Raw genomic sequence first — 144,179 nt, 5'->3', positions numbered from 1 at the left:
AATGGTAGTGCGTTGTAATAGTTTAGTTGTAAAGGTTGTTCACCATAATAGGATATCATGTGCTTATGCTGAAATCTTCAAAACAAGATCTTTTATAGTAATTCCAGTATATTCTGTATTCATACGGAGAGAGCATAAAAGGGGTTCAATGGCAATAAGGAATAAGAGGGTGATCAAGGACTTTCTTGTCTAGTTCCTTTGTGTAAATTAAAGGCATGGGAGAAGATTCCAAAAACATGGATAGTAGCTGATGGCTCGGTATATAATGTTTTAATCATATTCGTGAAACTAGGGCCAAACGGAAAGCTTCTAATGAATGAAAAACGAATTGCCAATTTACTTTAGCATTTTCGGTATCTAATGCTAACAGTCCAACAGGATCCTTGAATTTATCAGCAAAGGACAAAACATGACATAGAAGGCGTGTGTTGTGTGCAGATAATCTGCCCTTCACAAACCCCGTTTGATCTTATTGAGAGCTTATATTTTATAGCCTTTGTTGATAAGAGAGATTGGATGATAATTAGCAAAGAAAGTAGGGTCTTTATCAGGTTTGGGTATAACAATGGTAATAGCTTTTTTAAAGCAGAGTAATACAAATAGAAATATGGAAGTAGTACTTGTGAATTAAACAAAATAAGCACAACTTACAACGCAAATGTTTTGCAAGAACTGTAGATTGTTTCGGGGATCACCTAAATTGCAGTAGAAATATAGGGAACAGTGTAACTGCCCTCCTATTACATGTTATGCAGTACTGTTAATTACCGCCTCCCCCAGCCCCCCTTATACTGATTGTACTCAGGAAGGCGGTTGAGCGACAATGTCTCCTGGGTCCCATTTCCCAGAAGAGTGGGGGTGAGCGGGGGCACACACATCGTGGATTGTAGCGGGAAACCTTCCTAGGTCCTCCCATGTGCAGGTTTGCAGAAGGGCAGTTGCTCACGAGTGCACTATGCAACTACCGCAACCCCTGGACAATGCCTTCTGCCACAGCGATTGTAGTATTAGGCCAGTGCCAGCACCTGTAATCATAATGGTGTCACTGGTCCCTTACTTGTAGGGTGGTAAAAGCAGCACTGCCCCCGTGCCCCACCAGCTTCATAGTATGTTTGTCCTTGGGGACTGTAGGGGTTGAGACCCGGGCTACTCAGAGGAGCAAGCAGTGCAGTGTTTCCTCAGAGCTGCTTTCACCCCTCTTGTGGGGTGTCCACTTGGTGGCGTCTCTCCCAGGAAGGGTCTCACAGAGGGTGATTTCTCAAATAGGTTCTTGCTTTGGCCCCGGGCTTACTGGGGAGTGCGTGGATAGAAGAGAACATTCAAGGGGGTCCTTGCTTTAGCCCCGGGTCCTGGGGATTGCGTGTTGCAAATCTATTGGCATGCCGGTCGGGGATGCAGGTCACTTTGCCTCAGATCAGCAAGTGCTTGGGGCTTGAACAAAAAGGGAATTTGAGTGCATCTGTGCGCTTCACTCAATTCCCAGCAGCAACAAGTACCACTCTGACACAATGGAGTGCTGGCAAGGCAAACCAAGTAGCGCTCCACGCTCACTGAAGCAGGAAAAATGAGAACACGCTGTATTATAAAGCGCTCACCACAGGGGTATCTTGTTGCAGGGGAATGATGAGTGAATCGCTCAATTCGCGCTTTGTTGCAGGACACTGAACCTGGGATAAACGAACCATTCATCCTGTGAGCAAGAGGGGAAGCCAAGGAGCAGAATCAGCTCTCCCCAAGTGCTGGGCTCCTTGGGAGGCACTTAAGGGCCACAAAGGGGCAGGCAGGCCTGCTCAAGAAGTGGGTAGCTTTACGGCGATTCCTCCTGGCAACCCGGCAGGGTTGAATGCACCAAAAGTCAGGAAGCAGCTGGCCATCAAGCAGAAAAGCAATCCAGTCAGTCTTTTAGGTCACCCAGCAAGTTGCAGGCAGCAGAGCAACAGCAGAAGAGCAGTCCAGATTAATCCTTTGTGCAGCGCAGCAAATCCTCTGACAGAGCCTTAGTCCTAGTTCCAAAGGTGCTCTCAAGACCTGGGGTCGGAGTCCCTGTACTGTACTAAAAATGTCTTTGATCTAGGGGGCCCTTCAAAAGAAACCTTACGAGTGATCAATACTCCCTTTCAATTCCAGCTCTGGCTCCAGATGTACAGTTGGGGGTAAAAAAGCCTTTTGTGTGATGGCAGGACACAGCCTACACAAGTGTAAGTGCGCCCGCCTCACTCTTTCCCAGCCCGGGAAGACTATCAATATGCAGATAGATGCAGATGCATCTCCTGTCACACCCAGCCCTCTCTGTGTTGCGGCTGTCTGGAAAGTGTATACAAAGTGTAGCTGTCAACCAGGCCCAGACGCAAAGCACTAGAGTTAAAACCACAGAGAAATGCCAACTTTCTAAAAGTGTCATTTCTAAAATAGTACGAAAAAATCCACCTATTTCTAAAATAATAATTAAAAACCATGTAAGCATGATTGATCACTACCACTCTGAACATACCAAACATGGTCACGCTACTCCTTTCAGATCAGGAATTACCACTTAAACACATATGAGGGACTTCCTAATGCTAGTTTATGAGAGGAATAGGCCTCACAGTAATGAGAAACAAAATAGGCTGTTTGTCACTACCAGGACATGCCACATAATAAAGGCACATGTCCTACCTGGGGTCTACCTTAAGGGTGACCTATCTGTAGGAAAAAGGGGAGTTTAAGGCTTGGCAAGTTGTTTTAAATGCCAAGTCAAAGTGACAGTAGACTGAGCACGCAGGCTCTGCAGTGGCAGGCCTGAGACAGGTTTGAAAGAACACTCCTGTGGCTGGTGCAATCAGCAATGCAGGACCACCAGTAGCATTTAATTTCCAGGCCCTGGGTATATGGAATACCACTCTACAAGGGTCTTACAAGTAAATTAAATATTCCAAAGAGGTGTCAACCAGTCATACCATGTTTTATAGGAGAGAGCACATGCACCTTTGCACTGAATAACAGTGGTAATATGGCCCAGAGTCCTAAAACTATCAAAAAGAGGGTCAGAAAAATAGGAGGAAGCAGGCAAAATGTTTGGGGATAACCCTGCAAAAAGGGCCTGGTCCAACACAACCCCTTCCCAGCCAAAAGCCAGGGTAGACTAATCAATATTTTGAGGGGCTTCCTTGCTTAGGGTGATAGAACATGGACCCTAGCCCGCAACTGCAGGTGCACATTCTCATTGTACACCTCTCTGAACCCCGTTTGATCTTTCTGTCTATACTCCCAGGACCCACTAAACGAACCCATGGGGATTTCTTCTCCTTATCTGTGGGCCCCAACCAGAGCCAGGCCCCAGGCCATCCAAGGGTCTCTATCCCCTGTGATTTCTCAGAGTGGGGTGCAGTAGCCCCAGGTGCATTGCATCCTCGCTCCACTCTACTTCCCACCTGTTCAGGGGTTCTATCTTGCACCTGGTCTTTCAACACAGGGTCTATACCCTTGAGTTGAATCGGGGTCTCAGGTAAGTCCTTCCTCCCCATCCTGCCCCTCTTTTTGGGGTTCTGCACCCTCTGTCTAGGAGTGATATGCCTAGAAAACAAAACTGTAGAGACGCTGCCAGCAGTCACCCCTTCCCCCTTGTCATGGGTGATACCCTTGTCCTGGTTCTCCAACTTAGGATCCGTGCCCTGAACAGGAGTTATTAGAGAGTCCTCCCTCCCCTTCAAACTCCTCCATCTGGGCTTCAGCACCCTCCTTTGCGGAGTGGTACTGCTAGACACCAGAAATGGTTGGACGCTATTATCAGTCTGCCCCCCAAGTTCTCCTGACACTATGGGGTCCCCCTCAGTGGATGGTCTCCCGGTACAGACTAGACTTCCCTCCTGTTGCCCCCTTGGGGTACTCTCCAGGATCTGGGACTGGGCATAGGGCACCCTGAGACTTCGTCCACCCTACCTCTCCACCTCTTCTGAGAAGGTACATTGAACCCTTTACCCATCCCACTACACTGGAAACTGTCTGAGCTATTGTGAACCTCCTCCACCCTCTGTTGGGGGGAACCTGAGTCAATCCCTTTAGGATCACTCACAACTCATTTCCAGACCTTCTGGTACTCGCCCAGAGCTCTGCCTTCTTAGCAAGTTCGATAGGGTTATAGAACTCATACTTCAACTGGTGTTGGCATAGCCCTGAAAAACAACAATGGAACACATGCTCTCTGACAATCAGATAGTACAGCCCTTAAAAACGGTTTACTGTGCTACCCTTCACGCCTCCATCCAGTGTTATGCAAAAATCCTCCACATATTCCTCCCAAGAATGGTGAGACAGCTTCCTGCTGTCCCTTAACTCCAACCTATACACTTCAGTGGTGAATCCAGAACTTGAAGTCAAGGCCTCCTTCGTGGGTGTGTACTTCTGCCTGTCACTCCCTTCTAGGGCCAGTAAGGCATCCATCCCATCCTCAGGAATATAACTTGCCAGGCCAGTTCCCCAATCCTCCTCAGGGATCCTGCACACTGCTAGAGCTCTCTTGGTACCAGGTCCATGGGTATATGGGGGGCAATTTGTGCACTGGACTCAATATTGCTCCCACCACTGGACTCTACCTGCATCGCTTGTAAGTCCAGAACTTACAAACTATGCTCATGGGACACTTTCCTTTCCTCAAAAGCATGTTTTTCTCTGGTGAAGGTCCTTCCAGCCTCCGCCTTTTTCTGCTGAGCTAGGGCTATTTCAGCCTTTAGCCTTCGCTTCTCTACAGCTAGCTCCTTTAGACTCAGTTCATGAGTCCATAAGGCCTTTCTATCCTCCAAGACTCTCTTAGCCTCTCTTTGCTGCTCAGCCTACTGCAGCTTCAGTTCCCTCTCCTCCTGTCTATTCTTGAGCTCTTCAGGGGATAGGTAATGGGAGGTAACACTGCTCCTCCTCAAGCTCTTCAGGACCATTGCCCTCTAGGGTTGACGGTTGGGAACCCTCACACCCAGGGCAACACTAATCTCTGGGTTTTCTCTCAAACCACCACCTTTCTGGTCCTTGGTAGAAACTTTTTCCCAGTGTGCCAGATCAAAATCAAATAGGGCTCTACGAAGGTCCCACCAGTTAGATTCCTCACTCACAGCTAGTCCCTTCTTCCTGCAGAACCCCTTGAAATTATACAACAACAGTTAATAAGGATCTAAGGTAGACTCCATTTTCGCTAGGCACAAAAACACAAGTGAAACAACAAGAATACCAGGCGTAAGAGCTGAAGCAGGAGTAATCAATAAAAATGACCAAGGAGAGAACAGAAGAAAAAATAAACACGTAGTGGTCTAAGTGCAGAGTTGTAGTGCAACAATGAATCTGTGGGGTATCACACAAACGCAAGTCCTATCCCACTGCTGCCACCAATGCAAGAAATGGGGTTCCTGGTTGTCTAGGGTATGCGCCTAAGCCAGGCAGAATCCACCACAAGAATCAGGTCAAGTAAGATACTCACCAAAGATAACCTGTGCTCACCCCTGGTATCTTGGCACAGAGCAGTCAGGCTTATCCCTACAGGCAACATGTAAAGCATTTGAACAGTACACTCACAAAAGTAGCACAATAAATACACCACAAAATAGAGTTTACACAGGGTTGTATAAAAATATGCATCTATATTGTAGATATCTCATAAGACCAAAACGACATAAATCATAAGTACTGTGCAAATAAAACAATTACTAAAATATGCTGCTTGTTATCCTGAGTAATGCAATAATCATCAGAGACATACAATACATTAACAGTGGATATTTAGAGTATGAAGCATAACCCACTAGAAAAAACACACATAGAGCATGAGAACGTCACATGTCACTATAAATACAGAGGGAACAGCGCTCCCATGCTTTTAATAAGCTTTATGTGTTACTTACGCATGAAAAACATAGAGCCCAGAAATATCTGTGCACCCACTATATGGATACTGAAGTAGGACTTGCTACTCTGGACTCTAGGAGACACAAACAAAGTACCTTAGCAGTCGTTCAGGCATAAAATGCAGCAGTAAAACACATGAATCATAGTAATTGTGCAAGTAGTACAAATATTATTTATTTATTTTTGACATTTTAGAGCGCACTGTTACCCGGAGGTGTCCTGGCGCTGGAAATAGTACTCATGAATTTATCATGGTAAGCACAGCATACATCTCAAATGTTTTGCAAGTACTGTAGATTGTTTTGTGGGATCACCTAAACCGCAGTAGAACTATAAAGTACTGTGTACCTGTGCTCCTATTACATATTGTGTTGTGAAGGATCCCACCTGACTCCTGTTCACAACCAAAGGACTGTTCTGAGCAGACAATTGGCTGCGTAAACTCCACATATAGGTTCTTTGATGTCACGAGGGACAGTTGTACCAAACAGGCCACTAGTCTTTGTTGTGTCAGGTATGGTGCTATTCACTATTGTAGATGATGTAATGGTAGACCCATTACATGTGACATTGCATACTATGCAGCTATGATATAGTGGATGTTCCCAACTTTGCATTGTACTAATGTGAGATGTTTTGCAGTCAGGTATGAATAAGTAATTGCTCTATACTTAAGTGGATTAGGAATGTATCAAGGCCTATGTATTTACTCATGATATTGGAGTCAATGGTCAATCCACTATGACAAAATGTCTACGTGTCTTCAACAGCATATGTAAATACATATTGCATGTTACTTCAAACTACTTCAATACTGAAAGCTTATAATATGTTTCACATTTCTATGATACTTGAGTTACTAGTGGGCAGTGTTACCATTGTGAAATGGCCAAACAAAGGAGACAGGCTTTCAGTTTCTACAAATGTTACAACATTGCAGTGTTATTGATACACATTGATTCATATTTAACTTTTAGTGTATGTCATTAATGCAGCTTTTTGGACCTTGTACACATCGTGTCCAAAGGTATGTTTGGTATATATCCTAATTGGTGACATCAGTTCACTATTCTGGAGAAAAAAGGTCAACCAATTCAGCGGTGTTCAACAGCACCTTCATAGAAATGATTATGGCAAGATCAGATTTGATGTAGGAACTTTCATGTGGAATTAAAGAACTGTGTGAAAATGGTGTCTGAAGATGTTCCCTACATGCATGAAATGATGATCTAAAGAACAAAAGTTTGTGAGCCTTGTAGCAGGTACTATATGTAAACCAGGAAAATGGTTTTAGCTCAAAGTTGTTGATCAGTTCTATTCAGAAAGCTACATTATAAGTATTGAATGTCTTTTCAGCATCATGTGGAACAGGCAAAGGAGACCTTGGCCAAGAAGGCAGGATAGCAGCTGGACACTGTATCTCAGCTGGTGAGACACAGAGGGACATAGTGCCACGGAGGGTGAGGGGACTTTCATGGAGGTTTCCAGCTCAACATCTTCTTTGGAGGCCTCGCCAAGTGACCGGTCACTAGTGGTGGTGGACCCTACTGCTCTTGTTACACGTGCGTCTTTGTCCGTCACCCAGCGTACCATCTCCACCCTGGCATCTCCTTCAAACCAGGCACCTCACCCCCGCCCTTGTCCCCCCAACTGTGCTGAGTGAGGAGGCTATTGATTGGAACATCTCTGTAGGCCAGACTGAACTACTAAGTGCCTTCCAGGAGCTTGGCAGCCAATTGCAGCAAATGGTAGCCTAAATGGAAGGAATTCACAGTGCTATGTCTGGCCTACAGAGGTCTTTTCAAGTAAGTTCTAGCCTCTTCACTGACCGCAGCCACCCACCTATCCTGACCTTGTGCTCCTCCTTCCACCCATCCCCATCCAAATTTCCTATTCCCAGACCTGTCCCAGGCATACTCACCCATTTGCATGCACCCACGTACACAGACACAAAGAGCACACCCACACACAAACAGAAACAGCACAAAAACACAGACACAAATCCAACCATACAGATACCACCCCACCACCAGCACAACCACAGGCACCACGACACTCACATGCACTACCACCACCACCACTACAAGCACACCCCATACCCACGTCTGCAGCCATATCCACCACCACTAACACACCCCAGACACTTCACCTAACACCACAGACATATCCACCTACACAAGCATACCCCCAGACACCACACCCACATGAATTACTATAAGCACACCCCAGACACTGCACCCAGCACTATAGCCACATCCACCACCAGGAGCATACTCCCGGACACCGTACCCACCACCACACTCACATGCCCTACCACAAGAACACTTTCAGACCCGCACCCACCACCAGTCACATCCACCACCACAAGCATACCCCCGGACACCATACCCACCATCACAGCCATATGCACCACACCAAGCACCTCTGCAGTACACACACCCACAAAACAGAAATACCCACACTCATCCAAACAACACACAACAACAAAGCAGCACACACCCAAACGTACACGACCTACACCAGACCCACAGACACCTGCACCCTCAATAGACACATGCACTACCACAAGCACACACCCAGATCCGCACCCAAACACCATACCCACGATCACAGCCACGTGGTCCATGGCCACACTCAGCACCTCTACAGTACACACACCCACAAAACAGAAATACCCACACTCACCCAAAGAACACACACCAACAAAGCAGCACACACCAAAACGTACACGACCTATACCAGACCCACAGACACCTGCACCTTCAATAGACACATGCATAACAGACACTCCCTCTACATCCAACACCAACTCCCTCCCTAACCACCCATTTTTCCCCATGAGAGTCTTACATTTTCCTCAGCTCGTCATGAGCCACGGTGCTCGTGTGCTCATGACGAGCTGAGCTCGTCATGACCGTTAGAATGCTCGCATGCTGGGCTAATTCCCCTGCTGTTCTATGAAAACGGGTGTGGTCATGATGAGCTCAGCTCATCATGAGCACACGAGCACTGTGCTGTGTGACGAGCTGAGCTCGTCATGAGCATGGGGGCGCTGTTCGCGCCCTCCCTCCCCCCAGCACAGTGGGGGAATGTGCCCTGCAGGGAAGGTGTTAATGTATGCCGGCGATTTAATTTGTTGTCGCTAACTGTGAATAATTGTGAACAAATGAAAAACAAAAATCTCAAAGTAAATGGTTTTATGAGGGGGCCAAATTAGAAATAGTACGATTGTATAATTATCTTGGGACTCATCTCACATAACCCTTCATGGTCTAACCACACCAAGGGGCAAATCTGAAAAGCTACTGCAATTGGATTTGGCTTAAAAACATTTTTACATTTGGTAGGGATAGAGAAATTTCATCATTATCAAAAGTGTATGTCTCAAAATCCCCTTCCATAATATTATATGCAGCAGAAGCTCACTTGATAGCTGCTTTGAAAAGTAACTCTGGCATTGAATCTAAACTTTCGAAATATTACTTAGGTTTGGGGCAGTCCTTCAGAAAACAAATGATTTGTTTGGAGTTGGCGTTACCTAGTATTATCAATAGGGCCATTGGCCATTTTCTCCAATTCGCGTATAAGCTCTTCAGTAGTCTTAAAGATGTTATTAGAAAAACTAATTTGGGGTGTATTTGTGCACAATTGTGAAAGGCTGGTTACCTTTACTAAATTATTATGGTACTAAATAGCTGCTCAATCAGACCTCTCAAAAATGATATTTTTTGATCTAACTGGATTAAAATGATGTCCTCGAATTGAGAAAAAAATGCCAAAACTTAAAATTCATCAAGATGACTTTGCACATTGCCAACAAATTCCAATATTACAATTGAATTGTTTCCTTGTTATTCAAGGTGCAATGCGCATCTGTTTAAGAGCAAATCTGGACCCGCACGTGAGGTCTATGTATTTGACATTTAAGTTTCGCCTCCTCCCATTAAGCTTAAACTCATAGACTAAGTAAAAGGGAGTTCAGGGGCAGCGGAGTAAGCAATTCTGTAACAACATGAATTTAGAAAAAAAAATCCCCAGCAACCCATGGTGAGGTAATATTTTTTATGTTTAACTCACTGTCTGTTAATATATGTTATCGACTAAAAAGCTTTTTTATGTCATTTTAAAATGTTTAGGTTTGATTTTGGACCAGTTTACAATTGTTTGGGATAAGCGATTAGCACTTTTTGGAAAAACTATTATTGGTGGTTCCAAGAGCCTTTGTGTCTGTGCAATATTTTTTAACTATGATATCAAACGATATTTACATTTGTAATGATCTCTCTTTTTGGGGAGAGATTGAGTGGAGGTTATATGACTGTATGGAATTTTCTAACTATGTTACCAGTTGATGTATCTATAAATGTAATTTACTTTAAATGATTCTCTTTTAGCAAATCGCAGAAGGGTTGAGTGGAGGATATTTAATGGCATGTTTTAAATGGTTCGTCTGATTTGTAATTTTAAGCTGATGTATTCCGTTTGTGATTTCAGTGTTTCTGTGGATTCACTAAGTATATAAAAAAAAAACAACAACGTCATGTTTGTAGTGTTGCTGCAGCGGGGCGTACCACTGCAGCACACGCCCCCTCCCATTTGTTCCTGTGCCTCCCCCCCTGGGACGTGCAGGGTCTTTGGTTTGACCCTAACGTGAGCGCCGTTGCGCTCACGTATGAATAAATAGCCCAGAGCCCTGGGCGTGGTCAGTAAGTAACTAGCCACCACCGCAACCACATGTGTCCCAGTGTCTCAATTATTCAGGCCCACACCGGGACACTACATTGGCGACGAGGGGGTCTGACCCCCGCTCTTCGCGTGCCTCATCGGACCCGTGACCCTGTCGGTCACCCACGCCTGGCTCGCTGCCCCGCAGCGCATCCTGTCGGCGGCGCGCCTCCTGTCTGCCGCAGCCGCCCAGCAGCTTGGTCCGCGTCTCCCGCCCTCACCTGGCCCGCCTGTGCCTCAGCGGTGTTCCCGAGTGCTCCGCCTGCCTCCGGCGAGACGTCCGGCCTTCCGGCTGCCAGTGCCGCTGTCCGACCCGCCCACGTGGCCTCATCCAGGTACGGGCTGCTGCCTGCCGCGCCTCACGGCTGCCCCTGTGCCCTGCCTCCAGCTCTATCCTGCCGCCCGGAAGCCTGTGGCCCGCTCCCTGCCCGCCGCCAGCCTGCCCGTCCTCCCGGAACTCCCGCGCATGCGCAGTTCCGACGGCTGCCGTCTCTCACGCTTCTCGCGTATCGGCGGGAACGGGAGGGTGCCGTCCCTCACGCATCTGGCGGAGTGAGGCCTGTGTGTTCGCCGGAAGAGCCTCTTTCTTCCTGTTGGGCCTGGGCGACCCCGAGGGACCTGGTTCTGCCTACAGAGTGCTAGGGGTGTATCCCTTTACTCCTTCCAGCTGCCAACATGGCCACTGTGCCCCCCCTGGAGCCCTTTTCTGTCACCGGCACGCCTCCCTCCCAGGCTTCTCGCTGGAAGAAGTGGATAGAACGTCTGGAGACCTACTTTATTGCGGCGGAGGTCGCTGCGGAAAGACGCAGGGCGATGCTCCTCCACCTAGGAGGGGAAGAAATCCACGACATCTCCAAGGAAGTCACTGAAGGCGATCCGCCCCTTACATACGCCACCCTGCGAGACGCCATCACCAAGTATTTCGAACCTTTCACCAGCGCAGACTACGAACGCTTCCTGCTCCGACAGGCGCGCCAACTCCCTGAGGAGTCAGTTGATGTGTTCCACGCGCGCCTCAAGAAATTGGCGAGCACGTGCACTCTCCCAGACGCGGAAGACGAAATTCGCGCGCAGTTCATTCAGGGGTGCGCTTCTCTGAAACTGAGAGAGAGAGTCCTCGAAACGGACGCCATGCCGATGCGAGAAATACTGGCCTTAGGACGGTCCAAGGAGCTCTCCAAAGCCCGGGCGGCCCACATGGAGCCGGGCCCAGCCGTCAAAATCAAGCAAGAACCAGTGTGCGCTGTCCGAACGCAACGTCCAGATAACCGGTCCAGGCCGCAGAGGACCCCCCAGCCCCAGCACTCCCAATCTACCCGGGATCGAAACTGCATGTGGTGTGGGGGTACCACTCCGCACAAAGGAGCCTGCCCAGCTCAAGGGAAAATCTGCAGTGCGTGCGGCAAAGCCAACCACTTTGCCAGTGTCTGTCTGTCGTCCCAACGGAAGAAGCCCAGCGGCCCACCCAGAAGAGCGCGGCAGGTGGCGCCACTCCCGGATACGTCACCCGGCAGTGACATGGACGACGACGTCGAGGACGCCGCATCTGTCCACGTGGTGCGCATGCTCAACTCCCTGACGCCCGCTTCCTCGTCCGAACCGATGTGCACAGTCCAAGTCCACGACCAGGCCACCCGAGCCCTCATCGACACCGGGGCGACGATAAACCTCATGGCTGCCAGTGTATACCGGGACCTAACGGACGCCCCCGCACTCCACCCCACCAGAGTGCAAGTGTTTGCCTACGGAACTCGGCGGCCCCTACGCCTGTGCGGAGTATTCAGAACCACCATTTCACATGACACCCGGCAGCTGCAAACAAAAGTCTATGTGTCCCAAGAGGGGTCAGGGTTCCTCCTCGGTTGCAAGACGGCCCGTGAACTTGGACTTATACATTTCGCCCTGACCGTACAAGCTCAGAGCCTGGACAATCTAGTCACTGAACACTCCTCACTGTTTGAGGGCATCGGATGCCTCCGTGGACCCCCTGTCCAGCTCCACATTGACCAATCTGTAGCCCCAGTGGCTCTGCGACACAGGCGGATAGCGTTCCACCTCCGGCCCAAGGTAGAAGCCGAGTTGAGAATGCTGGAACAAGCAGGAATCATCGAGCGTGTGACCGGGCCCACCCCGTGGGTGTCCCCCATCGTAGTGGCGAAAAAACCTAAGCAGCCCGACGCGGTACGGATATGTGTGGACATGCGTATCCCCAACCTGGCCATTAAGAGGGAACGCCACCTAACGCCCACCATTGACGACATCATCGGTGAACTCGCAGGGTCCAAGTGGTTCTCCAAAATGGACCTAAGATCCGGGTACCACCAGATTCCGCTCCACCCAGACTCACGCCCCATCACCACTTTCTCGACACATGCTGGCCTGTGGAGGTACACGAGGCTCAATTTCGGCATCTCAAGCGCCGCCGAAGTATTTCAGAACATTATACACAATGTCCTTCAAGGTCTCGTCGGGGTACTCAACGTGAGTGACGACATCCTGGTGCATGCCCCGACGCTGGAGGAACACATCCGGCGCGTCCACGCAGTGTTCGATCGCCTCAAAGAGAGAGGTTTGACTCTTCACAAAGACAAGTGCGAGTTCCTGCGAAGAGACATAAGCTTCTTCGGGTACAAGTTCTCCGACCAAGGGGTAGGCCCAGACCCAGAAAAGGTCCGAGACATCCACGACGCACCCGCCCCCACCTCAGTGACCGCAGTCCGCAGTTTCTTAGGCATGGTGACCTACTGCGGGCGCTTCATCCAGGACCTGTCCGATCTCACGGGACCGCTAAGGAATCTCACAAAATCAAATACCGCTTGGATCTGGGGTCCGGAACAACAGGAGTCGTTTGAGAACACGAAAGCGGCTCTCTCAGCCGACACCACGCTTGTGTACTTCAACCCTCAAAACGAATCACAGCTGCTTGTAGATGCCAGCCCCACTGGCCTGGGTGCCGTCCTGTCACAGCGTCAGCAAGGCGGGGAGTGGGCCCCCGTTGCATACGCCAGCCGCACCCTCACACCCACTGAACAACGCTACTCCCAGATCGAGCGGGAGGCCATTGCAATTCTGTGGGGGTGCCGCCACTTTCATATCTACCTCTATGGACACCCGTTCTCAGTGGTCACTGATCACAAGCCCCTGATACCACTATTCCAAGGCTCCTCCTCCCGCCCTCCCCCACGGATCGAGAAGTGGGTGCTGCAGCTGCAGGAATTTCAGTTCACAGTGGAGTACCAGCCTGGCTCGCGCAACCCGGCGGACTATCTGTCGAGGCACGCCCGACCCGTCTCGGATGCCGAAGCGGCCGAAGCAGCAGACACCGAGGAGTATGTCCGACTGATCATCGAGAGGTCAAGACCTCGCCCCATGTCCCTGGACGAGGTGTCACGTGCCACCATGGAAGACGACTGCCTCCAGATCGCGATCCAGGCCATACAGTGCGGTGACTGGAAAGCACTCCAGAGCCCAGCTTCGTTCCGCACGCCTGAGGCCCAAACCATCCTGAAGGCGTTATTTCAAGTCCGGCACGAACTGTCCGTATCTACAGAAGGGTGTCTCCTGCGAGGCCCTCGCCTAGTACTTCCCAGCAGGTTGACCCAGCAGGCCGCGGTCCTAGCACACGGATCACACCAAGGAATTGTCAAGTCCAAGAACAGACTCCGGAGCAAGGTGTGGTTTCCGGGGTTAGATAGAGCAGTTGAGGAAGTGATCCACCGGTGCCCAGTGTGTCTAGCCACGAGCCTCCCAAACCCTCCGGCGCCAATCGTGACCGAGGATGGCCCCACATCCCCGTGGGTGCGAGTGAGTGCGGACTTCGGCAGCCTCCCGGGAGGCAAGTACATGCTGGTAGTGGTGGACGATTTCTCCCGCTACCCAGAAGTGGAGATCGTGTCGTCGACGGCTACGTGGGAAGTCATACCCAAATTTGAGAAAGTCCTGGCCACCCATGGGCTCGTGAGCGAGGTCCGCACCGACAACGGTCCCCCTTTTAACGGCAGTGAATTCACGGAATACCTCCAAAGCCATGGTATCAAGCACCGACGGATCACCCCCAGGTGGCCCCAGGCCAATGGAGAGGTAGAGCGCCTAATGAGGACTTTGAACAAAACTATACAAATTGCGGCTGCTGACGGCCAATGCCTGGAGCTAGCAATCTACCAGTTCCTCAGAGAATACCGTTTGACCCCCCACTGTACTACAGGAGTCTCCCCAAGCCGACTTTCCTTCAATAGAGTCGTGGCAGACACCATCCCACACCACCCGGCATGGGAACAGGCCACACCCCCACAGAACCAGTCCATGGAACGGCGCACCAAAACCAATCAGGAAGCGTCCCGACGAAGACGAGCAATGGACAGGCCGTTTCAAGTCGGTAGCAGAGTCCTGGTAAAGGACCGCCACCCCGGAGGGAAATTCCGAATGCCTTTCGAGCTGGATCCGTGGACAGTGACAGAGGTAAACGGAACCATGATCACAGCCACCAGAGCTGGCGAATCTGTCACCAGGAATGTATCGTTTTTCAAGCAGGTGCCTGAAGAGAACATAGACTATGACCAAAATGAATGGCACCCGACCACTCCTCCTCAGCTCCCAAGTTCGGCGGATGTCAGTGCCGCAGCAAGCCAAGCAGAGAACAGTGACCCCGGCATGCAAGTCGCTCAGAGACCCGCAGAAGACCCCACTGTTCAGGAGACGAGAGACTCGGAGGGGTCACCTGCAGCCACCGGCGAGAGTCGAAGTCAGACAAGGTACAGCCTACGTCCATGCCCGAAGCCGTCTCAGAGGTACCGTGACTTTGTAGCCCAATGCTGGCGTTGAAGAAGTCGAGATGGCTGACCCCGCCGAGAACTGAAGTAAGAATGTTCTGGTTTTTGAAGTTTAAAAATGTTATCCCATGTTTGCAGGTTGACCAGAGACTATATCAGAGACAATTGGTGAACTTTCACATGGACGTTTGGCTCTCTCATGCCGTATCATGGTCGCCGACCAGAGGGTATGTGAACAATAGACTGTGGCTCCTAGCTGTTTTGTATGATCCTGTTTTCTCCCCTAGGTAAAGGAGGAATGTAGTGTTGCTGCAGCGGGGCGTACCACTGCAGCACACGCCCCCTCCCATTTGTTCCTGTGCCTCCCCCCCTGGGACGTGCAGGGTCTTTGGTTTGACCCTAACGTGAGCGCCGTTGCGCTCACGTATGAATAAATAGCCCAGAGCCCTGGGCGTGGTCAGTAAGTAACTAGCCACCACCGCAACCACATGTGTCCCAGTGTCTCAATTATTCAGGCCCACACCGGGACACTACAATGTTGTCTAACCTAGGTCTAACTAGCAAAGCAACCTTTTACCTACATTTGTCCTACCTTGCTCTACATAATGGTTCTAGCACTGACCTTTTACCCAGTTATGTCCTGAATACAGGTCGATTGGTTCCTTGAAACTAGCCTAATTTATTATGTATGAGGATTCTTAGTAAAATCTCTGCACATGACATACAGAACAGGTTTAACATACTCTGTACAAAAGTCATTGCTCTCTTCATCCTAGGGTGACAGGGCTGCTTTGGATTTTTTTTATAGGTTTTATATAGCGCAAGCTAGACCCAAAGGTATCAGAGCACTATACATATAATGCAAGATCGTTCAATTGAAGTATATACATATATACAGACTAAGAAAAGCTTTGTGCAGCCAAGGTAGTTACTATATGAGGACATTATCACTGCACATGTTAATGGCGTGAATGACATAGAATAAGCTTAAACAATCAAAAGACCTCCTCAAAGGGTCTAGAAGGATTGGGGGTGATCTTTGGGAACATACCTCAGTTTGTTTGAGTATTTAAGAATTTGTTTAGCTGTAGGTATTTAAGGTCCCGTTTGAAGGAAGAAAAGGATGGGTTGCAGCGTAGCTCTCTAGGGAGTGAGTTCCAGATCCTAGGAGCATTTCCAGAGAATGAGTAAGTCTGCGAGGATTTCTTTTTCAGTTTGGGAGGAATGAGAAATGAGTTAGAGCTATTTAGAGCCCTGTCTCTTCCTGCTTTGGAAAGTTTGGAACCTAGGTAGTTTGGGTTCTGAGTGTGAAGGGCTTTATGTGTAATACATCTTCCTTCAATGGGAAGCCAAGTAAGGGTTTTTGAGGGCCAGTAAGATGTGCTCAAATCGTTTAAAACCCTGTTAGTAGCCGGGCAGCCATGTTGAGTACTGTTGTAAAGGGGGCAAGGTGGGATTCCTGTGACGATTGCATTGCCTTATCCAATTTTGAGAGGACTAAAAACTGCACTACAGTCTTAAAATCATCAGGCGAATAAAAGGTTTGATTTTCTTGAATTGTTTAAGAATGTACAGCGCTCCTTTGGCTGAGTTGTTGATGTGGCCCTTGAATGAATGAATGAAACAGCACTTATAGAGCTTGTGGCTACCCGGAGGCATCCTAGTGCTAAAGCGGTTAGACTGAAGCATCAAAGAATCACTTAGGGAAGAGCCACGTTTTCAGCAGCTTACGAAAGGCCATATGATTGGATTCCTTTCGTAGATGCAGAAGGAGGAATTGTAAGAGAATAGCCGACCGCTGCTTCTGGTCCTCTTAATTCTAGGAATGACGGCCAAGGGTATCTTATCTCAGCGCAGCCGCCTGTTCGCTCGATAGGGCTGGACCACAGATGAGTTAATCGCTGGTCCATTTCCTCCTAACATATTGTGGGTAATGCACAGAGCCTTGAAGTGAACTCTCTCCCGAACAGGGTGCCAGTGAAGGGGTTTAATGGCAGGTTCTGCAGATGGCCTGTTCGGAATCCCCAAGAGAATTCTTGCGGCGCAGTTCTGCACTGTTTGGAGTTTAGCTAGGACAGAACTCGGTGCACCAAGGTTTAGGGCATTCCCATAGTCCAGGCGTGAAAGAATAAGAGCCTGGACCATAAGCTTTCTTGCCTGGAAGGGGAGCAGTGGGAGCACTTTACAGATCATCCTTATGATGCCAAAGTCTGGACTTTGAAGCTAAGGTCTGGGTCCAGCCAAAGGGCCAATCTCTTTATCTCTGACTTAGGGGAAAGGTGTGGGACCCATACTGCTGGCCACATAGTGTCGGCTTTAAAAAGAGAAGGATTGTCAATGAGCATAAGCTCAGACTTGTCACCATTCAGTTTTAAATGTGAATGTACTTTTGCAAGGCAAGGACAGAGGCCAGTAGAGGCCTTGTCTGAATGCTTCAACGCTACAACATGTTGGGTATCATCCGCATAAGTCACTATGTGAACCCCAAAGGGAAGAACAATATCCGCAAGAGGAGCCATATAAATATTAAAAAGGGTGGGGCTCAGGGACGATCTCTGAGGGACCCCACAGTAGAGAGGCAAAGATCTTAAAATGACCTCACCCTCGAACACCTGGTAAGATCTTTCCTCCAGAAAGAATTGCAGCCATGTTAAGGCTACTCCGGTCACCTTCAAACTTCTGAGTCGTTGGACCAGAATATGGTGGTTGACAGTGTCGAAGGCTGCGCTGATATTTAAGTGAATCACTGCTGAGCAGCCTCCTGTATCGAGAATCTTTCTGGAATCTTCAACAACTGCTAACAAAGCCGTTTCCGTTCCTTGGCATGGGCAGAAGCAGGTTTGAGAGGAATGGAGAAGGTTATGGGATTCCAAGAACATGGAGAGTGCCGAATTACCATGTTTCACCAATATTTTTCTAATCCCTGGGAGGAGCTAGATGGGGTGATAATTTCTGAGACAATCTGGGTCCAGACTTGGTTTTTTCAAAAGAGATTTCACCATAGCTCTTTTCCACAAAGGTGGGACCACACCCGCGGAGTTCGAGGAATTGATCAAACCCAAGATAATCGGATCTACTGATTCGACCACCTGTTTTAGAATCTTGGCAGGGGCAGGGTCTCTAGGAGACCCTCTCTGGACGAGTGCTGAAATGGCCTGGAATGACTCAGTTTATTAGGGAAAAGGCCTCAAGGGAGTGTTCCCTGTTGTATGGGCCAGTCTCCTCTGAATAAAAATTGTTATGACTGTCAGCCGGAGAGATACACATATAAATCGTTTCAGTTTTATTATAAAAAAAGTCTGCAAATTCATTGCAGCGTCGGCCCGTTACATCAGGTATATCAGGGGAAGTGGGGGCTTTGAGTAATTTTTTCGCAATACGAAAAGTTTCATGGGGGAGTCAACTGCAAGGGAAATGTTTTCCTCATAATAAGAGGCCTAAGTCTTTTTGATTTCAGTCTTGTATGCTCTAATGGAGTCCCTATATTCCACTTTCTTACTGAGGGAGAAATCCTTTCTCCAGATTCTTTCAGTTTTTTTGCAAATCTGTTTTAATTTTCGAAGTTTAGGGGAATACCAGGCCATCTTTTTGGGTCCTTTATGCATCTGAGTTATTTTCTTCGGAAGGACCTGGTCTATGGTACCCTCGATCTAGTTGTTAAATCTTTAGTTGGCCACAATCGGATCGGTGTCGGGGGACGGCTTAGAATTTTCCAGTACCGACACCCACATGTCTAAGGGGAGTTTCGGCCAACAGCAGGACATTATTCGCGTTGGCTGGGTTGAGGAAGTGACACAAGTAGGGGACCGGAAAAAGGGTATAAAAAAATGGTCTGACCAGGGGTTTGGAATCGGTTCCTGACCGGTTAATTCTGACAGGTTTGAAAATATAGGTTCTAGGAGCTGTCCTTTCAAATGGGTTGCATGTAACGCCATCTGTATAAGCTGACAGGCCGCAAGATCCTGAGATATCTCAGTTGCGACCGTCGATGCAGAATTATCGAAATGTACATTAAAATCACCCAGAAGAGTAAAATTCGAGGCAGTACTAGCAAGTTTAGCGACTGTCTCAGATAATGATTTACAGAATTGGCCCATAGATCCAGGAGGACAATAGATTAGGATGCCTGAAAGGGAGAGTGTGGGCGTGAATCCTATTGTAAAATGGAGATTCTCGCAATCTAGTAGAGGACTATCAAACGTCTGACAGCTAAGGTGGCTTTTATAGATAATGGCGATGACGCCACCTTCGCCTGTGGTCACCCTGTCTAGCTTCTGTATTGCAAAGTCAGGGTGAAGGGTTTGAACAATATCGGGCTCTGAACCCATGTTCAGCCAGGTTTCTGTGTGAAATAGAACATCTGAACTTTCATCCATTAACAAAATGAACATCTCTGATGCATGCTGGGGCAGCGATCTGCAGTTTAATAAAAACATTTTGTAGTGTTTTTGAGAAGGCCGGGAGATGGGGGGCGACCATACCCTCAATGGATAGTGCGCACAGCCAGGATCTAGACTACTAGGAATGATGGAATGGACACAGTTTGATCCTGGAACTATATTTAACTGTCTAAGCTGCTCCGCGCTATAGCAATAATTATTTATAGTAAAAGGGGCAGGGGTTGTGGCCCCTGGCCCCGTCCGGATGTGGGCGTTTTTTAAAATTGTTATCAATTGCAACCCCCCCCCCCCAATCAAGTTTTTAAAATCACGGTTCGATGTTATTACTCCACAGATAACCCTCGTCCACTTTATTAGAGATCAAGGTGATCTTATCTTGTCCCTGATGAAGGTGGTTCTAATGATATCCCACTTAAACGCGCGTAGACCATATTTGTATATGTGGAGAGCCCTTTCAGAGACACACACACCAGAGGAATCTAATGGGTGACACTCGTATCACCCAGAATGATATAATCTGTCTCTAACAAGTTGTTCAGGATCGCCGATGAGATTATATCTCTTTTGTGTATTAGTGTTAGTATGAATGATATAGTTTAATGGGTGAGAGTGAAGTGTAGATGCTGAGTGTGGGGTTATATGTGCAAATTTTTATTGTATTCTGATTTTAGAGCTGAAAACCTGGCTATCTTGCCTCCAACACAGCCACAGATGAAGACACGGGTAAAATTTGAAGCAATGTTAATCTAATTCATTGTTTAAGTATCTATCTACTGTCCAAGTGCTGATATTTAATGCTTTTAGTAATGCAGCATTTTTGTATAGCAACATGTTGTAGGTATTTTGGCAATTGTTTGTCCATTTGTTTAATTGTTATATGTATGTAAGATAATGATGAACTTTTCAGATTGACAATGAACAGTAATAACATTATATGAAAAAGTATAAAATATTTTCTTATGAAAAAATCCAACAATAAAGAAAAATGTATATTTGAATTTATGTTACTGTATATTATTGGCACTGGGTTGGTTGCTATGATTGAGCCCTTAGAGGCCAGGCAGTAATGTAATATAGGCCAGTTCAGAGGTCTTTCTTTCTATATTTGTTGTTTCCCCTTCTTCTTGGACCTGAAAGTAATTAGGAGGTACCTTTCTTCTTCTGTGAGTAGATCACTGTTGTGCGTGAATAAATCCCCAACACCTCTTCCAGTATGGCCTGAAAAATATTGGTACACCGTGGAAAGAGGTCTTAGACCTTTTAGACAAGACAACATTCTCAGTCTTCCCCAGTATAAAACAATTGATGCAATGAGGTAGAGTTTGTGCTGTGGGGAATCCTTGACTTAGAACCACTTCTAGGATAAATAGAGGCATGTCCTCATCATGGTGGGTTGATCACGAGTGTCTTACTTTGAGAAGCAAACTAAATAAGGCGTGGCAAAATCTGAACAAAAACTGAACTGATGTTAATAAGCATGACTTAAGTTTCTTCAAAATTCAATATCATGCTTTACTCGTGTAAAAGACACAAAAGTTATTTGAATATGATTGGTCTATATAATGCATGAAGAAATAGCACAAGGGAATAAAAAATACAGAGCTAAAGGTATCCCCTGAAAGTTTGGAGACACAAGCATCTGATGAACAATTGATCAGATTTGTATCTGATCTACATGAACCTCTTTCTTTGAAAACTAAAATTGAATATAATGCTGAATATCTTGCAAAATCAAATTTAATGTTGCTCCAGGAAGCAGTTATTATTGCTGAGATAATTAGTAATATGAAACCTTCACAAGCAGTTAGCCTCGACTGTCTTCCAGCAGTAATATTTAAGTCTGTCACTTTTTGGTGGGCTGAAATATTAAGTTCTTTTTTCAAGTTGGTCACAATTAGCGTGTTAATTCCCATTTCTTGGCCTAGTGGTATCATAGACCAGATTTACAAAAAAGTCAGGTGGGACAGCAAGCAAAGTATAGACTGATAACCTTGCTTGATACTGTGTCTAAGATTTATGCAAAAATCCTTCTAAAATATCTTGAGAGTCGGGCATTTGGCTCCTTTATTATCCCAAGAGAACTGTAAGGCTTTAGGAAAAATTAACCTGTGATTGCCCATTATATGGTACTGTGGTTAGCGGCCAGGAGATCCTGCACAACAGTTGGCAAACTTGCTTTTTAGTGGATTTCGACCTGGTTAATTGTAACTTACTTATTATGGAGTTAACTTAAGGGTTATAATATACCCCAGGAGTTGCTATTTATGATCCAACGGTTGCATTCCGGAAATTGGGAGCAGGTGGATCTGACCAGCAATGGAATTTTATCTGTAAAAATCCCAGTAGAGAATGGATTATTGCAGGGGTAGTGTTCTATACTTCCTGCTCTTTATCCTTTTTATCTCAGAATTTACTAGTTTCTTAATGTAGGCAAAGTCATTCTTGCCAGAAATAGGTGAAGTTCACATACTTTGTGGTACACACGCTGATGAGCTAGTCCTCATGGATTATACACCAATTGACATACAAAGAACAATTTAAAGCTCTTAGTAAATAAATACTGCAGTGGTAGTAGATTTATACTTAATATAGCGAAGACTTAAACGCTGATCTCTTCTAACCAGGTAAAGGCGTTTGACTGGTATGTCAATGATGTTAAGCTAGAAACAGGTCAATGTTTATAAAAACCATGGTCTCCATTGTGCAGATAATTGGAAATGGGCTAAACATTTAGCTTAACCCCTTCGGGGCTGATGACGAGCTGGGCTCGTCATGGAGCAGGGCGCTCGCACGCTGATGACGAGCCCAGCTCGTCATGAGCCCCACCCTCGGGGGAAGCGCCAGCGCTCCCCCGAGTCTGCCTGATTGTCTTCTTTTCTGCCTTCCCCTGCCTCCCCCCGCCCTCCCCGCCCGCGTCATCAATGACGTCAGCGCGCGAGGCGCGCTGACGTCACTGGAGGTTCCTTTTGTTTACCGACGCGCAGGGAAGCCATTTGCTTCCTGCGCGTCGGAGTACAAAGAGGTTTGTTTTGCGGCTGGGGCAGGGGGGAATTTTTTGTAACTTACATCGAGTGAAAGGAAAGGCTTTTCCTTTCACTCGATGCAACTTTAGAGCATTCCTGCTGCACGATCGTGCGATCATGCAGCTGGAATGGTAGGGAGTTTAATTTTTTTTTTTTCAATTTCGTTGTTCAGGGAGCGGCCCCTTGGGGAAGGGTCGCTCCCCTTTTTGGGGAACATTAATTTGGATGTGTTTTCGTGCCTCCTTTGTTGTGAAATGGTCGTTTTTTCAAAAAAAAAATGCTGATGGGGTCATTTTGAAAATATAAATATAGTGCTAATTTTATTCAAGGATGCAAGTGCCTCTGTCCTTCATTTCTTTTATTTTTTGTTTATCTGAAGTGGCTAAAAAACACACCTGTCCTGCCTAGGCAAAGCTCACTAGTGTTTTTGGGCTGATGAATGTTTTTTTTTGTGCTGCTTTTCGAACACATGCTTTGTCTCCAGTGACCATGTGTGTGTTACTATGCCATCGCAGCGATGTGCGAAGGGGTCCCTTGAGTGAGCTGTCCATCATAGTGGGAAGCTCACAAATGTTTTTGGGCTGATGATTGTTTTCCTGAATTTGTGCTGCAACTCGAGCGCCATCTTTGTCTCCATTGACCATGTGTGCGTTACTATGCAATCGCACAAATGTGCGCAGGGGTCCCTTGTGTGAGCTGTCCATCATAGTGGAAAGGTCACAAATGTTTTTGGGCTGATTAATGATTTCCTGAATTTGTGCTGCAACTCGATCACCTGCTTTGTCTCTAGTGACCTTTGTGTGTGTTAATATGCCATTGCACCGATGTGCGCAGGGGTCCCTTGAGTGAGCTGTCCATCATAGTGGGAAGCTCACAAATGTTTTTGGGCTGATGATTGTTTTCCTGAGTTTGTGCTGCAACTCGAGCGCCATCTTTGTCTCCAGTGTCCATGTGTGCGTTACTATGCAATTGCACAGATGTGCGCAGGGGTCCCTTGTGTGAGCTGTCCATCATAGTGGGAAGGTCACAAATGTTTTTGGGCTGATGAATGTTTTCCTGAATTTGTGCTGCACTCGAGCGCTTGTTTTGTCTCCAGTGACCGTGTGTGTTACTATGCCATCGCACCAATGTGTGCACAGGTCGCTTGAGTGAGCTGTCCATCATAGTGGGAAGCTCACAAATGTTTTTGGGCTGATGATTGTTTTCCTGAATTTGTGCTGCAACTCGAGCGCCATCTTTGTCTCCAGTGTCCATGTGTGCGTTACTATGCAATCGCACAGATGTGCGCAGGGGTCCCTTGTGTGAGCTGTCCATCATAGTGGAAAGGTCACAAATGTTTTTGGGCTGATGAATGTTTTCCTGAATTTGTGCTGCAACTCAATCACCTGCTTTGTCTCTAGTGACCTTTGTGTGTGTTATTATGCCATTGCACCGATGTGCGCAGGGGTCCCTTGAGTGAGCTGTCCATCATAGTGGGAAGCTCACAAATGTTTTTGGGCTGATGATTGTTTTCCTGAATTTGTGCTGCAACTCGAGCGCCATCTTTGTCTCCAGTGTCCATGTGTGCGTTACTATGCAATTGCACAGATGTGCGCAGGGGTCCCTTGTGTGAGCTGTCCATCATAGTGGGAAGGTCACAAATGTTGTTGGGCTGATGAATGTTTTCCTGAATTTGTGCTGCAACTCGAGCGCTTGCTTTGTCTCCAGTGACCGTGTGTGTTACTATGCAATCGCACCAATGTGTGCACAGGTCCCTTGAGTGAGCTGTCCATCATAGTGGGTAAATTTAGGAAAGATGGTGCACTCCGCTAGTTGGTGGGCGTTGCCAAACGGGGATCTTCTGTGTGAGTTCACATGCCTCTTATGTGTATAAATGGTCAGAGACTGATGAGAGCAGCAGATGGGGAGAAAGAAGCTCCTGGTCATAGGAATTGTTTTTGGATTGCGCTTGTGAAAATCAAGGTTGTAAGTGCCTCTGTCCAGCATCACAGTTAACCACAGTAATTCTGTTGTCCCCCTCCCCATGAGAATCCCTGATGACGTCAGCGCGCACAGCACGCGCCAACATCTTCAGGGATTCCCAGGCGGTCGGGAAGCCATTTGCTTCCTGCGCCTGGAGATGTTAGGTTGGTTTTGAGATGTTTGGGGCTGCAAAGAGGCATCAGGGGAGAGGTAAGTGAATTTCCTCTCTTCTGATGTCTCTTTGCAGGGCATTTCTGCCTCACGGTCGCGCACAGCATTGCGATTGTGCGGTGGAAATGCCCCCACTAGCACCAGGGATTTTATTTTAGATTGTAGGAAGTGACCCATTGGGCAAGGGTCGCTTCCAGGTGGGTCGGATTTTAAATTGAGAATTTCTGCCCCCCCCCCCCTGGTGGGCAAATCAACCCGTACTTTTGTCCGTTTTGCCCTTTTTGATGGCCCATCTGTGTGGTTGTGATTTTGGGGGTAAATTTGTGTGTTGTTTATTCATTTGTTATGTTGTTTGTGAAATGTAGTATTAATTTATTTTTTTCTTCTTTGTTTTTGTTCCAGGCTTTTGCTGTTTGTATTGGTGTAGGTTGTGGTTCAGTTAATGCTGGTTTTGCAGCTTGTGTAGTTGCATGTGCTTGGTAAGTAAATGTTTTTTGTACTACTTTTCCTAGATGAATGTGTTTTTATGAAAAGTGAAGTTATTGCTGTTTGTGTGGCTTTGTGTTTCTTGATTGTTTACTTTTTTTTTGTATTGCTGCTTGATGTGTACTTTGTCTAATCTATACTTTTTTTTTCTTTCCAGTGGGATTTCCTTTCTTTTTGCTGTGTTTCAGCAGAGTAGGTGCTGGTGAGTGTTCTTATATTTGGTTAGATTTGAATTGTTTTTGAGTGTATTGATTTTTGTGTGAAGACTCTACCTTGTTTACTTCTTACTTTGCACAGTGTAGGTTGTTGTTCACTTGTGTGTGTAGTCTTCTTGCTTTGTAAGGATAATGGCTGCTCGCAGGATGACTGCTAAGCAGGTTGTTAGTTTGCTTTTTGAGTCTTCCTCTGACCATGGTCCAGACACTGACTCCGATTCGGAGCATGAGGTAGGTGCAGAAGATTCAGGCAGTGAGTTTTCTCTTCGCATGGTATCATCGGATGATGATTCTTCTTCTAGTGCTGATGAAGTGCCTGTGGTAGAGAGGGACATTGATGTGCCGGTAGAGAGGCAAGAGCCATGTGAGCGGCAGCCTAGGTCCTCAAGGTTTCCCTTTTTTTCTCGTCGGGAAGAGGCAAGTGTGGTAAAGGCTGCGCCCAAAAGGTTTCACATTGCTGTGGTGCGCCAAAGGTTATCTGGTGCTGCTAGTCTTCCTGTTGTAGAGCAGCATGAGGCATCTGGTGCTGCTAGTCTTTCTGTTGTTGTTGAGCAGCAAGTGGCATCTGGGGATGCGAGTTCTTCTGTTGATGTTGAGATGCAAGAGGCAGCTGGGGATGTGAGTTCTCCTGTTGGTGTAGAGATGCAAAATGTATCTGGGGATGCTAGTATTCCTGTTGGTGTAGTGATGCAAGAGGCATCTGGGGATGCTAGTGTTCCCGTTGATGTAGTGCAGCAAGAGGCATCTGGCCTGCAGGCTAGGGTGGCTTCTTCTCCTGATGTTAGTGATGACGTCTGGGTTGCCCCTGGCATGGTGCAGCCGGAATTGCCAGACTTCACTGGTGTTCCAGGGTGTAGAGTGAATACTGACAATTTTTTGCCAATTCAATTTTTAGGTCTCGCGACCTATTGATGCGCGCATGCGCATCGAGCAGAGCGAGAATTCAAGCGGCGAAAACATCATGAAACCACCAGCTTTTTGCTGGCGTTTTCATGGCGTTTTCTTGCAGTGCATGTGAACCACGTGAGCAACATGCACGCGCATTCACGGCCAGGGCTTCTCCTCCCCTAATTATTCATGGCCGGCCTGCGTACTTTCACTTTCCCGCTTCTCCTCCCATTCCCGGCCGCTCACAGCACATCAAAGGGCTTCGCCCAGCGTGCGCTCTGCATTCTCTCCCCAGCCAGCTTCCCCCATCCCTCGCACCCCCTCCTCCTTCAGGCCCCCACCATTTGCTTCCTGCCTCAGCAGTCGGTAAGCCAGCTGGCGCTTCATGCTTTTACTAGTATTTTAGAGATCAAGGTTTTTCTTTCCTTAGGGGCCCGCCACTACCAAGGCTACCCTTTCTTTATTCTACCTTTTGTCACTTTCTTTCAACATACTACACTTCTTGATTTAGCATACTTTTGCAGGTAAATAAAGAGATGTTTATTTCGAATGAACGAAAAACATTTACAACGAGTTAATTCCCAATCCAAAATACTCTGTACATGAACACGGTTGCCAGCGCTCCTCTCGGGGACTTCATCCAGAGCCACGGAGTGTCCCTGCTGTAAGAGTTGCAGTTCCTAAGACCTCCGACACTACAATTCTTTAGCTAGCTGCCGAGTGTCAAAACTGCAAAAGTCACCCGTAAACTATCAAGAATTGCCTGAACGTGCTCCAATTGAGGAAAGAGCTGATGACGCACCTTTTAAAAGAACACGGTCAATGGGGGGCACAGGGCTTACATTGTTCAAATGTCACTGGTGATAAGAGCATGTTGTAAAACATAAATGACAATCAAGATGGTGGTAATTAACACGACATCACGATGCGCTGCTCCCTGAACCTAGCAATCTCACAGTCGCTTGACTGCACCTATGCTTTCACTAAGAGTGCACTCACTGCCTGGCGTTTATGTTTGTGCTAGACAAATACCACATACCACATATCTACACATACTCAACAGAGGCCATTTGCTTCTCCAGGACCTCATGCGAGGCTATCACGTGACTGCCCACGGGTCGCTACTGCTCCTCTATATACATACAGCCTCGATCGACGATCAAGGATCTATTTTGCCTGGGGCTTCACCCGAGCCTCAGCCCTAGAAAGGCTGCGGGGGTGTCTGCCTGCCTCCCTGGGACCGCCACCACTGGCAGGCCTGCGCCTCTCTCTACAACAAGCATTGGCATTGCCAATAGGTCTCGCTTGTGGGACCTTATAAGTATTTAGTTTTGCAGCACAATATCCGATTATGCAACAAGGATATTGTGCTGCAAAACTAAATACTTATAAGGTCCCACAAATGCGAGACCTATTGGCAATGCCAATGCTTGTTTCAGTTGTTTTTTGACGATGAGTTTTTGCAGGAGATTGTGGAGCAAACTAATTTGTATGCAGAGCAGTATTTGAGGGACCACAGTGCCAGCCTTAAGCCCCATTCTAGAGCTACCCATTGGTCTCCCACATATGTTGAAGAGATGAAGAAGTTTTTGGGATTAACTTTTTTGATGGGCTTGCTAAGGAAGCCATCAATGTCTTCTTATTGGTCCACTAGTCCCTTGATGGCAACATCTATATTTCCAGCAGTTATGACTCGTGATCGATATATGCTTCTTCTTTGCATGATGCATTTTGTTGATAATGATTTAGCGTTGCCACGCGATCACCCTGATTGTGACCGTCTTTTTAAGATTCGGCCTGTCCTTGATCACTTTGTTGATCGTTTTCCTGAGATCTTTGCACCTGGAAAAGAAATAGCTGTGGACGAGTCTTTGGTATTGTTCAAGGGCCGCTTGGTTTTTAGGCAATACATTCCTAGTAAGAGGGCACGCTATGGAATCAAACTGTATATGCTGTGTGACAGTGATACTGGATATGTTTATAATTTCTGGGTGTACACCGGTAAGGATTCCAGCATTAACACTTCTGCTTGTCCGTCCACTTTTGGAGTGACTGAGAAAATTGTGTGGGAACTAGGTAGACGATTATTTAACAAAGGCCACCATTTATATGTAGATAACTTCTACACTAGTGTGCGTTTGTTCAAGGAGTTGGCCAAAGTGGGCACTGTTGCATGTGGCACGATGCGCAGTAACCGGAAAGGTTTCCCAATAGAACTTGTTTGCAAAAGGCTTGTGCGGGGACAGTCTACTGCATTGCGATGTGGGAAGCTTCTAGCTGTGAAGTTTTCAGACAGGAGAGATGTTTACATGCTGACTACTATCCATGACGAAAGCACTGAAGCTCTGCCAGTTCGGGGTGAGACTGCTGAAGTGCGTAAACCTGTGTGCATTTTAGACTATAATAGGCACATGGGTGGTGTTGACAGAGTAGATCAGAGGTTGGAACCTTATGCTGCTCTTCGAAAGGCTTACGTTTGGTACAAGAAGTTGGCTATCCATCTTTTCCACTTGGCATCCTTTAATGCTTTGGTGTTTTCCAGAAATCTTGTCCTGAGTCAAAGATGCCTTTTGTTAAGTTTCAGGAGACTATAATAGGCAGCCTTGTACTAGTGGAACAGGCAAGTGTGCCAAGATTTGGAGTGATGGAGGAAGTGGCTAGACTGAAAGATCGCCACTTTCCAGAATACATTCCTCCCACAACTGCAAAAGACAATCCCACTAAAAGATGTAGAGTCTGTTGGCGAAGAGAAGTGCGGAGGGAGTCTCGTATGCACTGTCCTGACTGTCCTTCAAATCCTGGATTGTGTGTGCCAGCTTGTTTTAAATCGTACCACACACAAAAGAAGTTTTGGGAGTTTCATTGAGCTTGTAAGTGTACTGTCTGGTCTGTTTTCTGTAATACTTTTTAGTCTGCTTTAAGGTTTGCATTAGTGCAAAGCATTTAGTTTTTGAATTTGTGTTAGCAGATTTGTAGGTTTCTACATTTGATTTGTGGTATTTCTTTAAAAAATTCTAATTTCGATGGTGGTGTATGCAGGATTGTGCTTGGATTGTTGGTGTGCGTGGACTGGCGCTTGGCTGGTGGTGTGCGTGGTCTGGTGCTTGGCTGGCATAGTGCATGGATTGGAGTTGTGCTGGGGGGGTGAGTGGTTTTTTGCTTGGCTGGCGGAGTGCATGGTTAGGTGCTTGGCTGGTGGTGTGAGTGGATGGCGCTTGGCTGGTGGTGTGCGTGGTCTGGTGCTTGGCTGGCATAGTGCATGGATTGGAGTTGTGCTGGGGGGTGCTTGGATTTTTGCTTCGCTGGCGGAGTGCATGGTTAGGTGCTTGGCTGGCGGTGTGAGTGGAGTGGTGCTTGGCTGGCGGTGTGAGTGGAGTGGTGCTTGGCTGGCGGTGTGTGTGGAGTGGTGCTTGGCTGGCGGTGTGTGTGGAGTGGTGCTTGGATGGTGTTGTGTTTGTGGAGTGACGCTTGGCTGGTGGTGTGCATGGAGTGATGCTTGGCTGGCGGTGTGTGTGGAGTGGTGCTTGGATGGTGTTGTGTTTGTGGAGTGGCGCTTGGCTGGTGGTGTGCGTGGAGTGATGCTTGGCTGGCGGTGTGTGTAGAGTGGTGCTTGGCTGGTGCTGTGTTTGTGGAGTGGCGCTTGGCTGGTGGTGTGCGTGGAGTGATGCTTGGCTGGTGGTGTGTGTGGAGTGGTACTTGGCTGTCGGTGTGCGCTGAGTGGTGTTTGGCTGGCAGTGTGCATGGTCTGGTGCTTGGATGGTGGTGTGGGTGGACTGGCGCTCGGCAGGCGGTGTGTGAGTAGTTACTTTCTGTTGGTCACTACACACACTGCTAGTTGAGTGACACTCCACACAGTCCATCATTTTGTGTAGTTGCAGTGTCAGAAATGTGGGCGTGTGAAAGTGATGGGCCCTTGAATGGCGCTGTTTGCTGGTGTGAGTGTTGAAATGTGATGGGTCCGCGGCTGGCCGTGTGAATGTTTTGTATATGTCACGCGTACAAAAGGTGTATGAATGGCCTGTAAAGAGGTTGGTGCCTTGACGTGGCTTTACAGCTCACGAGCTGTGAGTCAGTGGTTCAGTTTATCATACTTTCAATTATACGCAGTGTATTTCATTTTTGATGAAATTACTTGCGTATCCAATTGTATGTACTGAATCATCACTCACCCTCGTGCCAAATCCAGCCAGTATGTGTGTGTGCTTGCGGATTAGATGGGTGTGCAGTAATAGTTGTTTTTTTTCTCTTTCTGCATTAGGGTGTACCTTGTCCCTTATTGTGATTGTTGTAATGTGTTGCTTTTCCATTCGGATGCTGTCAATGGTCTGGTTTGTATCAGGTATGAAAGGTGCGTGAATGGCCTGTAAAACGGTTGGTGCCTTGTCGTGGCTTTACAGCTCACGAGTTGCGAGTCACTGGTTCGGTTTTTATGCATTTATTTATTGACAGACCATTTCATTTTTTTGAAATATCTTGTTAATAAAATTTTATGTACTGAACCATCACTCGCCCTCGTGCCAAATCCAACCTGTATGTGTGTGTCTTTGAGGAACAATGGTGAAAATGCTAAGTTCACCAGCTTTTGCAAGAGGGGTTACCTGGGTTTTTGGCCCCGTGCGAGACAGCCATCTAGGGAAACCTACCAAACCCACACATTTCTGAAAAGTAGACACCCGGGGGCTTCCAAGGAGGTATGGCTTGCGTGGATCCTCCAACGTTCCTTTACCCAGAATCCCTTGCAAACCTCATTTTGTGCTTGGAAAAAAATCAGTTTTTTCAAACGTTTTAGTGTGGGAAAGCGTGGAATCACTGGGCTCACACAAATTACCTCCCACCCAGCGTTCCCCTAGGTCTCCCGATAAAAATGGTACCTCACTTGCCTGGGTAGGCATAGTGGTTGCTTTAGGAAAAGGCCCAATTCATACTGTGGAGACCAAAACATTACCTTTAGCCAAATAATCTTATTTTTTGAGGGGGTCACCTGAGCTTTTGGCCCGGGGCTTGGCGGGCATCTTTGGAAACTACCAAACCCAAACAGTTCTGAAAACTAGACACCCGGGGGAGTCCAGGGAGGTATGGCATGCGTGGGTCCCCCAATGTTTTCCTACCCAGAAACCCCTGCAAACCTGCAATTTTGGTTAAAAAACCCACTTTTCCGTACTTTTTTGGGTGGCATCTCGCTGCCGGAACAAATGTCCTACCACCCAGCATTTCCCTTGTTCTCCCGAGTAAAATGATACCTCACTTGTGTGGGTGGGCCAAAGGCATGTTACTCAGGCTGGGGGGCTTAATTTGTAAAACTTAAATATGACTAAAAACTACTTTTTTCAAAATTCATTTTTGGGGTGTTCTGCTTTGGGGCACCCACACAAGTGAGGTATCCTTTTACTCGGGAGAACAAGGGGAACGCAGGGTGGTAGGACTTTTTTGCCGGCACGGCGATCCCATGCCAAAAAGTTTGGAAAAGTGCTATTTTTACCTAATTTTAAGGTTTGCAAGGAGTTCTTGGTAAGAAAACATTGGGGTGCCCACGCATGCCATACCTCCCTGAACTCCCCCTGGTGTCTAGTTTTCAGAACTGTTTGGGTTTGCTACTTTCCAAAGAATACCACCGAGCCCCGGGCCACAAACTCAGATGCCCCCCCCCCCCCAAATCAAGGTAGTTTTGCAATAAGGTAATGTAAATTCACCACCGTACGATTTGAACCGTTTCCTGTTGCAGCCACTATGTCTATCCACGCAAGTGAGGTACCATTTTTTTCAGGAGACCTGGGGGCACGCTGGGTGGGTGGAATTTTGTGGATCCATGCAGATTCCAGAACTTTCCACCACGGAAATGTGAGGGAAATGTGTATTTTTTGTCAAATTTTTATGTTTGCAAGGGATTCTGGGTAACAAAACCTGGGGGTAGGGAGACGAGTTAACGCATCCTGAATTTCCCTGGGTGTCTAGTTTTCAAAAATGTATAGGTTTGCTAGGTTTCCCTAGATGCTCGCAGAGCTTCGGCGCAAAAAGAAAAGGTAGTATTTTTGTCCGAAGCGTGCTACATTTCACTGGGAAATTGAGGTGCGACCATGCTGCGTTTTGCGCTGTTTCATGTCGCAGCCACTATGCCTACCCACGTAAGTGAGGCACCATTTTTTTTGGGAGACCTGGGGGCACGCTGGGTGGGTGGAAATTTGTTGATTCACGCAGATTCCAGAACTTTCCACCACAGAAATGTGAGGAAAATGTGTTTTTTTGGTCAAATTTTTATGTTTGCAAGGGATTCTGGGTAACAAAACCTGGGGGTAGGCAGACGAGTTAACGCATCCTGAATTTCCCTGGGTGTCTAGTTTTCAAAAATGTATAGGTTTGCTAGGTTTCCCTGGGTGCTGGCAGAGCTACGGTACAAAAACAAAAGGTAGTCTTTTTGTCTGAAAAGTGCTAAATTTCACTGGGAAATTGAGGTGTGACCATGCTGCGTTTTGCGCTGTTTCATGTAGCAGCCACTATGCCTACCCATGCAAGTGAGGTACCATTTTTTTTGGGAGACCTGGGGGCACGCTGGGTGGGTGGAAATTTGTTGATCCACGCAGATTCCAGAACTTTCCACCACAGAAATGTGAGGAAAATGTGTTTTTTTTGTCAAATTTTTATGTTTGCAAGGGATTCTGGGTAACAAAACCTGGGGGTAGGCAGACGAGTCACCCCCATCCTGAATTGCCCTTGGTGTCTAGTTTTCAAAAATGTATAGGTTTGCTAGGTTTCCCTAGGTGCTGGCAGAGCTACGGCGCAAAAACAAAAGGTAGTCTTTTTGTCAGAAAAGTGCTAAATTTCACTGGGAAATTGAGGTGCGACCATGCTGCGTTTTGCGCTGTTTCATGTCGCAGCCACTATGCCTACCCACGCAAGTGAGATACCATTTTTTTCATAAGACCTGGGGGCCCGCTGGGTAGGTGGAAATGTGTTGATCCACGCAGATTCCAGAACTTTCCACCACAGAAATGTGAGGAAAATGTGTTTTTTTTGTCAAATTTTTATGTTTGCAAGGGATTCTGGGTAACAAAACCTGGGGGTAGGCAGACGAGTCACCCTATCCTGAATTGCCCTGGGTGTCTAGTTTTCAAAAATGTATAGGTTTCCTAGGTTTCCCTAGGTGCTGGCAGAGCTACGGTGCAAAAACAAAAGGTAGTCTTTTTGTCCGAAAAGTGCTAAATTTCACTGGGAAATTGAGGTGCAACCATGCTGCGTTTTGCGCTGTTTCATGTCGCAGCCACTATGCCTACCCACGCAAGTGAGGTACCATTTTTTTTGGAAGACCTGGGGGCACGCTGGGTGGGTGGAAATTTGTTGATCCACGCAGATTCTAGAACTTTCCACCACAGAAATGTGAGGAAAATGTGTTTTTTTTGTCAAATGTTTAGGTTTGCAAGGGATTCTGGGTAACAAAACCTGGGGGTAGGCAGACGAGTCACCCCATCCTGAATTGCCCTGGGTGTCTAGTTTTCAAAAATGTATAGGTTTGCTAGGTTTCCCTAGGTGCTGGCAGAGCTATGGCGCAAAAACAAAAGGTAGTCTTTTTGTCCGAAACGTGCTAAATTTCACTGGGAAATTGAGGTGCGACCATGCTGCGTTTTGCGCTGTTTCATGTCGCAGCCACTATGCCTACCCACGCAAGTGAGGTACCATTTTTATCGTGAGACCTGGGGGCACGCTGGGTGGGTGGAAATTTGTTGATCCACGCAGATTCCAGAACTTTCCACCACAGAAATGTGAGGAAAATGTTTTTTTTGTCAAATTTTTATGTTTGCAAGGGATTCTGGGTAACAAAACCTGGGGGTAGGCAGATGAGTCACCCCATCCTGAATTGCCCTGGGTGTCTAGTTTTCAAAAATGTATAGGTTTGCTAGGTTTCCCTAGGTGCTGGCAGAGCTACGGCGCAAAAACAAAAGGTAGTCTTTTTGTCCGAAACGTGCTAAATTTCACTGGGAAATTGAGGTGCGACCATGCTGCGTTTTGCGCTGTTTCATGTCGCAGCCACTATGCCTACCCACGCAAGTGAGGTACCATTTTTATCGGGAGACCTGGGGGCACGCTGGGTGGGTGGAAATTTGTTGATCCACGCAGATTCCAGAACTTTCCACCACAGAAATGTGAGGAAAATGTGTTTTTTTTGTAAAATTGTTAGGTTTGCAAGGGATTCTGGGTAACAAAACCTGGGGGTAGGCAGACGAGTCACCCCATCCTGAATTGCCCTGGGTGTCTAGTTTTTAAAAATGTATAGGTTTGCTAGGTTTCCCTAGGTGCTGGCAGAGCAACGGCGCAAAAACAAAAGGTAATCTTTTTGTCCGAAACGTGCTAAATTCCACTGGGAAATTGAGGTGCGACCATGCTGCATTTTGCGCTGTTTCATGTCGCAGCCACTATGCCTACCCACGCAAGTGAGGTACCATTTTTTCCGGGAGACCTGGGGGCACGCTGGGTGGGTGGAAATTTGTTGATCCACGCAGATTCCAGAACTTTCCACCACAGAAATGTGAGGAAAATGTGTTTTTTGGGTCAAATATTTCGGTTTGCAAGGGATTCTGGGTAACAAAACCTGGGGGTAGGCAGACGAGTCACCCCATCCTGAATTCCCCTGCGTGTCTAGTTTTAAAGAATGTATAGGTTTGCTAGGTTTCCCTAGGTGCTGGCTGAGCTACGGCTCAAAAACAAAAGGTAGGCACTTTGCCAAAAAAGGGTCAATTTGTAACAGCAAAATTTAGGTGTGACCACGTTGCATTTTGTGCCGTTTCCTGTCGCAGGCACAAGGCCGACCCACACAAGTGAGGTACCGTTTTTATCGGGACACTTGGGGTAATTCAGATTTGTAAATCAACTGTTATTACCAATTGAGCTTTCATGCATTTCTCCCTTAGAATGAAAGACATTGTGTAAAAAAAAAAATCTTTATGAAAAATGAACAATAATTCTCATGCTAGTATGAGTATTCCCAACTTTGAAAATGTGCAATTACATACTGTTTCTGAACTCTATAATTTGTACCCAATTCATAAATACATAGGTGTCTTTCATACAGATTATTCCATGTATACATTTTCCAAGACAAAATGCACTATACCCAGTAAATGAAAAAATACCATTGCAAGTTGCTGCTCAGTTTTTGGATCTGGGTTCGTCGGGTTCTTGGTGAAACTACAAGTCCTATGTATCCCCACAACCAGGAAGGTCTAACGGATATAACGGTATATTGCTTTCCAAGAGCTGTCAAAATTAGAAAAAGTTATAGGTGAAAACGTTGAGACAAAAGGCTGTTAGTTTCTATAACAAAACCTTCATGGATTTAGACAAATGACCCCTTTCTGAATTCAGAATTTTGTCTACTTTTCGAAAATGTAAAGCTTTCCAGGATCCATTATTGCTTTCAAACTCATTTCTACCATTAACTGGAAGGAGGTGGAAAGCTCTAAAAATAGCAAAAATAGACTATGTCCCAGAAACATGCCAAAACTGAGTGAAAAATTTCGGTTCTCTGACAAAAGACTGTCATTCCCTGAAAGCTGAGAAAATGGAGATTTCAGCCCCACAAACTCTTTTGTGATACCATTTTCAGGGAAAAACCCAGAGGCTTTCATTTGCAGCCCGTTCTTCCCATTTTTCTGAAAAAAACTAAAAAATCACTATATTTTGGTTAATTTCTGGGACCCCTCCAAGGGAATCCACAAACCCTGGGCGCCTTTGTAATCCACATGATGTTGGAAGAAAAGGACGCAAATTTGGCGTGGATACCTTATGTGGTAAAAAAGTTACAAGGGCCTAAGCGCGCACTACTCCAAAACGCCAAAAAAAGCCTCAGCACAGGAGGGGAAAAGGCCTAGCAGCGAAGGGGTTAATTAAAACCCTCTTTCTCTCTACAACCAATGCTTTTAAAAGTTTTTATACACTATTCAGTAGCCTCTCAGTAGGACCATTAAAACTGGGATGACAGAGAAACTAATACATCAAGGTCTTTATGGTGCATAACTTTTGGCCCTCAATGCCAGAGTAAACTGGGAGCATCTTTAAAGCCTATGTTTAAAAATACTTGGAAATACCAACAAACTCAATTATACATGCTTTAAGGCCTGTGCTGGTCTTGCCTTACTGGGATATACAATGAAATGCCTTAAGGTTACTGAGGGCCTGATTTAGATGTTGGTGGGACTACCACTATCCTGGGGAAGTGTGGCTCAATGGTTAGAGCGGCAGACCCTGATGCAGAGGTCTAGCCCGGGACCAGGGTTCAATCCCCCGCCTCGGCGGGTCTTGGGCTCAAAATTCCACGGACCTGATAATTCTCACCTCGGTGCCTATTCCAATCATGGAGTCCCACTCTGCAACTCTGGGCAATAGCTTGCTTAATCTCCACAACAGCCTCCACAACGCTAAGGATGCCTGGCCTCCACCTTGGGGGTGCCCAGGAGTGGACACCTCACAGGGAAAGCCAGGATGGGTTCCACAGCGGTATTCGTACAAGCGCCTTGAGACCCTTGCGGGTGAGTAGTGTGCTATACAAGTATCAATTTACAATTTACCTATCCTGCTGCTACGGCAGTCCGAAGTACTCCGTCGAGCTGTTGGCAGTCTATCCGCCATATTTAGATGTTGCGGCTGTAGGCTGTATATGTTAATTTATTTTGCTCGTGCTATGTCTCTGTTTATTAGACAACTATGGAACGTTTATTTTATTGATTGTTAATACTGTGTTTTTTTCTTTTGAGCAACTCCTGTATTCTTGTTCTTGTTTTCTTTTCGCACTCGTAAAGCGCTCGATTACCCCCGGGTCTAGCCAGCACTATATAAAACCTTTCAAATAAAATAAAATAAATAGACAGAAGACTGGCATATTGGTGGTCTTTTCTGCTGGCTAACAGTACTCCACCACTGTCAATCGAGCAGATTTAGATATTCCCATTGTGCTCGGGTGTCCTGGCGGTTGAGTCCTGACAGAGTGAGGTTCATGGTGGTGTGGAGACAAGTAAGTTCAACTTATTAATGTGTCAATACACATGTGTTAGGTTTACATGTAAACCATATGTAGGCAATATGATATGCCCCTTTGTGATACTTTTTGCATGTCACTCACACAACATACACACACTATTGAATGCACACCCACAGGCACCACTAACACAACACTCCCAAGCACCACAACAATTTTTTTTTTTTTAAGTGTCACTACAGGTGTGTTCAATTTATCTTGATTATTAGGAAACTAAACACTACGGCATTACACATAAGAAAAATATTGCATGTTAGAGCAATGTACACATACACGAGGCTACAGCAATTTTCAAAACACGATACATACGACAATTATAAAAGTAGTTTACCGTAGATCTTGGCAACAATTGAGTCATTTGGCATTGTGGTGGAGTCGGTGCATCAAAGGAGGGAACTAGACAATGGTGTGCTAGTCAGAAACAGAAGCGGGAAGCAGGATAAAGGTACGTTTTTGCCTCATTTCCTTCGATTCCTCTATCTCAAAGTCGGAGGGATTCCGGCCACGTAATCTGCATGGGGGAAATCTGGGCTGGAGTTCCGCTGACAGCCGATTCTGCCTATTCCGCCATCGGCACAGTTGAAGATTCCTGGCAGAATTGACGGATTGTGGCAGTCTTTCACCATGGACCCGGCAACATCTAAATAGAGTGGGCAGGCAGACAGCGTGTGGGAATACTGTTGGTGAAGCCACAGCGGGACCCCATCCGCTAAGTTTTAAATCAGACCCTGATTTCGCTTATCAGGAGTAAGGAAAGTGGAAAGTTCTCAGTAATCGCCTGGCGGGATGTAGTGTAGCAGGCCGATGTCTCCTCATGGACAATTATACATTTTGCCACTTTTTCAGCCCTATGTCATTCTCCAATTGGAAAGCATACTCTCAATGGTTAAAGTAAAAATACTTTTAAGCAAAAGGGTAAATGAAACACAGACATTGGATTTGGTCTGCGTATATATATATTATGTTCCGACAGCAAAGATCTTTTATTGCTTAACCCGATCCAGTCGGTGAACTAGCTTAGCCACAAGATCAATAAATTTTGCACAATCGTCAGGCAGATCCACGATGTGTGAGAGGGAATCTTTAAGGCAGTCTCTTAACCCTCGATAGAATAAGGATGTTCTTATCTCATCCGGCCATGGCGTTTCCGCCACCAGTCGATTGAAAGTAGTTATATCAGTCAACAGGTCCTTAGAAATTTGTCATAGGTTTAATAACACATTGTCACTTGCTTGGATAAAAATATGTTTTGCAAATAACTTAGTCATGGCAGCCTTAAAAGCAGAATAGTTGTTCAAAAGGAGATTGTTTGTTTCTATTAAAGGAATTGCCCAGTTAGCCGATACACCTTCCAAATAAGAGATTACAAACGCTGCTTTAGCAGTGTCATTGGGGAACTCCTGAGGTTTGCATAGGAAATGTAATTGGAATTAACTCATAAAAAGGCTGCACATTTAGTACTGTCTCCATGAAAGTATTCTGGAACTGCTAAGGGCACAGGACTGGGTGTAGAGACAGATACATGCAGATTCTGAGCAGTAGTTGTAAATACCCCTCTCTAAAATGGTTCTCCAAACTCAAGCTGGGTCAAAACTGGGTAACGATCCTTGGGTTTAGTAGCCTTCAATTGTATGAAATGTGTCCTCTTTTATTGCAACTCTTCCATAAGTTGCATTTTCTGCTTTTAACCTATTCAGATCTAGTTGCAACTGCAGCATAAACTCATCCAGATTGTTAGCATCAATTGAGGTCCCCTGATAAGGCTTGTGCTAGATCGTCCGTGAATATTTGACCTTGATTGGTCATGGCGCCGCCCAAAAGGAATGTTAGGAGTGTGGCTTAGCCTTCTGTCATAAGCCACCTACCTGGATCCCAGATTATTCCAATGGGGTGATGACCCTAGTTCCCAAATCCTATTGAGACTTGCTCTTGGTTTACAGGAGACAGTGCTCCGGTGGCAAAACCCAGGGGGAAGGAAATTGGGTTAGAGAGAGCGTGTAGAGTCAAAGATGCTGTGGCTCGTCTACTCAACAGCAACACTGCAACAGGCATTCGCAACAGGCATTCACACCAGTCTTATCAATGGTACCAGCAGATATGGTACCTATAAACAAACAAAAAATAAGACTTTAGTCTAGTATTAACTCTAACTCTTAAGGTATCACCTCACAAAATTCTTTTCAAATCTCAACCAACTTTAGTTTTGTTGTTGTTTTGTTTTCATTTAGATTATCTGTTGAGGCTCCTGTATCAAAATGTTCAAAACTGTAGTGAGTATTTTAGTACCAAAACCACAAGCAAATTTGGACGGGGTTAGCTTCACCCAAGTCTTCTCTGGCAGTGCCCTGCCAACAGTATGTACAAGTTGAACAAAAACCCTGGTCAGCTTTGTTTTCAGCACGTGGTTGCAACTGAGCTCAACGCATAGTAAAATCAAGTCTGTTAATGCGTTTCCTTTTCTTCTTGTTTTTTTTCCTATCCAGATGTGAGACTAATGCAGGGGATTCTTTGTGGTGAGGTTGAAGCGGGAGGATCAAGGCAGCTGGCAAGACAGGGTCCTGGAAGCCGGGAAACAGGTAAATGGCAGGCAAGAGACTTAGGGGCCTATTACGATGGAGGATTTTCCGCATTCTCCGGGCCGGCGGAAGCCACCGCCGGCCCGGAGGATGCGGAAAATCCTCTGCGGACCCACCAAAGACCCACCGCCACATTAGGATGGCTGGTGGGTCCTGGTTTCCGTCCGCAGCTTTTCCGCCGCGGTTGGCTTACAACCGCGGCGGAAAAGCTCTAATATGGTGACGGTGTCTCTCAGACACCGTCAGCCATATTAGGATGGGCTGTGAACAATGCTTTTCCGCTGCGGGTTTTCCGCCGTGGAAAAGCATATGTAACTTCACTGTGGGGGCCCGTTGCGGGCCCCCTGGGTGAATGGGGGCTGGGGGATGCACATGGGGGTTACCTATGGTACCCCCCTGCATTTGTATGCAGTAATCGGCAGGCACCGCACGGTGCCTGCCGCTTTCTGCATACAAATGCAATGTAGGCATTTTTACCATTGCGGCAGATGCAGCTTGAAGCCGCACCTGCCGCAATGGTAAAAATAGAGGATGTGACCGCCAGGGTGGCGGTCACATCCTAATTGCACAGGAGGGAACTCCGCAGGCCATGCGGAGGTTCCCTCCTACTCTATGGTGGCGGACGGACTCAGGCCCGTCCGCCATCATAATCTACCCCTAAGTGTGGACGGTCTTTAAATAAGACTGCTTTAGAAGGTTCATAAAGGTCACATTCTAATTGTTTGTAACAAGGAACAGGTGCAGATAATTAACTTGATGAGGCTGCCTTCTAGAAGGTGCTTTAGAATGTTCACTAAGGTTGTGTTATAATTAGCTTATAGCAAGGAACAGGTGCAAATGATTAATTTGATGAGGCTGTCTTCTAGAAGGTGTTTTAGAATGTTCACAAAGTTTGCGTTCTAATTGCTTGTAGCAAGGAACAGGTGCAGGTGATGTGATGAGGGCTGTCATCCGGAAGGTTCTCATTGAGGTCATCTGTGCCAGTTGCTTGTGGCTTATTCTGGTGGATTTTCTGGATGTTTCCTTGGTGCCTGAAACCTGACTTTGCAAATGCATGGTAAAACATTTGCAAAAGCTATTAAGCCTTTTCAAACAAACCGGGGAACACCAGCTACAGCTACCTAATACCAACAGCATGTAATATGGTCAAACGTCAGGGTACAAGACGTTTGTTCATTCAACAGTGTTGGGAGGAATGATATAAGTCATGCCGGTATATTGTGAGAGTCAAAAGAGGTGAGCTGTTGCAGGAATCCTGACACAAAGAAGCAACAGCTATTTCCCAATCCCCTCATGCACAATGCCATCACTGGCACTCTGCTCGAGTAGAAAAGTAGAAACTGAACCAATCACTGTGTGACTTCAAAGTAAAATGTCACAGTGATTGGTCTTGTCCTTTAATCATCCCACCTCTGTGCTGCCTTGTAAGCAGGGACCTGTGGGAAGAGACCAACCTGACCGTAACCAATCCAGACTTTACCCTCTTCCTTTTTATATTTAAAACTGCATGAGAGCAACACAAGGATTGATTGAAAGAGGTAAACCCAGCGCTCCAAAGGAGACATAGAGTCTGTATTGTTATCCCACTGACTCCTAGCAGAATGCAGGTTTGAGAGGCCTGAAGTGTGAATGCCAGGTTGACCACAGTCAGAGCTTGTCCAACGCAATATGTGCACTGGACTTCAGCCCCGGTGCCTGAAGCTGCCATTGCCAGTCAAGAGAATTGGCCCTGCCCGGCTGCACCACCTCGATAAACAAATGCAGAAGCCAGAGACCAGGAAAAGCTCGCACTACGGGGACTTTTGCATTGTACACTAATGGTGGCACTTAAGATTGGAAAGATTTACTTTTGGACAAGACAAACTGAAATATCTGGGTAATATAGTGAGTGTTCAAAGGATATGTCCCAACCCCTGTGTGGTCAAAGCCATTGAGGAGACTCCACAACCCAACAGCAAAAAGTAGGGCATGTAATTTATTGGTCTATGTGAGGTCTGTGCAAAGTTCCATCCTAATGTTGTGCCTATTGCTGAAACCATCACTAGGCTTCTAAAAAAAAAGGAGTGAATTTGTTTGAGATGATCCACAAGAAGCATTTTCATGTATTAAATCTGCATTATAACAAGTACCTCTTTTACAACCATACTTCCAGGTTTCCAAGTTAGCATTACTGTTGATGCTAGTGATAAAGGGTTGGGTGCTGTAGTTATTAAAATCTGCAAAACCTTGGATAGAACTGTTGCAGTTGCTTCAAGAGTACTCATAGACTCCAAAAAATCACACTGTACGGCTGAGGATGAAATGTTAGCTTGCATGTGCGCTGCTAAAAATACAGGACTCTGCTCTGGTCACTCATTTTCAACTTATAACAGGTGTGTATTTTATCTCATGGGTCTCCACCCTTTTCTGTAGTGAGAGCTATTTCTGATCAGTGAAAATCATTGTGAGCTGCTGAAGGCTAAGCAACTCATGCTTTGTTACCAGACGCCCCCACACCCAGCTTAATTGCCTTTAATTCTAATGTCCCTAGAGCCAGTTGCTATGGTTTGAACAAAGTACTTTGACTAGGGGCACCATGACAGGGCTGCCATGTGTGTCAGTGAGAGCATGGTCTTTTGAGATATATGAACATACACGGGTATGAATTGGAAATATGTGTACGGGTAACTGAGAGATTGTGTTGTGGGTGCTTGTCGCACAGGACATACCTTTCACCATATGTTGCACCGTTACATGAATAACACAAATGGGAGAAATTTAAAGTGCAGACAAATATTCAGCAAAAATGTTCAGAATATTTTAATGCACTTTAAATTTCTCCAACTTAAAATAATGTCTGTTTTTTTTCACAAATATGGCAGTGTATCAAGAAAATGTAATTGAAGTGTTAACTTTCTTTATATGGATCCCATAAAACTCATCATTTAAATGTTCTCCCATTGCCAAGTGTCACATTTACAAACAGTGGCCTGTAGACATGGTGCCACATTTATAACAGAAAAATACATGTGTTTAGATGGGTGGAATTTTAAGTGAATAAACATGCTTCATAAAACATTAAGACACAATTGGCTTAATTGAAAGTGGAGAAAGACATTAATATTTATCTTTTTTCCATTTAAAAAACATGTCTATTTTTCAGTTATAAATATGGCACAGTGTCTACTGGCCTCTGGGGGCAAAACGCCTGACACTTGTCAATACAAAACTTTGAAATGGGAGAAAAGTAAAATGAAGAGGTAATCATTAAGGTAACTTTTCATTTTAATTTCCCCCAAACACTCAGAAACAACATTTTCTTTTCACACTTCAATATTTAATTCACATGGACTATTATTTAAGAGTTAAATACTTTAGTGCTTCAGTTCTTCACCTCAGTGACCCAGCCTGGCTCATAAATTGGACTGAGCATGCTTATTATCAGGCTCTGCTATCTGAAGCCTGATGATAATAATGTAATGTAACCACAGCCTTCCCTTAATGTGAAAAGAAATATGTGACCCTGTGCTTATTTAAAAATGAACTCAAGGATGGGAACTACTTTGAAGCTGTCTGAGAGCTACTGGTAGCTCGTGATCAACTGGCTAGAGACACCTGTTTTAACTAGACCTAATACTCATTCCAAAAAACATACTGGCGAATTAACCAGGCTTTCTGTTAAGTTACTTGGATACAGTTTCACTGTAGTTCATGTGTCTGGGTTTTCTAATAGGAGGGCAGATTTTCTTTCCAGTTTTCCAATACATGCAGAAAACAGACAATCAAACACAAACAATAAAGAATTTATAATTGCCCCGATTGATTTCAGTACTCAAGCATGCATTTCCAAAGACGATTGATTGAACACAATATCTAAAGATAATGAGTTGCACAAAGTTGTTCAGTTTGTAATTCATGGTTGGCCAAAGGAGAGAAAACTTTCAGGGGATATACACATTATTGCAAAAGTATCTTCTGAATTATTCTGACTAGAGGGAATTCCTCCAGGTTCTTTAAGAAGTACATTGGGTTGGCCTGTGTAGACATTTGGGAATGACTCTGGATAAAGGAACACTGCTCTAATTGTCATAGTGGCAGAAAATGGATTTCAAAGTAGAATAAAAGGTGAAAGGATGTGAAGTTTGCAATAGGACATATAAATATTTGAGGGTTAGAACACCACCTATGATGGGAGTAGAGTTACCAGAGAATGTATGGGAGAAACTTGTTCTGAATTTTTTTAGGTCCTTTCTATAGTTTTGGGAATACATAACCCCTAGTTTTGGTGGTCTATAGATCAAAGTGGATCAAAATGAAATTTGTTAGAGTTCCCAGTACAGCCGCAGCTATTGATGTTTTAAGAACAATTATCTCTCATGGAGGGCTTTCCAAAGCTCTTTTCATTGACAATGGTGTGCAGTTCACATCTGATGTTATGTTAAAGCTGCTTAAGCAAAAAAATATTCAACACAAACAGTCTTTACCACCCCCAAATTGAATGGACTTGCAAAAAAGCTAACAGAGGGATACGCCAAAACTGTCAGGTGATCTATTACAAGTGGGTTACATCTTGAGACTGCAATTCAAGGCATACTCTCAGCTTATCAAGCCACTCTACACTCTACTAGAGGGATCTATCATTTGATAGCTCTTAGGGATCCAAATCCATACGCACTTGTCAAACCTCAGTGGATAAAACGAGTAAGTTCCGCTCTCTGTAGAGCCTCATCTAAACAAGCTGTGGCAAAGCTAATAGGTTTTGCCTCAGTGAAAACAATTGCTTTTGTGAATTGTTTTAAAGATATGCTGGATATCGGTGCTGGCTGCTGTGCAACATGGCTTAAAGTTTTTTTTTTTAAAGGAGCCATGTCTTTTTTCCTTTTTTTAACTTTAAAACATGCTGTGTGGCTGTGGCAGCTAGTGCTGCTGTGTAACATGATGAAAATAAATTATTAAAATCAATAGATTTCACAGACATGAAATCTATTGGTTTTGCCAATGCCTGTTCTCCTTGCAGCCAACTTGGCATATTAATGATTAGTAGTTTAACAGTCATTACGATTTCCAGGTGTCTCTGACCGACAAAGCACAATAAATAATAGTTGAAGACCAAAAAAAAGATTATGGTGATAAAACACACACAAATCAATTTAAGTTGTCAAACATTTTTGAAACATATTTGAAGTGTATACATGCTTGCTGTACTCCAAATGATGTGTCAAGTACAAAGCCAGCCAGAAATTCTTCTTTTTTGTGTTGAAAGGAAACAGTGGTTAATAGCGGACAATGAGGAAGGTGTGGGGGAGGAGGGAGAGACCAGAACAAGGCAATGACGAGGATGAGAGAAGATATGGCGGAACGGCTAGAGCAGCTGACTTTGAAACTGGGGGACCAGGTTTAACATCCTTAGATTTTGGGCAAATCACCTAAAAATGAATGTGTCCTCTGTACTGCACCTGGTGCTCATGTAAAGCGCACCGATACCTTCGGGTGGAGTTCACACTATACAAACACAACATCAAGGCTACTTGGAGAATAAATCACTTAAGAAGCTAACATTTCGAGACATTTCCGAAACACATTGCAGACTAAGGGCCTGATGTACAACGGCCAAAATAGCGCCTCGCAAATTGCGAGTCTTTTGCGGCTCGCAATTTGCGAGGCGCTATTTAGGATGTACAACAGTGTGTAGCACACTGTTAGCGATTCCCAATGGGGTCGCAAATAGAGAGGCTCATGAATATTAAAGAGCCTCGAAATTTGCGACCCCATTGGGAATGGCAGGCCCTCCCAGGTATGGTGGCCTGCTGAGCTCAGCAGATCACCATGTCTGGGATTGCTTTTAAATAAAGCAGTTTTTTCCCTCAAATGCAGCCCGTTTTCCTTAAAGGAAAATGGGGTGCATTAAAAAAACTAAATGTTTTTGTTTCATTTTTTAAGGGCAGGGAGTGGTCCCTGGGACCACTGGCTTCCCTTAAAAAATATTTTCCGCTGCGTTTGCAAAGGGGAAGGGATCCCTTCCCTTTTGCGACCCCATTACCACCCTCTTGAAGAGGGTGGTAATTTGCGGCTGCAATTGCGGACACAAAACATCTGTACATAGGGTTGTGCACGCTATTAGGAATGGAACGCCCCTTCCTAATGAGTTGCAAAAGCCTATTTTGCGACTTGCAAAAAATTGCGACTCGCAAAATAAGGTTTGTACATACACCATGCTGTTTTTGCATGCCCAAACGGGTTCGCAAACTCATTTGTGCATGCAAACACCGTCGTATGTATGGCTCTAATTGTTTTAGTTTGTTTGCTTACAGTTAGTTGGTGTTTGGTATTTTGGACGCTGCTGGGTGAGACTTTGTTTTGATTGAGTCTTGAAAACTACTGCAATAAAATCCAGACGTAAATTATTTCAGCACGCAAGTTGAGAGCCTGCAAAGTATTCACCTCTTGGTTAATGTACAAATGATGAGCAAACACATCAATCAATTAGTCGAGAGGACCAAGGGGAAATCAGTTAATATTACTCAATATGGCATTCTGAACAGCGACTATCAAACACTATTCTTTTTGTCAGTGTTGAAAGGAAATGATAGTTAAGAGGGGACACCGAGGAAGGTGTGGAGGGAGCAGAATGGGGCAATGAAGAGGATGAGAGAGCATATGGCGTAACAGCTAGAGTGCCAACTTTGAAGGCTATGAAGCTGGGGAAATGGGTTCGAGTCTTGGTGGGGCGCTCATGTAAAGCGCTTCCAATGTAAAGCGCTCCAATAAGTTTGGTGGAGTTCATGCTAGGCAAATATATGCACACCTGCACTCATATGGAGTGCAGGGACAAAAGTAAAACAAGGACTTCAAATAGGAGGAGAAAAAGATCAAAGGCAGAGCTTTACAAATAACCTGCTTGTACCAAACACACTTGAGCACAAAGAAAAAAGTAGTACCATAAGAGGCAGAGGAAAAGTTCAAAGGATTACCTGGTCCAAGCTCCACTGATAAGATCACACACAAAGAGAAAGACGAACACAACATAGCATGCTGCGACCAAAAGAAAACCAGGAAAACAGAGTGACAAGCATACGAACAAATGGAATTTGAGGGCGGGCTGTAAACCCCTTGTAAGATTTCTTTTTAAATACAAAAGACTTTGCAAGGTCAGCGCAAGGGCAGGAGAAACCAAAAAAGGAATTGAAGACAAGGGGAAGGTGAAGCAACTTAAAGTTTGTTTTAGGTACAACGTCTGTAGTGTGTGCAGTATAGGAATTTTCAAATTGGCGATCTAGTAAGGATCAACATTTTAAGATTTGTTAAAAAACGGTAATTGAAATTTAGTGATGTCAAATGAACTATGGCTATTTCTGAATCTGCAGTTTCTGTACAAGGAGGAAAGAAGTGGCACACGCAGCCGCGGCCGGTAGTGGGAGTACCTGTCGCGTGGTGATGTGGGGAGGGGGAGGGGCAGGGTGGGGGTTAGTAACGTATGGATTACGGAGCTTTACACGTAAGTAAACATATAAATAAATAAAACTAATTTCGTTGCGTGCACTGCATCACCAAATGCGATGTAGTGCGCTCAACGAAATTTGTTATATTTATTTATATGTTTAGTTACCTGTTAAACCCAGTAATCCATAACATCCATCCGTAATGGCATGATTACTGCTGCGCGCGCACTACTCGTGTGCTTCCTCCGCGATCACTTTCGCTTTCACGGCCGCATGGCCATTACTTTTACGGCCGCGCGGCCAATGCTACTTTTATTTCCACACGCGCCCCCAGCCTCCGTCACTTCTCCCCACTGCTGCGAAACCTCACTGCTCCCCACTGCCGCGAAACCCCCGGCAGGCTGCAAACCCTGTGCCCAGCATCTCCAACCCTCTGCACTTAAGGCGTTGTTTTTAAAAAGAAATAGTTTCTTTATCGTCGCAGCGCTGCCGTCTACCTCCGTGGACTTTTTTTTTAAGTAGCTGGCACCCCATGCTGCAGTGGCGGCTGCACACACCACTTGCGGTATTGATGTTGGTTATGAGGTAACGGGTGAGTTGTGGTTGCATATGTGGCAGTTTGCTAACTTGTATTAAAAATATGTGGTGTATACGAGATCATATTTGTGCTTTTCAGGAGTTTTATAGACTGGTGGTGCACTTTTTGTAAGCAGCGCGGCACATGCGGCGTTCTCCGCTGCTGGGGTCCTCGGGGGGAGCAGAGCGACAACCGGTCTCCCCCCGACGATTTTTGCCCGAGTGGGACAGGCCAAGGGTGCGGATTGGGCGTTAGGCTTAGCAGCGAGAGGCGGGTGGATGCGTCAGAGGAGGGAAGCGGGAGCGCCATTTTAACGGTTAGTGCGAGTACGCAGGAGAGTTTTTAGGTGAGGCGGCGGACATATTAAATTATAGTGAATTTTTGGCAGGAAACATGGTTTCGCAGGAAGCACTGCGCGAAGCGCTCCGTGTTATTAATGCAGCGGGAAGAAGCGACTTGCTCTCAGAAGGTGCCGGTGACGCTCTTTTAACCCCCGTCAGGCCGCCAATGAGAAAGGCAGCAAGAGGAGTTATCGTGTTGTGGAAGCCTGCAGGCCGTCGTCCACTTTAAGAAAATGCGTGCGGAGGGCACGCTCAGCGGGAACCCGACGAGTGGCATCGGTACAAGGCGGCTAACTGTTGCAAAGACAGAAGAAAACACACTCGCTTTCTCTGGCTTTGAGGAGAGGGTCCAGCTGGTGTGCAGGACAGAGGGGTGACTCATCTGAGCTCCTCGATAGAAGGGCTGCTCTGGCAGGGGGCGGGCGCAAAAGGAGCTGAGAACAGCAAGAGGAAGGGGGGGCGAGGTGCAGGAGCAGCGTCTTTGGAGATACACAGGCCCAAGCCGGTTGCAGTGCCACCGAGTGTAAGGTGTGTACAGGAGCATGACCGGGAACATGAAGGGGCTGATCTATTGTCAGATTCGAATGATATTCCTGCCATGGCACTAGTAGATTATTCAAGTGGCAGCGACGAAGAGCTGTCGGTTCTGACGCCACAAACTGGGGTGGTTGGTGGGAGGACAGGTACTGTGCCGCCATTCTTCCATCGCAGAGAAGCAAAGGATTCAGGGAGCATGGAACTAGCTGGTCAATTTAAAATTGTCAAGAATATTAACGTCACCTTACAGGACAGGCAAGCTACTGACCGGGAGTGTTTAGGTGACCGGGATATTGATCAGGGCCAGCAGGTGGAGATGGGTTTACAACAGGATAGGGATCAGGAGGGTTATATGGCTTTCATGTCTGCCAATGGCTTAGAGAATACACGTTTTAACAGAGAATACTTGTTCCCGGTAGCCCGAAAGGCGCCTGTGGGTTTTGGATCTGAAGAAGAAGAGCTGGGGTACCTTTTGGATGGGCAATGGGTATGGGTGGAACATGCCAAGGCGGGGGACAATTATCGAGGCAAGGACGGCAAAGGGGTCACTAGAGATGGTTCAGTTTCTGGAGGGAGGCGGGAGGAGGTGCCCCGGAGCAGGGCGTCTGACCACAGTAAGGATAAGAAGGAGACTGGCATGGAAGGAGCACATCACAGAGCAGCTGATCTAGGCATGGAGGCAGCTGAGCGGAGTGGTTTTAATGCTGAATGTTTGGCGGATTCACCGCGGGCGGGCAGGCTTTTGGAGCGAAGGTCTGCTTTGAATTGGAATACTTATGATGGTGGGGTTGGGGATGGAGATCGCCCAGGAAGAAGTCAACAAATGAGTTATCCCCAGAGAGAGGGGGTAAGAGAAGAGGAAGTGGACGGGGGTTTGGAGGTGAGGGGAGGTGAGGAGTATGTTTGGGACGAGACAGAAGTCATGTCAAATAAAAAGAAAAAGACCAAGGGGAGGGGGAGTGGGGCAACAACATCTGCTAACTCATTTCAGGTTGCACGAGATGATGCAGTCCCCTTTGCACAGGAGAATTACGAGCGGATCTCTCAATCGGAATTCCAGAGGAGAGATGAGCAGCTAACGAAGGGTAAGGCGCACTGGTGGGGTGCGTTGGACGTAGTTCCACATAAGGGGAAGGAAACAGACAAAGGGGACAAGGTACAGGAAACGGTGGTCCAAACACAGGTGGTATGTTCAACAGCAGGTGAGGGGGTTGGGGGGATTGTCAAGGTAAACAACAGGAATTAGCTAAGGAAGGGGTAAGTTTGCCAAAGAGACTGCCATATACGGGTTTAGCAATGCCTTTAGGCTCGCATCTGAGTATGAAAACAAAGCGAAAAATATGGCAGCATGAGTATGTTGATGTTTTTCGTTTGTTACACTGTGATGTTCAAGCAAAAGAAGGTACCAAAGAAGAAGAACTGGAACTAGCGAGGCGCCCCAGAGTGCCTCGTAGTATAGATAATTGGACATCGCCCTTTTTAATATTTGCCAGTATTTATTGTGAGAGGTACCCAGAGAGGGCGGTGTCAATATTTAAGTATATGGACGTAGTGAGGAAAGCTCACATGCATTTTGGTGGTTTTTCATGGTTAAACTACGACGAGGAGTTCAGGGCCAGGATGGGTATTTCTGGGGATATACCATGGGGAGACATTGACGCTGAACTATGGCTTCAGTGGATGTCCTCATCCCACCCTCGGGCAACTACGCACACTGCTAGTGGTTTGCCAGTGGTGAACCGGCCATTTCTGGGGCGGGCCGCCCAGGGAGGGGCGGGGACTATGGCTAGGGGACACACAAGCGGAACGGGGGCATGTTGGAATTACCACAGGGGTTACTGTAACAGGCCATCCTGCCGTTTTAAACACGAATGTTCTCAATGCCGGGGCAGGCACGCACTCCCTCAATGTTTTACAGCCACACCAGGAAGGATGGGACACAGGTTTCAGGAGCAAGGACAACCAGCAAGGGGAAGAGGGGCAACACTCCCTGCTTTATCAAAAAGCTTTTACCCCAATTAAGTGGGAGTTGTTTGTTCCGTGGCTGAAGAATTACCTGGACAGATCAGCGGCGGCAAAATTATACTGGGGGTATAAAGAAGGTTTCAGAATCAGCTACCAAGGCCCTAGAGTCAAACGATGGGCAGATAACCTGCGGTCTACGAAGGAATTCCCAGAAGTAGTAAGGCGAAAGTTGTTTGAAGAGGTAGGTTTAGGCAGGGTGGCAGGTCCTTTTTGCCGGATTCCTTTTGAGAATTTGATTGTTTCACCTTTAGGGGTCATACCTAAGAAAAAACCAGGAGAATATAGGATGATACAATATCTTTCATGGCCAGAGGGCATGTCTTTTAATGATTTTATTGCGGAAGAAGATACTTCAGTGTCATATACAACAGTTGATGAGGCAATAAACATGGTCAAGGGGTTGGGCGAAAAGTCATAACTTGCAAAATGTGACATTCAATCAGCATTCAGATTGATTCCAATCCACCCTGCAGACTTTGAGTTAATGGGAATGCAATTCAATGGATATTTCTTTTTTGACAAAGTGCTTCCAATGGGCTGCGCAGTCTCTTGTGCCCTTTTTGAATTGTTTAGCTCGTTTTTGCAATGGGTTTTTCAACAGATATGTAGTGCAGGACGAATTTGTCATTATTTGGATGATTTCTTATTCATGGGCATCGCGCAGTCTGGAGATTGTGAATAAGCATTGTCAACCTTTCAGAATATGGCTGCAGAATTTGGGGTACCCTTGGCGGCCGATAAAACAGAAGGCCCGGATACTAGGATTACCTTTTTGGGCATAGAAATTGATACAACAGTAATGATGCAAGACTTCCACAGGACAAGTTGGCAGAGATTAGAGCATGTGTCACAGAGGCGTTAAAGGTGGACAAGTTGCAGTTGAGGCAGGTACAGCGCTTGTTATGGTATTTAAACTTTGCGTGCAGAGTAGTCAGAGCATGCAGAACATTCTGCAGACAGCTAGGTATGGCTATGTCAGGCGCCACCATGCCTCATCACAGGATTAGACTAACAAAGAGCATGAAAGAAGATTTGAGAATTTGGCTTCTCTTTCTAGAAGATTTTAATGGCGTTTCATTATATTTCATTGAGGAAGGCATGAGGTGGCAGGTCCAGCTTTATTCAGACGCCTCAGGTGCACATGGATTTGGAATTTTTTGGGACGGGCGTTGGTGCGCTGAGGAATGGCTGGATTCATGGAAGACACAAGGCTGTAGCATTGCGTTCCTCAAACTTTTCCAGTTGTTAGTAGCACTGATGGTGTGGGGACCTGAACTTAGCAATAGAACGACACTGTTTCATGTGGATAATATGGCGGTGGTCAACCTGGTAAATAGACAGAAAGCAAAAGACATGAGGGTTTTGAGTTTATTGAAGGCTTTTATGTTATTGATTCTCAGATTGAACATAGTTTTCAAAACAAAACATATTCCGGGAGTAAATAACACAATTGCCAATGCGCTTTCTCGTTCCCAGTGGGAAAGATTTCGGTTGCTGGCCTCTGGAGCGGCAATCTCGAAAACACTTATTCCTCACAGCGTCTGGGCCCTAGGGGACTGAGGATCGTGCAGCTGGTGGAGCAGTCTACAGCGCCGGCCACTCAATGGAATTACTGGCTTGCGTGGCAAGATTTTATAAGTTATGGAAAGAAATTCAACAATGTAAAAAATGATGAAGGGTCCATTCCTTTTGTTTTAGATTTTGTTCTAGCGTTAATTAACAAAGGTTTTTCTCATACAACGATTGCAGGAAAGTTAGCGGGGGTCTCCTTTTATGGGCAGTTGTACTGGGGTTTTGACCCAATTGACAATGTTTTAGCAAAGAAAATGTTAAAAGGCTTGCAGAGGGAAAAGCCCCTGTTGGTGAAAACGAGAGCTCCCATATCGTTTGAGTTATTGCAGCGATTGCTGTTGAAGCTGCCAGGGGCCTATTATGATTTCCATGAAGTTAGAATGTTCAGTTTATGCTATGGTTATTTTTGGGGGCATTTAGGGTCTCAGAATTATTAAGTTTAAGGGCGGAAATGGGTTTAGATAGCAAGGAGGTCTTTTTGGAAGGGAACAGAATAAGAATATGGTTGAAAAAATCTAAAACTGATCAGATGGGGCAAGGAGTGTGGGTACATCTGAACGCCATTAACTCAAAGGGATGTTGTCCGGTGGGTGAATGGAGGGATTTCATATGTTCAAAAGAGTTTTCATAAGGTCCGATCTTTGTCCACAAGTCAAAAGTGAAGATAACAAGTCATCAGCTGCTGGCTGTACTGAGGAGGGTTTTATTATTGTTGGGAGAGGATCCATCAAGGTTTGCAACACATTCTTTTAGAATCGGGGCAGCGTCAGAAGCAGCAAGATTGGGGCTGGGTTGGGAGACAATCAAAAGAATAGGTAGATGGCGATCAGCTTGTTGTGCACGATATGTACGGAAATAAAAAAAAGAGAAGCAAAATATAAGCGCAATATGGTTATCGTTTTGTTTTCTAATACAGTTTTTTCTTTTACCTAGGTGATATTCGGGTTTATGTCCTAGCAAAAAACAAATATGGATCATAGGTCATTCTTTCGTCAAGTGGGCCGCAATTTTTGCCGAACACCAGATATATGGAAGAAACCTGGACATCCCCAGCGATGGACATGAACTTTACTGGTGCGGTAAAGGGGGAAAGAGATGGGAAAGTTTATTTCCATTGCTTACAAGAATCAGATATGACAGAGGTGGCCCAGAAATGTTGATTCTCCATTTAGGAGAAAATGATTTAGTTTCATTGTCCGGTTTAGGTTTAATAAAGAAAATGCAGTTCGATTTAGCAGTGATTAAAAGTAATTGGTTAGGGACAAGGTTGGTATGGACAGAATTTGTTTTCAGGAAACAATGGAGGAATGCTCGGAACCAAACCGCCATTGAAAAAGCACGGAACAAATTGAATAGAGCAATGACATTTTTTTGTGTAAGTATGGGAATCTTGACCATAGCGCATGATAACATCACTGGCAGAGAAGGCCATTTGTTCAGAGAAGATGGAGTACACTTAACTCAATTGGGGATGGCTTATTATATTCTTGAGATGCGGGATATGTTGTCTAATGAATTGAATGTGGATTTGTGGGTATTCCCAGGAGTTGGAGATAAATAAAAAAAAAAAAATGAGTCTATACTATTGGAAGTGGGGTGGGGTCAGGAAAAATCCGGTGGTTTTTCCTGAGTGGCGTAAGAGGGGGAGTTCAATGTCTTGAGCGGACATTGATCGTTCTTCATGAGAGAGGGTGGGGGAGGATCAGGATGGGGAAAAGGAAAATGAAAAAGAAGGAAAGTTGAAATGTTTTGGAAATATGGGGTGATTTCATAAAATGAAACTTATGGAGGGTTTTTGGTCAAAACAGTTACAAAGAAATAAGTTTGAAATGAAATATATGGTTTTGGTATAAAGTTCAAAATTGTACGGTTTCGGAAAAATATAATAAACATGTGATATGAGTTATGGATATTTAGAAATAATTGCCTGATCTTATTAATAAAAGTGGCCTTTTCTGCTACAGTGGTGTTGTTTCTCCTTGGTCTGGATTATTTTGGGCGATAGAATTTGTCAAGCCGCGGCTTTCTTTTCTCTGGCAAGGCTCGCCAAATTATGTTTTTAGATGCTCGGTCCGCTCTCTGGCCAGCTTCAAGATGGCGGGAGCGGGGCAGTGTGAGTCGTATAGCAGCACCTGGCTTGCTTCCTGGTCTGTGTTGCAGCCTGCTGCGGCTGTGGGCGCGCTCCTTCTGTCCGCAGTAAAAGTTCTCCGGGACTTTCACCGTCATGGTGTCCAAGAGGGCACTGCTCATCCTGGCCAAGTGGGCACGAGGGGATCTCATGCGCCGCAAACATAAGTTTAAGCCGTCTAGTTTATTTCCTGGGTTGAAACGGAGTTGATGTTTAAACATGTACACCAGTTATTTGACTAGGTTGTTTTGTTCTCCCAGACTTTCACCGTCAAGGTGTCCAAGAGGGCACTGCTCATCCTGGCCAAGTGGGCACTAGGGGATATCATGCCCCACGAACTTAAGTTCAAGCCTTCTAGTTTATTATCCTGGATTGAAACGAAGTTGATGTATAAACATGTACACCAGTTGTTTGACTCGGTTGTTTTCTGTTAGTAACAAATACAGCACTGTAGCACAAAATAGGATAAGTGTGTGTTTAGGGTCATGTGATTCATTCTTTTGCTCACATCCATTCATTTGAATGCTTGTTTGGAACAACTTTGAGCATGGAGCGCGTCTCGCCTTCATGCCTTCTATCTCTGGTTTACCCTTGTTGGCCTTAAGTTTTGTGTAGCAGACATTCTGCTATTGGTAAGGTCTAGTAGCACTCGTGGAGTCTGTACACGGCTCCATCGCAGTCGGGAGAATCTGATTGGTTTTGAAAGTTCTGTCATGAAGTGTGGCAGAGGTTGCCATGCACTGGCCTCTCTGAGTCGTGTTGGCTGAGTGTTAGAAGAGTTGTTCTTTTTTGTATGTGGCTTGTGCAAGAGTCTTGTCGTGCAGTGTATGGCCTGTACATAAACAAGTTTTGTTGAGATATTATATGGTATTAAATTAATGTATTATGTTATAAAGTGAATCTATTCAAAAGTAAGGAGTCATTCTATACATCAAACGAGAAGAGTAATGCTTGATGAAGTCCTTTGCCTGCCGCATTACATTGGCGCTGTTGTTTTCACAGTAATGCTTTTAATGTTGTTAATATTGAATTGTGCACAATTTTTTAGCTTGGAAAAAGCCCCCAGTGGATGAAACACTTTGGCTTTGGCTCCAATCGGATTTTAAACATTGATGAGAAGATTGAACAAGCATTTGCAGTGCAATAGGTCTTGCATTTAAGCGAGTTTGAGCTATTGGCATTGTAAATTACAATGCTTTTTATATATGTTATGTTATGTTGTGACACCTGTGATGGATGGGTGTAGGTGGGTGTTAGTGCAGAGTCAGGGTAGGCGCTGCATAATTACGTGTCCAGCAGGACACTGCAACATGCATGAACATATAATAATCGCACTTCTTTTGTTGCCAATGCTGTGTAGCGTCGGCAAAGGTACATGTTTTTTCTTTTTGCTGATGCGGAACAGCGTCGGAAAAAAACATTAGCAAACCCAATACACCTGCACTGCTTTTAAAAGGAAGACCGATTGGCTTTACCAATTCTGGTGCATCTTTAAAGGGAGACGCCGCCTGCAGCCTTGTATTAAGTATTCCCAGTTATGTATTAGGTGTATGGCTTGCCCTTTTGACTTTATGTCGCAGACAAACAATAAATGAGTTTGGGTTGCCCCCTTGTGGCCATTTGGCCGTAGTGCCTTAACTGCGCATTGTTTACCAACGTCAGTCATGTAAACGAAATACTTTAACCCTTCCATGCTCATGACGGAACGGTTCCGTCATCAGCGTCGGTGCTCCGGTGCTGATGACGGAACATTTCCGTCATGAGTCAATGTGATTTATGACCCTTCAGCACTGCAGCGAAATTCGCGCAGCACTGAAGAGGTTAAATGGATTAGCATGTCCATGTGAATGACAAATCAAGTGGTTCCCACGAGGAACTGTGCACACGAAACATCGCATTAGGACGGGTTTAAGCAAGTTTGTTTTCACTGGTAACAAAGACAGCTTTGTTGCTGCGAGTGATTTAGGGGCGGGAATAAGGCACAAGACATGTTTCGTCCTGAAATTGCAAATACGTTAAACAGTTTTCCTAAAGACAAATATGGGGACACGTGACACTCAACAACAGCCAATTAAAAAAAAAACTACAGTTTTAGATGTTATGCATTATTTCAATGTGGTACTTCTGTTTTGGAATTTAGTGTTTACATTCATTTATTTAATGCAGTTTTATATAGCGCAAACTTTACCCAAAGGTGTAAGAGCACTTTACAAAAGAACCAGGTAAGTTATAAAAGGTACATAAGATAGACTAAACATACCAACAAGTTATATATATCTACAGTTACAGGTACATAAGGTAGACCGAACACGGTAAAATGTTACGTATTTGCTGTTACAACGCTATCAAGATGCATATTTATATTGTAAAAAATATAAAAGGTGTCAGCGTTAGGTTAGAACAGGAGTAAAACACATCTTAACAAAGTTGTGGGTAACTGTTTGGGTGGAAATTTCTGGGTTTAGGTGCTACAATTTGTTATGTCGTGGGCCCAAGGCCCACATGAGGGTAAATGATTGCGACACGGACACCAGTTAGATAGTGGGATAGTGAGCCACGAGCTCGAGCGCTCGGCTCTATTTATTAACTGTGTCACGTGATGTCGTGACATCAGTGGTGGGTGGGTGTTAAGTGTAGGCTTACACTTTAACCCTTAGACTGTGTAGCTAGGACACAACATTCCTCCCAAAATTTGATAAAAATTAAGGAAAGACAAAAGTCCGAATCTGTGGAAGGAAGTACATAAATATACACTAATTACAAATTTACATTGAGTCTCTTCAGCTGCTTGCTTGATGACGACGGTGGAAATTGCTGCTGAAACTTTAGTTCTTATTGGCTGGACGTCCTGGTTCTCGGTGGGCGTGTGCTTCTGGACTTGCGCAGTGGAAGTGTGTTGGTCAGTCCACTGAGATCTTGCTTTTGAGGATGACGTCAAACAGGATGACCAGATGTTAGACTTGGATGATGTTGTCTTCTGCTGGTCCGTCGGTTTCTTCACTGTAGGCAGCTTGGCTTTACCTTACAAAGGATGGAGTGTTTGAAGGACATTCTTCTCACTAGGACGCCCCTCTCTCGGGTGTTCTCCTGCCACGAGATGTCCCGGAGGCCCTTTTTCATCAGGTTTCCACTGGGCCGGGTATTCTTCCACAGCGTTGCTCCAACTCCACAGTCTGCGTGTGAATGGAGGAGACGATGAGGGTACTACCTCACAAAGTCCGTAGCTCCACCTGAAGGGTAGTCGTTGACTCTTACCTTTGCGCACAAGTTCCTCTTCTTCCTGAGACGTGCAGGTTAGACGGCGATGGATTCATCTCTCGTGTCGGGACCCTCTGCCACCGGTGTCCCTGAGGCCTTTGCCCCTTGGATCTCCACGGGCTGGTGTGGATTGGTCAGTTCTCCTTGTTCAGGACATCTAAGCTCCCTCCGCTTCCAGACTTCCGTTCAATCCCAAAGGTGGGTGTTGCCAATGGTCCGGCCTGTGCTCTCCTGCAGTCGACTGGTCGTCGGGGTCTTGTGAATAGGTGCCTGTTCTGTTCCTGGTGCTATCAGTGTTCTCCTGGACGTGCGGGTCACTGTACACGATGTTGTGGTGTGTCACCTCTTCTTCTTCTTGTAGGTGTGTGGACTTGTTACACCTCTCTTCACCTTTTCCAGAAGTTGCTCCTGATGGCGTCGTGCCACATGACTTCTTACTTCAGTTCTTTTCTTCATGGCATCGTGCCACTCTTCTCCCTTTCCTTTTCGCGACACGGTGCGGTCACCTTTCTTTCTTTGTCTTGCTGACCAGGCTTCTTCAAGCAGCGTGCACTCCGCCTGTTTCCCTCTGGTCTTGTCCTGGCTTTAGGACACTGTCTTCTCTCATTTCTTTGGTGACTGGACCGGTCATTACGATCTTCTTTCTTGCCTCCTATTACTTCCAGTTATTGTTGGTGTTGCGTCCGTCACTCCGGGTCTTCTGATCTCTCAGTTCACGGACGTCTTCTGGCAGGACATATTCATCCTGACGTCTTGGCAGAATTACTTCTTTCTTCTCTGGCGACCATTTTGGGTGATCGGCTTTTGTTTGGGCGACCCTCTGGCTTGTCGGATCATCCTTTTCTTCTTGGGCGATCTTCTTTGCTACCAGATGGGGTGGACAGCTTCCTCTTCGTGAGTCTTCTCGCTATCCGTGATCATTGGGATCGCCCTGTGCTTCTGCTGCAGTGCTTTTTGCGTTGGCGCAGTTTCGCCTGCGCTCCTCGTGTGCTCTGCTGTTTCCGGAGGGTTACTTCACCGCTCCATGGACCTTCTCCGGTGGGTGCACTTCTCGTGCGCGCTTCCGGTGAGGCTCTTTAGCTTCTTGGGGCGTTGACCTGCTTGGTTGCTCCGCCTCCTTTTGGCTGCGGGGTAACTTTGCGTTACTCTTCCGTTGCACGTCAGCGTGCATTGCAGTGGCAAGGTCTTGCTTCACTTGGTACCGTCGTGGTACATCTTCAGTGTAGCTTTGTTCCTTGCGGTTCATTTGATTCTTTGGTGTCGTCGCTCTTCCACGTGCGTATCGCACCTTTCTTCTTCACACTTGGGTACTTGCCTTGCACGTCTTCTGGTGCTGTGGGTGTGGCTTCCTCTCTGTTAGGCGATGTCCTGTACTGTCCGCGTCCGGGGTACACTTGCGCTCTTCCATCGGTTGCCTTTGGATCTTGCTGCTTGCCGTAGACTTTTGATTCTCCTGCGGTTGCGTTGAGCACCTGTGGCCACCAGGCGTCGCTTCAGCAGGGATGATGGGTCTCAGTCTTCATCCGCGTCGCTGCAGGCTTACTTCACCTCTGTAGGCTTTCCCTTGTGCTGTCTTGTGCTTGTTTGCTTCTTGTGGCTGGTTTTTTTGGTGCACTGCTCTCCATCGTCCACTAGATGGCAGTGTAGGATTTGGGTTCCCTCCAGCAGCAGCTCACATCTTCTTGGCTTTCACTCCTGTTTGTCTTTTTTCTTTGTGCTAGGAGTCCCTGGCTTGCAGGACCTGCTGTTGCCATGGAGTGTGCAGGAGAGGAGGGGGCTGGAGTCTCTGCTGACCAGAGGTAAGTGTATCTCTTTTTTTTTCTAAGTGTATCTCTTTTTTTTTCATTTTCACTTGGACAGTAGGCACAACTTGGGAGCTGCGCCGATTGAGGGTGGAGCCTTTGTTTTGTTCAGTTATACACAGCACTGGCTGCTTACAGGCTGCCCGTCCCTGCCAGTTCTCTGGTGTCTCCCAGTGTTCCCTATCCTTGCGGCCACATGGGGGGCGTGTCACTGCCTTGAAGATCCTTTGCTCTGCGGGCTGATTGGGGCTCTTATCGCGGGTGGGCTCCGCGTCGTTTGCTCTCACCCGGCAGCTCCGGGATGGCTTCTTCTTGCCTCACCCCACCACTGCCGGCTCATTCCTCACGGCGCGTGGGGCGAGGGTGGTCCACGCTACATTGGGGGAAGGCTGCAGGCGCTCTCCGCAGCAGCCAGCCATTCCTGTTCACTCCGTCCTGCCCCTCGCAGCACGCCTTATCTCCTCACGGGCTGTGCAGGGGGCGGTGGGGCTTTGGCACCACTCAACGCAGCGGCGGGTGGGCTCCGCTTGATCTATGCATGCCCGGCAGCTCACCACACGCTGCGGGCGCTTCTTCAGCTTATTCACCCCCCGATGCCGCAGCTTCTCACACGCTGCGGGGGACATTGCAGGCAGGCCGCGGGTGGGCTCCGCTGGCGCTGCTTTACTCAGTGTTTATTGTGGGTCGCAGTTGCATGCGGGTGGGCTCCGCTTAACGTCAGTCATAAGGGGGGGTCGCTTCAGGCTCACGCGCCCCCCCAGGTACTCCTCGGCACCCGGGCTCACCTCAGGCCTACGGGCCTCTTCACCAACTGCGGCCGTGGCGGGTGGGCTCTGGCCGGTCTGCTTTTCTTTATTTCGGACTAGGCCCGGGGCACGGCACACGCCCCTCGGCGGCCGTCGCTGTCTCCTCTGGGGGTGCCCTTCACTCGGGCAGGATTCACTCCCCCTTTTTCTTGTGGATGCTGCTCTTGGGGTCACAGCACCCTCGTCGCCAAATGTTATGTCATGGGCCCAAGGCCCACATGAGGGTAAAAGACTGCAACACGGACACCAGTTAGATAGTGGGTTAGTGAGCCACGAGCTCGAGCGCTCGGCTCTATTTATTAACTGTGTCACATGATGTCGTGACATCAGTGGTGGGTGGGTGTTAAGTGTAGGCTTACATTTTAACCCTTAGACTGTGTAGCTAGGACACAACACAATTGTCAGGGCCCAATTGTGTTGTGGCACATTCCTCGTGATAGGCTTCACCCAAGAGCCATTGTAAGGGTAAGTATAGAGGAAAATGGAGGATTGTGCCCTCACGATTTGTCAACAGTAGTCCAAAAGAAAAATTAAAACGTTCTTTAAAAAAAAACGTTCTTTCAAAGTGTGTGTTTTTTATTTCCTGTTATATTTGTGAAAAGAGAGGCTGTCCTCTCTTTTCACAAATATAACAGGAAATAAAAATCATGCACGTAAAACTTTGAAAGAACGTTTTCATTTTTCTTTTGGACTACTGTTTACAAATCATGAGGGCACAATCCTCCATTTTCCTCTATCTTTACAAAGTTGACCTCAAATGAGAAAAATATGAAAGGTGACAGCGTTAGGTTGAAAGAGGAGTAAAATACATATTTACAGAGTTATACTCATGTGAGTGCTAGATGGCCGTAGTGGTCAAGAAATAGGTTGAGTTATTCCAGGAAGTGTCTTCGGAGGAGGAGAGCTTTAAGATCAATTTTGAAGGTCCCTAAAGAGGTGGTGGTTCAGAGGGATGGAGGAAGTGAGTTCCACATTCTGGTCGAATGGCTAGAGAAGGATTGAGTCATAAATCTTTCCCTTTTGAAGGTAGGAGGTTCGAGCAGTAAGTTTTCCGCATTGTGTGAAGGTCTAGAGCCTCCTGAAATTTTGAGTTTATTAGCCAGATAGTCTTGGGTGGAGGTTTCCGGGGTTTGTGGGTGATACAGGCAGTCTTGTAAATTGTCCTTGCTTCGATAGGAAGTCAGTGAAGAGACAGCAGTATGGGTGAGATGTGATCATTTCTTTTAGCCCCATATACGAAGCGAGCTGCTGAGAGGAGGATGGATTTTAAAGGGGAAAGGTGGGATTTGTGGAGGCCAACAAGGAGAGAGTTGCAGTAGTCCAATCTGGAAAGAACCAATGATTGGACCATGGTTTTTAGGTCTTGTTCAGGAAAGAAGCGCCAAACCCCCCAGAGAAAGCGCTGTTGGTAACGTGCATTCTTGGCGACGGAATTGATATGAGACTGTAAGTTGAGCCTTTTATCTAGGATGACGCCTAGAGATTTGGCACTGTCAACAATGATAGGCTTGTTGAGAATATTCAGATTGTTCATCCAAGATTGGATAGGAGGAGGAGATAGTGAGGATGAGAGGAGAAGGAATTCTGTTTTGGAATGATTCAGTATTAGTTGATGGGTAGACAGCCTGTGGTGGATGGAGTTGAGTGTGGTGCTGAGGATTGAAATGTCATGAGTGGAAGAAACCTTTAGGTAGATTTGGGTGTCATCTTCATATAGGTGATAATGGATCCCATATTTTTTAGGAGATTGCCCAGTGGTTCAATGTAGAGGTTGAACAGATTGGGCGTGAGGATCGAGCCTTGAGAGACACTTTGTCTAACAGCCATTGAAGTGGAGAGACAAATAGCTATTTTGATCATCTGGGATCTGCCGAGCGGAATGATTCGAACCATTTGAGCATTGTACCTTCAAAACCCATTCTTAGATTTAAAGTGTTCAAAAGAGTGTTGTGATTAACAGTGTCAAAGGCTGGCGACAGGTCAAGAAGGATCAGGAGACAGGATTCACCTGAGTCAAGTACTCACAGGGCATCATCAATCACTTGAAGTAGGGCTGTTTCGGTACTGCAACCTTGGGTAAAACCATATTGGAATTTCTCAAGGAGGGAGTTGACATTGATATGTTAGGAAAATTGCTTCACCACACATCTTTCTATGATTTTAGCAAGAAAAGGAAGGTTGGTGATAGGGCGAAAGTTGTTGAGATCTTTTGCATCAGCAGGTTTCTTAAGAAGTGGGGTAACCTGTCCTGTTTTAAGTGCAGCAGGAAGGGAACCTTGGTTGAAGAGAGGTTTATCAGACTGTTCCAGTAGGAGAGTGTGTGGGTGCAACAGTCAATGGCAATGTCACTGGGGATGGGGTTGATGGAATGATTAGAGGGTTTAGTTTCTAGAATGCTTTCAAGGAGGGCCGTTTCAGTGATGAAGTCAAAGTTTTGCTACATGACTCGGGATTTGATGTCCTCAGGGGGTGTAGGATGGGTAACCTGATCCACAAGTGATTTTACTTTTTCATAAAAGAATATTGGAAATTCTGCAGATATGGTGGGAGAGGGAGAGATGTTGGTGCTTTTGATAATGTCGAATAACTTTTTAGGTCTGTTTTTGGCACAATCTAGGAGGGTTCTGAAGCGCATTGCTTTTTCATGGAAGATGTGTTTGTGGTAACAGGATCTTGCGAGGTGGAGATTGGATAGATTGGTGGTAGATGGAGAATGTCTCCATAATTTCTCAAGGTTCCTCAAGTGTTTTATTTGGGTTTTATTGACCACTGAGCAGAAGGAATAGGTCTTTTCTTTTTACTTTGCAGTGGAGCAACATTATCAATTACAGCTGATAGACTGGTGAGACACTGGGTGGTCAGGTAGTTGACATCAAAGTAGGGGTCTAAGAGTGGAAGAGAGCTCAAAGCTGTGTTGCATAAAATGTCCAGGTCGATGTTTTTAATGTTGAAGAAAAAGGTTGGCCAAGAGTACCAAAATGAGATAGGTGTTGAGAGAAGGGGATGAGGAAGTAGACAGACCAGTCTACTGGATAGGATCAACAGCAGTTAGCATATCTACTTTGGAGATAATAAGGTCCTTAGAGTGTGTCGGTTTTGTGTTATGTTGCCCCAGTGAAGATTAAAGTCACCAATAAAAATCTGTTTGTCACTTTGCGAGTATCGGTCACTCGCAAAGTCAGTGAAATCCTCTGTGAAGGCGGAGCTGTCACCAGGCGGGTGATAGATGGTATGAAACCTGACAGGGGAGTTTTGCTGTGTTTGAAACTCCAGAGAAAGGCATTCAAAGGAATGGAAAGATCTTCTGGGCAAAGCTTTGAGATGAAGGGAGTTCCTGAAGATAACTGCCACACCTCCCCCGACTTTATCTTCTCTATCGTTCCTGAGAATGGAATAGTCAGTGGAGATCAGAAGATTGAAAGAAGTGTTATTGAGCCAGGTCTCAGTGAGGAAAAGTATACCCAGGCTGTAAAGATTAATGATGTCTGAAATTTCCAGCTTGTGTTTGTTGGCGGATCGACAGTTGTGTAGCAGACATCGAGCCTCTGAGATGATTGTTTTTGGTGAAGGGAGTGCTCGCCAATGGAAGTAGGGAGTAGGGAAGAGTGGGAATTTTAGTACTTAGCTGGGTGATGTAAGTTTCAAGCTAGAGATAGAAGAGATGAGAAGTCCTAGTTTATTTTCTAGGGAGTGCAGAACTGGAAATGGAAAGTTATAATGTTCGATGGGTTCAGGGTGGGGTTCAACTTGAGAGGGAGAGCATGGAGTGGGTGGATATAGGAATAAAGAATGAAGGGAGATTGGTCAAGAAATATTGATTGGAAGTACTTGTCGGTGCAGCTGAGGAGGAGAGAGAATTATCTGTGCATACATTGAATAAAATAGAAGTATTGACTTCTGGCAGAGGGAGAAAAAGGTGAGGTCTGGAGTGGGAGAACAGGGGGAATGGACGTGGGACATAGGAAGGCAGAAAGTCGGGGGTAGAAAAGAGGTGGAGAAGGTGCGCAGGCTGGGTGTGGTGAGTGTATTGGGACTGGAAACAAGCACAAAAAGGATGGTAGCCCCGGTTGGTAGTTATAGAAAGTGTAAAGTTCTGCTAGGTTAGGGGGGAAGGAGGTGCGAGGGAGGTTGTCATAAGAGGATAATGGTTCAAGCAGCAGTTCTGGAGTGTTGGGGCGGGTGGAGAGAAAACAAAGCAGCTTGCCCAGGATTCATAAAAAAGGGAGAGGGGGAAGGGGGAGGGAGTGTAAGAAGGGAGAGCATAAGGTGGAAAAGCCACTGAGAGAGCTGGGAAGTCATGATATTGGAAAGATGGATTTGATAGGGGATGGTTGAACTGGCGAGGGGGGAGATTTCTGCAGAATTCCCGGTTGGTAAAGGGGTGCAGATGAGGGTGCGAGCCATTGGCTGGGAAGGAGTGTTGAGGGTACATTGATATTTGTATTTTAATACTCACTAATACGTTCATTAAAATTGTGTGGTTCTTGGGCTTCAAACAGATATTCTCTCCATAAGGAAACGAAAGCAGGTTCATATTTATTCTCTTATTCATTAACACTTTGATACTTAGTCTTTCAGTTTTATTTTTTTTTGACGTAATAAGATGTATAAGTACATAGGTAATACATATAGCTTTCTGAAAATAAATAATAACGTTTAAACAAACTGAACCCCGCAACAATATGAATGATAATAGATATAAATAACAAATTAATATTATTATTTCTAGATTAATTGGAAACATAGTATGCAGTAGAGAAGATAATAAAGTTTTCTATAAAAAAGGAAAAAGCGAAGCATAGGGATGGAGACAAAAAAGGAAAGGTGAAACCAGGAATGCTTCCGTCTCGAAGCCTCATTTCTTCACTTACCAACGAGGACGTTTGTATGTGTAGCCTCATTTTAAAGGAGCTCTAACTAAGAGATGACTATTACAAAAAGGAAAAACATAAAAAACACAAGGTATTGTTGCCATGTTTCACAGGGTAGATGTTGAATTCAGATCCCGATTTCAAAGCCCAGAACAGGATAAGGACTAACAAACACCTGAGGCACCTCAGCCACATGTGCAGGCAGTGGGCACTAGAATTTGGATATCATCTGCTGGTTAGATAGGAATCTAGGCCATACCTTGTGGCCCCATTCCGTGTATTATATTTATAGTACTTGTTACAGTGCTACAAGACCCTATAAAGGTGACCTCGTTCTAATCAGTAGACAGTTCACATGTCAGTGATTGGCGTAAAGGCAGAAAACTGGCTATCTATTTGGGAGAGAGTGTACCTACTAGCAATACATTCTACAGTTAGGTCACAACACAGTTGTAAGTGAATCCCTGCCAACCCACTGCCAGTAATGGCACAAGCAGCGGGAATTGGAGGATTTTCTGTTCCTGCCAAACTCTAAATGCGTTAATTAGTCTACTTTATGGAGTTCCAAGTCCTAATGGGGCAAGGCGGAAGCTGGATATGTCATTGTTGAAGCTGCTTCCAGTGAAGCCTTGAGTTTTAGTGCCAATAGCTCAGAACAAGACAGAGCAGGATTTTGTTAGCCACCAAGGTCACTTCTCCACCCAAGTGTATTTATAGCCAAGCGGGTCCTCTTCTTACCAGGTTTGACCCTATTTTCTTAGCGGACTCAGCGGTGGAAGTTCTGGTTCCCCTTTGGACCCTTGCCTCCTCGCTATTTTAAATCATGCCAGCCACCTGTATGGTAAACCCCGTCCTTAATGAGCTGATGAATAATGCTATGGAACTGGCACTGGTTCCTAAAAGTGGGAAGCAACCTTTATCGCTTCCTCTGCTGAAAAACTCTTCTTACCCAAACATTTTAGACAACTTTAGACTGATTTCTCTTCTTCCTACAGTTGCTAAGCTTTTGGAGAAAATTGTTAACAGGTAGTTATCACATTTCCTAGAGTCTAACCTCCTTCTGCACAACTCTCAATTTTGATGTGTGCTTTGTGTTCAATACTGCTTCCCATTCCACTCTGCTGGATAGACTCGAGAGGATTGGAATCAGAGACCAGGGTGTGCTGTGGCTAAAATCCTTCTTGGAAGCACACTCTCAAGCAGTCTTCCTGCTACCTTTTACTTCCTCATCCAAGCCACTTTAGTGTGGCGTGCCTCAAGATTTGGTGCTTAGCCCCACCATTTTTTTTTTGTAAAAGCCCCACCATTTTTAATGTATATCTGGAGCAACTGCAAAATTAGTTGAAGCCTGGAGGGTGCAGGTGGTGTCTTATGTGGATGACAACCATCTCCTCTTGGCCTTTCGAGGAATTGCGTCAGTATCCCTGAGTTCTTTTAAGCTCTGTTTGAAGATAGTAGTGGAACAGATTAATTTAAGCACCCTTAAGCTTAATTCAGTAAAAAACAGAGATCCTCTTCTTTGGCATGAAGACCTCTCCTGGAGTGTAGCATCTGGTGGTCGTCTGAGCTGGGTGCTCCTCCTCCACACACCCTCAGCACTTGCAGCTAGGAACCTAGGAGTAAAATTTAATTTTAGTCTTACTTTTGAGCCCCGAATCAAGTCTATCTCCGACACCTTCTTTGCTACTCTTAGGTCACTCAAAAGGATGCTTCACCTTATTCAGGAGGACTTTCGGGAAATTATTGCCCATGACATGGAAACGTGCAAATTGGATTATGCCAACAGTCTGTATTTGAGATCAAGATGATCCAATTTAAAGCACTGACCTTCACCTTCAGGACCTTCATTCATAAAGGTCCTCTCTACCTTAGGAGAAGATTTAAGCACCACCACCAAGCTAGATTCCCGAGTTCTTAAAATCTCAAACAGTTCCATGTTCCTTCATTTATCTGGCTTCCTTATTGTCGAATGCTTTGCGTATTAGCTTGTGGTGTAGTCTCTCTGAATTTGTTTTCAGAAAGAATCTCAAAACCTTACTTTTTGATTCCTGTCTAGTGGGCATCTAGGTCCGTGCTCTTAGGATTCTTTCTCTGGAGCTTTCCACTAACCCCAGGACGTCACTTTGGAGGCAGCTGTGGTCTTTACATGTGTCTTGAATTGAATTGAATTGTTGTTCCACTGGCCTTGTGTCTGTGTGCACTGCTGCCACAGCATGTGTTCTGATACCCTGTCTCAGAGGCTTAGTATTCCTCCTTATCTAATGACAGGGATGAGGAAGTGGACAAAGAGGTAATGTTTTAATTACTTACTAATAAAGTTGTTGTATGAGCTTTATTCAATAAAAGTTTATCATACTTACTAATAAATCCACTGCCACTTTCAGTCACTGAGTCTGGCTTACAGGGGATTTGGTGGTGTGAAGTCTTTTGTTTATATTAAGAAAAGGTGACATGGAATGCCTGTCTCAGGAAGAATGCTCACTTCATTGTGTAAAAACAGGAATGTTGGTAGCTCCATTGAAAACAATAGAGTGCTCTGGGCTTATAATGGCTGGTATAAACCCGGAGCTCCAACATTCCAATGTTTCTTTGTTCACAGCTCTGGCTGTGAACTAAGGCTTCAGGGAGCCCGAGGGATTTCAATCCTCTCGCGCTCCCTGAAGTCTTTGTTTTCTTTGTTAGAACATTCCGCCCTCTAGTGACAGAATGTTCTAATAGCCTTATAGCCCTTCGTATCAGGGCTATACCGGCTTTTAATGTCCTGCTGCCTTGTTTAAGTCCCTCTCCTTCGGCTTGGGCCTTTAAACCTTCAGCGGGCCTTTAATAGCCGGTATAGCCCGCTACGGCGGGCTATAAGGCTATATTAGAATATTGGAATATTGAGCGCTACATTGAAGACAATAGAACGGTCTGGGCTTCTATTGGCTGGTGGAAGCCCAGGAATGTTGCTGTGAACAAAGGATTTCAACCCCCTCGCGCTCCGTGAAGCCTTTACAAATTAGAACATTCTGCCGTTTAGGGGCAGAATGTTTTAATTGCCTTAGGGCCCTCCGTAGTGGGCTCGAACTACTATTAAAGGCCTGCTCCCATTAACTCTGGAATGGGCCTTTAATGGCCGGTAGAGACCGCATAGTTCGGGCTAGAGTAATCAAATTACCAATATGGAATTAAATATTTTCTCCCGTATGCAGCCTTTCCCCCAATTCTGTTTTTTAAGACCAAAATAATTAACTATCCTGGGTGATGTACTTCTAACTGTTCCATAAGTTAAAATTAAAATGTGAAATAAAAAAGGTATCAGGATTTAGGGCGAGGGCACCGGGACAAGATGGCTGCTTGCTAGAGACATTCCATGACATCGAGGGGCCGTTGTTGAATGAGGGAAGCCTAATCGGCACAATGCGGCTGCAAAGCATGGGAAAGGTAGGCTATTAGACCCCTAATTGGTCTAATTGATACCTTTTTGTCTTTTGTGCTGCCGCTGCCTGTGCACTCCACATATCGGTCACCATTTTGAGAGCTCCCATGCTTGATTCTCCTCAGGAGTCAGCGCACCTGTGCTTTTATTTTTCAGAAGAAACACATATTCTAACTTCCTTGCTGTCCTCGTGGTTTTTGATACTTTTGGGCAAATTTTAAGAAAACTCTACAATAGCGTACTGGTCCGTACTGGTTCATGCTGATCAGTCTGCTCATATTGTGATATATGCGAGCAAGTAGATACTGCTGCTGACACTTGAGAAATGCCTGGTAAAGGGCTGAATTGTCAGATTGTTGTGAAGGGAAGTTCACTCACGCATGCACCGGCTGTCTCCACTTCCGGTTATTCACTGCAGCACGAAGGTTAGCAGGCTAGTCTGCCTCCCCTTCATTATTTAGGTTTAAATCTTTTTATTATTGGAAGACGGCAATATAGTACAACAAGCAGTGTGGTTACACCAGGTACGAATAGTAATTCGCAGCGGAGGCATGATGTTCAAGGCAATACTGGCAATAACTGCAATGTCCAACTTGTCGGGCATGAAAATGCACTGAACAAAGAAAATATTAGAACTAGAAAAACCCAGGAAAACCTTCTCCCCGCCCTTAGCCCAACCCCCCCTTCCAAACTCTCCTCCGTCCCCCCTTCCCCCACCCAGTCCAGATCTCACAGCAGTCTCCCTACAGCTCATTCGTTCAACTTCTGAGTGTCTCATGCCTCGAGTGCCTAAGGGTCTGTAGCTATGGGTGCCGTCAGGCGCAACAATCTGAGATATTTAGGACAAGTTATCTCCGTGAATTCAGTCAGAAGTAGGGCTCTAAAGGGCTGCCAGAGTTCCTCAAATTGGTCCCCCTTCCCTGCTGCGGTGAGTGACAGCTTCTCCATACCCAACACATGCCACATCCGGTGAAGCCAGCCTGTGGTGGTAGGGACGGTGGAGGTACGCCAGTGTGCAAGGATGTTCTGCGGAGCAGACCCAAGGGCTATGGCCATTTGACGGCCCCTACGAGAGCGCAGTGGGTAAGTTAGTGCATTGGGGAGGCCCAGCAGTATATAAGCGGGAAAGCGGGGTATTTCTGTCTGGAAGTGTGCGTCAACTTCAACTAAGATGTGTGTCCAGTATGAGTGGCTGAGCGAGCAATCCCACAAAATGTGTACCAAAGTTCCAGTGTGCCCACAGCCCCTCCAGCAGAGCTTATCTTTTGAAGGATCCATTTCGGATAGCCTCTCAGGGGTGTAGTACCAGTATAGAGATATTTTTGTGAGTGTCTCGGTGAGTCCTATGTGGTACGCTGAGTGCCTAGCCCTATATGCAATGTTCCCCCATTCCTTATGACTCAGGGATCTACCCAGTTCTCTTTCCCTTCGTACCCTGCCCGGATTGTAGATGTGTGTGGTTGGCGTCTGGATCAATTTATAAAGGTCTGAGATGAGCTTAGAGTTGGAGGTGCGTGAGAAAAGCCATTTCTCATACGGAGTGAATTTCCTATCAGCCGATTCTCGTACTTGTGGCTGCAACGCCCAGGGACGCACCTGCAAATATCTCATACGCTCTGTTTCGGGGGGATTATATTCTTGCCTAAAGAGCTGGAAAGGAAGCACCCCATCCGAGCTGTATATATGATACAGCGAGCGGCAACCTGCCGGCCTCCAGTGTGCGAAGACCCCTTTAGCCATTCCGGGGGTAAAGTCAGGGTTGTCAACCAGGGGTGTGAGTGGAGAGGGGAATGTAGTCAAGCCGTGAAGCGTGTTAGTCGCATCCCAGACTTCTAGGGGAACCCGGGTTATAGAGGACGCATAGAGGTTGGCAGGTCTATAAACTCGAGGTAAAAACGGCATCTCCTGCAACGGACGCCCCGCCACCGCCTGGCCACCGCCTGGTCCTGAAAGAGCCAGTGCTTGTCGGACTCCCACCTGCTCCACTCCACCAAATAGCGCAATTGCGCCGCCTGGTAGTATTTATGCAGGTCAGGAACGCCCAAACCTCCCTCCTCAGGAGCCAACGTGGCGAGTGTTCTCTTCAATCGGGGCTTCCGACCCTGCCAAATAAATTTGGCTAGGTCCGATTGGGTTTGTCTTATCCAGCCTGCTGGAGGCCGAAGTGGTAGGGCACGAAAGAGATATAAGATTTGCAGCAGGATGGTCATCTTAACTGCCGCAATGCGACCTAGCCAGGATAGGGGAAGATGTCTCCACCGATCTAACTCTCCTCGGATGTGAGCGCGCAGAGAAGTGTAGTTGGCCGTGACCATTATGGTCAGGGTCGGGGCGAGCTGATTTCCCAGGTATGGAACAGTATCTGTAGCCCATTGAACGGGTAGAAGGGACTGCAGATAAGCTCGTGTGGAGGCTGCAAGAGACAGGTCTAATGCTATAGATTTGTACGTATTCATCTTGAATCCGGACACCGTAGCAAACGCCTCAAGCTCAGCAACACACGCCGTCCGCGGATGGTCCAAGGTAAGTAGGACATCATCCGCATAGAGGCTGATGGTATGAAGATCGCCGCCGAATTTGATGCCAAGAGCATCCTGACGTTGCCGGATTCGATAAGCGAGCGGTTCCATATAGAGGGCGAAGAGGAGTGGTGACAGTGGGCATCCATGTCTCGTCCCTCTCTCGATGGGGAACGCGGTCGATGTGTAGCCATTGACTCTCACTACTGCGGAGGGCGCGCTGTAGCAGTTGAAGATTAGGGTCCGAAATTTCTCCCCAATCCCGAACTTGGCTAGTACCATTTCCAGGTAGGGCCAGTGAACACGGTCGAACGCCTTCTCAGCGTCGACCGCCAGTATCATGTACTCCCCAGGTATTCTGGAAGCTTTTTCAATCAGGTGGGTTACTCTCTTAGTGTTGTCAACTGTCTTGCGGTCAGGGACAAAGCCCGCTTGATCGGGGTCTATTAAGCCTGGCAGATGGGTGGCCAGACGCGTGGCGAGGATGCTGGTGTATAGTTTGAGGTCAACATTAAGGAGGGAAATTGGTCAGTATGCCCCGCGTTTAGTTCTGTCCTTCCCTGGCTTTGGAATAACCGAGACAGAGGCACGCAGGAGATCCTCTGCTCCTGGGTCCGCGAACGAATTAAATAGGCGAGTGAGCAACGGCGCTAGGGTGGTGCAGAAAGTTTTGTAAAAGGAGGAGGTATAGCCGTCCGGCCCAGGTGCCTTCCCCACCTTAAGACGAGCGATTGCAGCGACCACCTCCTCGATGCGGATGTCTCTCTCAAGCCATTCCGACTGTTCCGGTGCCAGAGATGGGAGTGTGACCAAGTCCAGATACCTGGTTGCGGCAGCGACATTCGGAGGCATGCCCTCGTAAAGATCAGCATAAAAGTCTCGGAACGTCTCTGCTATTTGCGCATCCTCTAATACAATAGATCCCCTCAGTGCGCGTGATTTCTTTCACCCTCTGACGTTGTTGGGTTATTCTGAGCCGATTGGCTAGTAACCGCCCACACCGATCCCCACCGGTGTAGTAGGCGTGTTTCAGCCTCAGTGCCGCATATTATGCCCGGTCAGTATCGAGAGCTGCGAGGTGACCACGCGCCACCTTGAGCTGTTTCCAGACTCTTGGGGCCCCAGTCCGTTGTGCATGCGTTCGAGTTCCTGCACTTTTAGAGTGAGTTCCCCTCTTTTTTCTGTTCGCATTCGGTCAAAGCGCCAGGATACCCTCTGGGTGACAGTCACGCTCAACAAGTATGTGTTACATTATATTACATTCGGTTGTTGGCCGAGGAAATTGCAATAAAGACTCCCCGAAGGACAGCTTTCAATGCGGCCCATTGGGTTGCTAGCATGGTGTCCGAGTTCGCGTTGTGCTGTAGGCCCGGGCCTCTGAATCCACGGCCACTGTGGTGCGCCTCCCAGGTAAGGCAAGAGCCAGTCCGTGATGGGCCGGGGAGACGGAGAGTCGTGCGTCCCCCTCGTGTGTTTGTGGCGTCTGGGCCCCCGATTTCAAGTTCGGGCCGCCCGTCCGAACACCCGACCCGCGGGGGCGTTGGTCCCAGCACAAGTGTCCCGGCTCAGTTTCTCCTCGGGCAGAATGTGTGGGAGACTGTGGCAGGGAACGCCCGTGGCAGGCGATGAGCGTTGGTGAAGTCCCCACACCGGCCCAGGTCCTGCAGAGAGAAAGCGCGGTGCTCCCCTTGATAGCTGTCCTACCTCCTCACCTCAAGTGCGCAGGTATCAGGCTGGTCGAAGAGCACCGCTGGGCTCAGCTGGGCCCCCAGGACCGTCAAATGCGTTGCAGAGCTCCGGCCTCCTCCTCCGCGCAGCAGGCCCCGAAGCCTGGACCGTGAGTTTCGTGCCACTCCCGGGTCAGCCTCGGACCCTGTCGGCGTGCCTCACACTGGCAGCTCACCCCGGGGGACAGTCCTGGTCACCTACGCGACAGCAGGTAATGGGGTAGACGATCGGCCAGCCAGGGAGGGTCCCCGGAGCCCCTCGGGGGTATCAGCATGTGTTCCGGGGGAGTGCTGCAGCCTGGGTCCTCCGCTCCGCGGCGACTAGGCCCGAAGCCGGGGCCTCAATTGTCCTCGCCACCCGCTGGAAGGCCCCCGTGTGTCGCCGCCTCCGGCACCGGCTCAGTCCGACCCCAGCAATTCCGGAGTGCTCCTCACTCGTCCCCAGTCGAGTGGCGTCAGTCCGCGGCTCCCTGCTCGCACAGCTCAGGGTGCTGTTGATGCTAGAGGTATTTTGGGCGCCCAGTGCCCGCCGCCGCCATTATGCCATACCACCTCGGCCAGGGCCTCCGCAGCGTATCTCGCGGCTCCGGCGGGTTACCCCGCGATGATCAGTGAGCGGAAAGGACACCGCTGAGAAGCACTGTGCTTCTTACTGTGGAATCCGGGAGTAGAGGGGGGATTGCACGTCTCTAAAGAGGCTAATAGGGGTTCAGGGCCAGGGAGCCTCGCAGGACATGTCTGGCTAAGCCGCCATCTTGGCCACGCCCCCCCTTCATTATTTAAACAGCATGTCACCTGCGACGCGTGGTGAATAACGCGAGCAAGTAAATACTGCTGCTGACACTGGTGAAACGCCTGGTAAAGGGCTCTTAGGACGTGCCAATTGTAAATCTTTAACCTGTGCCGCATTGCTTTTACCATACTTCACTCACCTGTGTTTAACTTCCCCTGTTCACCGCTGAATTTCCGTTTGTTGTGGAGGGAAGTTATAATTGTAAATTTTTAATTTGCGCCGCTTTGCCTTTTAATATACCTCACTTATCTGTGTCCCACTTTCCCGGTCCACCGCTGAATTTTCAGATTGTTGTGGAGGGAAGTTCACTCACGCATGCACCGGCAGTCTTCACTTCCGGTTTTTCACCGCAGCACGAAGGTTAGCAGGCCAAAGGCAAGCCCGTCTGTGCCCGCCCTGACTCATTCGTCGGGCCACACTTTAGATGGCCTCTTTTCAAACCACAAGCAACTTATAATAGGAGACATTACCCCTTTGCCATGTGCGGTCCTTTTTGACATCCAAACTAGAGTTAATTCTGTTTTACCTATTAAACCTTCTATTTCCAAAGAATTTAAAGCATGGAGCAATATTGACTCGTAAAAATTTAAATCCAAATTGCTTGCCTCTCAGTCAGATGATCCCTCTGATCCCGAGATTGCAGCCACCTTCTACACTAATTGGATTTTTGACGCAGTTAACACAACGTTTCCTATAAAGAAAAGGTCCACCAATAGGGCCACGAAGTCCGCTCCTTGGTTCAATGAAACCCTCAGGCTTGAAAAAAAAATTTGCAGATGCCAAGAGCGTAAATGGTGCTTAGATTACGATCCCGCTCAAAAACTATGTTATAAACAGGCTCTCTCTAAATATAAACAATTTATGATTACAGAAAAAAGTAAATTTTATTGTAAACAAATAGAAACTGCACAAGACTCAGTGAGACATCTTTATCAGGTTGTTACTCGTTTATCTGGACAAGGCCCATCCTCCTCCATAGTTGCTACTCAAAATCTTTGTAATTCATTAGCAACCTATTTTCAAGGGAAAGTTAGTGACATCTATTCGCTTTTTAAAACTCACACTTCTACCAACTCTTCTTCACCTGTTTTATCTGAAGATTCTAAATGTGTGCCTGAAACTGTAACAACATATTCAGACACTCATGATTCTCCTTCTTTTCAAGAATTTACCCAGGTCTCTCCAGAATTTATATCACATCTTCTCACTACCATCAATTCTGGATCCCCTGAAGACCCTTGTCCTCCTTCAACTCTCAAAATATTCCCTGAAATTATAGGCAACAACTTAGCGGGGACTTTTAATGCAATATTTAAAACAGGCATATTTCCATCCATTTGGAAGAAAGCTGTCATCAGACCCCTTATTAAAAAGACTACCTTGGATCCGACTAACGTAACCAGCTACAGACCTATAGCCTGTCTTCCCATTCCCAGCTAAGATCGTTGAAAAAGTTATGAACTACCAACTATCAGATTTCATTGACCAAAATAACTGCCTGGATGAATCTCAATTCGGATTCAGAAGGGGACATGGAACCGAAACTGCACTTATTAAGGCTGCGGATGAAATTAGGAAGATATTAGATGGAGGGGGGCCCACAGTCTGCTACTGCTGGATCTCTCGGCGGCCTTTGACACGGTCGATCATGCCACTCTGATCGACCGTGTCACGGCAGTCGGGATCTATCAAAAGCCCTTCTCTCCTCTTTTCTTGCTGACCGTGTACAGTGTTACCCTGGGCAACTTTAATTCTCCGCCGTTCGCCCTGCCATATGGTGTTCCCCAGGGATCCTCACTGAGCCCGACGCTATTTAACATCTAAGTGTCGGACTTGGCGAGGGTCATTACATCTCATCACCTGGGTTTAACATCATACGCAGATGACACCCAACTAGAGCTGGCTGTTAACAACAACGGAGAGAAAATGGCCCACAATTTCTATCAGGGAATGCTCGCAATTAGTGCATGGATGACAGAAAACTGCCTTAAATTAAACTCTGATAAAACGGAGGTGATGATTTTTGGTAATCTTCTCCCAGCCTGGTCCCCCATTTGGTGGCCGGCAGATTTGGGATCACCACCATCTCCTGTTGCTAAGGTGCGAAACTTAGGGGTGATTTTTGACACTAAACTGTCATTTCTGCACCATGCAAATGCGGCTGTTTCATCTTCTTTCTATATCATTAGAATGATAAAGAAACTCCTCCCCTACCTTCCTATTGCTGCTGCAAAGACGCTTGTCAGTTCACTAGTCATGTCGCGTATTGACTATTGTAACAGGCTTTTTATTAAAGCTCAAGAAAGAGTATTAAATAAGTTGCAGCTGGTGCAAAACACGGCAGCTCCATTGCTCACAGGGACTCCTAAATTTAAACCTATCTCCAACGTCATTCGTCATCTACACTGGCTACCTGTAAGAAATAGAGCAACATTTAAAGCATTATGTATTGCTTTTAAAGCAATGCATGCCTCTGGACCAGTATTCTTAAAACAATCACTATGTCCTTATACCCCTGCAAGAACCTTGCGCTCATCTTCAGCAAGCCTCCTGAAGGTACCGCGAACAAAAAAAGTCTTATAGGGTGACAGGTTCTTCTTAGTTTCCACGATCAAACTTTGGAATAGCCTTCCCCCCCAAATCAAGACAATTACATCTATGCTTACGTTCAGGAAGCACATAAAAACATGGCTCTTTAACCAATAGACATTTTTTTTTCTCCCTGCTAGCATGATCCACAGCGCCAAGACACCCATGGGTATTTGTTGCGCATAATAAATCTAAAAAATAAATAAAAATAAATAAATATACAATATTTTTCACTAAATAAGTCTATCTTTATCAGACCACTTGTCAACTGCTGCGCATTCAATTTCAATTTTGCCTTGGTGGCTATTTAGAGACTACTCTACAAACTCTTTGGCTGCTACAAACATGGATTCTACGCACTCAAGTAAATCTTAATCTTCTATCAATTCTAATGCCAACGTACACAAAGATTCTGGCGGCAATACTAATAAAAGTGTTAAAAAAAGACCCCTGTTCTCCAAACAAATCACCTCTGCCTTTGACACTAGAGGACATTATGGAGCAGCTGAGAGATATATGTCCTTTCAGGGTAGATACTAGGGGTGGGCGGAATTTGCGAAATTCACTTTCACAAACGATTGCAAAGACGCAGAAGTTTTTTTCCCGCCTGTTCGCGGTATTTTCTGCGTGATCAAGGCTCGCCAACTTACCCATGCGGTTGCTCCTGGGCGCGGCTATCTTGTTTTCACTTGCTTACTTCCTGTTCTGGGTCGCGCAATGCATGCTCGCGTCCGTTCGCGGTACGTATTTCCTGTTCGGGAACGCTTTTACTTGTTCGCACCGCTTTTTGCGTGCTCGGGAAGAAAATATCGCGCGAACTTGCGCACGTGGTCGCAATGGGTGCGGCCATCTTCTTTTTCACTCTATTGCATGGTTCTGGGCCCCTGATTTTCAATCTTCCCTGTATCTTTACAATCCTTTGTTTCAAGCCACTTTTTTAAAAACGTTTTTATTTATTATCTCTCTAACTATTGTCCTGCTTCTCTATTTTTGGTTTTTGTCAACTTTTTTTGTGTTGTTTAGCTACTTTTTCACTCTTTGTCTATTGCCTGCTATTTCCTTTACTTACTTTTTAAATTGTATTACCTTTATTTTTGCCGCCCCATCTCTCTCTCCCCGGAACCATACCGAAGGGTAGGGCTCGCCCGGAGCCAGAGCTGCGACCCCCACAAGGGGTGCAGGCACGGGCCTTATTTGGGGAGGTGGAGTTGGCTGCACTTATCTTCTTTGTGCAGCGCCACCTCCCCTCAACCCTCGCAGCAGGTGGCAGGCCTGGGTCCGGGTACGGGCTCCAGGTGTAGTGTGTTTATCTAAGGACCTGTATCGATACTCCAATTTCTGACCCTTGTCCGGTTATAAATCACTAATATCCATACAACGGCACAGAAACCCGTTTCATAAATTAGTCATAGCGCATGCTGTCACATTAAGCAAGCACTATTCCTCCAGCCCCCTAGAAAGCACACCGAGTTCTCTAAACAAACCAAGCCTCCAGCAAACCTGGGAAATCCCCGCTGCTATTGTTTTGATTTCGTTCGAGAACTCCTGTAAAGAATGTAAGAACGACCAGTTCTTAATGCCATCCTTATTGACGTCTTATGTCCATCCTTACGTCAAACCCGGCACCTCTCAGGTATAAATATACCGACGCTGCCCTAAGTAAAGACACGGTGGTGATGAGCTTGGAGCAGCTACTACTTGCCGGAGAGCCCAGCTGATGCGAAAGCCCACGGACGCTGCCCCTCCCCTCTTGACGCACTGAGGAAGACGCTGTCTTTTCTCTTGCCGAGAAATCCAGCCTCCAGCGTTTCCAGCCCACCTTCGCGGGTGACTGGGATACCGAGTCCTGAGAAAGAGATACCAGCCCTCCTGCCTTCTAAATCCCAGGTACTGAACTGACTAACCCCTTACAGAGAATTCTTGAGTCAGATTCTTGGCATACCAAACTTAACTTAAACTGCTACTTACTTACTCCCTCCCATGTATTAGGCTTAGGTCAGGTACACCGGGGTAGGCGTAGTTAGAAGCACCAGTTGAGTACGATTAGTCAATGTATATATGTATGTATATCTTTTATCCATTTTAAAGTAACATATGGCTAAGAAACCATATCAATGCTTTTACAGTATTATTTTATAATCCTGCTTTTACTATATGCATTTTACGTAACTTTAAGTATTACAATTGTAGCGATTCATTTCTCTTGTATGAGAAAAGAGACTGATCAATAAATAACACCTTTTATTGAAAACGCCCGTCTCTTCTTTTCTCTACAATCTGGTGAAACTAAGTATGCACGTATTGACTGAGTAAAATAGCTGTCTTTTGTTTTCACACGACTCTAGAGATATACTCTTGATCAGGGAGAGCAAAGTTGTCATGTTCTATGGTTGTCAGAAACTAAATCCCTTCTTGTCTATCCAGGGAGGTTAAACTTCTCCTCGCCTATTCGAGAAAGTTTCTAGTGAACTCTGAGCTAGCTGGCACACAAAACTTAAGTCTAATATCGTCAGTAGAAGACCTAGTTAACCTCTGTCCTACGTCTATACTATTGAAGATATTGTTCCAATGCGCAGAGCCTATTGGGATAATAGGAACTACACTACATGGCGCCCAACGTTTGGTAAGGCGATAAATCTAACGCAAGGCATTAGAGTAACTTAGTCGTGCTTTTTCACACAGACCCTTTCTCCCATAAATACTCCAAAGACGTCTGGAGTGGGTCAAAGGTTAAAAATCCGCCAAACTTAGTAGGAGGAGACTCCTATGTATGGTTTTTGGTTTATTCAACGTTGAAGGATACAGTGTTCCAAAATATTGTGCACCTAATCTTTGTTTCCTTGAAAACCTGATCTGTAACAAAAAACCTTCCTGTCAGTAAAATGTCAGACAGCGAAGGAGAAAGGGAGGCGGCTAGAATAGCAGCTCAACTCCTAAAGGATGACACAAGTCTCCTACAGCAAGACCCGGACGCAATACTCATCCCGGTCAACATAAGAAAAACTATAACTTTAAAACTTATATAAAATGGACTGACATCGAGAGGTGGTACAGTCATATTCGTAATTGAGGCACATGAATATCGGCAGACAGAGGTATTCTATTCATGGATAAACTTTCCAGCAGCAAACGCTGTAACAAAGGAATTCCACTATTACAAAATAGAGGAACCTCCGGAAGAGTACACTCCTTTCGAGGAGGTGAAATACCACTAAAATACCAAGAGCACCTGCTCTGGTTTAAAGGCGCCCTAAAACATAATGATCACATCACCAGGCTCGGTCCACTAGGTAGACCAGGAGCAACGTGGCCGGTTCTAGCCAGCTACACATCACATGCTGACATTAATAGAATGTCAAGCGAAGAACTCTTAATTAAAATAAAAGAATTAACACAGGCATACAGAGAATTGGTTCAATATGCAACTGAGGATATAAATTTCCACCAGAAGTTGAAAGAAACAGATATAGCAGAACAACCATTTGAACTTGCCAGAATCATAGAATATCCTATGAAGAACTAGGAAGAGATAGTTTGGGTGGGAAACCAGTGAAACCCCAACTAACTGAAAATCCTGAAAAGGTATTTATTAAAAATAATCTGAACACTCCAAAAAAGAGCTGGGATGGAAATAAACAATCCACTCCCAAAGAAAAAAGATTCCAGTCCAGAGGAAGGTCTCCTCGGCGGAGAGAAAGATCTCCGGACCAAGGACACAAGTCTCCCCAAAGGGAGCCCTCTGAGAAAAGATACAACCTTAGAAATAGGGATAATTTGAAGAAACCTGATAGATATCAAAATATTGATACACGTCCCTCTCGATCTTTTCAGACTTCCTCGAAGAAATCGGAAAGAAGAGGACGGTCAGAACACCGGGAAGAGCACGTCAAGTCCAAAGACAAGGAACCTGCTCATCAAAGTAAAAAATTACAATTTCCAAAAAAGAAGGTAGCCAGTATTAAAATAATCAAACATGCCGAGGATCCTGAGGACACAGATGAAAAACGGAGAGTGGGCTCAGACAATGCTAGACAGCGCAGCAGAAGTGAGCATAGCTCGCAAGATCCTGATGAATCATCTGGAGACAGTGGACACGAATGAATACATTCAGGTGGAAACTGCAGATACCAGAGTTAGCAAACCTCATAAAATATATGAAATAACATTACGTATAGAGGGAGATAAGACTAGGAAAATAAGGGGTCTATTTTGGGATAATCTCTCCAAAGGCTATGACATCCTTTTAGCTGAAAAAGACTGGCCACCGGAGTTTGACAGGGAGTGCCCTCATGGCGAAGAAATGATTATGCCTGCCTTCTCAAATCATATTCCAATACATAAAAAATATACACTTGCAAGAAAGTGGGCAGTAGCCCAAGCTCCTGCATTATATAAAAACCATGTGGGATGGGATGAGGACTCTTTTCCTCACAAAATCCAGTTAAAATCTCAACCAGCTGCTCAGAGGCAGTACCCAATTAAGCAAGAAGCTAAAAAACAGGTAAGGGGGATCTTAGATCAACTTGAATACCAGGGGGTGATTGAAACTTGCACCTCACAAATGAACAATCCTTTGTTTCCTGTCTCCAAGCCAGACAATTCATATCGTCTAGTTTTGGACTACAGACACCTAAACTCATGTTGCAAAACTTTTGCAGTACAAAACTCACACAGTGCAGCACTAATGAATAGCATAGTGCGCAAAAAATACAAAACAACATTAGACATCTCTAATGGATTCTTTTGTCAAAATATAGCACCTGAAAGCAGATATTTGACCGCTTTCTCAATAAATGGCTCGCTGAAAAATTTCTGTCGTTTGCCACAGGGGTTCAAGAACAGCCCAGGATTATTCTCAGCGAGAGTAACAGAGTTACTACAAATATATGATGATGAGGCATTATCTTATGTCGATGACATCTATCTAACAGATGATGACTTGGATACTCACTTGAAAAGAGTGAACACCATAATACTTGGGTTCGCAGCAGAGGGTTACAAATTCAACTTCAAAAAGTCAAGAATTGCCCATGTGACTGCCCTGTTTTTAGGATACGAATTATCAAGTGAAGGCAAAAGCCTGGCTGACAATTTCTTAGAAAAATGCGCTGTAATCCAAGCACCAAGAACGCTGAAAAACTTACAATCAATTTTAGGTTTCCTGAATTTCTGAAGAACTTACATTCTAAATTATGCAGAGAGAGTTAAACCTCTCTATGACCTAATAAGACCAGATTTTAAAATAATCAATTGGACTCAAGAACACACAGAAATTTTGAGATCATTGCAAACAGACATGTTAGCTAAAACAAAATTGCAAACACGCGATAACACACGCAACCTTGTAATCCGGGTCATCCTAGGAAGATGCGGATTCACATACCTGACCTCCAATGAGGGAGAAACGGTACCAATAGCATACAAATCTCATTTGTACACAGAAGCTGAGAAAACGTTCAGCATTAAGGAAAACATTGTTCATGCGGTTCAAACAGCTGTAGCAAGAGAAAGATACCAAGCTGACGGCAGATGGATTACAGTCAGAACAGCAGAATCAGCCTTTGATGCATTAACAAGCCCATGTAATTTACCTACTGTGGCACTAGATCCAAAATGGATACTATGGGAAAATTCTCTTGCTACAGACAAAGTGAAATACTATTTTGACCCGGAAATGAAAAAATGAAAAAATCTAGAATACGAAAGAGAATACCCTCTGCCAATCGACATTCTGCCCATACGACAATACGCCTGTGTAATATATACAGACGGACATGCTCAACCCTCTGTTTTGGGAAAACTAGCCTATAACGCCACATGCGAGATTGTAAAGAACGTGTGGCGCGGGGGTAAATTGAGACCTATGGTAACAAAATCACACTCGGTAGAAAATAATTCAGAACAACAAACTGAAATAATAGCGTTAAAACTGGCGCTAGATAATGCCGATCGCGAATTCCCGACACTAATAGTGTGCGATTCGTATTACTGCGTCAAATCATACAATACCGATTTACAAAAATGGGTTCAAAACGGTTACAAAGATGACACAGGTGCCACTATAAAGCAAAAATCACTTTGGGAACAAGTAGTTCTTTCACAGAAAGAACTACCAAAGACTCACGTGATACACTCACTGAGTCATCAGCGTGATGGCGTTCACGTTGCAGGGAATTCATTGGCTGAGACAGCCACAGCGGAAGCAACTAAATTGGCTTCCGTAGCTACAAAAAAGCGTTCGGAAAAATACATTGACGGGGAAACAATGCTGGCGGTAAAAACGTCATCAAAATGCGACTGCTCAGCGCTACCCATCACCTATCCACTCAATTATACATACATAATCGATGCAAACTCCGTTCATTTTGCTCAAATACCTGGAGTGGGGGATAGAGTAATTCCAAACACGAACAGGAGAGTCTTGTTAATAGTAGACGCACATATGGGTGAGGGTCTTAGACACCTTAAACTTAAGGATTCTCTGGAAGAATTACAATCAATATACTGGTGGCCAGGAATGAGCCTGGAACATCACATATTTGCAAAAAACTGCCCAGACTGCAACAGAGATCGCAGTGGCGACCGAGACGGTATATTACCATGGCGTTTCGCTCCAGATTGGATTAAACAATAAATATAAATAAAAAACCCAGTATGAATAATGCGTCATATTAACATGTAGAGACTATTTTCACTTATTATGTAGACCCCAGCTCTCGGCTGACGTCTGAACTGTTATGAAAAGATTTGCGAGTCTATAATGGCATATACGCTAGGAGCATGCTACATTCTGACCAATGTCTTGCCTTTAGCTCTCGAGCTCATGGGGGGGGCATGGCCAGCATGGGCATTGCATTGCGGGACTCTTCTCACTTCCTTCCTGAGTGAAACGGGATGGTGTAAAGAAAAAACCAAGGCATAAAGCAATCTATAATGGTAAAGGTATTAGGTTCGGGAGCTGGGTGGGTCAAACATTTAATAAGTGTCCAACGTAATCTTAATAATCTGCCAAGAAATTCTCTGAGAGGTCTCAGTCCGTACGAACTATTGTTTGGGACTAGAATGTTAATCCAGGACCTCGATAGTCACACTTCAGTGGTTAAAGAAAAATGCTTTGATATCAAAGATCGTTTGGCTATTTTACAGGACTTAAATGAAACAAGAAAAGACCTGAGCAACATAAAGTTGAAACAACAGCCAACAACCACTGAAGAGAAACCACCTGTCCCAGCAAGGCCTGTCTGGATTCCAAAAATCGGGGATCTGGTCAGAGAGAAGATCGCGGTAAAGAAGGAATTTGGGCCTTCTTACAGAAAAGCAGTACCTGTCTTGGCTATCAACGGGACAAGATCAGTAGTATTACCGCCCCTTGCTGGTAAAAAGGAGAACTGAGTTGTATCCATCGACCTGGTTAAACCACAATCATGTGGCCGATAATAAGTAGTAGGCCAAGTGGACTCCCAAGAAATAGCAGAACACCTAAGTTTGCTACAAACACAGAGGTTCAAACTGAGAGACTAATCACATTTGATAAACCTACAGTGAATCAACAAGGACTATGCAACAAAGCCATGGAACTTAAACCTCTTGAAACCCAAATCCAAACCTTACATCAAGAAACACCAATCTACAATGATGTAACCACTGACTATGCTAATGAAACAAAGCAAATTCCAAAAACAAAAAGGAATCCAGAAGCAATTGAAACAATTGACAGAACAGCATCAGGCTACTTCATCAACTTCGATGATTTTTCTCAGGATCCAAGTGAACCTGAGGAACAGCCGACAGCATCAAAGACTTTTAAAGACAAAGCAAAGGAACTCTTTCATCAACTAAAAGAAACCTATCTGATTTCTCCATTGATTGAATTCTGGGTGGCACTAGGTGTAATTTTCCTCATACTTTGGCTTATCATGGTACTATACTTGGGACATTTTATTGAGGGAAAATATGTTACAATGGACACAGCAAGTCAGAAAACCAACTTGGTCCTGAAACCACACAAGTCTTCACACATCGAGAAAAGAGAACTTTCTTCAGTAAACTTCACAGCCAATCCTATACCCGGTGGGGTAGCATGGGACAAAACTGATTACGAAATCTATGGCCCGGTCGAGCTCCTGAAGTATCCTCATCAATTCAAGATTTCATTAAGTGACTTTGTAAAATCAAGCACATTCGCTGATAATTGGGACTTTGAAAGTATTAATGATATGATGTCAGATCTAGTGATGTCAGCTAAATTTACAGAACATGATTATTTACAGGGTTCATATAATTATGACTAGATGTACTGTTACAACCACTATGGTAACCATTATCTGCATAAATCTGCTCAACCTAGAAATGTTTTTAATTATAACCAATGGGAACATTGTGCAACTCCACCAAAAGGCAGTTCAAAAACATTTTATGATAAATTTCCATATTTTTCAGGGTTTAACACAAGTGATGCAGAAACATTTTATTTCAAATTGTTAAATAAGATAGGAATGAAAAACATGCTTACAAATACAAAATGAATCTATTCATAATCATTTTTTGACAAAATGAATACATTTGGTTTTGAGTTCTGGAACAATAACATTGAAACGAAAACAATCTGGGGTACAAGAGATTGGCAAGTGCAAGGTATAGAATCATTGTTTAAGGCCTGCATGATCCCAGAACAAATTATATTTTTGAATGATACAATTCAACAGACTACCTGTCTTGGCATAGCCAAAATTAAAGACTTAAACAAACCGTCTATTCCAAAACCAACACCTGACAGTAATAGCACTACAGATGTTGAGATAGACGTATCCCATATTTTAAACCAAAACAGAACACATCCTGATTGTAAAAAATGGTTGATCTGGCCCAAAGACACAAATAACTGTCAAGATAGATTCCTGAACAAAATACAGGGGTTCACATTAACCAGGCCAGACCCTAGATACTCCCAGCGACAACATCCAGGGATTGTAACTACATACAGTGTAGGAAAACTCTGCCTCGAATGGCTACAAACATCCACACTGGCAGAAATTAAGCAACACTTGACTTTACTTAAAGAAGGTGCTGACTTGCGTGATTTCATTATGGACCACGCAAACAGCGTCAAAAACGTTTCATAGCGGCCTCTATATATGCAGCTTACAACGAAGCTTGGAAAGTAACTCAAATTGAAACAGCAGAGAAAATACGGGAAATTGACCGTGTTAATTTGGAAAAATCACTTTCTGTTGTAGACAATGGGTTAATGACTCTGTCTTCCAGAATATATTCACTGGACAGTATTGTATCATCTGCAATCGATATATTAGAACAAGACTTACTGATGTTACAACACGGTCAGTCCCAATTGCGTTCTATTGTACAGCTTGGCTGGACGTTACAAAATCTGCATTCAGGCTACGTGCCTTGGCGTTTAATCAACACAACGTCATTATTCAGTATCTTTAACCTTACTGATACACAAATCAGCTTGGCACAAAATGGTGCAGAATATACAATTCTGAGCATTGAAAAACTTGAGAGATTACCATTGACAATGTCAGAACGACCTGTCATTTAATGTATAATACATGGAATCATAACTATTCCGATAACGACTTTCCAATTTCGATACTGCCAAAAATATATACAGGCAGGCCAGTATGAAAGGTTGGGTAAAGGATACATTAAGTCAACATGGAATTTACCTTATACACACACATGTTATAGGAATACAGGACAGAGTGTATTTCTTAGTGGTAATAATTGTGAAAAATCACTAAGTGGTATACTTCTATGTCAGGGTATAAGTTTACATGGGGCCTGTGAAGGGACTTCAAATAACCTTTCATGTCACCAGCTCGGCACACCTGCAACGAAAATAGAACCATTCTTTAGAAGACTTTCTAACGGGAGTTACATTCTAATTGTAGATCACAGATGTTGTGGCTTACTGCCAGGAAAGCCTTATCTAGTAAGCGTGAGCTCCATGGTCACTTGCTGTGAGCGAGTATTGTTTCCGAATGACACTCCAGACAGGGAGGGAAAAATGTGGCCCAGTTTGAAAATCTCTTCTATTCGAATTGATACTTTAAGCAGAATGAAGACTGTGCTCCTACAAACGCCAGTTCACTTGACGTCATCAAAAGAAATGTATGATCTCCAAGTTGCAAGGACAACGGGAGAGATACATGCATTGTTATCAACAAATTGTCCAATACACTTCACAGAAATGCTAAGCGAAATCTTAAATATTTCTGATACAAATGGTATCGCGAGTGTATTTAAGACCGTTCAAAGCAGTCCTGGGAATATTCCCCAATTTCGTCCATTCTGTCTTTGGTGGACTTCCACTCCTGTTGGGACTCGTAGCAGGCATCCTATTTTTGCTACTCATGCTTCGTTATGGCAAACCATGTCACAGACAAGACTCCAGCAACTATGGAAGAAACGATCCTAGCTATACGCTATCGGGATCGCATAACTAAAGTCCTTGGATTAGCCCGGCTAAGAGATCTGAATATGACCTGGTTTCTTTCGTTCAGACCCATATGGCAGAATTGTGTCTTACCTGTATTGAGATGCATGCTATGCGGCGAAGAATGCGTGTTGGACACCTGTCTTACACTACAATCAGAAGTACCATTGGATGCAGATTCTTTGTTGGGTCCAGTAAAGGCTCATGCATTGTGCTGTCCCCAGCTGCTACCTATCCTGATGACGGCATTCGTGGAGACTTCACCACTACGATTGAAGGGTAGTGAAGTACAGGATGAAAGCAGCATCAACCAGGTACGGCCTTCTGTAAGCAATGCTGATCAAAACATCACTGAAAGGGAACATGCGCACGACTGCATGGTAGCGACATTTTCCAACTTGGTCGAACTTTCACCTGAGGCAGTAAACTGTTTTTTTGAGAGTCTGTCTGCAATTATGTTTTCACCAGAACAGAGAGAGTGACTTTAAGCAAACGTGAACACAGCGTTCCCTGAACTCTGAATTTGGCCTTCGGCTTTGAAAACAAAGCTACTGAGAACTTTTTTCCTTCTTCCCCTGAAAACGAAAACTTTTTTCCCAAATCCAAAATATTTACCTTTTTGGCACTTATCTTCTGCTTAAAGTAAAACTATTCTTAGAGAACAGAGCTTCTATTTTTAGGAACTCTAGAGACATTACATTACCACAACCTCTAGCTTATTTACAAATAATTGTATTTATATGTGATGAAGTGGTCTCGCACTATTTCTTCTGTATTAAGAGCCATTTCATGTGTTATTTTCGCAAATCATTCATGCTGATATAAATGTGCATCTTTTCTTGAATGATTACAATGCTTGAATGCATACAGTACCTATACTCATTTTCGTGTATTTCGCAATGCCATTTTTCAAATGCAAGAAAAAAATATATATATTTTGGGGTGGTTCGGTATACACATGCACTATTAGTTATGTTTACTATTGCTTAGGTTAGTAAATATGGACATAAATTCGTGGAGTGGGTGTAGTGTGTTTATCTAAGGACCTGTATCGATACTCCAATTTCTGACCCTTGTCCGGTTATAAATCACTAATATCCATACAACGGCACAGAAACCCGTTTCATAAATTAGTCATAGCGCATGCTGTCACATTAAGCAAGCACTATTCCTCCAGCCCCCTAGAAAGCACACCGAGTTCTCTAAACAAACCAAGCCTCCAGCAAACCTGGGAAATCCCAGCTGCTATTGTTTTGATTTTGTTCGAGAACTCCTGTAAAGAATGTAAGAACGACCAGTTCTTAATGCCATCCTTATTGACGTCTTATGTCCATCCTTACGTCAAACCCGGCACCTCTCAGGTATAAATATACCGACGCTGCCCTAAGTAAAGACACGGTGGTGATGAGCTTGGAGCAGCTACTACTTGCCGGAGAGCCCAGCTGATGGGAAAGCCCACGGACGCTGCCCCTCCCCTCTTGACGCGCTGAGGAAGACGCTGTCTTTTCTCTTGCCGAGAAATCCAGCCTCCAGCGTTTCCAGCCCACCTTCGCTGGTGACTGGGATACCGAGTCCTGAGAAAGAGATACCAGCCCTCCTGCCTTCTAAATCCCAGGTACTGAACTGACTAACCCCTTACAGAGAATTCTTGAGTCAGATTCTTGGCATACCAAACTTAACTTAAACTGCTACTTACTTACTCCGTCCCATGTATTAGGCTTAGGTCAGGTACACCGGGGTAGGTGTAGTTAGAAGCACCAGTTGAGTACGATTAGTCAATGTATATATGTATGTATATCTTTTATCCATTTTAAAGTAACATATGGCTAAGAAACCATATCAATGCTTTTACAGTATTATTTTATAATCCTGCTTTTACTATATGCATTTTACTTAACTTTAAGTATTACAATTGTAGCGATTCATTTCTCTTGTATGAGAAAAGAGACTTATCAATAAATAACACCTTTTATTGAAAACTCCCGTCTCTTCTTTTCTCTACAATCTGGTGAAACTAAGTATGCACGTATTGACTGAGTAAAATAGCTGTCTTTTGTTTTCACACGACTCTAGAGATATACTCTTGATCAGGGAGAGCAAAGTTGTCATGTTCTATGGTTGTCAGAAATTAAATCCCTTCTTGTCTATCCAGGGAGGTTAAACTCCTCCTCGCCTATTCGAGAAAGTTTCTAGTGAACTCTGAGCTAGCTGGCACACAAAACTTAAGTCTAATATCGTCAGTAGAAGACCTAGTTAACCTCTGTCCTACGTCTATACTATTGAAGATATTATTCCAATGCGCAGAGCCTATTGGGATAATAGGAACTACACTACACAGGAACGTCAACAGCGCTGGGGGAAGGTCCACCGGGCAGTGTTACGCTATTCTTGGGGGTCCGGCGCACCCATGCGCAGTTGACGCACCAGTGGTCCGACATCCTGGACCGTGAGCAGGACCTGCTGGACCTGCTAGGAGTAGAGGTCCCGGGTCTTGGTTAGTAACTATTTAATTATTACTACTTTGTGGCTGTTCTTCTGTTCTGTGTTATATATTGCGAATATCTTTTTTTCTTCCAACCAGCTAGAATGTTGATGCTTACATTCCAGGTTAATTAGGTTTAGAAAACTTCTGTGATTGTTATGACACAGGTGCTCCTCTGCGCTACTACTAATCTTACTTGTTTGCAACTTTGTATTTGTGCTCGCTTAGCGTGATTATATAAGAGTTTATTTTAGAGAAATTAAGTTACATAATGCTATAGTGACTCTCGTCCTTACTAAGAGATGGGGGCGGATTGATTAGTTACTTTGTATGAGTTTGTAATTTTTTAGTGCTATGCGTGATGCCCCCTCAGTTACGTCATGTGCTGCTAGTACCCCAGTCTTTATTAGTACCTTTTCTAGTTTGTTCAATGAGTGGTGGTAATAGGCTTAGCACTAGCAGAAAATCAGCATCAATCAATCAACCCAAAATTTGACTTCAGGTGTGAAGACCTCAAAAGGACGAAGCATCTCAGTCAGGCATTTAACTAGGCCCCATTGCTCCATCTGAAGGGTCATGCCTTTCACAGTGGCATCCCCTCTTTGCATGACATATTCATTGAGTGGCCTGTACTTCTCAAACAGACGATCAAGCATGTAATACGTTGAGTACCAACGTGTTGCCTCCTCCTGGATTAGTGCTTTGACTGGCATCCTATATATTCAGGTTGAATGATCCTCAGCTGCTTCCGAGCTTTAAAAGAATGGCTGAAATGAGTGCATATTCTTTGGCAGATGTCAGTAAGTTGCTGACTATGGGTTATTTTTTCAGAAAGTCTTGAACTATAATGTTTATGCAGTGCGCCAAACACGGAACCCTAAAATAGGAACCAAGATCCATGGCCTTAAGTACATTACTGCCATTATCTGTGGCAACAAAACCAATACTAAGCCCTCTTGGGCGCAGCCATTCAAAAACCTTGCTGCGAAACTCTTGCAAAATGTTTACAGCAGTATGAGATTTCTCCATGGCGAAAATGGCTACAGTTGCATGTTTCCGAGTAGCTTTAAAAATCTCAGCTGTGTCAAAAGCACCTCGTTCAGATAGCTTATCTCTCCCCCCCACAAAGAGACCCAGTGTGCAGTAATGCACATGTAATCTGTGGCTTGGCAACTGGTCCACATGTCTGTTGTCAGGTGGATAGTGTGAACAGCACTCTGCTGCAAAGCTTGTCCAACCATTCCAGCACATCATGATGTAGTGCCGGAACAGCAATTCTTGCGAAATAGGAAAGGCTGGGAACTTTCCATTTAGGGCAGATGGCTGCCACAAATTCAAGGAAACACACCCCTTCCACAAATGAAAAAGGGAGAAGGTCCATTGCTAACATTTTAGTGAGCTTTGCATTGTACAACCGTGCCGTTGGGTTGTTTCATTGGAACTGCTCCTCCAACCTAAGCATGCTCTCAATGGTAGGCTGGATTACTTTCCTTTGTGGTGCTGCTGTTTTCATTAACCCTTTTAGGCTCAACGACGCAGTTTGTCTCATACTCTGTACTCGGTCGCCTTGGTGTCTCAGCCTGACTCTGAGTATGGCTCTGACTGTGGTGCCACTCAGATTTTACTGAGGAGGATGTGGGCTGTACCACTACACTACTGGGGACAGGGCTAGAAATGCCTCCCTCTCCTTCACCTTCCACCGCAATAATATCGTCCCCTGATTCTTCCTGACCAACTTCAATGGGTTGAGTTTTTCTACTTTGTTTTAACTGAAGTAGGTGATTCTCCCACACAATAGTGTGGTGTATTCTGAGATGACTTGCTGGGCCTCCGGTACCGTAGTTTGTACCAAGCTTACCGCGCCGAACAGCAGTGAGACAAATTGAGCATATACCAATGTTCTCCTCCCTGGTGCTAACAGAAAAGAAGTCCCAAACTGAAGTGGAAAACTTTCTGGCACTGCCGGATGTGCCACTTTCAATACCAGATTAACTGGAGAGTGTGCTTGGAATGTGATGACTCTGTGCAGCTACACTGTGACTTTCGCTACCACTACCTACTGAAATGGTTGAGCTGGATGTAGGTCCCTGCCGGGCCTTGGAAAATATGGCAGCTGGAGGTCGTGGTGGTGTAACCTGTGTTGGTGGTATCCGTGCTACATCCCACTCAGTAGCAGCCTTTCTGGATAGGGTGAGAATGCTGGTCTCCATCCCCTTTGGCGCGGGAGTGATGTGCATGATAAGCGGCTCGTCTTCATCAACATCATCCCCCTCTTCTACATCTACATCCTTACGTCAAACCCGGCACCTCTCAGGTATAAATATACCGACGCTGCCCTAAGTAAAGACACGGTGGTGATGAGCTTGGAGCAGCTACTACTTGCCGGAGAGCCCAGCTGATGCAAAAGCCCACGGACGCTGCCCCTCCCCTCTTCACGCGCTGAGGAAGACGCTGTCTTTTCTCTTGCCGAGAAATCCAGCCTCCAGCGTTTCCAGCCCACCTTCGCGAGTGACTGGGATACCGAGTCCTGCGAAAGAGATACCAGCCCTCCTGCCTTCTAAATCCCAGGTACTGAACTGACTAACCCCTTACAGAGAATTCTTGAGTCAGATTCTTGGCATACCAAACTTAACTTAAACTGCTACTTACTTACTCCCTCCCATGTATTAGGCTTAGGTCAGGTGCACCGGGGTAGGCGTAGTTAGAAGCACCAGTTGAGTACGATTAGTCAATGTATATATGTATGTATATCTTTTATCCATTTTAAAGTAACATATGGCTAAGAAACCATATCAATGCTTTTACAGTATTATTTTATAATCCTGCTTTTACTATATGCATTTTACTTAACTTTAAGTATTACAATTGTAGCGATTCCTTTCTCTTGTATGAGAAAAGAGACTGATCAATAAATAACACCTTTTATTGAAAACTCCTGTCTCTTCTTTTCTCTACAATCTGGTGAAACTAAGTATGCACGTATTGACTGAGTAAAATAGCTGTCTTTTGTTTTTACACGACTCTAGAGATATACTCTTGATCAGGGAGAGCAAAGTTGTCCTGTTCTATGGTTGTCAGAAACTAAATCCCTTCTTGTCTATCCAGGGAGGTTAAACTCCTCCTCGCCTATTCGAGAAAGTTTCTAGTGAACTCTGAGCTAGCTGGCACACAAAACTTAAGTCTAATATCGTCAGTAGAAGACCTAGTTAACCTCTGTCCTACGTCTATACTATTGAAGATATTATTCCAATGCGCAGAGCCTATTGGGATAATAGGAACTACACTACACAGGAACGTCAACAGCGCTGGGGGAAGGTGCACCGGGAACTGTTCCGCTATTCTTGGGGGTCCGGCGCACCCATGCACAGTTGACGCACCGGTGGTCCGACATCCTGGACCGTGAGCAGGACCTGCTGGACCTGCTAGGAGTAGAGGTCCCGGGTCTTGGTGAGTAACTATTTAATTATTACTACTTTGTGGCTGTTCTTCTGTTCTGTGTTATATATTGCGAATATCTTTTTTTCTTCCAACCAGCTAGAATGTTGCTGCTTACATTCCAGGTTAATTAGGTTTAAAAAACTTCTGTGATTGTTATGACACAGGTGCTCCTCTGCGCTACTACTAATCTTACTTGTTTGCAACTTTGCATTTGCGCTCGCTTAGCGTGATTATATAAGAGTTTATTTTAGAGAAATTAAGTTACATAATGCTATTGTGACTCTAGTCCTTACTAAGAGATGGGGGCGGATTGATTAGTTACTTTGTATGAGTTTGTAATTTTTTAGTGGTATGCGTGATGCCCCCTCAGTTACGTCATGTGCTGCTAGTACCCCAGTCTTTATTAGAACCTTTTCTAGTTTGTTCAATGAGTGGTGGTAATAGGCTTAGCACTAGCAGAAAATCAGCATCAATCAATCAACCCAAAATTTGACTTCATGTGTGAAGACCTCAAAAGGACGAAGCATCTCAGTCAGGCATTTAACTAGGCCCCATTGCTCCATCTGAAGGGTCATGCCTTTCACAGTGGCATCCCCTCTTTGCATGACATATTCATTGAGTGGCCTGTACTTCTCAAACAGACGATCAAGCATGTAATACGTTGAGTACCAACGTGTTGCCTCCTCCTGGATTAGTGCTTTGACTGGCATCCTATATATTCAGGTTGAATGATCCTCAGCTGCTTCCGAGCTTTAAAAGAATGGCTGAAATGAGTGCATATTCTTTGGCAGATGTCAGTAAGTTGCTGACTATGGGTTATTTTTTCAGAAAGTCTTGAACTATAATGTTTATGCAGTGCGCCAAACACGGAACCCTAAAATAGGAACCAAGATCCATGGCCTTAAGTACATTACTGCCATTATCTGTGGCAACAAAACCAATACTAAGTCCTCTTGGGCGCAGCCATTCAAAAACCTTTCTGCGAAACTCTTGCAAAATGTTTACAGCAGTATGAGATTTCTCCATGGCGAAAATGGCTACAGTTGCATGTTTCCGAGTAGCTTTAAAAATCTCAGCTGTGTCAAAAGCACCTCGTTCAGATAGCTTATCTCTCCCCCCCCACAAAGAGACCCAGTGTGCAGTAATGCACATGTAATCTGTGGCTTGGCAACTGGTCCACATGTCTGTTGTCAGGTGGATAGTGTGAACAGCACTCTGCTGCAAAGCTTGTCCAACCATTCCAGCACATCATGATGTAGTGCCGGAACAGCAATTCTTTCGAAATAAGAACGGCTGGGAACTTTCCATTTAGGGCAGATGGCTGCCACAAATTCAAGGAAACACACCCCTTCCACAAATGAAAAAGGGAGAAGGTCCATTGCTAACATTTTAGCGAGCTTTGCATTGTAGAACCGTGCCGTTGGGTTGTTTCGTTGGAACTGCTCCTCCAACCTAAGCATGCTCTCAATGGTAGGCTGGATTACTTTCCTTTGTGGTGCTGTTGTTTTCATTAACCCTTTTAGGCTCAACGACGCAGTTTGTCTCATACTCTGTACTCGGTCGCCTTGGTGTCTCAGCCTGACTCTGAGTATGGCTCTGACTGCGGTGCCACTCAGATTTTACTGAGGAGGATGTGGGCGGTACCACTACACTACTGGGGACAGGGCTAGAAATGCCTCCCTCTCCTTCACCTTCCACCGCAATAATATCGTCCCCTGATTCTTCCTGACCAACTTCAATGGGTTGAATTTTTCTACTTTGTTTTAACTGAAGTAGGTGATTCTCCCACACAATAGTGTGGTGTATTCTGAGATGACTTGCTGGGCCTCCGGTACCGTAGTTTGTACCAAGCTTACCGCGCCGAACAGCAGTGAGACAAATTGAGCATATACCAATGTTCTCCTCCCTGGTGCTAACAGAAAAGAAGTCCGAAACTGAAGTGGAAAACTTTCTGGCACTGCTGGATGTGCCACTTTCAATACCAGATTAACTGGAGGGTGTGCTTGGAATGTGATGACTCTGTGCAGATACACTGTGACTTTCGCTACCACTACCTACTGAAATGGTTGAGCTGGATGTAGGTCCCTGCCGGGCCTTGGAAAATATGGCAGCTGGAGGTCGTGGTGGTGAAACCTGTGTTGGTGGTATCCGTGCTACATCCCACTCAGTAGCAGCCTTTCTGGATAGGGTGAGAATCCTGGTCTCCATCCCCTTTGGCACTGGAGTGATGTGCATGATGAGCGGCTCGTCTTCATCAACATCATCCCCCTCTTCTACATCTACATCCTTACGTCAAACCCGGCACCTCTCAGGTATAAATATACCGACGCTGCCCTAAGTAAAGACACGGTGGTGATGAGCTTGGAGCAGCTACTACTTGCCGGAGAGCCCAGCTGATGCGAAAGCCCACGGACGCTGCCCCTCCCCTCTTGACGCGCTGAGGAAGACGCTGTCTTTTCTCTTGCCGAGAAATCCAGCCTCCAGCGTTTCCAGCCCTCCTTCGCGAGTGGCTGGGATACCGAGTCCTGAGAAAGAGATACCAGCCCTCCTGCCTTCTAAATCCCAGGTACTGAACTGACTAACCCCTTACAGAGAATTCTTGAGTCAGATTCTTGGCATACCAAACTTAACTTAAACTGCTACTTACTTACTCCCTCCCATGTATTAGGCTTAGGTCAGGTGCACCGGGGTAGGCGTAGTTAGAAGCACCAGTTGAGTACGATTAGTCAATGTATATATGTATGTATATCTTTTATCCATTTTAAAGTAACATATGGCTAAGAAACCATATCAATGCTTTTACAGTATTATTTTATAATCCTGCTTTTACTATATGCATTTTACTTAACTTTAAGTATTACAATTGTAGCGATTCATTTCTCTTGTATGAGAAAAGAGACTGATCAATAAATAACACCTTTTATTGAAAACTCCCGTCTCTTCTTTTCTCTACAATCTGGTGAAACTAAGTATGCACGTATTGACTGAGTAAAATAGCTGTCTTTTGTTTTCACACGACTCTAGAGATATACTCTTGATCAGGGAGAGCAAAGTTGTGATGTTCTATGGTTGTCAGAAACTAAATCCCTTCTTGTCTATCCAGGGAGGTTAAACTCCTCCTCGCCTATTCGAGAAAGTTTCTAGTGAACTCTGAGCTAGCTGGCACACAAAACTTAAGTCTAATATCGTCAGTAGAAGACCTAGTTAACCTCTGTCCTACGTCTATACTATTGAAGATATTATTCCAATGCGCAGAGCCTATTGGGATAATAGGAACTACACTACACAGGAACGTCAACAGCGCTGGGGGAAGGTGCACCGGGCAGTGTTCCCCTATTCTTGGGGGTCCGGCGCACCCATGCGCAGTTGACGCACCGGTGGTCCGACATCCTGGACCGTGAGCAGGACCTGCTGGACCTGCTAGGAGTAGAGGTCCCGGGTCTTGGTGAGTAACTATTTAATTATTACTACTTTGTGGCTGTTCTTCTGTTCTGTGTTATATATTGCGAATATCTTTTTTGCTTCCAACCAGCTAGAATGTTGCTGCTTACATTCCAGGTAATTAGGTTTAATAAACTTCTGTGATTGTTATGACACAGGTGCTCCTCTGCGCTACTACTAATCTTACTTGTTTGCAACTTTGCATTTGCGCTCCCTTAGCGTGATTATATAAGAGTTTATTTTAGAGAAATTAAGTTACATAATGCTATAGTGACTCCAGTCCTTACTAAGAGATGGGGTCGGATTGATTAGTTACTTTGTATGAGTTTGTAATTTTTTAGTGGTATGCGTGATGCCCCCTCAGTTACGTCATGTGCTGCTAGTACCCCAGTCTTTATTAGAACCTTTTCTAGTTTGTTCAATGAGTGGTGGTAATAGGCTTAGCACTAGCAGAAAATCAGCATCAATCAATCAACCCAAAATTTGACTTCATGTGTGAAGACCTCAAAAGGACGAAGCATCTCAGTCAGGCATTTAACTAGGCCCCATTGCTCCATCTGAAGGGTCATGCCTTTCACAGTGGCATCCCCTCTTTGCATGACATATTCATTGAGTGGCCTGTACTTCTCAAACAGACGATCAAGCATGTAATACGTTGAGTACCAACGTGTTGCCTCCTCCTGGATTAGTGCTTTGACTGGCATCCTATATATTCAGGTCAGGTTGAATGATCCTCAGCTGCTTCCGAGCTTTAAAAGAATGGCTGAAATTAGTGCATATTCTTTGGCAGATGTCAGTAAGTTGCTGACTATGGGTTATTTTTTCAGAAAGTCTTGAACTATAATGTTTATGCAGTGCGCCAAACACGGAACCCTAAAATAGGAACCAAGATCCATGGCTTTAAGTACATTACTGCCATTATCTGTGGCAACAAAACCAATACTAAGCCCTCTTGGGCGCAGCCATTCAAAAACCTTGCTGCGAATGCAAAATGTTTAGAGCAGTATGAGATTTCTCCATGGCGAAAATGGCTACAGTTGCATGTTTCCGAGTAGCTTTAAAAATCTCAGCTGTGTCAAAAGCACCTCGTTCAGATAGCTTATCTCTCCCCCCCACAAAGAGACCCAGTGTGCAGTAATGCACATGTAATCTGTGGCTTGGCAACTGGTCCACATGTCTGTTGTCAGGTGGATAGTGTGAAAAGCACTCTGCTGCAAAGCTTGTCCAACCATTCCAGCACATCATGATGTAGTGCCGGAACAGCAATTCTTTCGAAATAGGAACGGCTGGGAACTTTCCATTTAGGGCAGATGGCTGCCACAAATTCAAGGAAACACACCCCTTCCACAAATGAAAAAGGGAGAAGGTCCATTGCTAACATTTTAGCGAGCTTTGCATTGTACAACCGTGCCGTTGGGTTGTTTTGTTGGAACTGCTCCTCCAACCTAAGCATGCTCTCAATGGTAGGCTGGATTACTTTCCTTTGTGGTGCTGTTGTTTTCATGAACCCTTTTAGGCTCAACGACGCAGTTTGTCTCATACTCTGTACTCGGTCGCCTTGGTGTCTCAGCCTGACTCTGAGTATGGCTCTGACTGTGGTGCCACTCAGATTTTACTGAGGAGGATGTGGGCTGTACCACTACACTACTGGGGACAGGGCTAGAAATGCCTCCCTCTCCTTCACCTTCCACCGCAATAATATCGTCCCCTGATTCTTCCTGACCAACTTCAATGGGTTGAGTTTTTCTACTTTGTTTTAACTGAAGTAGGTGATTCTCCCACACAATAGTGTGGTGTATTCTGAGATGACTTGCTGGGCCTCCGGTACCGTAGTTTGTACCAAGCTTACCGCGCCGAACAGCAGTGAGACAAATTGAGCATATACCAATGTTCTCCTCCCTGGTGCTAACAGAAAAGAAGTCCCAAACTGAAGTGGAAAACTTTCTGGCACTGCCGGATGTGCCACTTTCAATACCAGATTAACTGGAGAGTGTGCTTGGAATGTGATGACTCTGTGCAGCTACACTGTGACTTTCGCTACCACTACCTACTGAAATGGTTGAGCTGGATGTAGGTCCCTGCCGGGCCTTGGAAAATATGGCAGCTGGAGGTCGTGGTGGTGTAACCTGTGTTGGTGGTATCCGTGCTACATCCCACTCAGTAGCAGCCTTTCTGGATAGGGTGAGAATGCTGGTCTCCATCCCCTTTGGCGCGGGAGTGATGTGCATGATAAGCGGCTCGTCTTCATCAACATCATCCCCCTCTTCTACATCTACATCCTTACGTCAAACCCGGCACCTCTCAGGTATAAATATACCGACGCTGCCCTAAGTAAAGACACGGTGGTGATGAGCTTGGAGCAGCTACTACTTGCCGGAGAGCCCAGCTGATGCAAAAGCCCACGGACGCTGCCCCTCCCCTCTTCACGCGCTGAGGAAGACGCTGTCTTTTCTCTTGCCGAGAAATCCAGCCTCCAGCGTTTCCAGCCCACCTTCGCGAGTGACTGGGATACCGAGTCCTGCGAAAGAGATACCAGCCCTCCTGCCTTCTAAATCCCAGGTACTGAACTGACTAACCCCTTACAGAGAATTCTTGAGTCAGATTCTTGGCATACCAAACTTAACTTAAACTGCTACTTACTTACTCCCTCCCATGTATTAGGCTTAGGTCAGGTGCACCGGGGTAGGCGTAGTTAGAAGCACCAGTTGAGTACGATTAGTCAATGTATATATGTATGTATATCTTTTATCCATTTTAAAGTAACATATGGCTAAGAAACCATATCAATGCTTTTACAGTATTATTTTATAATCCTGCTTTTACTATATGCATTTTACTTAACTTTAAGTATTACAATTGTAGCGATTCCTTTCTCTTGTATGAGAAAAGAGACTGATCAATAAATAACACCTTTTATTGAAAACTCCTGTCTCTTCTTTTCTCTACAATCTGGTGAAACTAAGTATGCACGTATTGACTGAGTAAAATAGCTGTCTTTTGTTTTTACACGACTCTAGAGATATACTCTTGATCAGGGAGAGCAAAGTTGTCCTGTTCTATGGTTGTCAGAAACTAAATCCCTTCTTGTCTATCCAGGGAGGTTAAACTCCTCCTCGCCTATTCGAGAAAGTTTCTAGTGAACTCTGAGCTAGCTGGCACACAAAACTTAAGTCTAATATCGTCAGTAGAAGACCTAGTTAACCTCTGTCCTACGTCTATACTATTGAAGATATTATTCCAATGCGCAGAGCCTATTGGGATAATAGGAACTACACTACACAGGAACGTCAACAGCGCTGGGGGAAGGTGCACCGGGAACTGTTCCGCTATTCTTGGGGGTCCGGCGCACCCATGCACAGTTGACGCACCGGTGGTCCGACATCCTGGACCGTGAGCAGGACCTGCTGGACCTGCTAGGAGTAGAGGTCCCGGGTCTTGGTGAGTAACTATTTAATTATTACTACTTTGTGGCTGTTCTTCTGTTCTGTGTTATATATTGCGAATATCTTTTTTTCTTCCAACCAGCTAGAATGTTGCTGCTTACATTCCAGGTTAATTAGGTTTAAAAAACTTCTGTGATTGTTATGACACAGGTGCTCCTCTGCGCTACTACTAATCTTACTTGTTTGCAACTTTGCATTTGCGCTCGCTTAGCGTGATTATATAAGAGTTTATTTTAGAGAAATTAAGTTACATAATGCTATTGTGACTCTAGTCCTTACTAAGAGATGGGGGCGGATTGATTAGTTACTTTGTATGAGTTTGTAATTTTTTAGTGGTATGCGTGATGCCCCCTCAGTTACGTCATGTGCTGCTAGTACCCCAGTCTTTATTAGAACCTTTTCTAGTTTGTTCAATGAGTGGTGGTAATAGGCTTAGCACTAGCAGAAAATCAGCATCAATCAATCAACCCAAAATTTGACTTCATGTGTGAAGACCTCAAAAGGACGAAGCATCTCAGTCAGGCATTTAACTAGGCCCCATTGCTCCATCTGAAGGGTCATGCCTTTCACAGTGGCATCCCCTCTTTGCATGACATATTCATTGAGTGGCCTGTACTTCTCAAACAGACGATCAAGCATGTAATACGTTGAGTACCAACGTGTTGCCTCCTCCTGGATTAGTGCTTTGACTGGCATCCTATATATTCAGGTTGAATGATCCTCAGCTGCTTCCGAGCTTTAAAAGAATGGCTGAAATGAGTGCATATTCTTTGGCAGATGTCAGTAAGTTGCTGACTATGGGTTATTTTTTCAGAAAGTCTTGAACTATAATGTTTATGCAGTGCGCCAAACACGGAACCCTAAAATAGGAACCAAGATCCATGGCCTTAAGTACATTACTGCCATTATCTGTGGCAACAAAACCAATACTAAGTCCTCTTGGGCGCAGCCATTCAAAAACCTTTCTGCGAAACTCTTGCAAAATGTTTACAGCAGTATGAGATTTCTCCATGGCGAAAATGGCTACAGTTGCATGTTTCCGAGTAGCTTTAAAAATCTCAGCTGTGTCAAAAGCACCTCGTTCAGATAGCTTATCTCTCCCCCCCCACAAAGAGACCCAGTGTGCAGTAATGCACATGTAATCTGTGGCTTGGCAACTGGTCCACATGTCTGTTGTCAGGTGGATAGTGTGAACAGCACTCTGCTGCAAAGCTTGTCCAACCATTCCAGCACATCATGATGTAGTGCCGGAACAGCAATTCTTTCGAAATAAGAACGGCTGGGAACTTTCCATTTAGGGCAGATGGCTGCCACAAATTCAAGGAAACACACCCCTTCCACAAATGAAAAAGGGAGAAGGTCCATTGCTAACATTTTAGCGAGCTTTGCATTGTAGAACCGTGCCGTTGGGTTGTTTCGTTGGAACTGCTCCTCCAACCTAAGCATGCTCTCAATGGTAGGCTGGATTACTTTCCTTTGTGGTGCTGTTGTTTTCATTAACCCTTTTAGGCTCAACGACGCAGTTTGTCTCATACTCTGTACTCGGTCGCCTTGGTGTCTCAGCCTGACTCTGAGTATGGCTCTGACTGCGGTGCCACTCAGATTTTACTGAGGAGGATGTGGGCGGTACCACTACACTACTGGGGACAGGGCTAGAAATGCCTCCCTCTCCTTCACCTTCCACCGCAATAATATCGTCCCCTGATTCTTCCTGACCAACTTCAATGGGTTGAATTTTTCTACTTTGTTTTAACTGAAGTAGGTGATTCTCCCACACAATAGTGTGGTGTATTCTGAGATGACTTGCTGGGCCTCCGGTACCGTAGTTTGTACCAAGCTTACCGCGCCGAACAGCAGTGAGACAAATTGAGCATATACCAATGTTCTCCTCCCTGGTGCTAACAGAAAAGAAGTCCGAAACTGAAGTGGAAAACTTTCTGGCACTGCTGGATGTGCCACTTTCAATACCAGATTAACTGGAGGGTGTGCTTGGAATGTGATGACTCTGTGCAGATACACTGTGACTTTCGCTACCACTACCTACTGAAATGGTTGAGCTGGATGTAGGTCCCTGCCGGGCCTTGGAAAATATGGCAGCTGGAGGTCGTGGTGGTGAAACCTGTGTTGGTGGTATCCGTGCTACATCCCACTCAGTAGCAGCCTTTCTGGATAGGGTGAGAATCCTGGTCTCCATCCCCTTTGGCACTGGAGTGATGTGCATGATGAGCGGCTCGTCTTCATCAACATCATCCCCCTCTTCTACATCTACATCCTTACGTCAAACCCGGCACCTCTCAGGTATAAATATACCGACGCTGCCCTAAGTAAAGACACGGTGGTGATGAGCTTGGAGCAGCTACTACTTGCCGGAGAGCCCAGCTGATGCGAAAGCCCACGGACGCTGCCCCTCCCCTCTTGACGCGCTGAGGAAGACGCTGTCTTTTCTCTTGCCGAGAAATCCAGCCTCCAGCGTTTCCAGCCCTCCTTCGCGAGTGGCTGGGATACCGAGTCCTGAGAAAGAGATACCAGCCCTCCTGCCTTCTAAATCCCAGGTACTGAACTGACTAACCCCTTACAGAGAATTCTTGAGTCAGATTCTTGGCATACCAAACTTAACTTAAACTGCTACTTACTTACTCCCTCCCATGTATTAGGCTTAGGTCAGGTGCACCGGGGTAGGCGTAGTTAGAAGCACCAGTTGAGTACGATTAGTCAATGTATATATGTATGTATATCTTTTATCCATTTTAAAGTAACATATGGCTAAGAAACCATATCAATGCTTTTACAGTATTATTTTATAATCCTGCTTTTACTATATGCATTTTACTTAACTTTAAGTATTACAATTGTAGCGATTCATTTCTCTTGTATGAGAAAAGAGACTGATCAATAAATAACACCTTTTATTGAAAACTCCCGTCTCTTCTTTTCTCTACAATCTGGTGAAACTAAGTATGCACGTATTGACTGAGTAAAATAGCTGTCTTTTGTTTTCACACGACTCTAGAGATATACTCTTGATCAGGGAGAGCAAAGTTGTGATGTTCTATGGTTGTCAGAAACTAAATCCCTTCTTGTCTATCCAGGGAGGTTAAACTCCTCCTCGCCTATTCGAGAAAGTTTCTAGTGAACTCTGAGCTAGCTGGCACACAAAACTTAAGTCTAATATCGTCAGTAGAAGACCTAGTTAACCTCTGTCCTACGTCTATACTATTGAAGATATTATTCCAATGCGCAGAGCCTATTGGGATAATAGGAACTACACTACACAGGAACGTCAACAGCGCTGGGGGAAGGTGCACCGGGCAGTGTTCCCCTATTCTTGGGGGTCCGGCGCACCCATGCGCAGTTGACGCACCGGTGGTCCGACATCCTGGACCGTGAGCAGGACCTGCTGGACCTGCTAGGAGTAGAGGTCCCGGGTCTTGGTGAGTAACTATTTAATTATTACTACTTTGTGGCTGTTCTTCTGTTCTGTGTTATATATTGCGAATATCTTTTTTGCTTCCAACCAGCTAGAATGTTGCTGCTTACATTCCAGGTAATTAGGTTTAATAAACTTCTGTGATTGTTATGACACAGGTGCTCCTCTGCGCTACTACTAATCTTACTTGTTTGCAACTTTGCATTTGCGCTCCCTTAGCGTGATTATATAAGAGTTTATTTTAGAGAAATTAAGTTACATAATGCTATAGTGACTCCAGTCCTTACTAAGAGATGGGGTCGGATTGATTAGTTACTTTGTATGAGTTTGTAATTTTTTAGTGGTATGCGTGATGCCCCCTCAGTTACGTCATGTGCTGCTAGTACCCCAGTCTTTATTAGAACCTTTTCTAGTTTGTTCAATGAGTGGTGGTAATAGGCTTAGCACTAGCAGAAAATCAGCATCAATCAATCAACCCAAAATTTGACTTCATGTGTGAAGACCTCAAAAGGACGAAGCATCTCAGTCAGGCATTTAACTAGGCCCCATTGCTCCATCTGAAGGGTCATGCCTTTCACAGTGGCATCCCCTCTTTGCATGACATATTCATTGAGTGGCCTGTACTTCTCAAACAGACGATCAAGCATGTAATACGTTGAGTACCAACGTGTTGCCTCCTCCTGGATTAGTGCTTTGACTGGCATCCTATATATTCAGGTCAGGTTGAATGATCCTCAGCTGCTTCCGAGCTTTAAAAGAATGGCTGAAATTAGTGCATATTCTTTGGCAGATGTCAGTAAGTTGCTGACTATGGGTTATTTTTTCAGAAAGTCTTGAACTATAATGTTTATGCAGTGCGCCAAACACGGAACCCTAAAATAGGAACCAAGATCCATGGCTTTAAGTACATTACTGCCATTATCTGTGGCAACAAAACCAATACTAAGCCCTCTTGGGCGCAGCCATTCAAAAACCTTGCTGCGAATGCAAAATGTTTAGAGCAGTATGAGATTTCTCCATGGCGAAAATGGCTACAGTTGCATGTTTCCGAGTAGCTTTAAAAATCTCAGCTGTGTCAAAAGCACCTCGTTCAGATAGCTTATCTCTCCCCCCCACAAAGAGACCCAGTGTGCAGTAATGCACATGTAATCTGTGGCTTGGCAACTGGTCCACATGTCTGTTGTCAGGTGGATAGTGTGAAAAGCACTCTGCTGCAAAGCTTGTCCAACCATTCCAGCACATCATGATGTAGTGCCGGAACAGCAATTCTTTCGAAATAGGAACGGCTGGGAACTTTCCATTTAGGGCAGATGGCTGCCACAAATTCAAGGAAACACACCCCTTCCACAAATGAAAAAGGGAGAAGGTCCATTGCTAACATTTTAGCGAGCTTTGCATTGTACAACCGTGCCGTTGGGTTGTTTTGTTGGAACTGCTCCTCCAACCTAAGCATGCTCTCAATGGTAGGCTGGATTACTTTCCTTTGTGGTGCTGTTGTTTTCATGAACCCTTTTAGGCTCAACGACGCAGTTTGTCTCATACTCTGTACTCGGTCGCCTTGGTGTCTCAGCCTGACTCTGAGTATGGCTCTGACTGTGGTGCCACTCAGATTTTACTGAGGAGGATGTGGGCGGTACCACTACACTACTGGGGACAGGGCTGGAAATGCCTCCCTCTCCTTCACCTTCCACCGCAATAATATCGTCCCCTGATTCTTCCTGACCAACTTCAATGGGTTGAGTTTTTCTACTTTGTTTTAACTGAAGTAGGTGATTCTCCCACACAATAGTGTGGTGTATTCTGAGATGACTTGCTGGGCCTCCGGTACCGTAGTTTGTACCAAGCTTACCGCGCCGAACAGCAGTGAGACAAATTGACCATATACCAATGTTCTCCTCCCTGGTGCTAACAGAAAAGAAGTCCCAAACTGAAGTGGAAAACTTTCTGGCACTGCTGGATGTGCCACTTTCAATACCAGATTAACTGGAGGGTGTGCTTGGAATGTGATGACTCTGTGCAGCTACACTGTGACTTTCGCTACCACTACCTACTGAAATGGTTGAGCTGGATGTAGGTCCCCGCCGGGCCTTGGAAACATGGCAGCTGGAGGTCGTGGTGGTGTAACCTGTGTTGGTGGTATCCGTGCTACATCCCACTCAGTAGCAGCCTTTCTGGATAGGGTGAGAATGCTGGTCTCCATCCCCTTTGGGGCGGGAGTGATGTGCATGATGAGCGGCTCGTCTTCATCAACATCATCCCCCTCTTCTACATCTACCTCAATAACTGTAAGTTTTTCGGGAACCTTCCTTTTCAGAAGCATTGTCTTGTGGCATGCATCACTCTCAGACTGAGCTGGTGACTGCCAAGTGGCATCACGGTCATCAGAAGCGGGGCTTGAAGAAGAAGATGATGAACTAAGCCTCCTTTTCCTTGCTGGTGGTCTGGAAGACAATAGATCTTCCGAAACAATGGTTTGCCACACTTTGTCTGCAGGAAGCTCGATTTCCTGAAATGCCCTACGTCAGGAGCAACAACTACTATTGTGGGCTGTTCTTGCGGCTGCTGCTGTTGTTCTTGCGCCTGCTGCTGTTGTTGTTGCGGCTGCTGCTGTTGTTGTTGCGGTTGCACACTTATCTGCTGAGTTGCCTGCGTTGATTGTGTACAACTTTGCGATGATGACATTTCAACATTGCTGCTCGTTAGTAGACTGGCTACCTCTGTGACACTCAAGGGCTTGGGCCTAGGTTGGTGGATCGCTGGTGCGGAGGTGCTGCTCCCAGCTTGGTTCCCGGACAACGCTGCTGCAGGCGTAACTTTTTTGCTCTCCAAAAAAACATTGGCCGGCACACCAGTCGTGGTTAATGGCACTTCCTTTTTCTGTTCCTTCTTTTCACCAGCAACTTTCTTGGTATTGGACCTGGTACCTTTCTTTGGGGCCATCTTCTTCAGATGTCAGGCAGGAAGCAGATGCACAACAAGTTGTGTTCACACGTGGACGTGATGCGCAGCAGGACTTCTGTCTGGCTGGCAGTATAATGGGTGCTGATGTTGACACCTCCTCCTCTGGCTTTTTGTGCACCTAAAAGCAAATAAGCCAGGAGAAGAACATCAGTGAAATGTTGCATTTGTTGTTGTGGTTCAGTTACTTACTACTGTACAAAAGATATAGTTTAGCCATTTCTGAGACTTTGTCAACAAAGGGCTATGGTATACTACTGTGTATACACACACTACACTCTCAGGAAGGATAGGAAAGAGAACAAGAACCACCAAATTAAAAATATAATGGGAGTGGGGTGGACCCTATTTGCCATTAAATTATTAGAGCATCACATCATTCATGGAGCTGCTGCTGGCAAAGGGGGAGGATGGATGGAAGCAGTAAGCCAATAGGAAAACCATGCAGGCCTATATGGCAAAAGTAGGACACTACAACTCCCAACACAAAGAAAGGCCACCAGCCACATGGACACTCAAAAAATCACAAGCAACAAGCAGGGGGCCTGGGAAACACCAGGAGATGACAAAAGGCCATTGAAAGCCAGGCAAAGGAGGCATGCTAAAGCACACTGCTCTACCTTTTTGATGCAACAAAATGCAAATACGAAAATTCACAGGCCCCAAAAAGGTCTGGAGGGTGCATTGCATACCAACACACACCAGACACACACAACAAGGGCATGTCTTTAAGACGCCCAACATCAGAAAGCCCAGAAACTAAAAAACAAACTTCCCAGCTCAATCCAATGCCATCCATGCCCTAAATGATGTCTAAATTCAACAGACCACACAGAAACACTTGATTAATAAAGCTGTGGCTACCTGCTCTGACCCTACTGGATGAAACAGGCCTGTTGGCAGAGACAAGGCCAGACAAGCTTGCAGGCCTAGGCTTCAAAATGGCCACCAGCCACATGGCCAGGCCCAACAACATCAGAAAGCCCACCACCAAAAAACACACTTCCCAACTCAATCCAATGCCATCCATGCCCTAAATGATGTCTAAATTCAACAGACCACACAGAAACACTTGATTAATAAAGCTGTGGCTACCTGCTCTGAGCCTACTGGATGAAAGCAGGCCTATTGGCAGAGACAAGGCCAGACAAGCTTGGAGGCCAAGGCTTCAAAATGGCCACCAGCAACATGGCCAGGGCCAACAACATCGGAAAGCCCACCACCGAAAAACACACTTCCCAACTCAATCCAATGCCATCCATGCCCTAAATGATGTCTAAATTCAACAGACCACTCAGAAACACTTGATTAATAAAGCTGCTGCTACCTGCTCTGAGCCTACTGGATGAAAGCAGGCCTGTTGGCAGAGACAAGGCCAGAAAAGCTTGCAGGCCTAGGCTTCAAAATGGCCACCAGCCACATGGCCAGGCCCAACCACATCAGAAAGCCCACCACCAAAAACACACTTCCCAACTCAATCCAATGCCATCCATGCCCTAAATAATGTCTACATTCAACAGACCACACAGAAACACTTGATTAATAAAGCTATGGCTACCTGCTCTGAGCCTACTGGACGAAAGCAGGCCTGTTGGCAGAGACAAGGCCAGACAAGCTTGCAGGCCTAGGCTTCAAAATGGCCACCAGCCACATGGCCAGGCCCAACAACATCAGAAAGCCCACCACCAAAAAGCATACTTCCCAACTCAATCCAATGCCATCCATGCCCTAAATGATGTCTAAATTCAACAGACACACAGAAACACTTGCTTAATAAAGCTGTGGCTACCTGCTCTGAGTCTACTGGATGAAAGCAGGCCTGTTGGCAGAGACAAGGCCAGAAAAGCTTGCAGGCCTAGGCTTCAAAATGGCCACCAGCCACATGGCCAGGTGCAACAACATCAGAAAGCCCACCACCAAAAACACACTTCCCAACTCAATCCAATGCCATCCATGCCCTAAATAATGTCTACATTCAACAGACCACACAGAAACACTTGATTAATAAAGCTATGGCTACCTGCTCTGAGCCTACTGGACGAAAGCAGGCCTGTTGGCAGAGACAAGGCCAGACAAGCTTGCAGGCCTAGGCTTCAAAATGGCCACCAGCCACATGGCCAGGCCCAACAACATCAGAAAGCCCACCACCAAAAAACACACTTCCCAGCTCAATCCAATGCCATCCATGCCATAAATGATGTCTAAATTCAACAGACCACACAGAAACACTTGCTTAATAAAGCTGTGGCTACCTGCTTTGAGCCTACTGGATGAAAGCAGGCCTGTTGGCAGAGACAAGGCCAGACAAGCTTGCAGGCCTAGGCTTCAAAATGGCCACCAGCCACATGGCCAGGCCCAACAACAGAAAGCCCACCACAAAAAAACACATTCCCCAACTCAATCCAATGCCATCCAGGCCCTAAATTATGCTTGAAAATGAAATACATTCAAAAAACACCAAAGGAACAGTTGGTTCATCATGCACACACCCATGAGGCCATGACTAGCTTGGGCCTACATAATGTGTGTACAAAAACTTCGTAGGCAATCTGAGCGGCAGACCACAGATAATTGGACCAAATAGAACTAGGAATAGGCAAACACTCACGAAAAAACATTAATAAAAAATAATCATGATTTTAATTGACACGTTAAAAATCATATAAAGAACAGGGTGTTCAAATTATATGACAAGCAATAACATAAAATAGCACAATATACACTGTTTGCAAGATAAAAAGACACCAACAAGATTATACAGTGTCTACAATAAAAAATGCAGCAAAATTACTCGACGCGCGTTTCGGCGAGAACGCCTTCTTCAGGAGCCGCAAGTTACAATTACATGAAGGTAGATGAAAGATGTTATCTTCAAACAGGTGACACGGTAGCAATGTATCTGTGTCAGGAAAGGATTCCTGTATATGAAGTGGCATGAACAAATGGGGCGTGTAGACAAATGGGATTTCCTTGATGTATCAGCAAAATGTCTTTTAAAATGCGTTCAAATGCCGATGCTCAACTAGGATGGCATGAAGATAGTGATTTTTTTTTAATGCATTTGTAGTCTATAGGTCTGCACAAACAGATAAATATCTGTAATATTTGTTGGATAGACACTCCTTGATAAACGCTACTTGAGCCAGCTGATAATACGTTCGGGTATGATGATCCCAGAGGTACAACTGATAAGAAAGGCTGCCCCGAGGTGAAGATGGTTCCTGCGGCGATGCCGGGATGTGGCGTGCCGTCGATCAAATGAAAAATCAACCTTGGGCCTACTACTGACTACTAGTACCCACAACATTAAAAAAAAAAAAAGGAATGATAGTTACCAAAATTAAATTGTAGTTGCAACAACTGCAATGCCCCAATCAAACAGACATAACAATCACTTACTTGTAAAATATCCAATTCAAAAAAATCCTCAAATCCATTTGCAATGATGCAGCAGACAAAAAGAGTGATCTTTCCAGCTCAAAATCCAAAGGCAGAATGACCAGGAGATGGACAAAGCACTGGGAGGAGCCTGCTGGCCAGGAACAGGAAGTTGGAGATTCTGTGGCACTTCCTCCCTCTCCCCACCTTTTTAAAAAAGGACTCCTTGCACAAGAAAGGACAGCCAAATGTCAATCTGAGGAGTTTTTTTCATTCAAATCATCATTTGCAGAAGGTTTCATGCTGCTAGAGCTGATATTCTTCTCCAAATTGAAAATTTCACATGTTCGAGTTCTCGAGCATCACATTACTTCCGCCGGCGCGTCCAAACTGACGTGACCGCGTTCTCTCGCTCCCTGTTGCGTTGGATATGACGTGTTCAGGTTCTCTCGCTCCTTGACGCGCTCGATATGACGTGTCCGCTTCCTGAGGTTCTTGTTCACGGTGGAGAACTCAATCATCTCATACTCTCGTGGGCATGATCGCGAGAAGAAAGACGTGATCGCGCAACGAATGAGGTGATCACGCGACAAATGACGTTAATGCGGACGCGAACTCTCACGAGATAGCACAAATGGCTTCCACAATCCAACATCTCGTGGAGAACGCGACCGGACCGGGAAAACTTGTCGGCGAACGCAGGGCTTCAGGTAAGGCGATTGCGCGCATGCGAGAATGTCTTTTTTTATAGCGCGAGCAAGACAAAAATGTCCGGTAAGATGCGGATTGCGGAAATTTTGACATTTTCGTGCTTTCCGCTAAACGCAAAAAATGTAAAATTATCACAATTTCTACGAGCGGAACAAAATTTGACTCCTACCCCTAGTAGATACTACTGCAACGCTGCAAAGAATTGAGGAAAAGTGGTTGCGTTTGGATTCCAGACTTACTGAAGTTGAACAAAGGATTAGCGGCGCTGAGGATGTTGTCGCTAAAGTGGACATTTGATCTAAAGAGGTTACTCAGTTAAAGAAGTTAACAGAAGATTTAGAAAATCGTAACAGACACAATAATTTATGAATGTATGGTATACCGGAGAGTTCGGAGGGTCCTGAAGTAATCAGTTTCTTGAAGATGCATAAACCAAAAATAGTAGGCGTGCTGAAACCTACGGATCTCAATATCTAGAGGGCGCACAGGATTAGTCCTCTTAACATCTCAACCTCAAACAGACCACAAGGGATTTTGCTTACTTTCTTCAGTACTCAGATTTAATGGTGATTCCTACAGCAGCCAAACATTGTAAACAAATGTTATTGTCGGTTCAAAAGATATTTTTCAGTCAAGATGTTTCAAAGTCTACTGATAATCATTGAAAGGAGTTCTTAGATGTCAGACCTATGCTTCGATCCACGAACGCTTGTTATGGTCTTATCCATTCCTATTTTTTCAAAGTAACACATAAAGACAGGACAATTACTTTTGAGGATCCTGCAGAGCTCAAGAAATGTATACACATGCACAAAGGAGAAGAAATGGAACTTACAAAATCTTAAATGTTCCACATCTCTTATGTGGTCTTCTCTTTTTTATCTTTGCAGGTCACTACCCCCCTTTTGTCTTGATGGAGAAGTCTCTGTTCAATATTGTCCATCTATTCCAATGTCCATGTTTTGTTCAGCCACGCTGTCTCCTTAATGCAGAGGTCTTAAATCTGTGGGGCGCGATCCACAAGGGGGCCTTGGAGTCATGGAAAGGGGGTTGCAAATTTCCAAGCCTCATTTCTGCCTGGAATCCAAAATGTGGTTTTCCTTTTGGAAAAAGAGAACCGTCTGGTGCTTCATTCTGATCGGTAAAATGCTTCTGCTGGAGTTAGTTGCTGAAGTTAATTGAGTCTCCTGTGCTGTGAAATAAAGAGACCGGGCAGACAAGTAAAGCAATCCTTCACATCAGGCTTGGCTGAATGAAATGCAAATGCAGCCATGAGTGAATCTGCAAACGTAAAGGGTGCTTGGGAGCGGTAATCACTCCAAGCATTGTAATTGCAAAGATTTGGATTTTTTTCAGTGGTAGTAGGAAAAGTTATTACCTAGGCTGTGAAGTTGTGCTTTTAATTGTAACTGTATTTACACAGCGCTTAGTATCCCTGAGGAGGGTTAAAGGAACAGTTATGCAAAAAACCAATTGCATTACTTACGTACCGGTATTACTAAAATCTACATTTTGTAAGCTCCATTTTATCCTAAAATATTATTTTTAAAATGATTTACGCATTCACAGTGCGTTCTGTCACGGCTGTGACCGCATAACACAACAAATTGCACAAATCACTATTTTCCACTGCACCAACCAAATGTAAATCTGTGGCTCTCTGGTTACAGACACAGACCTCTGTAGTGCATTAACTAATTGAGGTTTCATAATGTACTACAGTGCATTTCCCACTGCGTAACATCTTTTTAAAATGTATTTTCATTTAAGCTATCCATTATTTTCTATGTAGCTACCTAATTGTGAAAGTTCTAAAAAAACGAACAAAATATTTTGGGGCTTATTTATGAAACGCTTGGAGCATCGCTTTATGAGGCTCTGGCAGCGCACGCAACTCAATTATATCTCTGTGGTGACAAAAAGTCTCCCAAAGCAGTGCAAGTCGCTACGTTGCCTTACTCTGTGTCAAGAAGGCGTTCCATGGACATTGCGGTGGGCGTTCCCACGCAACGCCAATGGATTTTGACGATGCCCCAGATATACAAAACCATGTAAACCTGGAGCAGCGCCAAAACCTTATGCCTCCACACCGCAGGCATAATGGGGAGACATTTTTAATGTATCCTCAGTATTTGCACTTTCCATGTGTGCTACATTTTGCAACACACCTAGAAGGAGGAAACCCCCTGTCTGGATTGTTTTTGTGCAGGAAGGTAGCCCTTCCTGCCGAAAAAATCCTGCCTATTTTTGCGCTGGGCAGCAATTTGTGCGCCAACGCAGAGGAAAAGGGCAGGAATGTACCATATTTAATAATAAGGTACATTCCTGCCCTTTCACATTGGCATAGGGCAGCGCAGCAAGCAGACTTACGGCGCTGCCCTACGCCAATTCTTCCTACATGCGGCCCTTTGTTTTTAGCCACACCTTTGACGACGCCCCCGTGATCACTGACCATTTCTATGCTAAACACTGTTTAATATTATTTTCGCACTGTAAAACTGATTTGTTGTGGGAATTTGGGGTGTTTATGGTTGTTGATAGTTGTCAATGATGAGGAGCATCCAGTTCTAGAAATCTTTGTCAGGAGGGGGTCCTTACGCCGTAAAGATTTTGACAGGGGGGTCTAGGTATCAAAAAGTTTAAAGACCTCTGCTTTAATGTATGGTCCCCATGGTCCCGTGTTGGTCACGTCTTCTTCTCTTTTAAACTGTCCTTCCACTACTTGTTGTTATCATATGTATTTATTCTTAATCTCTCTTTTCAGAGCTGTGTCGGTTTTTCTTGTTCCCCCTTCTCAATATTATTGTTCTTTTTATTCTTGACTTTTATGGCTAAAGCTCCTTGGCTTTTTGTCCTCTCTCTTTTCTATACATACCAGGGGAGCCCGTGTTCTCCCTTCTCCATTTGTCCTCCCATCTTCTTTGTTCTCGTCTTCATCTTTCACTTCTTCCAATTATTTTTTTCATTGTTATGTAGAAAACTATTTTAAATGTAAAATAGCTCTTTTGGTTCTTTACTATTTGCTACCCAATCCCATAGGGTTGGAAGAACATGGACACTTTTTTTTTTAACTTTTCTTCTATCTTTTTCCTTACATCTATTCAAATACTCTTTTTCAATACTATTTGTTAGTTTTTTGGTAGTCATGTGTACTCAGATTTCCACTATTTTCTCTCATACTTGTTGTGGCAGGTTAGGATGTTTACCTTTTACCGGCATCCTATGTGTTTTTTAATAGATTTTTACATATCTCTTTGATGAATGGTTTACGTATTGTCTCATGGAATGTTAAGGGCATTTATAACCCAGTCAAGAAGCAGAGTGTTGTCTCATTTATCAAAATTCGAATTGCCAAGTTGCTTTATTACAGGAAGCGTATCTTAGAGAGCAAGATATACTCTCATTGCGCAGACAATGGGTTTGGAGCGTTTTCGCCTCCCCGCTGTGAATTATAAAAATTGAGTTTTAATATTATTTCATAAATCGATAAGCACTCATTTGCTGAATGAGGTTAAAGATGATAATATAGATGGCTTTTGTTAAACATTAAGGTACATGATATGCAGTTTTCTATCTGCAATGTTTATGGTCCTAATGGTATAGATTTAGTATTTTGGAATGAATTTTCCACTCTCCTTTCTTCCCATGCATCAGAAAATCTTAGTGTGAGTGGCAATTGTAATAAACTGATGTATTCTTTTTTAGATCAGAAATATCAATCTAGGTTTGTTCCAAAGAAAATGAATAAGACCTTTCATAAAGCTATATCTTCTAGGGGGCTGATAGACGTTTGAAGAATTTCACACCCTGATGTTTTAGAGTTCTCTTTTGTCTCTCCAGTTCATACATCCCACTCTAGATTAGACTAGATATTTTTCACACAACCCACTCTTTAATTTTTGACACATGCCGAGATAGGTTCATTACTTATTTCAGATCATGCAGATCATGTCATATTAGATTTGGAATATCCTACACCCACACCTACTTCACGCAGATGGAGATTTAATTTTGCTCTTTTGCTCGACAACCATTTTATTGAGCAATTTACATTATTCTTACAGGAATTGTTTTAGAATAATCTTCCCTTAGACTCACAAATCAATATTTTTGGGGATGCATTTAAAGCTGGGGCAAGGGGGTTTATAATAGATTTTGTTACAAAAAAAAGAGGAAGGCATTTAAAGATTCAACGCTCATTAAAGTTAAAATGCAATATAATAAACAGTCCTGGGATAGCGCCTGCGGTAACTTGCTTAAGTTTAATGCTAAAATGTATGGTGGTCAGGATAAGGCTGGTAAATCTCTGGCGAACTACCTTAAAATAAAAAACAAAAATCCAAGATTGTTGCTATAATAGATGGTGCAGGGATTAGGCACATTAGTGACCCCAAGATTCTAGAGTGCTTACAGAATACTACACTAATTCATATACCCCTGAGTCCCCTCCTTCAAAGTGATGCTAATTTTCAATCCATTCCCAAACCTCCAGAAAATAAGGTTGACTTGTCCTCTCTTGATAGTCCAATTTCAGAACAAGAAATTTCTACCGCCATTCTTTACTTCCAAAAGATAAAACTCCTAGGCCTGACGGTCTTTCTGTACGCTTATTTCTTCATTTCAAACACCTGCTAATTCCTACGTTATTGCATCTAATTACTCATTTTTCTAAAATGGGAAGGACACAAGGCTCTTTTACTCAGGCCATGTTTTGTCTCAACCCTAAGAAGGATAAGGATCTTTCTCAGTGTAGTGACTACAGACCTATCTCATTAATTAACACGAATTGTAAGATTATTGCCAAATTATTGGCTCTCTGTATTAATCAGGTCATCCGATTCAGCTGATAAACATCAGTCAGGGTTTGTGAAGGGACATTCTATTGCGTACAACTCCAGAACTTTCCTTAATATAATTCATTTGGCTTCCAAGTTGAACTCACCTGTAGCTGCCATTACTCTAGATGCGGAAAAGGAAATACTGAAGAAAATAAAAAAACTCCTGCCGTACCTACCAGCATCTGCAGGAAAAACGCTAGTTACCACTCTAGTATTTTCAAAATTAGATTATGGAAATGCTCTCTTTCTTGGCACACACAAATATATCTTAAATAAACTTCAGTCCATCCAAAATATGGCAGCACGGATCCTGCTCAACATCCCTAGGCGACAGTCCACTTCTGCTGCCATTCGCCATCTCCATTGGTTAAGGGTCGAAAGCAGGATCAAATTTAAAGCTCTTTGTATAGCCTATAAGGCCATTCACCAGATTGGACCGAAGTTTTTAAAAGAGGCTTTCCAGGTATACATCCCTAAAAAGAATTTAAGATCAGCGGCCAGCCATCTTTTGACTGTCCCCCGAACAAGAACGGCTACTTGGGGTGACAGACGATTTTTGGTAACAGTTCCCGTGCTTTGGAACTCTCTTCCTTTGGACATTAAAATTGCTCCCACCCTTATTAATTTCCGCAAATCACTGAAGAGTTGGCTTTTCAATCAATGAGAACGTGCTTTGACTGGTGCTGTAATCCTGAGTATTTTCTGCGCCTAGACACCTTAGGGTATTAGTTGCGCACTAAAAATCCCATAAATAAATAAATAAATAAATAAAGGCTTTCGATAGAGTAAATTGGGAGTTCATTTTCGGAGCACTAAAATGGCACGGCTTCAGCCATCACATCATTCAACACATTCAGTTATTATACTCTGCACCCGCCACTTCTATTTTGGTTAATGGTCCTCAATCTAATTATTTTTTCCTGCAAAGGGAAACTAGAAAAAGTTGCCCGTTATCTCCACTTTTATTTATTTTAGCTTTAGAACCTTTCCTGGAAAATATTTATAGTTCTCCAGAGTTTACTGGCTTTCAATTTAAGAATATTGACATTAAATTGAGCATATGTGGATGACATCTTACTATATACATCTAATCCAAACACTTCTGTACCTGCATTTCTTTCTTTATTAAACAAATATTTTATAGTCTCTGGATATAAAGTAAACATAGATAAATCAGAGTTTCTTCCCCTAATTAAATATTGCCTCCCAGATATGGTAAAAGACATGAGGTATGCATGGAATTCAAAATGTATTAAGTGTTTAGGTATCTTATATAGAAATCACTTTAAAGAAACCATTAATATGAACCTTCATGAAATCATTATGAAAATCGCAGCGTTGATGGAAGGTTGGCCCCATTATTTCTGTCTTGGTGGGGTAGATTAGCAACGATTAAAATGATGTTACTACCAATAGTCAATATCTACTTACCCTCCCACTCTCTTTCTTTAAAACCATCAAATTCTAGCGGAATAAGCTCAAGCCTAGAATCTCACTATACAGTCTTTACCAACCCAAAGACTCTGGTGGGTCAATTTTCCTACCTTAGGCATTAATATTCCACCTTTACTTTGACACAGGTTTGGACTTCCCTTTCTACTAACCCACACACAACACTAACCACCTCAGGTCAATTGGAGCAGGCCGAACTTACTCTAGTGTCTGTAAACAGGCCGGTACATATCTCTTAACCCCCAGGACCTTTTTTTCTCCTATACTTACCCATTCTGTGGTTGTTGCCAAATCTTTAATTGCTTCTCTAATTCCCATATAGATATTATTTCACAAACTCCTATTTGGTATAATAAGTACTTAAAATTAAACAATAGAGTTCTTTTTTTGGAAGGAATGGATTAACAAATTGGAATGGATTAACAAAAATATTATAACCATTAGCCATATACTTACTGACAGCGCTCTTATGGACTTTTTGTGGTTCAGAAGAAATATCATATAGCCTCTTAGCATGCCACCCATTATCTACATGTCAAGACTGCCCTTCTACTTCTCCTCTCTCAAGATTCCTCTTTGGTTCCAAAAAATCAGCTTCCCTCTCACATATTAGATTTCTCCTCTCATATAAAAGCATTGGGTATTTATAAGATTTTGTACCGTCCTCCTGATTTGAGAACAAAATCCAAGGCGGAACTCTTGTGGGAAAGGGCTCTTCATTAGGCGTTTTCTTTCCTGAACTGGGGCTCCATATGGACTAACATCCATACTTCCTCTCGCTCAGCAAGCACAACAGAAACTTTATATTATTTTTATAACAGGCTTTTCCTGACCCCTGAGGCCCTTCATAAGTTCCAGCTGCCTAATAATGCAAAATGTTGGTCTTGTTCTCATGATAAAAGTGATTTTTTACACATGTTTTTTCTTTGCCCTTTGGTTAAAAAGCTTTGGCTGATCGTTTGGAGGAAGCAAAAGGAAATGATGCCCACAACTAACTCTTTTGATATTTTACATATTTTATTATGAGGCTCTTCCCCCGCATGGTGTTCTCAAGGAAATGTGGAAAGGTATAGCAGTTGCCCTGCAGATTATCACCACAAATTGGAAAGACACCACTAAATATACTTTTACTGGCTGGTGGAAACTATTATGTCATCATCACTGATTAGATCATGCACATGCTACCTCTACTCCTTTAATGATTAAAAAAGATTTATTATTGTTACCTGTCATGTCATTTGTATGCAGACAAGCTGTTCTATCCAAATTTAATGTTACTTGTTGTGAACCTCCATAAATGTAGGAAAACCTTTATCAGGTTAATATTGTTATTTTTGCAATGCTGTTATCACTTTTCCTTTTTCTCTTTTCCTTCCTATTTCTTTTCTTTGTTTTCCTTCCTTCTCTTTTTCTCTTCCTAAAATGCTTTTAAAAATTCATAATGTTTGGTAAATTGTTTATATCTTTCAATTTTGGTTCTGGTCAATGGAATTGTTAGGCATTCACATCTCCTTACTCTATCCACTGTGCTTGAATTGTATTGTTTGTATAATGGTGTATATTTTACATTGGTTTCTCCGCATAACTTCAATAAAGCATTCTAAAGTAAAAAAAAAAAGGTTACGGACCCACAATTTGTACACAGTATGTGTGTTCATGATGTGTGCAGAAAAGTAGTATTTGCATTATAAAATACAGCAACAATCAGGGTTCAATGGCCACTCAGCCAGGGCTGTAAGTCGGCCAGGTCCCTCTGGGTCCCAGCCTTGTTAGTATTTTAAGCAGACATTGAATGGGGTCCCTTTCTGCCCTGTATTTACGTCCTTAACTTTTCATGCAAAAACACTCATCGATTTCTAAACAATATGTGTAAAAAAGGTAATCCATGTTGATCCTTCTTATATTCACATGCTTAACTTAATCTTACATTATCTATAAGTGTTTTCTTTTTCTTTGATGTTGTTTTACATTTTTTTTCAGGCAGCATATTATTCTTGTTTAGATTATAATTTAATTGAGTCGCGTCTAGGTGTTTATAACGGGGCACAATTGAGTGGTGGCTGAAAGCAGTGAGAGTTTCTCTCAGTGCCTAACATTGGGACAAAAAAGTGATCAGAATACGTGGGCATCCAATGCCTAGCCTCTCTAAAAGTGCACAGGCATGGTCATGTATGACAGTTGCATTTGTGATTTTATATAAATATGTGTGTAGGGTGGCACTCTACACCGAACTTTAGTGCATATGTTTTGGCCACGCACATAGAGGCCTATTAGGATGGCGGACGGACCTGCGTCCGTCCGCCACCCCAGAGGTGGAAAGACCGTCCGCAGGGGCAGCGGCGGTCCCTCCGTGCGAATTAGGATGTGACCGCCACCCTGGCAGTCACATCCTGTATTTTTAACATTCCGGCGGGTACTGCATGAAGCAGCACCTGCTGCAATGTTAAAACTGCAAGCTGTGCATTTGCATGCACAAAGCGGCAGGCACCCCGCGGTGCCTGCTGCTTCGTGCATGCAAATGCAGGGGGGTACCATAGGTACCCCCCATGTGCACCCCCTTCAACCTGGGGCCCGCAACGGGCCGCCAAAGAAAAGACCATATGCCTTTTCGTGGTGGCATTGCCGCCGCGGAAAGGCATGTACCAGGGCAAATCCTAATATGGCTGGCGGTGTCTGATAGACACCGCCACCATATTGGAGCTTTTCTGCCGCGGTCTCGCCTAATCTGGCGGGGGGGTCTTCACACACACCGCATCGGTGAATCCGCATCCTCCGGGCCGGCGGTGGCTTCCGCTGGCCCGGAGTATGCGGATTCACCGCAATCATAATCGGGCCCTTAATGTTTATATACTTATATATATATATAAGTATATGTAAGTATTACCCACATGGGTAATACTTACAGAGACTCCAAATACCAGAAGGCTGTGAGGCCCAATTGTGGGCGGGACTGCCATCTATTTAAAACAGAGTACCTTTGCATTCGTTTTGTTAGACATTGTCGTGCCTGTGAACAAGGGTGTGGTTCGCCCGAAACGCGTAAGGGAACAATAATTGTACTTGGCTGAGAGCAGAACGCAGGCGGTCTGCACCCTCATTAAATGAAGAAATGATACCTACTGGTGTGGCCTTTTCCGTAGGGGCAACTCTTTCTTGACATATATATATATATATATATATATATATATATACTGACGAAGGCGTACCGCCAAAACGCGTCTTACCCTTTGATTTTGTGTGCAATAAATCCGACTTGGATTTGAACCCCCCCACGAGTGCGAGTCAATTTCTTCTGGGCATTTGGCATATATATATATATATATATTTACTACCGTGATCAAGAACAGTCTTTTGTTCGAAACGCGTAGGTGAGGAAGTTTTTCTAAGATGGAATAAAGAAGCTAGAAAAATCCGAGAAGAGTGCGGTGTCTTTTTGAAATTGCTCGAAATCTACAACGAGTCTTGTCCTTGACTCGTCACCGGCACCAGCTGAACAGTCGCTCCTCCTCCAGTAAGGGACATTTGCTTTGAAAAAAATATATATATATATATAAAGCCTACTGGTGATCGCCAGTAGGTAGTTATAGTTGGGACCTATTTTCCATAGGAAATCCGCAACATTCTATTTGGAATACCTTTGGCGCTGGTTCATGAATCTTTGCGAAATTTTGAAAACTAATGGCTAGCTCCATACCGCTCCTTCCCTGAAGTTACGGGGTGATTCGTGAAGCGGGGGCTGAGAAAAAAAGGGGGTCCCAAAATGTGTTTTCCCCTTACAATTTTCCATAGGACCTTTAGCCACAGCTACAGCCCGAACTGCTAAACGGAATTCACCAAATTTGGCACAGTTCAGACTAGTGCCTTTTGCTTAAATGGTGTCAATCTGTTGAGTAGTTCCTCAGAAAATTACAGTTAAAAGCATATATTTATCTATGGGCACAGTGGATCCGCGGACTATGAGCGCACCGTGAGTGTATCATAAGCGCACCCTTCCGATTACGCGCTGAATGCTAATTGGCTGTCAAGTGGTTGTCAACATTCAAAACCAGGAACTGTTGGCAGCCGTTTTGTGCTTCGGTAGAAGCGAGGTTGAAGAAGTCAGTGGAACAAGTATGTAAAACGTAGAAAGGGGGCAGGGTAGAAATAGTTTGACCCTCTAGACCTGCTTAGTGGGTCCCAGAAGGAACCCAAGGGCCCACTAATTTTTATTTTTGTTGTTGAAAAAACGGCAAGTGGTGTAGGGTGCGCGAACTGTGCCGTAAAATAAATAAATAAATAAAATTGAGCTTTTTTCATAATTAGCCCCTGGGGTGGCCAAATCCCGGGGGCGAAATTATTAAATGTTATGGGGGACCCAGTGGGACCCCCCAGCCCCGGGGATCATCACCCCCCGGGGCTACAAAAAAATGGTTTGGGGGGCTCCAAGGTCCCCAAAGCCCCGGGGACCACCACCCCCCAGGGCTTTATGTATTGTGGGAGTATAGCTGCGTGGCCCCCTCCTGGAGTACTCGAGGGACCTGTCATCCCCCGGGACAAAAAAAAAATGGTTGGGGGGCTCCAAGGTCCCCAAAGCCCTGGGGACCACCACTCCCCAGGGTTTTATGTATTGTGGGAGGGTCGGCTCCTGCAGTGTTCCGGGGTGCCCATCCTGCTCTCCCATAGCAAGGAAATCTGTTCTGTCTTTCAAAATCTAAACCAGATTGCTTTTCCACAGGGGGAGCTGCATGTTAGTAGCTCCCCATGTGGAAAAGCAATGCCGGCTCCCAAACACGTAGAAGTTGTGGACGTAAGGGGCTAGAGGCGTGCACCCTACAGATTATGAGTCGTGTATCCAGTGCGTGCACACCAGGGAGCCACACTGAGCGCAGTGCTGGGTGCGCGACTTCGTATTTTTCCGTAAAAAAATAGCCCCTATCAGTAATTTCTAATATCCCCCGGGGACCCCATCCCCCAGGGCTTACATAAAATGCTGGGGACCGTGGGGGTAGCCAAAATGCCCCCACGTTCCCAGGTGGCTCCCCGCGTCCTTTGGGAGTCGGCATTGCTTTTTCACATGGGGAGATGCTAACTTGCATGTGGAAAAACTATCTGGTTTGGATTTTGAAAGTGAGAACAGATTTCACTGCTCTGTCTTTCAAAATGCAAACCAAGTTTGCTATGGGAGGGCGGGAGCAGTGAGACTCCCGCCCTCTCATAACAAACAGCAGTGTCCCGGGGGTAGGCACCCCAGGACACTGCAGGAGCCGGACCTGGGGGGTGGAGGTCCCCAGGGCCCTCGACGGGTTCCAGGCGGAGGACCACGCAGCCTCCCTCCCAAAACACACAAAGCCCCGGGGTGTGGTGGTTCCCAGGGCTTGAGGTGGGTCGTTGAGGCCCTTCCAATTCTAATTTTGCTGGGGGGGCCTTGGAGCCCACCCCAACCATTTTTTTTTATAGCCCCGGGGGATGGCTCTCACTATTGCATAGCAAACAGCAATGTTGAAAAAATCTTCTGATAACATAACAAAGGATTTTGAAGTCCATTTTCGGCATTTTTGTTGTAGGTTGCAGCCATTAAAGCGGCGACAATTTTAACTCCGTCATTGTAGATATGCCACTAAGTTTTGTAATGTCGACAATCTTGACTCCCATTTAAATAGGTACAAAGTATTTATTGAAGTGCATTGTGAATCGTGAAGCAACACTGTCTAATTGTGATCGATAAAGAATTGAATGAGTTGTGTACTTCTTTTGCTCGTAATGTGCATAGGGGCAGATTTACAAGTTCATTGCGTTACTATTGCATCACTTTTAAGATGGGAAAAGTGACGCAAAAGTGGCACAAGGGGGTTGTAAATCTGGTACACAGTGTTCTGTTTTATTTTGCTTTCCTTTCTGTCATGTAGAGGATCCCGGGTAAATATAACGGTTTCTGTACAGCCAGTACCTTTCAGCCCTACCCGCAAACTGGTTACTGCCTGTTACCATAGTAACAGTTCATGGAACTCTTAAGTGAGCACAGTGGTTAGAAGTTCCCCACACTATGGGCCATATGTAGGTAAATGCCAAATACCGTTTCTTAAATACCGAATTTTAACAAATTTTACCGAATCGGTATTAAGAAATCGGTATTTGGGATGTAGGTAAAAATTCTGTAAAACTTACCGAATCGGTACAATTCGGTAAATAAATACTGAATCCCCAAAACTGATCGGTAAATACCGAATTGGTAAACGGAATTCACCAAATTTGGCACAGTTCAGACTAGTGCCTTTTGCTTAAATGGTGTCAATCTGTTGAGTAGTTCCTCAGAAAATTACAGTTAAAAGCATATATTTATCTATGGGCACAGTGGATCCGCGGACTATGAGCGCACCGTGAGTGTATCATAAGCGCACCCTTCCGATTACGCGCTGAATGCTAATTGGCTGTCAAGTGGTTGTCAACATTCAAAACCAGGAACTGTTGGCAGCCGTTTTGTGCTTCGGTAGAAGCGAGGTTGAAGAAGTCAGTGGAACAAGTATGTAAAACGTAGAAAGGGGGCAGGGTAGAAATAGTTTGACCCTCTAGACCTGCTTAGTGGGTCCCAGAAGGAACCCAAGGGCCCACTAATTTTTATTTTTGTTGTTGAAAAAACGGCAAGTGGTGTAGGGTGCGCGAACTGTGCCGTAAAATAAATAAATAAATAAAATTGAGCTTTTTTCATAATTAGCCCCTGGGGTGGCCAAATCCCGGGGGCGAAATTATTAAATGTTATGGGGGACCCAGTGGGACCCCCCAGCCCCGGGGATCATCACCCCCCGGGGCTACAAAAAAATGGTTTGGGGGGCTCCAAGGTCCCCAAAGCCCCGGGGACCACCACCCCCCAGGGCTTTATGTATTGTGGGAGTATAGCTGCGTGGCCCCCTCCTGGAGTACTCGAGGGACCCGTCATCCCCCGGGACAAAAAAAAAATGGTTGGGGGGCTCCAAGGTCCCCAAAGCCCTGGGGACCACCACTCCCCAGGGTTTTATGTATTGTGGGAGGGTCGGCTCCTGCAGTGTTCCGGGGTGCCCATCCTGCTCTCCCATAGCAAGGAAATCTGTTCTGTCTTTCAAAATCTAAACCAGATTGCTTTTCCACAGGGGGAGCTGCATGTTAGTAGCTCCCCATGTGGAAAAGCAATGCCGGCTCCCAAACACGTAGAAGTTGTGGACGTAAGGGGCTAGAGGCGTGCACCCTACAGATTATGAGTCGTGTATCCAGTGCGTGCACACCAGGGAGCCACACTGAGCGCAGTGCTGGGTGCGCGACTTCGTATTTTTCCGTAAAAAAATAGCCCCTATCAGTAATTTCTAATATCCCCCGGGGACCCCATCCCCCAGGGCTTACATAAAATGCTGGGGACCGTGGGGGTAGCCAAAATGCCCCCACGTTCCCAGGTGGCTCCCCGCGTCCTTTGGGAGTCGGCATTGCTTTTTCACATGGGGAGATGCTAACTTGCATGTGGAAAAACTATCTGGTTTGGATTTTGAAAGTGAGAACAGATTTCACTGCTCTGTCTTTCAAAATGCAAACCAAGTTTGCTATGGGAGGGCGGGAGCAGTGAGACTCCCGCCCTCTCATAACAAACAGCAGTGTCCCGGGGGTAGGCACCCCAGGACACTGCAGGAGCCGGACCTGGGGGGTGGAGGTCCCCAGGGCCCTCGACGGGTTCCAGGCGGAGGACCACGCAGCCTCCCTCCCAAAACACACAAAGCCCCGGGGTGTGGTGGTTCCCAGGGCTTGAGGTGGGTCGTTGAGGCCCTTCCAATTCTAATTTTGCTGGGGGGGCCTTGGAGCCCACCCCAACCATTTTTTTTTTATAGCCCCGGGGGATGGCTCTCACTATTGCATAGCAAACAGCAATGTTGAAAAAATCTTCTGATAACATAACAAAGGATTTTGAAGTCCATTTTCGGCATTTTTGTTGTAGGTTGCAGCCATTAAAGCGGCGACAATTTTAACTCCGTCATTGTAGATATGCCACTAAGTTTTGTAATGTCGACAATCTTGACTCCCATTTAAATAGGTACAAAGTATTTATTGAAGTGCATTGTGAATCGTGAAGCAACACTGTCTAATTGTGATCGATAAAGAATTGAATGAGTTGTGTACTTCTTTTGCTCGTAATGTGCATAGGGGCAGATTTACAAGTTCATTGCGTTACTATTGCATCACTTTTAAGATGGGAAAAGTGACGCAAAAGTGGCACAAGGGGGTTGTAAATCTGGTACACAGTGTTCTGTTTTATTTTGCTTTCCTTTCTGTCATGTAGAGGATCCCGGGTAAATATAACGGTTTCTGTACAGCCAGTACCTTTCAGCCCTACCCGCAAACTGGTTACTGCCTGTTACCATAGTAACAGTTCATGGAACTCTTAAGTGAGCACAGTGGTTAGAAGTTCCCCACACTATGGGCCATATGTAGGTAAATGCCAAATACCGTTTCTTAAATACCGAATTTTAACAAATTTTACCGAATCGGTATTAAGAAATCGGTATTTGGGATGTAGGTAAAAATTCTGTAAAACTTACCGAATCGGTACAATTCGGTAAATAAATACTGAATCCCCAAAACTGATCGGTAAATACCGAATTGGTAAATACCGAATCGGTAAATTCCGATTCGGTAAATACCGTATGGGTAAATACCGAATCGGCTATTCCAAAAACAGGATTCAGCCAATCAGGTGCAACCACCCCTCCTCCCAACCAGGAATTGGCCACACCCATGCAGGTGCAAGCAATCTGAAGCTGCTGGAGAGGCTGTGAGAGCAGAGCAGAGCCCTTGAGCCACTGGAAAACTTTACTCCTGGGAAAGTGAAAAAATGGCAAGCAAATACACTGAGAGTGTAGGTGCAGAGAGAAGAGGAAGATTAAATTCAGTACCATGGAGCTGCAGGTCCTGGTGGAGGAGGTTGTAAAGGAGCACAATAAATCGTTTGGGAAGCAGTCCCTGCTGGTGGCAGAATCTGCCAAAAGGAAGATTTGGCTGGCCATACAGTCAAAAGTTAATGCCATCGGAGTGACCACACGGGAGATTGACGACCTGAAGAAGAGGTGGTACGACTCCTGGAGCTTGACAAATCGAAAGATGGCTGAGCTCCACAAACAGGCAAACCTGACTGGAGGAGGGAAGAACAGGGCACCTGCCCTGACTGAGCGGGAGGAGCTGGTGGAGTCCACCATCGAACCAGACAGCGTCTGTGGTGTAGGAGATGCAGACAGCACCGCCAGAGCTGCCAGCAGAAAAGGTAAGAAGCATTCACAGCAATCACCCCCACCCCATCCCCTTCCCTTTCCCCTTCCCCTATGTGGTAGTGTTAACCCCACTTCAGTACAGGTAGCAACATACACCAGCAATGCATTATGGGAGATGTAGTCATTGAAACACCTACTATGTCAGACAGCACACCAAACAACAAGTCATGCGACACACATCAGTGAAAAGCAAGCTGAGGCAATAGCAACAGTGTTCCTGAGATCAGAATTTAATTGTATAAGCAGGGCTACAGGACCACAGAGCTAATGTACGAATTTCTGTCCACAGGCGAGACATCTTGCAGGCGTACCAAGGAGAAGGAAGGCAGTGCACCATAGAGGGAAGACACACAGGAGGAGAGTACAAGTGCAGGGAATACCACCCAGGAAACTGCTGCACCACCAGCACAGCCAGACTCCCAAGACCTTCCAGCGTCACCACAGCTGCAGGCCTCCCCAGAGCATTTTGGCTCCTCTCTACTCCTGTCTTCACCTGACCTGCTTCCGTCACCGGCTGTCACAATACCTGCAGTCCAAAAAAGTAAGAGGCATGTAGTTGCCGCACTAATAGAAATGGAGTCATCAGCAGGAGACATGGTGGGGGGTGATACATCAACCGTGGCCGGTGAGGACAGCACTGGCAATCAGCAGTCCAGCCCCGAGGGGGCCCGCACAGGTGTCAGACACCGCAGGGCCAGAGACAGCAGTGAATTCCAACATGGTGAGGGTCCCAGTGTCTTCTGTGGACTGGAGAGTAGCATGGTCAAAGTACAGCGCATGCAGGGGAAGGCCATCCAGTCAGTACAACGCCAGATGAGGAACCTGAATGAGAACATGACAAACATTGCAAAAGGGCATAAGCTCAATGGCGGAGGGGAGTAGAGAGATGGCTGCGGGCATGGGAGAGATGGCTGCGGGCATACGGGACATGTCCCAGTCTGTACTGCTCTTGTGCAGCAAGCTTGACCAGTACGGGAAAGCAAGGCGGAAGGAGAGGCAGCGGGCAGAACGACATACAAGGGCAGTCAACCGCCTGGCCACTGCCACTTACCTGCTTTGCAGGCGATGCGTAAACATGCAGGAGGGACTGGCACACAGCAGCAGTGAAGTCTCCAGGGGCCTTGTGAAGGTGACAAGTGCTGTTGAGGTGCTGCTGACTGCGCAGTCGGCACATACTGTTGCTCTGGATGTGGGTGAGAGCAAGGAGAGCACCAGTAGGAGCAGCATGACAACCCCCCCTATTACTGACACACGGAGGAGCAGCAGGCTCCATGGGGCTGCCACTGCCCACGCACCTAGTGAGGACAGCCAGCCAATGTCATCCGGCACCGGTAGGCGTGGCCGCAAAAACTGATGCTGCCCACACTTCCTGACCTGGGATCAGTGAAGTAACCCAGAACTGCCAAAATGGGTGGCTACAATTAGTCTTGCACATTTGTGCCTTTGTGTACTGGCGTAGTGCCAAAAAATTATACTACGGTCTGTACATAGTACACCTGGCTGTGTCTCCTTACTTACTTAGAAATAGTTACGTGGGATCTGTGCCCGTCTCTGTCTCCCATCTGTTGCTGGCACCACTACTGCTGTGTTGGGCTCAGGCTGTGCACATTCATCATCGTGGTCCTCATAATCACTTAATTCCAGTTCTGTACCTTTCTTTGGAGCAAGGTTGTGCAACATTGCGCAAGTTGCGATGATCTTACAGCAGATGAGGGGTGAGTACTGACGTGCGCCTCCACTTTTGTGGAGGCAGCGGAACCTGCTTTTTAACAGCCCAAAGGTGCGCTCCACAACGTTGCGAGTAGATTTGTGTGCCACATTGTATCGTCTCCCACTCGGGTGGATGGGTTCAGGTAGGGTGTCAGGATGAACGAGCGGACGGCATATGCGCTATCACCTATGTGGAAATGAGAGAGCCATTAATCACATGCGCAAGAAAACCTACATCTGCAATATCTATCAGGGTGTGTCACAGTGTTTTACCTAGCTGGTATTCTTCTCCGAATTCCCCCGCTGTCAGGCGTGTGTAGATCCCGCTGTTCTGAAAGATGTAGGAGTTGTAGGTGCTTCCTGGGAATTTGGCCACAATGTCTGTGATTATGTTGTTGGCATCACAGATTACCTGCACATTTATTGAGTGAGTGGACTTTCTGTTCCTGTAAATGTATTCTGTGGCTGCAGGTGGGCAGATTGGGATGTGTGTGCCATCAATGCAGCCGATCACATGTGGGAAGTTCGCCATTTGGTAGTCAGTCTTGGTCTTTAACAGTTCCGCATGTGTGTCAGGGAAGCTGATGTAATGCAATGTTGCATTCTCTGCATCATGGCCTCCAGGAACTTCCTGAAGAAACGGGACAGGCAGCTCTGGGACACCCCACCTGCTGCAGCTATCACCCCCTGGTAACTGCCAGATGCAAGCAGGTGCAGGCTACAGAGCACCTGCCCATGTGGTGGTATGGCGTGTGCCCATGGTGTTGGGTGCTCCAGGAGTGGGTGCAGGTCCCTTATCAAGTCAAGGATGGTGTGGGGGTGTAGCCAGTACCTTACATGGATCTCTGTCTCAGTAAGTTAAAAGAGTGTGATCCGCTGTCTGTAGACTTGCTCCTCCCGTCTCCAGATCCTCTCTCCTGCTGCCTGTAGCTGCCTTGCTATCACATAGAATGCCGCCATTCTGGTCACACTGTTGCATTTGGGGCCTATTTTATGGCCTGCACCTGGTTACCACTTGCTTTCAATTCATGGTAATTACCGACTCTTAAATACCGATTTTCATGCAATTCGGTATTTTAGAAGTTACCTACATCTCAAATCTCATCTTTTCCGTTTCATATTTACTGAATCGGTAAATAAGAATTTGGTAATTACCGATTCAGTATTTCTGGTTCGGTAAAGATGAATCGATATTTACCGATTCATATTTACCGAATCCTTATTTTTGGCCTCCTACATCTCGAAGGCCTAAATACCAGTCGGTAACAGCTATTTTATCGAATTTCGGCCGTTACCAACCGGTATTTAGCTACCTACGTTGCTAATCGAAACAGTTACTGTGCTGGAGTTTTCCATAGGAACCGTTAGTCGTAGCTATAGACTCTGGTAAAAAGCTGGTAAAGAGTTAGCCTCAGTATTATACTTGTAGTTATAAATATCATTTCAATTTTTAAATGCTTTCTAACTGTATTATTATCACACTAAATAATAGTGAAATGTTGTTAGAAAAAGAAGACGTATATACTTTTTTAATTAACTTTTATTGAAACAACAATAAATAACTGGAAACGTAACTTAAAGATAACAATATAATGAATAACTAGAAACATAACTTTAACAAAACTATTTAAGAAACAAAATGTGTTTTGGACTCCAATAGAAGTAGTGTAGGTAATCTGCAAAATAAAAATAAAAATACGTTTTCAAAATTAGATCGATGTGACTAAATGAGCTCAAACATTACAAGTTAAGGTAATATTTTTTAATTTGCACGTCTGCAGTGTGCTTGATACACTGTGACCAACATAGTTCACAACTTGAACTCAGCTTTGTTTCTACACTGGAGAGTAATAAATTCAGGCTTGATTTTTATATTGGCAGAGTGGTCCGCACCGTCCATAACTTTCAAAGAGAAAGAGAAACAATGTGAGAGAGAGTGAGATAGAGATAGAGAGAAAAAATTATATTAACACGTAAGAGAGAGAAAGTTATGGATGGAGCAGTTAATACTGGAGAAAATCTTCGTAGCTCACCTTTTGCCTTTGTTGTGTGTCCAAGCACGTGCTGGTTCATAGTGCACCCTCCAGTTTAGTGATCTGAAAGATAGTATATAGAGTTAGTAATATCATAGTACATACAACTGCACAAGTATATGTTTGCTTTAGTTATTTGTACACTAAGGATAATGTATTTCATCAACTTACTCTGTACAGAGGTGTCTGTGCACTGTTTTCCTTCCAAAGTACTATATCCCATGCACTCCCACTGCATAGCGGTGAGTTCTCAATATTGCGTACCTACACTGTTACATCCCATTGACTCGCAGAGTCCGAAGGTGAGTGCTTTTTCTTGCAAACTCAGAGGCAGATTTACAAGTTCCTTGCGCCACTTTTCCCATGTTAAAAGTGAAACAAAAGTGGTGCAACGGGCTTGTAAATCTGCCCCTCAGACTGTTGTAACCTATCTATTCTCACAGCTTGGAGGTAATTGTACATTCCTACACAGTGAAGCTGCTGCACACTACCCACTCTCTCCGTCCACAGATGACTTGTCGTTGTTTCGGAAACAAGCTTCTTTTCTCATCTTGTGGCATTGGCGTGATTCAAAGATGATGCACCACGTGTCAAAGCATCTTCTCAGACGTTGTTACGATGGCCACGCATCATCGCAGAATGCACTAACGTAGAGCTTTGGAGGTGTTGGGGGGGGATTAAGCCAATTTGTGAAACACAACCTGTAAGATAAAAAGGAAGTTAACACTGTTTGTCATTTCTTTATCAAAGGAGAGAAGAAGTGAGAGAGTGACTGCAAAGAATATTCGCAGCTCACCTTTCTGTCAGCGGTGTGTTTTTCACCACGTGCCGTGTCATAATACACCCTGAAGCTCTACATCTAAAAGATAGTAAAAGAAAGATGTTATGATTGGTATTTTTTACTATCTTAATGTGGAGTAGAATTACATTGCCTTTTCAAACACCTTCCCTCCCGCATTTAATAACAACTGTTTGTACAGTTCTAACTTATTAAATAGGCTTTGGTTTTTGAAAAATTACTAAAGTAGTAATGTTTTTATGTGGTTGTGAAAGCATGTGGCGCGAAGTGAAGCACGTGGTTCCGATCATCACGAGCATCGGACATTTGACCGATTATAAAAACATTCCTGCTATTGGAAAAAATATATAAATGCAATAAGATACGGTATATAGGAGTGCGTACGCCTAAATCGCTGCATCGCCTTTTTGTATGCAGTCTGCTGCACCCCATCGACTCCCTCCGCTGCGCACCTAGGCCTCATTGCACACCTTTTCGTGGACAGGACACCTTCTACATAATGCCTTTCGGCTCTACCACGAAGAAGACATATGGTGCTGAGTCTAGATTTTGGTATGGGTAACAACATATTCGTGCTCCCATCATCATCGCAGGTTCTCACCCACTCAGTCTTTGCGGTACTACTAACTCAGTGACCAAAGAGGCCACGCACATAGTAGTGGGCCCTTGTACTCGATGGTTAGGGCCTACATGAGGCTCCGAACCACTAAGACGGGCCATCACAGCGCTTGGGATGGGAGCAACTCTAAAATGGCGTAGAGCATGTGTGCCCCGGACGGGTCATGTGTGTAGTGACGCATGTGCTGGATGGGTGTGGTGTGGGTGTATACCAGGCATGAGGGAGTGTGTGTGTGCCGTTCTGACAACTAGACCTGGAACTAAGCAATCAGTACAATGGAAATCTGGGCAATGTTGTGTTTTTGTTTTTTCCTGGAAGCGTAAGTGGAGTGGGCTGGACTGACGAATGCCAGTGCTGCTCGAGGCTCTGGACCATGACTCCGGAGCTATGGGCGTGGTTCAGTCGTTATCTATATGAGAAATCAAGTGATTTGGGTGTCTGTTTTGTAGTGCTGACGACACCCGGGACTTAAAAGCAAATGTATCATTATATCTGTACATTTTCACAACATGGCCAACATGGAAGGTACGGGGTACCACTGACTATATATTCATCCATAGTTGCACACATAAAAGATGGTGGACATGACGCATTTCTGAGATTATGAATGTTTGTTGTACATTCAGTGGTGTGTTGTAGCTGTAGTAATACTGGGCTGTGAAAGGTTTAAGGTGTAGTTGTTGGCACATGAAGGGCAGCTAATATATATACGTATGTGGTCAGTCAGGTACACTGTCGTACTTGGTGCTGGAAATCAGTGTTCGAGGCTTGGAGTTGCATCCATATCCTGTTATTGTAGAGTAATGATGTAATCTAAGCATTCCTGAAAATGTACTGTAAATACGGTGCTCATGTAAATTGCTGATATATTTTTGGGTTGATTTTGCGCTATATAAATATGGTAAAAAAAGAAAGGAGGAATAGCCCACACTTACTGTCAGAGGTAAGATGGTTGCATACGCTGTTTACAGCACAATATAATGTGGTAGGGTGCAGGAGCACCATTTTACAAACATAATAAGTACACTGACACAGATAGATAGTTGAAGTGGGTACAGGCACGTGTGCTCGACTCCATTTTAGTATGTTTCTGTTGGTAAGAAGTAGAATAGTAATCAGGATATCATACACGGATATTCAATCATAAACGGTTTATAATTTCTGCTGTACAAAGGTAAGAGCATTATATGTGAAATAATACACAGAAAATTCTATCTTAAAGGGTTTATGAGTTGTGGTACGCTGAGGTAGGGGCGGTTTGTCTAGAGCCTGCGATGATGCGTGGTCAAAGCAGAAAGCACTGGTAAAACAAATCGAGATTGAAATTAATTTGTCTGTAGTGCTGATGCGCCACTGGTATCAAGTGGTAAACTCTGTTGATCGCAGTGTACATTTGAAAACAGTACTCAGTACACTCATTGAGGAATGTTTTTTGTGGCATCCTTTAACAAAATTGTCTCTGTCTTACATACATCAAAGATAACTTGAATGCTGTCCATAGTGTACATGGAAAGCTGAATTCAAGTTGTGAACCTTGCTGTCCGCAGTGTACATCGAAGGCAGTAGTTGACACAGACATGGAGGAATGCTTTTTGTCACTTATTTAAACAAAATCTGAAGACATATAGTAGAATTGTCTCTGCATTAAATAAATTAAGGCTGAATTTCCTACTGTTCATCCTTTAACAACATCTGAGGACATAGTACAATGGTCTTTGCTTTAAATAACACGAGACTGAATTCAATGTTGTCTGTAGTGCTTAAGAGCTGCTGGTATCAAGTTGTGAACTCTACTGACCGCACTGTAGATCAAAGGCAGTACTCAGCACAGATTTATATCACTTATTTTAACAAAGTCGGAGGACATAGAGTAGAATTGTCTCTGCCTTACATAAATTAAGGATAACTTCAATGCTGTGCGTAGTGTAGATCCAAAGCTGAATTCAAGTTGTGAACCCTGCTGTCCGCAGTGTAGATCGAAGGCAGTAGTCGATACAGACATAAGTCTGTGATGCTTTGGAGCTGAGTTCCCAGTCGTCCAGTATAGAGGAGGCACGTGTTCATGGCGGCAACCACATGGCAGGGTGAGGACCTTCGCTGTGGCTGAGTCTTCTCTCTATGCAAAAGTGAACCACGCCCAAGGCGTAGGCTAATTGTTTATACTCTTACAGCCCACTTCAGTTCTGCTTCAAGGGGGAGAGACAACACAGCAACATGACCGAGATATTCCCCAGAGTCTGAGATAATATGGTTGTGTCCACTGTGCAGAACACACGTATCAATGGTATATCTACACACGGAAAGTTTTTGGTTTCTATAGTGAGATGTGTATAGCATTTCACCGGTAGTCTTGGCAATGTGTAAATTATTGTTGATGTGCGAGTTTCTTCCCTTATACATAGTTGGTTGCCACATCTCTGAACATTGAGCTAGTGTGCAGTTGAGGGGATATATTATTTTGGGAAGGTCCGTTGTCCTGTTTTGCGCTGCCTCTGAGGTAGTAGAGGGGGACGGTCAGGAGGGGTGGTTGTAGTGGTAGTGGCACTGGGTATTGTGATTTTGTTGGGTGTCGGAAGTGTAAATTAGTACCTCTATCACATATTGCTCTTTAAACATGGGTGTGAGTTGGATGTAATTCATGCAGTACATAGTCAACGTCCTTACACTAGTTAAATGGTGATGTTAATTTGTTAGTGGTAAATGGAACTATTGCCTGTTTTTTTAGGTAGGATTGCAGATTTGATTTCTGGTTGAAGATATGGTGAAGTGGTGAACATTATAATTAGGAATTATCATTTAAAAAACCTTTGAAATTCACTGAAAAAACCATAAGTTTCAAGCAGGTTATAGTTAGGAATTATCATTTAAAAAACTTTAGAAATTCACTGAAAAAACCATAAGTTTCAAGCAGGTTATAGTTAGGAATTATCATTTAAAACACTTTAGAAATTCACTGAAAAAACCATAGGTTTCAGAGGTGATATAGTTAGCTGGATATTTCACTCATACAAAACCATTGAAATTCCTCAGTTATAGTTAGTTGTACTAACTGTAACTCTCGTGCCCGCAATCCACTGATGATGATGTCACATATTACATCATTCCTGACATGGTCAGTGACATCACTGATGACATCTCAAATGACATCACTGATGACATCACTGATGACATCATCCACGTGAGAATCAAATACACCTCATCATACATTAGTATAACCTTTCATCACTCACTGTAAAACACAGAGTACCATATTTGAATCCATTGACACAACAATACAAGTTTCTAAAAACCCACTCATTGATTCCTAGATCTACACACACATCTAATCACTTACCTATAGATTCATTCATACATGTTGTCAATGATCAACAGAACACTATCAAATATACTTTTACACTTATATTGACATTACAGACTAGCACACATCCTATTCACTTATGCAGTCATCCTACTCACTTATGCAAACAATGGATCATAGTTATATTTACTCAGCTACACACATATACAAACACCACTTCATTTATTCATATAGATAGTAATTCATATTTAGTGTGTTAGAAAATCACTATTACAAGTATAAACGTATCCATACAGTCTCTTTTACAATCACTGAGTCTTATGTATACTTATTTATATACAACAAATGTCACATACACTGCCTTTTATTTTTCTAGTTTGTTGGACATGTAACATTGAGAGATATATTTGCTCATCACCACATCCAAAAAGTCATCCAAACAACTGTTATAACATGTAGTCTTAACCTCATATACCTACTGAATCAACTATTCACACATCCTTGGGCAGTCACACTGTAGTGTAGTTCCTATATTCCCAATAGGCTCTACGCATTGGAATAATATATCCTATAGATTAAAACTAGGAATGAGGTCGACTAGGTCTCTATCGAATATATTTAATTTAATAGTGAATGCCAGCTAGCTCAGAGGTCACTAGAAACTTTCTCGAATTCGCAAGAAGGGATTAGTTTTTGACAAATGCATAAACATGACAACTTTGTTTCCCAAGAATAAGAAATGTATCTCTAGAGCCACGGAAACAATAGAGAAGTATTTCACTCAGTCACTCGTGCATGCTTCGTTTCTACAGAGGTGCAGAGAAATAGAGAGACAAGCGTTTTCAACAAAAGGTTTTATTGAATGGTCTTCTTTCTCATGTAAGAAAAGTGAACTGCTACTATCGTAATGCAGACTGCAAAGTATAATGCGTACAGCGAGAACAATATTATAAAATAATACTGTAAGAGCATTGTATGGTTTCTAAACCATATATAAATACATACATAAATAATAATGGCTAAAAAGTACTCAACTGGTGCTTATAAAATACTCCTACCCCAATGTGTCTAACCTAAGTCTAGTACACGGGAAGGAGTAAGTGTGGAGTAACATAGGTTTAGTTTTTCTTTGCCAATAATCTATCCAAGGTTTCTCTAGGTTCTAATCAGCTCCATACCTTTAGTTTAGAATAAGGAGGTCAGGTATCTCAGTCTCGGGACTCGATTTCCCAACACCCCGCAAGGGGAGCTTGGAAACTGGAGCTGGATTCTCGACGAGAGAAATGCAGCCTTTCGATCAGTGCGTCAGCTGGAGAGTCGAATTCCTTCGGCACTTGCTGTAGCGAGCTGCGCGGGCAAGTAGATAGTCAAACTGCTCCGAACAACCGTGCCTTGCTAGAACAAGTGAAGGCATATTTATACCTTGAAGGTGTCTAGTTTGACGTAAAGTCGGGCATAATAACGTCAAGGAAGAACCCCAAGGGAATAGTAGTTCTATGTAAAGTACATGAGTTCTTGGACAAATCAATATTCAAGCAAGGGAAGGTCCCTGACTCCTTAAGCCGATTTTCCAAGAAATTGTTGTGACGTTTTGGGACGGGTGGAATTAGCCATGCCTGTATTTGGTCTGCATGGGCTATGTCTAAATAAGGGAATGATTTCAATGCCTATATTAGAGAAATGTGAATTGTACCTATATAAGAGCATGAATCGGAAAAATTCACTAGGATCCTAAAACGCCATTCAACAACACACCCCCCACCGAACCACACACACATTCACTCTGCCATACAAATACTCAGTTAACTAATCAATAATTAATATAGACTTTCACATAGCTAGTAACCATCTGGTGCAGCAGTTTACACAACAACTGACCAAGTAATACAGATAGTCACACAGTTTATTCACTATACAATATATTTAGTGAGACACTATAAATTACTCAAGTAAACAATCAATCATACTGCTACTAAATCGTCTATCCCGATATTTATAAATCCACTGATTCTTCAATGCAGATTGGTGTATATATAATACATATTTAAATAACAAACCAAACCACATTCACTGGATGATGTCATCAGTGATGTCACTGACCATGTCATGAATGATGTAATATGTGTGACATTATCACCAGTGGATTGCGGGCGCGAGAGTTACAGTTAGTACAACTAACTAAAACTGAGGAATTTCAATGGTTTTATATGATTGAAATATCCAGCTAACTATAACACCTCTGAAACCTATGGTTTTTTCAGTAAATTATGTATATGTATATATATATATATATATATATATATATATATATATATATATATGCAAAATAAAAAAAATGTATCATACATTGGAGATATGTTGCAAAATATATGTGCCAGATAATACAATGTACTACAATTCACAACAGCACAGCATTCATGCCTATATAGTATTTCCTCTATGTTCATCAATCACTTGCTGGTGGTGAAAGCATCACAAACACAAAAAAACAGAGTATAAAAACAGACAGCGGACTGTGTTTAGTCAATTGAAAAAGAATACCTTGTTATTCGAAACGCGTCTGACCTGACATAAGCTGTAAGCAAATAAAGACCTGCTTCTACCACGACATCTGGTGTCCGTTTCCCGTCCTTTGGAGCTCTACCGGCTGGGGTGCATCAGAGAGGTGTGGGAGAACTCGTTTGGATTATATATATATATATATATATATATAATATATATATATATATATATATATATATATATGTTTATTACCCACTGGCGGTCGCCAGTAGGTAGTTATAGTTAGGACCAAATTTCCATAACATTTTTGGTTTTGCTTATAACTTTGGCGTCGTTTGATGAATATTCATGAACTTTTCAAAACTCATTTCTTGTTCATATCAGCTCCTATGTTGAAAGTTTGGGGATGATTGGTCCCATAACGTGTTTTCTCCATGTTAATTTCAATAGGAAACTTTAGACAAGGCTACAGGTCAAACGGGTGAACGGAATTACCCCAAATTTGGCAGGGAGAAGGGTCTTTTGTTTATTTGGTGTAAATCCGTTCAGTAGTTTTGGAGAAATATCAAAATTTACAGATATCGAATATTTGGGAATTCTGCCATCTGATTGGCTGAGGTGTTACGAGCACGAGCTTGCTGCTTATTGGTTGTGAGCGCTGCGAGCGGTTGCAACTAGGAAGTGTTGGCCGCTTTTTTGTGATTCCGTTGAAGCGAGTAAGGGGAAAAAAGGGCGAAAAAAGTAGGAAAGGAGGGTAGGAGCACTGTAACCTCTGTGGGGGAGTGCGAAGCCAAGTAGTCACTCCTACCGGTCTGAAAGTGCAGTGTTGCTCAGAGTGACATGGTGCTGAGATGATATGCTGCTACACTCGGGTATGAAACGGAGAGCCTAAACTGTGAGCTCATTGCTGTAAAGTGATGTGCTCTGATCTTTGTAGCATACGTGTGCAAATAGTATTAGTAGGCGTTTATACCATACAGGGGGTGGGAAGCGAACTACTGACCGCTATTGTGCGTTCATACTATACCAGAAGCTGGAAGCGAAGTACTCACGCCTACCGGTGTGAAGACTTGGGGATCAATCCGAGGTGATTGCTGTAAAGGGATGGGCTCTGGGCACTGTAGTATATGTGTGCAAGTAGTGTAAGTAGGCGTTTATTCCATACAGAGAGTGGGAAGCGAACTACTGACCGCTACCATGTGTTTATACTATACCGGAAGCGGGAAGCTAAGTACTCACGCCTACCGGTGTTAAGACTTGGGGATCAAACCGAGCTGATTGCTGTAAAGTGATGGGCTCTGAGCTCTGTAGGATACTAGGGGCCAGATGTAGGTCACCCAATACTGGTCGGTAACGGACAAAATTACCGAATTTGGTCCGGTACCGACCGGTATTGGGCTTTTTAGATGTAGGAGGCATTTTTTTAGGATTCGGTATTTTACTGAATCGGTAATTTAACCCCTTGGCCACGGTGGTAATTACGCCGCGGCGGTAATTATGCCACGGCGCTGGGGGGGGAGGGAGGGTCGCGCTGGGCTGACATGCTGGTGACGGAACCACTCCATCACCAGCCACGGGTGGGCTGTGCTAATGACGGAGTGGTTCCGTCACTTTCCCGCCCGCCTAATAGAACGCGCCGCGCAGGCGTGAAATCAACACCGGGCAGGCGCGGCGGCTGGGCCGTGACGGACCCACTCCGTCATTAGCACAGCCCACCCGTGGCTGGTGACGGAGTGGTTCCGTCACCAGCATAGAAGGGGTTAAGGATTCGGTAAAATACAGAATTCTTAAATACCGATTTGGTAAATTACCGAATCCAGGATGTAGGGAGTACTCAAGTTGGTGCATTCCTCAGTTAAGGATTCGTTATTTACCACCAACTACAAGTTGGTGGTAAATAATGAAAACCTTTGAAAAAGCATGTTTTTTGCTTTTTCAACAGTGTGATGTGGCAGACATACATGCCCTATGGGCATGTATGTGTGCCACATGTGCACCCACATACAATTACCTACATCCCATTAACCTATTCTTAAATACCGAATCGGTATGATTCGGTATTTAAGAATAGGTAAATTGATATTACCTACATCTGGCCCGTAGGGGGGCAATTTACAGATTCGGTAATATTTACCGAATCATCATTTACCGATTCGGTATTTACCGAATCGGTAAATGACATGTAGGAAGCACTTTAAACAGTGCTCATGTGCTTTAAGGATTCGTTATTTACCACCAACTATTAGTTGGTGGTAAAGAAGGAATACCTTTGAAAATGCAAATCAATGCATTTTCAACTGTGCCATGTGGCAGACATACATGCCCTTAGGGCATGTATGTGTGCAACATTTGCACACAGCACTATTCAGGGGTGCAACAGGGTGTCAATGTGACACCCTGCCACCCTTGAAGCTTTCCCTATTTTACCGAATCGGTATTTACCGATTCAATAATTGACATTTATTCCTATGGGCCTCCAGGAATAAATGGCAATTACCGAATCGGCGGTAAATACCGATTCGGTAATTACCAAATCTTAACGATTCGGTCATTTTTACCGATTTTTTATCTACATAGCATTTACTGATTCGAAAATACCGAATCTGTAAAATTCGGTATTTTCGAATCAGTAAATTTCAATTACTTACATCTAGCCCTAGGTGCTGTAGTATACCTGTGTAAGTATTGTTAGTATGCGTTTATAGTATATAGGGAGTGGTTAGCGAACCACTTTCTCCTACTGGTCTGAAGACTCAGGGATTAAACCGTGAGGCTAAATTGTGAGCTCATTTCTGTAAAGTGGTGTGCTCTGGGTGCTGTAGTATACCTGTGGAAGTAGCGTTAGTTTGCGTTTATATAATACAGGGAGTGGGAAGGAAACTACTCACCCCTACCGGTCTCAAGACTCCTGGATGAAACCATGAGCTCATTGCTGGCAAGTCATGTGCTCTGTGTATTATTCCAATGTAAGTCATAGTAGAATGTCAGTATGTAATTCTACTAGAATGTAAGTATGTAATGTTATAATGTAGGGTTGTCATGAGGGGAACCTTGGGGAGTTTGTACAGGGTGCTGCAGAAGACAGTTGCCTTGCTGTCTGCTCCTATTGGTGGGTGTTTAAGGTGTCTTGTTTTCCTGCAATAAATCTACTTATCGAATCCACTGCTGTGTGCCTCTTCACTACATAAATTTGGCGACGAGCGGGAGAAGGTAAAAAGAAGGCAGCACTCACCAATATTTCAAAGTTGCTTATGTTGTGCTGAAGAGCCGTTTTCTTTGTGTAGCTGTTTCTACTCATCCCAGGGTCGTCGGCTCATTGAACTATGTCATCCGACCTCTGTTAGGATTTACATTTTTAGATTTTGCGCTTCCTCTGCCTCTTCACTACACTCTGGTTGTTGTACTAAACATGTGTAAGTAGTGTTAGTATGCGTTTATACTAACCAATGCATCATGGTCCTAGGTAGTGCCACCTCCCATGCGCAGCTCATACAATGTCCCGGGGTGTGCATCCGCGGGACATTTATGTTTGCTACTTGAGGGCGGGTGCATGGCTTCCACCCTGTGATAGCAAATCCTTGTTTGACTAGTTGAAGCGAGAGGAGGAAAACCTTGTATCGCTTTAATAGAGCGGATCCGGATTGTAAAAATGGGGAAAAAAAAAAGAAGCGGGGTCTCACCCGTTCATTTAAATGAGGCGCCTGGTGTGTAATGTTCCGTGGCCAATCCTATTATTATATTGCGGTGTCCCTGAAGGACTGGGGATCTTAATGTCACATGTAAATTAGGTGCGGGAGGGCACAGAGATGTTTCACAACCTAGGGGATCGCCACCTTCCGGGGTAGTGTTTACTGATTGATCGGGGGGCTTCGAGGCCAACTGAAGTCCGGGGATCGCCACCCTCCGGGGCTGTACTTAAATATGCAGGGTGGACCTCGGCAGTCCCTGAAGCCTCCTTGGTCCGAGGCAGTGCCGTATTGGTTCTGTAATCACACGGGCAGTACTCAAGGCGTTATAAAGTGATACACGCATAGAACCCTTGCAGTTGTAGAATTACGCAGGCTTCATTTATGTAATAGTCTGTTGGTTTATATTTGGTAGGTGCATAACCTCCTATGAACAGATGATTTTCACAATAAACTACAGACAAGTGTTGTCAGAAAAGAAGACCTATACACTCACCTATTTATTGGAAAAAAATAACCTTTATTAAAACAACACAAATAAATGGAAACGCAAGTTTATTAGAACAAACAACAGTATAACATGAAATACGTGGGTGGGACTCCTCCGGAAGCAGCGTACAAAACCTGCAAGTCAAAAATTTAACATAAATTTGTGTGCCATATGGAAGAGGAAAAGAAAGATAGTCCGAATGAAAGGAAGATAGTGAGAATGGGAGGGAGACGGAGTAAGTTGAAGGGAGAAGGGGAGGGAGAGTCAAAAGAACAGAGCGAGGAGGAGACAGTACGTCGGTCTACTGCACCCAGCCCTCAGTATTTACCTCCTGTCACTCCTTTGTCTAGTACGCTGGGGTCCCCAAGAAAGAGTGGGGTCCAGCAAGCTCTTAAAATTAAACATATGAATGAGGCCAGAGATTACATTAGAAGCTACAGGAACTTCGCTTGCCTGCACCTGTGCACCCAGGGTGCTGTACCCCAGCACCTTCCCCTTCACTGTGCTCCATTGTAGATCCTGCGCACCGAGGCTTCACTGCTCACCTGCCTCCATCGGTGTGTCCAACGACGTGTTGGTGCAAGCTCCAAGTCCGGAGTACCTTTGTTGGGTGGGTAAGCAGGTTTCCGGTCGGGGACAGTGTCTTGATACCATGATGGAAGGCGTCAATGTGCAGAGGGCATCGTGACGGGGTGAGCACCCGCTCTGCCCATTTTGGCTCAATCAATTCAGTGTCTGAAAAGGGAGAAATAATTTAATGGTGGAAACGTCTGGAGGTAAATGAAGGTTTATTTCAAGCTTAATTGAAAACACCGGTTGAGTGCATCCTTCGTTTTTGAAGTACGATTTGCCAACCGTTAGTGCTAATCGTGGTTCAAAGAGGAGTTGGAGTGCACGAGAATACACAAGGTTAAATAATAATATGTTATGCCAAAGTTAACATACAAAGGAACAGAGCGCATGCTAGAAGCATAATGTGCGCATCTAATGCAGTGGTGGAAGCCTGTGTGCATGTACACTTAGTAATGAGCTCACTACAGTGCCCTAAAAGCCAACACCACGTGTCTGTAGGGCAGCGCTGCCCGCTGGCTCTGGCCTACAGTATGGTCTAGCAGGTCCTTAAAATGAGACAGAGGTGAGACTGAATCAGGTCAGAGATCGCATCATTACACATGGCAACATCGCTTGTTCGAACCTGCGCACCCAGGCTGATGCACCCCACCTCTCCCGCAGCACCGCGCTCTACACGTGTATTTAGGGTAGTGCTGTCCGCTGGTTCAGGCCTACAGTACGGTCCAGCAGGTAGTTAAAATTAGACAGAGATGTGACTGAATGAAGTCAGAGATGACATCATTACGAATGGCCACATCGCTTGTTCGCACCTACGCACCCAGGCTGATGCACCTAACCCCTCCCGCAGTACGGCCAGAGATTAGTTTATTAGCTATGGGAACATCGCTTGCCTGCACCTGTGCACCCAGGCTGCTGCACCCCAGCCCCTTCCCCCGCACTGTGCTCAATTGTAGGTCCTGCGCAGCGAGGCTTCACTGTTCACCTGCCACCATCGGTGTGTCCAACGACGTGCCAGTGCAAGCTCGGAGTCTGGGGTACTTTTATAGGGTGAGACAGCAGGTCTCTGAACAGGGACGGTGTCTTGATACCACGAAGGAAGGCGTCAGAATGCCCAGGGCATCATTACGGGGTGAGCACCTGCTCCGCCCATTTTGGGTCAATTAATTCAGTGTTTGAAAAGGGAGAAATAATTTAATGGTGAAAACGTGTGGAGGTAAATGAAGGTTTATTTCAAGCTTAATGGAAAACACCAGTTGAGTGCATTCTTTGTTTTTGAAGTACGATCTACCAACTGTTAGTGGTAATCGTGGTTCAAAGAGGAGTTGGAGTGCACAAGAATACACAAGGTTAAATAATAATATGTTATGCCAAAGTTTACATACAAAGGAACAGAGCGCATGCTAGAAGCATAATGTGCGCATCTAATGCAGTGGTGGAAGCCTGTGTGCATGTACACTTTGTAATGAGCTCACTACAGTGCCCTAAAAGCCAACGCCACGTGTCTGTAGGGCAGCGCTGCCCACAGGCTCAGGCCTACAGTACGGTCCAGCAGGTCTTTAGAATGAGACAGAGCTGTGACTGAATGAGTTCAGAGATCACATCACTACGCAGGGCAACTTCATTTGTTCGCACCTGCGCACTCAGGCTGAATTAGCCCACCCCTCCCGCAGCAACGCACTCAATTGGAGCCGCTGTGCACCCAGGCCCACTGCTCACCTGATGTCATTGTTGTGTGTGCAAACACTATGGGCAGCAGTGTTCACAATTCAGTTGCAGTGTTGATTGCAGGATGGTATACATCTCATGGATCGCTTTCGAAACACAACGGGCAGTAGGATTCACAATTTAGAGCCAGTGTTGATTGCCAGGATGGTGTATACCGCATGGATCCCTTTTTGTATTGCGCATTGTGATATGGGAGGTGGATGCGGCCATATCACCTGAGGCAGTGTGGAAGAGCTGGGACATGTGGCGTTGTCGTTATCCTATTTATACGTACGCAAAGTGGGCTGGGCTTGTGTACGCCAGGTCAGCGTAGGGGTGTGAATAATTGTTCCGGGGATCTGGGCATTGTTCAGTTCCTGGCTGGCCAGGAAGTGTACTTATGTGTGTTTCTTTTGCAATGTTGACGTCGCAGAAGTCGCAATTTACGTTAATGTAGCATGTATCGGGAGGGCGGCAACTATCGCTAATGAGATGCTGTTCGAAAAGATTGAATGTGGAACATCACATGTCGGTGTCAAGGTTGTGGAGATGCGCAGACACACATGTCAATGGTGTGTGGTATTATTGAATGTGTTGCTATCTCGAAGCGTACACATGTGAATGTTCTCGGATGGAGGGAGGATCAGCAGTAAGGCTACGTCATACACAGTGATAACGCTCATTACAGTCAAGCAATGTATGTCAAACGTGAATCTGAAAGTCTCACATTTAACACACTCCTATATTGGTAAAGCCTGACAACAGAGCGTACAGCAATACAAATCTACACATTACTGTTTACTGTTTGTCACATGTGATCTGGGATGTGCACTCTGCCCGTGACTGATGATACTTCTTACAGCCACCACTACCTAGGCTGAAAGGCAGCACAATAATGTGCACACACACACACACACACACACACACACCAGGGGCATTGTGTAACACACATTTGCTTTTTGATGTAACCCTTTGAGATGCATGGCCA

Source organism: Lissotriton helveticus, chromosome 8 (genome assembly GCF_964261635.1).
Source record: "Lissotriton helveticus chromosome 8, aLisHel1.1, whole genome shotgun sequence".
Lineage (NCBI taxonomy): Eukaryota > Metazoa > Chordata > Amphibia > Caudata > Salamandridae > Lissotriton > Lissotriton helveticus.
The sequence above is the reverse complement of the archived record's forward strand: the minus strand, read 5'-3'. Positions refer to the sequence as shown.